General features: G+C 38.3%; 1 protein-coding gene across 1 annotated transcript; it reads left to right on the forward strand.

Moving 5' to 3' along the window:
- The first annotated feature begins 227 nt into the window (after positions 1–227).
- On the forward strand, positions 228–104,321 carry GDPD4 (glycerophosphodiester phosphodiesterase domain containing 4). Its single transcript, XM_067039522.1, has 15 exons — positions 228–325; positions 6,592–6,685; positions 9,503–9,562; positions 16,284–16,382; positions 16,457–16,550; positions 17,389–17,466; positions 18,269–18,414; positions 18,813–18,895; positions 28,800–28,956; positions 62,870–63,091; positions 64,166–64,320; positions 76,262–76,409; positions 86,396–86,478; positions 87,254–87,306; positions 103,813–104,321. The coding sequence occupies exons 1-15, from the start codon at positions 228–230 to the stop codon at positions 104,313–104,315; spliced, it is 2,073 nt and encodes a 690-aa protein (XP_066895623.1). The 3' UTR covers positions 104,316–104,321.
- The last annotated feature ends 38,919 nt before the right edge of the window (positions 104,322–143,240 follow it).

The following is a 143,240-nucleotide window of genomic DNA, read 5'->3' on the forward strand; positions in this document are numbered from 1 at the left end:
AAACTCTCAGTTTGGTTAATTTTTCCTGTTGTTTTCCTATTCTCTGTTTTACTTATTTACCAAACAAATTAGCTCTTGAATGAAGAGAAATCCTTGAGGAAGGACCTTGCTATACAAAAGACCTGCCTGTACAAAACTGTATATTGTCAATCTTCCTCCTCTTTTCCCCCCAAAGAACATCTGGCTATTTACCAGGGTGGTTGTGCCCTTGGGCAGAAAAAATACTTATGGGACAATTACTGGACACTGACTCTGAACTGATACAAATTCCTGGAGATATAAAGCAGCACTATGATTCACCAGTCAGAGTAATCAATGGAGATAGGTAATCAATGGAGTTTTGGTTCAGACCTATCTCTACAGTGGGTCTAGTGGGTCCCCAAACCCACCCTGCAGTTATTTCTCTAGTTTTGGAATGCATAGTTGGAATAAATATACTCAGAAGCAGGCAGAATCCTCACAGCAATACTCCATCATCAAATAAAAGTTGCAAACATAAGAGTGAGTTCCCATTGGTCCTAAAGCCACAAGTAAAGTTAATGGGCAGTTTTCCATTGCTCCCGTAGCAAATGATCACAAATTAAATGGCCTAAAGGAATACCCATTTTTTTCCTCAGTTCTTTAGGTCAGATATCAGACATGCTTGGCTGGGTACTCTGCTTAGGATTTCATAATGAAATCAAGGTGCCAGATGGCCTGAGCTTATACCTGGGGCTCTGAGTGAGAATTCATTTCCAGGTTCATTCAAGTTGTTGGCCGAATCCAGTTCCTTCTGGTTGTAGGAATGATGTGCTCATTCTTTAGTGGTTGTCAGAGGGGAGTTGGTCTCAGCTTCTAGCTTGTGGCCTTCTCTGTCTTCAAAGTTAGCAACGGTGTTTCAACATAATCGTTGAAATGGTTAACGTCATCACTCGTGATACCAAATGATAGAGATCATGGGAGCCAGAATTCTGTGTGTGTGTGTCTATATGTTTTTCTCTTCTCCCATTCTTCTACCATTGAAAATAAGGTGTGTTAATAGTAGTTGGCCATATATATCAGTACTTAAATTAGAGGTATAAACATCACATAGAGGTAATAAAGGAACTTTGTATCCTTTTTTAGGGAGAGGATTGGTGTGTTTTTGGTTGTATGAGAGATAATCACATCATGTTAGATAGAAAGTAAGGATGGTTAATAGAGGTGTGTATGAATACCAAGTTGCTCACGAGTGGATTGTGGTAGTGTACTAATTGGGTCCACTTAGTTAAACTGAAACTACATTTCTCACAATTCCATTCCCAGTATAGGATTGGGTTAGGATTAATTACAAGAAAAATTGGTATACAGTTTGGAAGTAGGAAGTGAATCGTTAGCTATTTCTTTATACTCTGAAGATCAGTGATGGACCCAGGCATTATGAAAGCCTCCATGCAATGTCAATATCTGGTAGTTCACTTAGTTGCCATGGGGAAGCACCTGGGCCCACATTCTTCTTGCTCCTGCCAGGTCTTCTTCAGCTTCCTCATGTCCTAGGCCAGATAAGTATGCAGCTAAATGATGAAAGGCATGAACTTTTCATGCAGGTCACTGTTATTATCCAAGGTTGGAGGAAGTGTGTTATGACTTTGTTGAATTAACATTTGTTATGTGGAACACAGGGTGCTGGATGGTCAGTTGAGGCAACAGCAATGGTGAGTGGTGGTTCAACAACAGACTGCAAGAGAAATTAAAATAGAGAAGTTTATTACTTCTGTAGGTACTGGGGGAAGTACACAGATGCCTTTAGGGCCCACACAGGGAGATCAAAGTGTCTACACTTTCTGTGTAGACAGAAAGTGAGGCAGGACCTGGGCACATGCCTTTATTATGGTCCATGGCTGGAGTGCTTTGGGGTTCCTGGGCTAGGGCCAGATTGATTAAGTCAAACTATAAGAGTAGAGTTTTTGTAAGCCCCATGGGAGTCTTGTCTAAGGGGCACATGAGGCATACAGGTGATGGGAAGCATGCGAGACTGTAGATCACAAGGGCTATGTGGAAGTCATATTAGGGCCTTATATTTGCTTATGACTGAGGGCTCGTAGGTCATGTGCTTCCCTGAGGGTACTAGTGTCAATTTAAGGTCACTGTGGTCCACTTGGACAAACAAAATGGGTGCCACGGTGGCAATACCATGGAGTTATAGCTTAGCTAATAGAAGTTAACTTAGCTAAATCCTTGACACAGTGATAGACACAGGTTGCATGGTTTGTGTGTGTCCTCATGCATTCCAGTCTATCCTTACGTGTTTCAGTTTGTCCTTGAGGGTTCTAGTTCCTCCTCATGGGTTTCAGTTTCCCCATATATTGTGTTCAGTTTTACTTTCCAACTTCTGGCCTGTCTGACTTCTACAACTTTAGGCCAAGTGTTGGAGCAGATCTAACAGTCTAACGTAGCCTTCTCTCACAGCTTCTGTAATAGCCCAAGATCTAATCCCTACAATAATTCCTTTTCTGAGTGGTCCCAGACCAATACAGTATTTTTAATCATTTTGGAAAAGTTCTCAGCCATTACCTTTACAAATATTGCTTTTATCCCATTTTCTATTGCCTCTACTTCAATTTTATGTTAGGTATTTTCTCTTTATCCTCTAAGTGTCCTACCCTTTCTTCTGTATTTCTCATGTATTTTTTTCATGTGTCTCTGTTTCATGCTTGATATTTTTTTCTGGTCTTTTGTTTAGCAAATTCCTTTTGGCTCTGTTTTACCTGCTATTTAATCCATTCACTGAGTTCTTAATTTTTATTGCTATATTTTCCCTTCTAGAATTCTTAATTGGTCTTCTTTTTAATAGCTATCTACTGAAATTCTTAATTTTGACCCAGTATAAACATTTTAAATATAGTTATTCAGAAGTCTGTGTCTGATACCTCTATTATCTAGATTTGCTGAAGATCTTTTTATGTTGTCCATTGTTTCTTTTGGCATTCAGTATGTGGTCTCCTAGTGTGCCTCATAGTTTTGCTTGAGTGCCAGGCTTTGTGTATAAAAAGTTGTATAGGTGATTTGAGACCTTGAATTATAGTATGTCTTCTCAGAGAGTTACTCTGACAGGTAACCAGGGGTATTAGCAAATCCTATTCACCATAATCCAATTTCACAAATTGGATTTAGATGGTTCAAAGCTAGGATTCAATCCCCACAAAGCAGTCTATTTCCAGTTTGTGCTTACTCTTAGAATATAGTCCTAGAAGGTCCCAAACCAAAGTGTACAGTGTTTACCAGATTACTCCCTTCCCCTTTTGTCTTTCTAGCCCTGCAAGATTACAGGAACCCCTTCTTCCTGTATCTCAGCCACTTCTAGACAAAAATCACCCAAATCCCAAGTTATGTCTCTGGATTTCCTCTTTTATTTGGATCTTGGTTCCATAGTTCTTCACTCTATGATGTCTTGATTTAGATTTTTAAAAATGTATTGTCCAGCTTTTCCCTTAGCTGGAGAGAGGTAGAGCAGAGTTTTTGATGGGGTAAGCATCATTTCTCTTTTTTTCCCATGTGTGTTGTGGGGTTAGACTTGTCTCCTCATTCTTTGTAATGTGAATGTACCCAGTGCCTCATCACGATGTGTCTTTTTTTTCTCAGAGTTACTGTCAGCTAACAGTTGGTTCTGCTGATAAGCACTGTGGTATGTACAGTGTGCATTGGGAGAAGATGCATCAAAGCTGCACCTTACACCTATGGGAAAGCAAGGAAGATTTCTTTAAACATTAGTGTAGAGAATGTGGATTTAGATGAGAAGGTTGACTAGGCTGCCAGAAGAAGACTGTCTCTGTTGAATGAGAAGGACTTCATCCAGGGGTGTGTGTGATTATACTGCTAGAGAGATGTAAAACAGTGGTGCAGAGTGGAGAAAACTGCTTGAAAATACTAAGTCAGAAGAACCCTAAGGTGGACAATCCATGTAGAGGGAGTAGTACTACTGCATAGTCTTGAGCAACTGTGTATTCCTAGTTTAAAGAAGTGATGGCCAAGAAAGACTTCCTTTTTCAATCCCCACTAATATATATATATAGGCAGTCACCTAAACAAACTCCTTTTCATTCTTCTCACTCCCATGTGTTACCCCACTACCACCACCTAGAGTGAGTACAGGTGAATAGGACAAGAAGTAGAAGAGGGAAAGAGAAAAAGAGAAAAAAGTCAAAATTCTTCCTGCAGTTCATGGCGGGTGGGTGGGAACTTCACCTGAATTTGGTGAGAAGGTTTTGAGCTGAACTAAACGAATAATAATATTTACGTGTGGTTGAATGTACAAAAGAAGACCTTTTAGGTTAAAAGGGAGTGAAAAAAAAATCAAATGTGGCCAGAAAATGATTAGAAAAATAAAAGCACCATTAAATGGTAAACCTTAACTTTCTCACTTGGAAAGCAAAGTCAAAATTTACTACTTGGTTAAGCTGTTTGATTAATTCTTTGACTGTATCTAGGCTACTATTAAGTCCGTCTTGCATTTTTTAAAAATTGAAGTCTAGCTAATTTACAATGCTGTGTTAGTTTCAGTTGTACAGCAAGATGATTCAGCTATACACACACACACACACACACACACATAGACACACACATATTCTTTTTCAGATTCTTTTCCATTATAGGTCATCTTACATGTTTTTTAAGATCTCTATTTCATTGTTTTGATAATTAATGTGCTTGTTTTAAAACATCTATTCTTGTTACATGGATGTGAGTCCTTTAATTTTCTGAAGACCTTGAACATATTTTGTGGTTCTTTTTTTTTTTTTTTTCGGATATGCGGGCCTCTCACTGCTGTGGCCTCTCCCGTTGCGGCGGAGCACAGGCTCCGGACGCGCAGGCCTAGCGGCCATGGCTCACGGGCTTAGTTGCTCCGCGGCATGTGGGATCTTCCCGGACCAGGGCACGAACCCGTGTCCCCTGCATCGGCAGGCGGATTCTCAACCACTGCGCCACCAGGGAAGCCCTGTGGTTCTTTTCTGATCGTTCTATTAGTTATAATTTTTTGTATGCAAGTTGTTCTATTAGTTGGTTTTATTGGGTGAATTTGTTGACATTCCTTACATGTTTTCTGATTCCTGGCTGTGAGCTCATCTTTTAGAAAGTACTCTTAGTGTCTTGATCTGGGATAGCTCTCGCTAGGATGGCTGCTTGCTTGTTTCATTCTTATTGATGTATGTTATAGCCCCTGACCAAAGAGAATTTCCTTTCTTATTTGTAATGTGGTAATATGTTCACCAATCTGTATTTTATACAGGCATACCTTGGAGATATTGGGAGTTCAGTTCCAGACCACAGAAATAAAGTGAATAATATAGCAAGTCACACAATTTTTTTGGTTTCCCAGTGCACATAAAAGTTATGCTTACACTATACTGTAGTCTGTAAGTGTATAATAGCATTGTTTATAAAAGAATGTACATGCCTTAGTTAAAAAATATTTTATTGCTAAATAGCTAACCATCATCAGAACATTCAGTGAGTAGTGGTAGTAACATCAAAGATCACTAATCACAGATCACCATAACAACTATAATAAAAATGAAAAAGCTTGAAATATTGCAAGTATTACCAAAATGTGACACAGAGACATGAAGTGAGCAAATGCTGTTGGAAAAATGGTGCCAATAGACTTGTTTAATGTAGGGTTGCCACAAACCTTCAATTTATAAAAAATGCAGTATCTTTGAACCGTATGTCTGTATTAAAATACAATTTCTTGGGCTTCCCTGGTGGCGCAGTGGTTGAAAATCCGCCTGCTGATGCAGGGGACACGGGTTCGTGCCCCGGTCTGGGAAGATCCCACATGCCGCGGAGCGGCTGGGCCCGTGAGCCATGGCCGCTGAGCCTGCGCGTCCGGAGCCTGTGCTCCGCAATGGGAGAGGCCACAACAGTGAGAGGCCCGCATATCGCAAAAAAAAAAAAAAAAAAAAAAAAATATATATATATATATATATATACAATTTCTCCAGATTTTATATGGTGAGAAGGTAATTTCTGTTATCTTTAAATGAATGGTCTAAAACAATTTTGACATACAATATGTAGACCAAGTGTAACACTGTTTCTCTTGGCTAATTATTAGCAGTTTTCCCTCATAAACTACTTTAGGAATGGAACACATCAGGACTATTTTTAAAGGGGCCAAATCTCTTACACAGAATAGAGAAATTAATATGGTGGCTTGCAGTTATGTAAGAAAACATATATTCATGTGGACCAGGAACCTGCCAAAATGGAAAGTGTTAGTTTTATTAAGGCAGTGGACTTTTTCTCTTTTGGAATTCCAGAATTTCTGCCGTATATTGTTTTTTAAAGAGAACATAATTTTTGAATATACTGATATATTCTGAGTAAGTTTAAAAAATCATACCACTCAGACAGAGCCTCATTAAAGTACCCAGTTTCCTGTAGGACAAAGTTAGAACTTCTCAACTGAATATCCCCAATGCTTTTCACACATCTGTTCCCAAATTGCCTTCTCTTCTTATCTCCCTCTGTTTATCTTTTACCTCATCTAGTCCAGTCTTATCTCCCCCCATCCTTGACACAGATGCTACTAATTTTTTACTGTATTTTAAGGACTGAAACACATTTTTGCAGGGTCATTTTTCTAGGTACAGGATTCTGGTTCTTCTGGTCCATTGTCTTGCTGAGTTTTTTTGGGATCCTGGCTGCCTACACATCATTGCTCCTGGTGAGTAATGTTTTCCATTTCTCCCACTCTTTTCCTGAGTAGGCTCATGAGGTACTCTGTCTGTGGTATGGTTCCCAATTGTGCTGGGAGCCCTCAGAACCTCAGATCACTCTTGGTAGAGTTGGGGTTTACATCAGCCAAGAATATTAGGCACGAGGGATAGATGGAGGAAAAAAGGCTTGTGCTGTTAGAGGATGTGTCTTACCACTTTGACCCTTTGAAATGGTGGCAGAACATCTTTCCCCTGTTTCATAGCCTATTTTCTGGTTCACTCAGTATTGTCATTTTAGACACCTACACCTTCACATGGCAGTACTTCTACATATTGAATTTCATAGCCCATCTCCTAAGAATCAGTCTTTCTGGGCCTTACAAATTGGCTAGTGTGTTAAACCTGTTCTAATGTGCAAATGCTAATCCTTAGTCCAGGTGTGAAGTATATTTTAGCGAAAGTCTTTACGCACTAGTGACCCTGCCTCTGTTGTCTGACATATAGTAGTGTCATGTAGTGTGAGAAATTCAGGCCAGGAAATAGAGGAGTTTGAAGAAGCGGAAAGCTTGTGAGAGACTAATTTTAAGGAACTGGAGTTTTTCAGTGCCCAATTATACATAGGGCATATATATCTTTCTCTGATTTAATGATTCCTTGTCCCCACTGATTTCCTGTCTGATATAGAAGAATGCAACCCCCAAATCAGTTGACATTTGAATTAATTTTTTTTTCAACAAAGTATACTGATCATTATATGAGTGATAAGTACTGAAGATACAGAAATCAACAAGACATGTGCAGTTTCTGTTTTCATGTAGGGCACTTCAAAGTGATAGTTATGAGATGTAAAGTTATAGTCGTCCTTAATCACTGAGAGTTTAGAACCTAGTAGAGAACTAAGTCATAGAGAAAAATAACCAACACAGAGAGAGCATTATAATTGTCATAGAGTGGCCTAAATAATGTTCTGCATGGGTTCTGAGAAGGAGGAGGCGACTTACAGCCAAGAGGATTAAGTGAGGCTTCTTGGAAGAGGTGGCACAGGAGTGGGATCTTGAAGGGATGTTGGATTTAGACATGTGTTTATGCTAATGGGGAAGAAAGCTCCAGACTGTGGGAACATCATGACAAAGTCAGGGTCATTTGTAGAGATGTGGATGGACCTAGAGTCTGTCATACATAGTGAAGTAAGCCAGAAAGAGAAAAACAAATATCGTATATTAACGCATATATGTGGAATGTAGAAAAATGGTACAGATGAATCTATTTGTAGGGCAGGAATAGAGACCTAGACGTAGAGAACGGACATGTGGACACGGGGGAAAGGGGAGGGTGGGACGAATTGGGAGATTAGGTTTGACATAAATACACTACCTACCATGTGTAAAATAGATAGCTAGTGGGAACCTGCTGTATAGCACAAGGAGCTCAGCTCGGTGCTCTGTGGTGACCTAGATGGGCAGGGGAAGGGAGGGAGGGAGGTCCAAGAGGGAGTCGATATAGGTATACATACAGCTGATTCACTTCATTGTACAGCAGAAACTAACACAACATTGTAAAGCAATTTTACTCCCATAAAAAAAAAAAAGAGAGCTATGTATGGGGTGTGACTAGGTAACAGGGAACAATCAGTACTGTTAGCATGTAGGACATATTGAAGAAAAATGGGTAACCTCTTTTTAGATAGGCTTGTGACAGACTTTGGAAGGCCTGAAAAGTAGGCTAATACATTTAGCATAAATCAGATTTCTATTTAGGAAAATCATCCTGGAAGTTGTGGTGTGGAGGGTGGCTATAGACAGAGAGACCAGTTAGAAGCTTTTCTTTTTAATGGGGGAAAAAAACAGATGAATGATGTTCTCTAGACCAGACTCTGGCCACTGAATTGTACTGCTTTCATACACAATAAACATGAAGTGGTATAGTTAGCTTCTAAGGTGTGAATGAGTTCTAGTGTCCAATAAGGCAATGTATTTTCACAAACTTTCTACCCTACCTATTTTTGGATACATATAGTGGCAACAACAGTGAACAAAGAGGGAGATCTGGGTCCTATTCCTAGCTCTATCTTGAGGTTACCTTGTAACCTTGACCAAGTCATATAATTCTTCTGAGCCTCAGTCTCTTTTTAAAATGAGAATGATAATAATATTTAATAAAATGGTATTTTATAGGGCTGGGTAAAGAACAGATGAATTATATCTATAAAATTGTTTTGACAAAAATCTAAGTGACTTACACATTCAAACTCTCATTAATATCCTAAGCATCTGAGGACTCTGGTTATCAGTTCCTATCTCCACACTGACTTGGTGACTGGCTAGATTTAGATTCAAATTCTATCTAAGATTTATTGACTAAATACCAATGTTAACAACAGTGGTTAGCAATTATAACAATGGCACTGGTTCCTCAAGAAAGAGCTTTTAAGTGACCCTTGGAAGGGCTGGCCCCCGACCTCTGTTCTCTAACAAGTGGCTCTAAGTAATACCTACCAAGAAATTGGTAGAAACTCAGGAAAGATATCAGTGTATTGACTGTTACAAAATCCCAGAGAAGATAATAATAAATTCTTCCTGGGGTTGCTGGTGAAAGGTACAAGTAGGTGACATTTGAACTGTCCTTGAAGGGACAGTGGCATGGGGAGGGAGAGCTTCTTAGGCAGAGGAACAGAATGGCAAATTCCCAGAGTATGAAAACTGCAGGTGTAGCAAGAAGTGAATGTAATGCCAGACTGTGAAAGGAATTTTGAGTTCAGAACAGTGTTTGGGGTAGCATCTTGGTGATTTCAAAATAATCTCATTTTTCTTCTTTGTTTTTTTCAGATACTTGGATCTTTGTTGCTTTGGGAGGGGATAGAATTGTACCTGCACTGGTGTCATAAGGTAGGACATCTGAATCTTCCTTCATAGGAGACCTTAGACCAGGACTGAATGTGCCTCTTTAGCATTGTGTTGAATACAGAGTTGCCCTTTCTTTCATTGTTCCCCTTATGAAAAAGATCTACTTACACTGTTTTAACTGAAATCATTAAATTTGTTAATAGATGTAACTGATTTACTGAAGGAGCTGAATCCAAACTTTATTTTTTCTTACTACTCCTTGTTAAGCTCACTCTGTGACTCTGTTGTTCCCATCCCCATAAAACCTTAGGCGGACTCCATTATTTTCCCAGTCCTTTATGGTCAAAAGGACATTCTCATTCAATCATTAAAAATTTCGGTTCATTGTAATAAACCAAACTCCAACTTTATGAGACTTTTCCCTTCCCCTGTTTTCACATGACCCAGACCTGCAAACATGCAGCGGTGGAGCGAGCATGATTGTCCTTTTACCTTTCTTCTACCAGAGTAGGGCCCAGGAGATGGGGAGATAGGATAAAAGAACAAAGTCCCCCAAGGAGGGGCAAGAGGGCCCATCAGGACCAGGTAAATGCACAATTGTTGGCTCTTTACCACACGGGTTTTTCAATGCGTATTTTCAGAGACCTTTCTGCTGAGAACCTTGACTGCAGTTCTCTTGGTGGTGTCAATGCCTGTCTTCCTATATACCCCATGAAATTTCTGTGTTGAGGTCCTTTTGACTCTCCCTTAGTTTGGAGCCCTTTAAAGTTATACTGGCAATTACAAAGGATCCGTATCTGGTCCAAGGAAGCAGGCACCACTAACCCAACATCTGAAGACATACAGCTCATTTCCAAGATAGCCTTCCTTGTTTTGTTCTGCCATGGGCTTGAGCATCTCCAGCCATAGCCTCTTGCTATTTATAGCAAGCATGGTTTTGTTACTATTTCCTTGTATTTCCTCAAATACAGGAACATGTCAAACTCTCTGAATGGTCCCCTTAAATTTCCTCTTACTCAAAAGGGAAGTATGAACTGAAAATATAAATTTAAAAGTTAGAATAGATGAAAATTGAAGTAAGATCTTATAGAGAAAGAATGTAGATTGAGAAGTGAACAAATGGGCCTTATTGAGATCACCCTCTGTTTTGGAACTGGGGCACCATGATCAGTTAGTTACTACCAAGTTATAACTCTATGGATTATACCATTCTGATTATCATTTCAGGCTTGTGCCTTTTATAGAAACCATGCTTACCTTGCCTCTGGCAGTGAGTGCTGCTACTTCGCCTCTGCCACAGCAGAATCTCATCATTGCCTTTGAAATCAGGAAGCCAGTTTCAGTGGCAGCACCTCTCACCTTTATCCAGGCGTAAAGGATAGCCACTACAGTGCTTTTCAAGGATGCTGACACCTTCCTCAGCAACGTATTTTTCAGTGTCCTCTGATTCATCCCATAGAACGTGATCTGGAGTGGGTTAGCTCATCATAGGTGATAGCATTCCAGCAACCTTTCCCAGTAAATCATTGGATTCTTTCTTCCATATTACACCAAGAAATTGCTGGCATCCAAATTTTATAAAGCATAGGCCACTGTTTTTTTTAATTGAAGTATAGTTGGTTTACAGTATTATATTAGTTTTAGGTATATAGCATAGTGATTCAATATATTTATAGATTATATTTCATTTAAAGTTATTATAAAATATTGGCTGTATTCTGTGTTCTATACATTCCATCCTTGTGTCTTATTTATTTTATACCTAGTAGTTAGTGCCTAATCCCCTTTCACCTAGTCCCTCCCCCACTCCTTTTGCCATTAGTAACCACTAGTTTGTTTTCTGTGTCTGTGAGTCTGTTTCTGTTCTGTTATATTCATTAATTTGTTTTATTTTTAAAATTCTACATATAAATGAAAACATACAGTATTTGTCATTCTCAGTCTGACTTACTAAGCGGAGTATCTTCCAGGTCCTCCATGTTGTTGCAAACAAAGTTTCGTTCTTTTTTATGGCTAACTAATATTCCATTGTGTGTATGTATGTACAAACACACATGCCCCACATCTTCTTATCCATTCATCTGTTGATGACCACTTAGGTTGTTTCCATATCTTGGCTATTGTAAATAAAACTGCTATGAACATTGGAGTGCATATATCTTTTTCAATTAATGTTTTTATTTTCTTCAGCATATCCCCAGGAATGGAATTGCTGGATCATATGGTAGTTCTATTTTTAATTTTTTGAGGAACCTCCATACTGTTTTCCATAGTGGTTGTACTAATTTACATTCCCACCAACGTGTTCTAGGGTTCCCTTTTCTCCACATCCTTGCCAACATTTATTATTTGTTGTGTTTTTGACAATAGCCATTCTGACAGCTGTGAGGTGATATCTCATTGTGGTTTTGATTTGTATTTTTTAATGATTAGTGATGCTGCCATCTGTATGTCTTCTTTGGAAAAATGTCTATTTAGGTCTTCTGCCTGTTTTTAAATTGGGTTGCACTATATGAACTCTTTATATATTTTGGATATTAACAACTTATCAGGCATATGATTTCCAAATATCTTCTCTTATTCAACAGGTTGTCTTTTCATTTTGTTGATGGCTTCCTTTGCTGGACACAAACTTTTAAGTTTGATTAGGTCTCATTAGTTTTGCTTTTGTTTTCCTTGCCTGAGGAAACATATCCAAACAATATTGCTAAGACATGTCAAAGAAAGTTATTGCCTATGTTTTCTTCTAGGAGTTTTATGATTTCTGGTCTTACATTTAAGTCTTTAATCCATTTTGAGTTTATTTTTATATATGGTGTGAGAAAATGTTCTAATTTCATTCTTTTACATGTACCTCTCCAGTTTTTCCAGCACCATGTATTTTTTTTAATTGACAGAAGGCAAGATGGTATTTTATTTAGCAATATTCTCAGACACTTAAGTAAAGAACATTTTCAAGGTATCTTAATTTTTTTTAACATCTTTATTGGAGTATAATTGCTTTACATTGTTATGTTAGTTTCTGCTGTATAACAAAGTGAATCAGCTATATGTATACTTATATCCCCATATCCCCTCCCTCTTGTGTCTCCCTTGCACCCTCCCTACCTCACCCTTCTAGGTGGTCACAAAGCACCGAACTGATCTCCCTGTGCTATGCTACTGCTTCCCACTAGCTATCTGTTTTACATTTGGTAGTGTATATATGTCCATGCCACTCTCTCACTTCATCCCATCTTACCCTTCCCACTTCCTGTGTCCTTAAGTCCATTCTCTACATCTGCGTCTTTATTCCTGTCCTGACCCTAGGTTCTTCAGAACCACTTTTTTTTAGATTCCATATATTTGTGTTAGCATGTGGTATTTGTTTTTCTCTTTCTGACTTACTTCACTCTGTATGACAGACTCTAGGTCCATCCACCTCGCTACAAATAACTCAATTTCATTTCTTTTTAGGGCTGAGTAATATTCCATTGTATATATGTGCCACATCTTCTTTATCCATTCATCTGTTGATGGACACTTAGGTTGCTTCCATGTCCTGGCTATTGTGTATAGTGCCTAGCACCACTTATTGAAGAGACTGTCTTTTCCCCAGTGTATATTTTTGCAAGCATAGGCCACTATTGAAACACAGTTTCAGAAAATGAAACAAGCAATTAGAATCACTCTAAGTTGTGTAATACCTGGATTCTGGTATATTGAATTCATAATCTCTGGTAAGTGCACACATATCAATAAATGTAGTCCAATCTAAAATTCTTTTCTCCTTGTCTGACAACCTTAGGATTCATCCCACACATATATTCTACAGAGTTTGGTCAGTAAATTTAACAAAACCATCTCTAGAGGCACTCTAGGATCTAATTCTGGTTATGAGTCTGTGGGCAAGGGGAAGTAATGCAGATGAGGTATGAGAAGAGTGGGCATCCACTTGGAAGGTGACCACCTTAGTTGGGGCTTCAAACCATGAAGGATTAGGCTTATTGGACTTGGGAGGAGAGACTGCTTCAATTGACAACAGAGATTCTGTAGGGCTTCAAGTTTCAGTTTTAGTGTACAAAGAATAAACCCAGAAGGAAAGGGTTAGCACCAGGCCTATAACCTATTTTCCTTTTACTTAGGGATATTCCGAGAGGAATGAATGACCTCAGTTGAAACTCTTTATAAACATACTAAAGGTATTTATTAGGCAAAAGATAATGGAAAATCCTTATACGCTTGGAATTTATAGATTTGTAGGGTGGGAGACATGGCTGGCTCTAGTTGTATAATTAATGGGATATAAGATAAGGATGCTCCATAACCCAAAAGGCTCCTTCTGTGATGCAAAGTTTCCACACACTTCGCTCAAAACACACCTCACATTAAAAAAAGTTTTTTAATCGAAGTGTTGTTGATTTCCAATGTTGTGTCAGTTTCAGGGGTACAGCCAAGTGATTCACATACATATATATATATGACTGAATATATATATTTTATTTTTCAGATTCTTTACCATTATAGGTTATAAGATATTAAGTATAGTTCCTTGTGCTATATAGTAGATCCTTGTTGTTTAGTTTATATATAGTAGTGTGTATCTGTTCATCCCAACCTCCTAGTTTATCCTTCCCCATCCCCGTTTCCCCTTTGGTAACCATAATCTTGTTTTCTATGTCTGTGAGTCTATTTCTGTTTTGTAAATGAGTTCATTCATGCCATTTTTTTAAGATTCCACCTATAAGTGATATCATATGATATTTTTCTCTGACTTACTTTACGTAGTATGACAATCTCTAGGTCCATCCATGTTGTTACGAATGGCATTGTTTCATTATTTTTTTATGGCTGAGTAATATTCTATTGTGTATATGTACCACATCTTCTTTATCCATTCATCTGTCAATGGACATTTAGGTTGCTTCCCTGTCCTGGCTATTGTAAATAGTGCTGCAGTGAACATTGTGGTACATGTATCTTTTCGAATTATGGTTTTCTCCAGGTATATGCCCAGGAGTGGGATTGCTGGATCATATGGTAGCTGTATTTTTTAGTTTTTTAAGGAACCTCCATCCATACTGGCTGCACCAATTTACATTCCCACCAACAGTGTAGAAGTGTTCCCCTTTCTCCATACCTCTCCAGCATTTATTATTTGTAGGCTTTTTGATGATGGCCATTCTAACTGGTGTGAGGTGATACCTCATTGTAGTTTTAATTTGCATTTCTTTAATAATTGGTGATGTTGAGCATCTTTTCATGTACCTGTTGGCCAATCTGTATGTCTTCTTTGGAGAAAGGTCTGTTTCGGTCTTCTGCTCATTTTTGATTGTGTTGTTTGTTTTTTTGATATTGAGCTGTATGAGCCATTTGTATATTTTAGAAATTAAGCCCTGTCTGTAACATCATTTGCTAATATTTTGTCCCCTCCTGTAGGTTGTCTTTTCATTTAGTTTATGGTTTCCTTTGTTGTGCAGAAGCTTTTAAATTCAATTAGGTCCTGTTTGTTTATTTTTGCTTTTATTTCCATTACTCGAGGAGACAGATCCAAAAAATTGCTGCAAAAAACACACCTCACATTTTAAGTCCAAGATCTGCATGTATCCTAAAACAGGAGAGGAAAGACCTTTTTATGAGTAGCTGCATTTGACAGAATCAGATTTATTCATGAGAATAATATTTTATTTGTACTTTATAATTGACTATATCCTTTAAATTGTTAGTGAAGTTTGGTATTGGGTAAGATCACCGAATCACATAAGATTCATGTGAATCTAATTTGACAATTAAACCTTGTGTTGTAATGCATTTGGTTTGCTAATAGGTTATTTAAGATTTTTGCATCTATATAAAATCTATGTATAAGAGAAATTGGCCTATACTTTTGCTTTCTTGTAATGTACTTGTTGAGTTTGGGTATCGATGTTTTGTTGGCTTCATAAGACAAGTTAGAGAGCATTCCCTCTTTTTTTATTCTCTAGAAGAGTTTGTTAAAGTGGAAATATTACTTCCTTAAATATTTGGAAAATTAACTATTGGAGGCAGTAAGGCCTGGAATTATTTCATGAGAAGGTTTAATTATGGATTCAGTTGCTTTCATAGATACAGAGATTATGAAAGGGCGGGAACCAAGAACTCTCTAGAGGGCAACAAATGTAGAAAAACTACACTTGAAGGGGAAGAAGTGAAAATTGTGTCTTCTTGGTCTCAATGTTCTTTCTCTATAAAGTAAATAGTGTTCTGGCTAGCAGATTTTTTCATCAGTTCAACAAATATTTATTGGATGTTTACTATGTATCAGACATATTCTGCAAGGCAGTGAAGATATAATTATAAACAAATATTGTCCTTGACCTCATGAAGCTTACAGTCTGTTGGGGAAAACATGCACTGGAAGGGCAATTACAAAATATTATTTACTTGTGACTGTACTGAGTCACATAAAAAAAGTAGTAAATATTTATGAAGGCCATTGTTGAAACTGAGTAAGACATGCCAAGCAATATTGAGGGCCCAGCTGAGGTGGAGATGATAAATTAGTAAAGCCATCAGACTGCACAGCTGTGTAATTTTTTTTCCAGCCATGATACACAACAAAGACTTGGGAACAAAGAGGGTAAATTATCAGATCCATCTAATATTGGGCATTTGCAGGATGGTTAAATTAAAAGGATGAGGAAACAAGGACCCTGACACTATAGGGACACACACATGTTTCCTAAGGATGGTTCTCATCCAAGTTTAGTGCTTGGAAGTTAGGAGATTCTTTTTGTTTCCCCAGATCCTGATTCTGCTGGTGATTCTGACATGTTCGTTCTTTTTCTGGATTTTATTCACTTATTGGAAAGACAGTTGGCTCACCGTTGGGCTGTCACTGCAGGTAAGCACCGTCCATCCTTAGTTGTAGCCCTGTCTGTTCAGATGTGTTCAGCTTGACTTTTGGCTTTCCCCCAGGTCTTTGCTCCCTACATACACCTGAGCAGCATATCTGTGATGGTTATGCTTTCCTGGCCTGTGGCCTTCTACCTGATCCATTTGGAAGGAGAAGGTATGTCCTGTGGGTGAAACCCTGCCTAATTCTTTCAGCTCTGGCTTTAACTTCCATACTTAGTAAAACAAGCTTAGTAGATAGCCAGCACTATACCTCTTTGAAATTCATTTAGCTCGTTACTCAAGCCAAGATCCTTGTGGTCAGACTCACAACCCAACATGGCCTGTCATAGCATTTCTCTGGCCAAATAGTCCTTTTTCTAAAGATGGATTCTCCTTCTAGAAAAACAAGAATTTTCTCTCTGTTGTTACACATTGACTGGGAATGGATTGGAGTAGCTGGTGGGAGGGTAGAGGCAATTTTAATTTTATTTGACCAGTGATGGTACAAGTCACAGTTCTTTTAGTTTGTATTCAAATATTGCTATTTTAAACTGAAGAACCAGGTGCAGATATCCCTGGATACATCTTAGTACTTCATAGCAGGCCCTGGTTAGTCCCTGTCACGCCGGGGAACTTCCATCAGCAGCAGAAATGTCTACCTCTGCCACTGTTTTCCTCTTCAATGTTTGCCCTAATATCATGGAAACAAACAAGAATCAGAGCTGTACATGAAACAGTTTTCAGAGTGGAGTTATCTCTCAGCACCTTATTGAGAAACCAGTAGGACATTTTTCTGTGTCTCTTTTTTACTACTGGTTAAACAAGGAGTGCTTGCTTCCTGACTTGTGCGAGGATGCAGGCAAGAGAAAGACTTGGTTGGCAGTATTGCCATTGTGTGTTTGTACACATGTGTGTGTATAGGTGGAGGGTGAATTTTAGGAAATGTACCTGGGGGCAGGATCTTCAAGCGGACAATAATGCACTGTTTTCTTTTGCATTTCCTAAATTTTTAGGTAGAATCAGAAGATACCAGATGGCGTGTTATAAGAGAAAAAGAAACAAGAGGTGTAATGTGCTTATAAAGTTGAGAGGTTAGAGCTGGAGATCTAGATTTGAAAGTGATATAGGTAGTAATTTAAAATGTACAAATGGGTAACATCTTCAGAGGTCTAAAATAGTAAGTGTTGGGCAGTGGCAAGTGATAACAGGTTTTGTGGTCAGGCTGTGTGTGTGTGTGTGTGTGTGTGTGTGTGTGTGTGTGTGTGAGAGAGAGAGAGAGAGAGAGAGAGAGAGAGAGAAATACTCAATATTTATTGAGTACCTGTGATGTCAACTATCATATCAACTCTATGAGATAGATGTTAGTAGCAGGATAGCTCCATTTTTCAGAATGGAGGTTAAGCAACATGTCTGATTCACACAATTAGAAGTGGTAGAGTCTGGCTTTGAAGTCAGATTTCTGTCAACTAGTATCCCTTCTGCTATGCCTCACTGCCTTCAATATAGTGGCATTTTAGGCTGATCTTTAAAGGGCTTCAGGGCTTTCTCAGAGGCAACTGAACTATTCCTTCTGAGAAGATATTCCTTAACATTTCCTCTCTTTTGCTTCCCACTTCTTGTACAATTCACTCCCTTGTAAATTTGCATTTGTAATAATATTTACTTAATTATAATGCATATATTTGGATATTCTTTTGCTTTCAAATCATTGAGAGAACATAAGGATGTGACAGAAATATAGAGTAAATCAGTGAGTCCACAGAGTCAGTGAACCCATGGACTGGGTATTTATTGACTGTTGCTTTGGGATAGTTAGTTGCTTGGGATGGTTCTCCATTCCTGTTTGCCTTTTTTTTTTTTTTTCTTACTTCCCCTTCTCTCCAACTTTTTCAGCTCTACAAGTGGCTATTGGAGTGCCCTTTTTTCTCATCCTTTTGTGTCTCTATTTGCTTCCATTGGGGATTTATTCTCCCTGTATTCAAGAGAAGGATAAATTGGGACCCAAGCCGAACTTCTTTGGACATAGAGGTGCACCCATGGTAGGTCTGAGCCTGATGGATGTGGGTGAGTACAGGTATGCATGGATTTGTGGATGAGACAAGGGAACATCAGATCTTAGGAACTCCTGGAGAAGTAAAGGGTTTGGCTTGAGATGACAAGAATAAGGAATTAATTGTAGAGGTTGGACTCGAACCCAGGTCACCTAATTCTCAGTCCATTTCTCTTTATTGTGCCCAGTGACATTGCATCAGATGAGCAGAGTCCCCGAATCAGATTGGGTAGAGCAAAATGTAGGCAGGTTCTTTGAAAAAAGAGCCAGGGGAGCCAAACTCTGTTTCCTAAAGTCCTTTTGTTACTGGGCCCCTTCCCTACCCTAAAAGAGATGTTGGCAGAAAAGACTCTGAGATTAAGGGCCTGGTGTCCTTTTCTTCCACAGCTGGGGCCTGAGAATACCATGATGGCCTTTGAGAAAGCTGTTGAACATGGGGCCTTTGGGCTGGAGAGTGATGTACAAATGAGGTAGGAAAGAAGGGGGTGGGAGGAGAAAAGACCAGTACCATGGAAGACTCCAGCCTGGCTCAAGTTGTACAGAGGGCAAGCCCTGGGGAGTTTCTCCTGTGTTCACATGGCACATCTGCACATAACATACATACACGAACCACTTCTTTACAAACCATATATCTGCACCCCTACATTCTCAATCACAGGTTCATAAATTATACACACGCTATGTAGTCTCTACTCTTAATTCAAATTTGTCCCCCCTGCCAACATGCTTACAACTTATCCCCACACCCTACGTTAGCAATCTATTTAACTAACATTCCCTGGGAACTTACTATATTCCTACTATATCCTTCTTCTGAGTGCTGGGTAGAGGCAGATGAGTCAGAGTCCTGCCTAAGAGCTGTTCCCAGACAGTGAAGGAGGCATAGCATGTTTACAAATAACCTTACTCCATTTATAAGTTTAACATTTTAAATAGCATTTTTCAGGGCCTTTGAATAATATTTAATGCATTTTAGTTGAATACTTTAGAAACTGAAATTATGCATTTAATGTGTTTTCTTTTTAAGGTACTGCAGTTGTTTAAATCTTTTCAGAATACTTGGGTAATTCTTATAAATCTAACACATTAAATGTATAACAGTATAAACCTTAAATGTTTCAATATATTTCAAGTCCTTTTATAAATGAGATTTGAACTTATAATTACAAATCTAGATCACTCAATTTCATATTTTAAATTGGATTTACAAAGGTAACCTTGCCAAATTATCTTTATTATTTTATTTATTTATTTTAAATTTTAAGAGTTTTTTTGAACAAAAATCGATTCAAATCAGGCAGAACCAAATCAGAAGTCATTAGGAACACTCCTCAGCTAAGAACCAGGGGAGAGACTTACAGAGAGAGGGTACAGAAACCAAGAAAGGACATTATTTGATTGACTTTAGCATAAAGCCTAGGTAACTGTGTTTGGATGCCCTTAGGTTTCGGTTTTTTGTAACCTTGAGGCTCAGATTTTGGTTTGCTTATGTAGGCTGCCCGGCATTCAAGTCCCCTCAGTCCAATGGCCTCCTTGTCTAATTAATTTAACAAGAGTTATCTATAATAAGGTGATGGAGAGAAACCAGATTCTGCAAATTTGTGGGCCAAAACATGCTTAATTCGGAAGGAATTTCCCCAGGATGATTGGTCTATACTTTGAGAGGTAATATCAGATCACCTCATTTTTATTTAAAAAAATTTTTTTAATTTAAAAAAATTTTTTAAACTTAAAAAAATTTATTTATTTTATTCATTTACTTTTGGCTGCGTTGGATCTTCGTTGCCACATGAGGGCTTTCTCCAGTTGCAACAAGCGGGGGCCACTCCTTGTTGCGGTGCAAGGGCCTCTCATTGCGTTGGCTTCTCTCATTGCAGAGCATGGGCTCTAGGCGTGCGGGCCTCAGCATTTGTGGCACACAGACTCACACGGACTCAGTAGCTGTGTCACGCAGGCTCAGTAGTTGTGGTGCACAGGCTTAGATCAGTCTCTAGATCCATCCACATCTCAACAAATGACCCAATATCGTTCCTTTTTATGGCTGAGTAGTATTCCATTGTATATATGTACCACATCTTCTTTATCCATTCGTCTGTTGATGGGCATTTAGGTTGCTTCTGTGACCTGGCTATTGTAAACAGTGCTGCAATGAACATTGGGGTGCATGTGTCTTTTTGAATTATGGTTTTCTCAGGGTATATGCCCAGTAGTGGGATTGCTGGGCCATATGGTAATTCTATTTGTAGTTTTTTAAGGAACCTCCATACTGTTCTCCATAGTGGCTGTATCAATTTACATTCCCACCAACAGTGCAAGAGAGTTCCCTTTTCTCCACACCCTCTCCAGCATTTATTGTTTGTAGATTTTCTGATGATGCCCATTCTAACTGGTGTGAGGTGATACCTCATTGTAGTTTTGATTTGCATTTCTCTAATAATTAGTGATGTTGAACAGCTTTTCATGTGCTTCTTGGCCATCTGTATGTCTTCTTTGGAGAAATGTCTATTTAGTTCTTCTGACCATTTTTGGATTGGGTTGTTTGTTTTTTTTAATATTGAGCTGAATGAGCTGTTTATATATTTTGGAGATTAATCCTTTGTCTGTTGATTCATTTGCAAATATTTTCTCCCATTCTGACGGTTGTTTTTTTGTCTTCTTTGTAGTTTCCTTTGCTTTGCAAAAGCTTTTAAGTTTCATTAGGTTCCATTTGTTTATGTTTCTTTTTATTTCCATTACTCTAGGAGGTGGATCAAAAAAGGTCTTGCTGTGATTTCTGTCAAAAAGTGTTCTTCCTGTGTTTTCCTCTAAGAGTTTTATAGTGTCCAGTCTTACATTTAGGTCTCTAATCCATTTTGAGATTATTTTTGTAAATGGTGTTAGGGAGTATTCTAATTTCATTCTTTTACATGTAGCTGTCCAGTTTTCCCAGCACCACTTATTGAAGAGACTGTCTTTTCTCCATTGTGTATCCTTGCCTCCTTTGTCATAGATTAGTTGACCGTAGGTGCATGGGTTTATCTCTGGGCTTTCTATCTTGTTCCATTGATCTATATTTCTGTTTTTGTGCCAGTACCATATTGTCTTGATTACTGTAGCTTTGCAGTATAGTCTGAAGTCAGGGAGTTTGATTCCTCCAGCTCCGTCTTTTCCCCTCAAGACTGCTTTGGCTATTCGGGATCTTTTGTGTCTCTATACAAATTTTAAGATTTTTTGTTCTAGTTCTGTAAAAAGTGCCATTGGTAATTTGATAGGGATTACATTAAATCTGTAGATTGCTTTGGGTAGTATAGTCATTTTTACAATATTGATTCTTCCAATCCAAGAACATGGTATATCTCTCCATCTGTTGGTATCATCTTTCATTAGTGTCTTATAATTTTCTGCATACAGGTCTTTTGTCTCCTTAGGTAGGGTTTATTCCTAAGTATTTTATTCTTTTTGTTGCAGTGGTAAATAGGAGTGTTTCCTTAATTTCTCTTTCAGATTTTTCATCATTAGTGTATAGGAATGCAAGAGATTTCTGTGCATTAATTTTGTATCCTGCCACTTTACCAAATTCATTGATTAGCTCTAGTAGTTTTCTGGTGGCATCTTCAGGATTCTGTATGTAGAGTATCATGTCATCTGCAAACAGTGACAGTTTTACTACTTCTTTTCCAATTTGTATTCCTTTTATTACTTTTTCTTCTCTGATTGCCGTGGCTAGGACTTCCAATACTATGTTCAATAATAGTGATGAGAGCGGACATCCTTGTCTTGTTCCTGATCTTAGAGGAAATCCTTTCAGGTTTTCACTATTGAGAATGATGTTTGCTGTGGGTTTGTTGTATACGGCCTGTATTATGTTGAGGTACGTTCCCTCTGTGACCACTTTCTGGAGAGTTTTTATCATAAATGGGTATTGAATTTTGTCAAAAGCTTTTTCTGCATCTATTGAGATGATCATATGGTTTTTTTTCTTCCGTTTGTTAATATGGTGTATCACATTGATTGATTTGCATATATTCAAGAATCCTTGCATCCCTGGAATAAATCCCACTTGATCATGGTGTATGAACCTTTTATGTTGTTATATTCTGTTTGCTAGTATTTTGTTGAGGATTTTTGCATCTATATTCATCAGTGCTATTGGTCTGTAATTTTCTTTTCTTGTAGTATCTTTGTCTGGTTTTGGTATCAGGGTGATACCTCATAGAATGAGTTTGGGAGTGTTCCTTGCTCTGCAATTTTTTGGAAGAGTTTGAGAAGGATGGGTGTTAGCTCTTCTCTAAATGTTTGATAGAATTCACCTATGAAGCCGTCTGGTCCTGGAATTTTGTTTGTTGGAAGATTTTTAATCACAGTTTCAACTTCATTACTTGTGATTGGTCTGTTCATATTTTCTATTTCTTCTTGGTTCAGTGTTGGAAAGTTGTACCTTTCTAAGAATTTGTCCATTTCTTCCAGGTCGTCCATTTTATTGGCATAGAGTTGCTTGTAGTAGTCTCTTAGGATACTTTGTATTTCTGCGGTGTCTGTTGTAACTTCTCCTTTTTCATTTCTAATTTTATTGATTTGAGTCCTCTCCCTCTTTTTCTTGATGAGTCTGGCTAATGGTTTATCCATTTTGTTTATCTTCTCAAAAAACAACCTTTTAGTTTTATTGATCTTTGCTATTGTTTTCTTTGTTTCTATTTCATTTATTTCTGCTCTGATCTTTATGATTTCTTTCCTTCTGCTAACTCTGGGATTTGTTTGTTCTTCTTTCTCTAGTTCCTTTAGGTGTAAGGTTAGATTATTTATTTGAGATTTTTCTTGTTTCTTGAGGTAGGCTTGTATAGCTATAAACTTCCCTCTTAGAACTGCTTTTTCTGCATCCCATAGGTTTTGGATTGTCGTGTTTTCTTTGGCATTTGTCTCTAGGTATTTTTTGATTTTCTCTTTGATTTCTTCAGTGATCTCTTGGTTATTTAGTAATGTATTGTTTAGCCTCCATGTGTTTGTGTTTTTTACGATTTTTTCCCTGTAATTCATTTCTAATCTCGTAACGTTGCAGTCAGAAAAGATGCTTGATATGATTTCAATTTTCTTAAATTTACTGAGCCTTGATTTGTGACCCATGATGTGATCTATCCTGGAGAATGTTCCATGCGCACTTGAGAAGAAAGTGTAATCTGCTGTTTTGGGATGGAATGTCCTATAAATATCAATTAAATCTATCTGGTCTGTTGTGTCATTTAAAGCTTCTGTTTCCTTATTTATTTTTCTTTTGGATGATCTGTCCATTGGTGTAAGTGAGGTTTTAAAAAGTCCTCCACTGTTATTGTGTTACTGTCGATTTCCTCTTTTATAGCTATTAGCAATTGCCTCATGTATTGAGGTGCTTCTATGTTGGGTGCATATATATTTATAATTGTTATATCTTCTTCTTGGATTGATCCCTTGATCATTATGTAGTGTCCTTCCTTATTTCTTGTAACATTCTTTATTTTAATGTATTTTATCTGATACGAGTATTGCTACTCTAGCTTTTTTTTGATTTCCATTTGCATGGAATATCTTTTTCTATCCCCTCACTTTCAGTCTGAATGTGTCCCTAGGTCTGAAGTGGGTCTCTTGTTGACAGCATATATATGGGTCTTGTTTTTGTATCCATTCAGCAAGCCAGTGTCTTTTGGTTGGAGCATTTAATTCATTCACGTTTAAGGTAATTATCGATATGTATGTTTCTATGACCATTTTCTTAATTGTTTTGGGTTTGTTTTTGTAGGTCCTTTGATTCTCTTGTGTTTCCCACTTTGAGAAGTTCCTTTAGCATTTGTTGTAGAGCTGGTTTGGTGGTGCTGAATTCTCTTAGCTTTTGCTTGTCTGTAAAGCTTTTGATTTCTCCATAGAATCTGAATGAGATCCTTGCCGGGTAGAGTAATCCTGGTTGTAGGTTCCTCCCTTTAATCACTTTAAGTATATCTTGCCACTCTCTTCTGGCTTGTAGAGTTTCTGCCGAGATATCAGCTGTTATCCTTATGGGAGTTCCCTTGTATGTTATTTGTCATTTTTCCCTTGCTTCTTTCAATAATTTTTCTTTGCTTTAATTTTTGCTAGTTTGATTACTGTGTGTCTTGGCATGTTTCTCCTTGGGTTTATCCTGTATGGGACTCTCTGTGCTTCCCGGACTTGATTAACTATTTCCTTTCCCATATTAGGGAAGTTTTCAACTATAATCTCTTCAAATATTTTCTCAGTCCCTTTCTTTTTCTCTTCTTCTTCTGGGACCCCTATAATTCGAATGTTGGTGCGTTTAATGTTGTCCCAGAGGTCTCTGAGACTGTCCTCAGTTCTTTTCATTGTTTTTTCTTTATTCTGCTCTGCAGTAGTTATTTCCACTATTTTATCTTCCAGGTCACTTATCCGTTCTTCTGCCTCAGTTATTCTGCTACTGATCCCATCTTGAGTATTTTTAATTTCATTTATTGTGTTGCTCATCATTGCTTGCTTCCTCTTTATTTCTTCTAGGTCCTTTTTAAATGTTTCTTGCTTTTTGTCTATTCTATTTCCATGATTTTGGATCATCTTTATCATTATTCTGAATTCTTTTTCAGGTAGACTGCCTATTTCCTCTTCATTTGTTAGGTCTGGTGGTTTTTTACCTTCTTCATCTGCTCTGTGTTTTTTGGTCTTTTCATTTTGCTTACTGTGTTTGGGGTCTCCTTTTTGCAGGCTTCAGGTTTGTAGTTCCCGTTGTTTTTGGTGGCTGTCCCCAGTGGCTAAGGTTGGTTTAGTGGGTTGAGTAGGTTTCCTGGTTGGGGCGGCTAGTGCCTGTGTTCTGGTGAATGAGGCTGTATCTTGTCTTTCTGCTGGGCAGGTCCACGTCTGGTGGTGTGTTTTGGGGTGTCTGTAGCCTTATTATGATTTTAGGTGGCCTCTCTGCTAATGGATGGGGCTTTAGTCCTGTCTTTCTAGTTGTTGGGCATAGGGTGTCCAACACTGTAGCTTGCTGGTTGTTGAGTGAAGCTGGGTCTTGGTGTTGAGATGGAGATCTCTGGGAGATTTTCACCGTTTGATATTACACGGAGCTGGGAGGTGTCTTGTGGACCAGTGTCCTGAAGTTGGTTCTCCCACCTCAGAGACACAGCCCTGATGCCTGGCTGGAGCACCAAGAGCCTTTAATCCACACACCTCAGAATAAAAGGGAGAAAAAATAGAAAGCAAAGAAAAAAGGAAGGGAGGAAGGAAGAAAGGAACAAAGAAAGGAAGAAAGAAGATAAAGTAGGATAAAGTAAAGTTATTAAAATAAATAATTATTAAGAAGAAAAATTTTAAAAAGTAAAACAAAAAATGGGTTGGTCAGAACCCTAGGACAAATGGTGAAAGCAAAGCTATACAGACAAAATCTCACACAGCATCACACAAGTACACACTCACAAAAAGAGAAAAGGGGGAAAATAATAATATATCTTGCTCCCGAAGTCCACCTCCTCAATTTGGGATGATTTGCTGTCTATTCAGGTATTCCACAGATGCAGGGCACTTCAAGTTGATTGTGGAGATTTAATCCGCTGCTTCTGAGGCTGCTGGGAGAGACCTCCCCCTCTCCTCTTTGTTTGCACGGCTTCCGGGGTTCAGCTTTGGACTTGGCCCCGCCTCTGCGCATAGGTCGCCCGAGGGCATCTGCTCCTCACTCAGACAGGACAGGGTTAAAGGAGCAGCTGATTTGGGGGCTCTGGCTCAGGCCAGGGGTGGGAGGGGTACGGGTGTGGTTCGAGTGCAGCAGCAGAGGCCAGTGTGACGTTGCACCAGCCTGAGGTGCTCCGTGTGTTCTCCCGGGGAAGTTGTCCCTGGATCCTGGGACCCTGGCAGTGGTGGGCTGCACAGGCTCCCGGGAGGGGAGGTGTGGAGAGTGACCTGTGGTCGCACACAGGCTTCTTCGTGGCGGCAGCAGCAGCCTTAGCGTCTCATGCCTGTCTCTGGTGTCCGCACTGATAGCTGCGGCTCGCTGCCTTCTCTGGAGCTCCTTTACGCGGCGCGCTTAATCCCCGCTCCTCGTGCCCCAGGAAGCAAAGAGGGAAGAAAAGGTCTCTTGCCTCTTAGGCAGCTCCAGACTTCTCCCAGACTCCCTTCCGGCTAGCTGTGGTGCACTAACCCCTTCAGGCTGTGTTCACGCTGCCAGCCCCAGTCCTCTCCCGGCTTCCGACCAAACCCGAGCTTCAGCTCCCAGCCCCCACCTGTCCCGGCGGTGAGCAGACAAGCCTCTCGGGCTGGTGAGTGCTAGTCGGCATGGATCCTCTGCGGGAATCTCTCCGCTTTGCCCTCCGCGCCCTGTTACTAAGCTCTCCTCCGTGGCTCTGAAGCTTCCCGTCTCCGTCCGCGAAGGGGCTTCTAGTGTGTGGGAAATTTTCCTCCTTCACAGCTCCCTCCCACTGGTGCAGGTCCCGTCCCTATTCTTTTGTCTCTGTTTATTCTTTTGCCCTACCCAGGTATGTGGGGAGTTTCTTGCCTTTTGGAAGGTCTGAGGTCTTCTGCCAGCGTTCAGTGGGTGTTCTATAGGAGCAGTTCCACGTGTAGATGTATTTCTGATGTATCTGTGGGGAGGAAGGTGATCTCTGCATCTTACTCTAACGTCAGACAAAATCTCCATTCCTTTTTTTTAGTACTCCAACCACACATATATAATACTGCTTGATATTGTCTCACAGATCATTTGGATAGATTCTGTTGCTACATCTTCAAATTCACTGTTCTTTACATGATCTGTAATATCAAATATGCTGTTAAATTCATCTAGTGAAGTTTTCATTTCAGTTATTATATTTTTTCATCACTAGAATTTCCATTTATTTCTTTTTCATACCTCAGAGTTATGTCTTCATTATGTTCATGTGTTCCTTTGCATCTATTTTATGCATCATCTATATTTTTGTTTTACATGATTTAATACCCTTGTTTACTAATTGTCACCTCTGTCATTTCCAAGTTTGTCTTTATTGAGTAATTTCTCCTGGTTGTGGTTACATTTTCATACTTTTTTACGTGTCTGGTAAATTTTGGTTACATGCCAGACATTGTGATTTTGTCATTCTGGATGGTATATTTCTTGTATTCCTTTAAAGAATTTTGATCTTTTTCTAGCAGGCAGTTAAGTTACTTGCAGACTAGTTTGATCCTTTGGAGGCTTGTTTTTAAGTTCTTTTATGGAGGCTCTAAAGTAATTCTAGTTCTAAATTATTCCCATTTCAAAGGTGTGCCCATGTAATTATTGAGGTTGTTCCACTGATAGAACTTGAATGAATTACACCCCTGTGTGAGCTCTGCAAATTGTCTTACAACTTTCTGGTGATTTTCCTTTTCTTGGAAGTTGTTCTTGGCAAACTTCTTAGAGTTTTACTCTGCACATGTACAAATTGATATTTTTTGTTTTGTTTTTTTTTTTACAAATTGATATTAACCATACTTCAAGGGACCTCTGTACCTATTTCCCTGGAATGCTTTCTTTTTGCGTAGCTCCCATTGTCTCTGGGACTGTAGCCAACAAATTCTAGCTATCTTGACCTTTCCTTAATCTTTTCTCCTTCTCCTAATTTCAGTACAATAGCTGGGTACTTTTTAGATGCCCCCCTCCTTGCCCTATGCCACATTCCAGTATTTACCTGCAAGAATGAGGCCAGGGTAATGGTAGAGCCTATTTCATTTGTTTGCCTTTTCTCAGATAATTATACTGTGCTCCCCATTGTCCATTTCCTAAAAAAGTTAATTCTCTTATTTTATCCAATTAGATTTATTTATGGACAGGAGGCTAAGTCTCAATCCTGTTACTCCTTCATGGTCATTACAGAGTTCTCTTCATATATATTTTAATGATAAAGGAAGAGAGATTTTCATAAAAGCAGAGACTCTTCAAGGCAAATAGCTGATAACAGAAGTTTTCAGATAATAAACTTTTCTAATGATACCATCTGATGTGAAGGATCTAGGACTAGAAATACTCAGGGCAGTTGCCAGCTGGGAAATGAGTCAGAAGAACACAGGGAAATTGTGTAGGTACCTGCTTAGTATGGTTCTGGGGACCTCAGGGCCTTGCCCCATCCACTTCTCACTCACCTTACTCTCAGATCACTACTCTACCTATTGTTTTCTTGATCCATAAATTCCCTGGATAGGAAAGCTACTCTTTCACCATAGCTAACATGGTTATTATACACCACAAAATATTGCTTCCTTGGGCAGAAAAATATTGACATCAAAGTATAAATTACTGTTACTTATTCCTTTGCTAAGATTTGGGAGGGAGTAAGAAGCCCTAGTAAGACTTGTGACCTTGATGGACTGAGAACCCTATTTGCCAGGGAGGCTGAATTCAGCCTATCCACCTCTTCCCCTCTTTTCCCTCTCTGCCTGCAGTTATGATCATGTGCCTTTTCTCATGCATGACTCTGACCTGAGAAGAACAACCAATATCAATGAGGTCCTGCCAAATGCCTCTTTGACCCACCCTTCCTTATTTGATTGGGATTTCCTGTCGACTCTGAATGCAGGCAAATGGTTTTCACATCCACAGGTAAGACACATTCCCCAGCTCAAGAAACCTGCATTGACCCTCTTCTGTATGAGGTTATGTGCTGCTCCTGGAGATAAAGACTTTAGATGAAGATAAGCAAGTATACACACAATTTCATCACAGTTTGGTAGCAGGACTGTTGATAGTATTTGCAGGAGCACTGTTCCAGTAATGCAGTCAGTCTAATTGCTGCTTTTTACATTCACTGGAAATTCTGAAGACAAACTTGTAAATTTACTCTTGTCATTTATTTCTTTTTATCTAAGAATTTCATAAACTTTTAAGTGTACCTACCATGTAAATAGCATTTTCCTCAGTGTTTTGAGTAGCTCAGTCATCAGTGAGGCAGACTAGGAAACATCTATTCTTGATTCTTTCTTACCATTCAACAAATATTTATTGAGTACCTACTGGGCACGAGGCATATGGAATGGAATGGTGAATATACACCATCCAGTCCTACTGGAGTTCACAGTATAAGAAAGGCAATTGTAATACTTTGCAATAAATGCTAAACTAAAGTTAACTTCACATTGATCAGGAACACACAAGAACAATTTCTAACTCAGTTTGAGGGATAGCTATGGGGGATTCTGGGAGAAGGAGATGTATAGGCGAGTAGAGTTATGGTAAAAATAGAAAGCTGTGTACAGTGTAATTTTGAGACAAGAGTGAATGATTCTACTTGAGAAAGTTGGAGATTACTTCATGAAAAGGTATCATTTGAGCTGAGTGAAGATCATTACTTGGGAACCATGGGCAGTGATAATCACTTGTTTCAGAGATTACAGTATACTGGAGCAAGAGGGGATGTGGTGTGTGTGTGTGTGTGTGTGTGTGTGTGTGTGTGTGTGTAAGAAAGAAAGAGAGAATGAAGGATGAAGGGAAGGAGAGAGAGAAAAAAGGAGGGGTAGGGAGGAGATGGGAGATAGATTGGGAGAAGAATCTGGGAAAACATGTTATGAGAAGATTATAGCAGTGCGTAAATAACAAGTTAGAGAGTTTGGAATTATCCTGAATATTTTAAAGTGGGTAAAACAAAAGGTTAGATTTACATTTGCTAAAAGTCAAGCCTGTCTTCTCAAGATAGATTAAAGAAAACAAAACAACTTACATTTTCCAGGTTATCATATATCTAGAGGGAATCATGTAACCTAGGTTTTACCAATCAGATATACTCATTCTGAGTCTTTGATTTTGACAATAAACATCTGAGCAGGACAGACAGCAGGCATTCATATTGCCAGCACCTATGGCAGCAGAGCTAGCATGGTTGGGGGGCATTTGTGGTAATAGCTCTCTAATCAGGTAATTGTGGAATTAGGGAAATAAATCATCAGTTATTTTGATTATGTATTGAGATGGAATGGGATTTTATTTATATTTGATGTTAATCCTGAAGACTGATTTGATACTTTTTCATGTTAAAAAAGTAAAAAAAAAACTGTGTACGGATAGACTTATCCACTTCTAATTCATTCTATTAACTAGTGTTAATATAAGGGATAGCTGAAATTTGATTTGTAATGACTGTATCACCTCAGAATACTTATTCTCCTATGAGTATATAGCCTATAAATGCTGTTTCCGTATGTGAAAATAATGGGATCAATCTGATATTCCAGGTTTCTGTGTGTATTTAGGCTCTGTATATAAGTCTCACTATACATGAATAAATAGACACGTACAAACTAGAGATGCTTCGTTAGTATATATATACATCAGATTAGTTAGCCATAGGTAATGTTCTGGCAAATGTGTATTCCAAATGAAAAGGCTGTTATTGTATCTGATGTGTAATGTATGGTTTGTAAAAGTCTTACTTATTGTAAGTGGTAGGGTTGGATATGTTATTTTAATAATTTTTGTGTATTTTTTAGGATTAATAGTTTTATTTTAGCATATTTAGGTGGTATGTTTGCAGTGTTTAGTTATACTATTACTCTGGTTACTGAAGGGTATCCTGAAACCTCAACTTCAAATATGGTTATCTAGGGGGCTTTATTTTAGGTTTGATTGTAGAGCTTTCTTTGCTTGCATGCTGCACAGTCAGAAGTGGTTGAAGTGGTGGCACATGATTTAAGATTTGGATGTTTGGATAATTTTTCATTGCAAAGAAGTTGGTTTTGTTTGTGAAGGTTATTCTGGGTTGCTCTTTATTGGTTGGTTGTAGTTATGGATTGATGGTGGTGGTGAATTGATTATTATTTGTCAGTATAGTTATTACTCTTTAGATTACTTGTGAAAATTAAGTACTTAATCTGATCAATAATGAAATAAAAATAGATATATAAGTTCTGGGAATTGCCTGTAGAAGATCAGCTGAGTTCCTGTTTTGCCAGTAAAAGCAACATTTCTCTGGAGCATTTTTATATCCTTTTGTGAAAGTATAAATCTCAAAAAATATAATTCTCATGCATATAGATAGTGAGCAGGGTATAAGTTTTATTTAGCACATTAATGTGGGAACAAGCAAGATGGCAAAACCCACTCAAAAGAGAAGTGAGAAACCAACATGCGGATAGTCAGAGCAACAAAGAAATGCTGAAACTACATTGCTAAATTGGATACAAACCTATCATGTTAACTTGGTTAATATACTCTATGATAATAAAAACATACCTTTGGAGTTATCTTCTCTATCAAAAATCATCTGCATCTCTACTGGACAAAAATCATTTCCATTTTTATTAGTTTTCTACAAGTCAACATCTAACTTTACATAGTCTGGCCCTAATCAATAGTAAATAATATTGATAGTTCAAGGAAAGTTACATTCCCATAAGAGTCAGATGACCCTTAGGTCAACCCTTAAACAGTGTGCTACCATGATATTACAGGGCCCAGCAATCACCTTTTGCCTTATTGCTAAGTTTTGAATAATTTAACTCTCCTCTTGTGATCATAAATAACTTCTGTGGATTATTTAGAGACTGCTCTCATTGTGATTTGTATTATTTGGCTTTATTAATTTACATCAGTACAATAAAAATGGTCAATTAACACACATTAGGTTCCTTTTTTATAATCAGCAAATCTAGAATCCGACCACGTTAGACAACTGCTAAGACCATTAAATTAGGTTTTGTCCCGAGAGTATGTATGGAGTCTAGAATTTCATTTTTAATAAAATCTTTCCAGAACTCTTTTTATCACTATTATTTACAAAATAAATTCATTTGCGCCAGGTTTCACCTGTATACTTCCAGATGTGGGCAAATTCCTCTCTCCTTTTCCTGCAAGTCTGTGGCCATTCTTACTACTTGTAATGCTGGGACAATGTACAACAACAGACACCAGACAGTTTGCCTAGGAAGGCTTGTAGACATTGGTTCCAAATACCAATTAGATCTGTGTCCTTAGTGGGGACTGGAGGCTTGTCATATCAGGTTGAATGAAATGTATCCTCAAATATGATCCTTTAGGAATGGCCTTGATTACACAATCAATTTGTCCAATAATATCCCAGTGAAAGGAGGACAGATTTTTATTCAACACATGCAAATGACTGTATTGCCATGAAACATAGAGACTCAGTAAAAAGTATTTGTACCTGAATTCTGAGGGGTGGTGAGAACAAGATACTAAATAGAAAGTATGTTTTTCATAAGCATAAGAGTTAGAGAATAGTCAAAAGAGAATGGGTTTTCTCATATGCCCATCAGAAAATAGAATGTTAAAAATAATACCAACAAAATTCCAAACTGAATAAGCATGATTATACTGCTCTCATCAGTTCATTCAATCTGGCATAGGTAATGTCCTGCTATGTCTAGGGTTATCAGTGTGCTTCCACAAAGTTATCTGCTCCTGCGCTAAAATTTAATCTTGGAAATTCTGACTCAGTCCCCTGATACAGATGGATTGATGTCTAATTGACATGATGGTGTCAGCTTACATTGGGAAGCCTGTTTCCATGAGTTTATTCTTTGCATATCAATAGATAAGAAAGAATCCATACGGTCCTTTCAAACAAGATTTTGAGTCTAGCCTTTCCAATTTCTGATCTATATCTTTCAGAAAAAAACCTTCAGACAAACATGGGAATAAAGCAGAAACCACATGATAATTAAACTGAATTTGTTTGATTAATTTATTATCGTAAACAACAGTGTCAGAAAGGAGAATAAAAATACTTTTAATATGGTATAATACATAACTGTTTTCAAAAGATTTGGTTTATTTCCCTTAAGATAAGACATATTATGGGCATTGAGAATATTAACTGCTCTCCTTGTTCTTCCAATCCATTCTTTAAAACTTAAAAAATTGTCAAACTCTGAAACATATTTATATTATTATTTTACCTGCGAAATATTGACTGGGAAAGTAAAGGTTCCCTTTTTATATTTTACAGCTCCTACCATATTGTAGGCTTAATACACGAGCAGTTTTTATAACAGTGTTGAACTGTATATGAAACATTGATGTTTCTACTTCTGGCCATGAAAATTTATAGGTGCTACATGTGCCCTCCTGACATAAATAACTAGAAAATCAGAAAAAATATATGAAATATCCATTCTCAGATGCTGGACAGCAGTCAGTGCAGAACTGTGATCTGTGAAAGAAGGGAATAATAGGAGAGTGTTATGATTGCCCTCATGTTCTGCCTGGAGGCATGTTCTAGCTATCACACAGCAGAAAGAACCTAAGCAAAGCATGGCAATCTTGTGAAACTGAGGAGAGAGAGATTGGATTTTTGGGAGATCAAGGCGGCAGTAATTTTGAGGGAAGAATACCAAAAGGGAGAGAGAACTCTACAGAGAAGGACCTCTAGAAATCTTCATGGCGTCTGCTTGAGCATGTTGTTGCTATCTAAGAGGTACACAAATAGAGGGAAGCGCCACAAGCCTGGGCAAAATACTACTAGGGAGCTTTTAGCTGAACCATTCTAAGAGCTCACATGGGTCTGGAAGATATTCAAGTTCTAACTAGCCATATTGGAAGCTAGACTTTGTTGGGCATATGGGGCCTTCAGTAAAAACCCCAGAAAGGTCACACCTCAGTAATAGGGCTAAATAAGCCCTAGATTAAAGGGTATTTTACACCTGCTTTAAAAAATATCCAGTTGATTTGCTAGTAATGTAAATGCCTGCCAAAATTTTTTTTACTGCACTTTAAAGGAGACAACAATGTCAAGCTTCTAACAGTGCAGCAGTCACAGTGTCCAACAGCCAATAATAAAATTACTAGGTATTCAAAGAAGCAGGAACATGTGGCTTAAAACCAGGAGCAAATCTACTCATTAAAAAAAAAGATCCAGAAAAGACAGACTGATAGAAATGGTGTTTTAAACAGAAAGGGACTTTTAAAAAGCTATTACAATCTCTAGGTCCATCCACGTTGCTGCAAATGGCATTATATCTTTCTTTTTTTATGGCTGAGTAATATTCCATTGTATATATGTACCACATCTCCTTTATCCATTCCTCTGGTGATGGACATTTAGGGACCTAGAGATTGTCATACTGAGTGAAGTAAGTCAGACAGAGAAAGACAAATACCATATGATAGTACTTATATGTGGAATCTAAAAAAAAAAGGGTACAAATGAACTTGTCTACAAAATAGAAATAGAGTTACAGATGTAGAAAACAAACATGCTTACCAGGCGGTAAGTGGGGGAGGGATAAATTGGGAGATTGGGATTGACATATACACACCACTATATATAAATATATTATATTATATTTATATAAATATATAAATATAATTTACATATATAAATATATATATAAACTAAATAACTACTAAGGACCTACTGTATAGCACAGGGAACTCTACTCAATACTCTGTAATGGCCTATATGGGAAAAGATCTAAAAAGGAGTGGATATATGTATATGGATAACTGATTCACTTTACTGTACACTGGAAACTAACACATTAGAAATCATCTGTACTCCAATAGAAAATTTTAAAAAGAGCTTGTGTAAAATTTTTTTTAAAGCTATTACAACTGTATCAAGGATTTAAAGGAAAACAAGAACATAATGAGATACATAAGATATAAAAAGAACCAAATAGAGTTTCTATAACTAAGAAACTATAATGTTTGAAATTTAAAGTTCTGAGTATTTTCACAAGGGATATTAGTCTACATTTTTCTTTTCTGGTAATGTCATTATCTGGTTTTGGTGTTAAGATAATGCTGACCACATAAAATGAGTTGAAAGCATTCTGTCCTCTTTTATTTCCTGGAAGAAGCTGTGTAGAATTTGTATTATTTCTTCCTGTGTATTTGGTAGAATTCAACCGTAAACACACCTGAGCCTAAGTTTTCTTTGTTGGAAGGTGGTTATTTATAAGGTCAATTTCATTAATAGATACATGGCGTTCAGGTTATCTTTCTTCTTCAACTGTTGTTGATAGTTTGTGTTTTTTGAGGAATTGGTCTGTATCATTAAGTTGTTGAATTTATGGACAGAGTTGTTCATAATATTTCAAAATATTATCCTTTTAATGACTGTAGGATCAGTCATTGTATTTCCTCTATTATCCCTGCTTTTCATAATTTGTAGTTCTTTCCCCTTTTTGTTCAGCTAGCTAGAGATATATCAATTGCATTGATCTTGGCAAAGGAACAGTAAGGTTTCATTGATTTCTCTATTGTTTTTTGTTATTAATTTCATAGATTTTTGTTCAGATCTTTATATTGTATTTCTTTTGTTTGCCTTCAGTTTGATTTTTATCTTTTGTTTCTAGTGTGGTAAAGTAGAAACTTAGGTTACTGGTTTTAAGTCTTTTTTCTTTCTATCATAAGCATTTAATACTGTATGTTTACCTATAAGCACTGCTTCAGCTGCATTGTACAATTTTGATGTTTTGCATTTTAATTTTTATTTAGTTCTAAATATAGAAAAATTTCCCCCTGAGCCTTCTCCCTTGACCATGTGTTTTTTAGAAATATTTTTCAAATTTCTAAATATTTGCAGATGTCCCAGTTATTTTCTTATTATTGATTTCTAGTTTAATTCTGTTCTCATCTGAGTGCATACTTTGTGTGATTCCTGTTCTTTCATATTTACTAAGATTCATCTTATTGTCCAGAATATGGTCTGTCTTAATATTCCAAGAGCATGTGAGAGGAATGTTTACTCTACATTTGTTTAGGAGATTGTTTTGTAAATGTTGTTAGGTCAAGTTGGCTAATAATGTTCAGACTGCCTCTGTTCTTAAGGATTTTCTGCCTATTCTATCCATTACTGAGAGAGGAGTAATGACGTCTTCAACCATAATGATTGATTTCTATTTTTCTTTTGGATCTATCAGTTCTGCTTCATATATTTTGAAGCTCCATTGGTAAGAGCATACATATTTAGGATTAGTATGTGTCCTTGGAGAATTTGCCTTTTTCATGACAGAATAATGGCCTCCCCAAAATGGCCATGCCCTAATTCCTGGAACCAGTAAATATATTACTACATGGTAAAAAGGTCTTTGCAGATTTAATTGAGGTTATGGATCCTCAGATGATGAGATTATCCTGGATTATCTGGGTGGGCTCAGTCTAATCACATGAGTCCTTAAAAGCAGAGAACCTTTCCTAGTTGCAGTCAGAGAACTGCAACAATGGAGAAAAGGCAGGAAATATTCAAAGCATGAGAAAGACTCAACCCACCATTGCTCCTTTTGAAGATGAAGAAACCAGGCTGTGAACCAAGGAATATTGGTGGCATCTTGAAGATGAGGATGGCCCTTAGCTGATAGACAACAAGGAAATGGGGAACCTGAGTCCTACAACCACAGGGAACTAAATTCTGCCAACAACCTGAATGAACAGCAAATGGATTTTCCTTCCCTAAGGAACTCTAGAGAGAAGCACAGACCTGCTGGCACCTCGATTTTAGCCAAGTGAGACCCAGACAAGTCTTCCATCCTACAGAACTGTAAAATATATATTTGTGTTGTTTCAAGCCACTGAATTTGTGTTGTTACAGTAACAATAGAAAATTAATCATAATATAATGTCCCTCTGTATCAATGATAATTGTAACTTATGAACATAGACAGAAAACACTTTGACAAACCATTAGCATCTCAAATCCATGAGTACATAAAAAAGAGAATATATCATGACCAAGTGGGGGTCCATCTTGGGAGTGTAAGACTGGTTCAACATTTAAAAATTCAGTCAATGTAATTTACTGTATCAACAGTCTAAAGAAAACTACACGATCACTTAAATTGATGCAGCAAAAGCATTTGACAACATTCAACAAAAATTCCATTTGTGACTAAAAGTTCTCAGCAAAGTAGGAATAGAAGAGAGCTTCCTTAAACTAACAAAGGAGAACTTTTAAAAGCCTGTAGCTAACATTATTCTTAATGGTGAAAAAAATGAATGTTTTTCTCCTGAGATTGGGAACAAGGCAAGAATGCCCTCCCTAATGTAAATTGGTACAGCCACTTTGGAAAACATCATGGAGATTCCTTAAAAAACTAAAAATACAGTTGCCATATGATCCAGCAATCCGACTCCTGGACATATATTCAGACAAAACTATAATTCAGAACAACACATGCACCTGTATGTTCAGAGCAGCAGCCAAGACATGGAAACAACGTAAATGTTTACCTTCAGATGAATGGATAAAGAAGTTGTGGTATATACATACAATGGAATACTACTCAGCCATAAAAAATAATGAAATAATGCTATTTGGAGCAACATGAATGGACCTAGAGATGATCATACTAAGTGAAGTAAGTCAGAAAGAGAATGATGAATACCATATTATATCACTTATATGTGGAATCTAAAGTATGACACAAATGAACTTAACTACCAAACAGAAACAGACTCACAGACATAGAGAACAGACTTGTGGTTGCCAAGAGGGAAGAGGGGTGGTGGAGAGATGGATTAGGAGTTTTGGATTCGTAGATGCAAACTATTATATACAGAATGGATAAACAACAAGGTCCTACTGTAAAACACAGGGACCTGTGCTATATCAATATCCTGTGATAAACCATAATGAAAAAGAATATAAAAAAGAATGTATATATATAACTTAAACTTTGCTGTATAGCAGAAATTAATACATTGTAAATCAACTATACTTCAGTAAAATAAAATTTTTTTAAAAAGAATGACCTCCCTTACCACTCCTACTGAACATCATACTGGAAGTCCTAGGCAATGTACTGTGGAAAGAAAGATAAATAAAGGGCATGCAGACAAATAGACTTGAAAGGAAGAAGGCAAACTTTCTATTCACATACAACTTGGTGGTCTATGTAGAAGTTATAAAATAATCTATGAAAAAGCTCCTAGAACTAATCTCAGTTTCACAAGGTCACAGGATACAAGGTCTATATACAAAATCAGTTGTATTCCTATATTCCAGTAATCCTATATTTCAGTAATGAAGAATTGGAATTTGAAATTAAAATAGCACCATTATAATAGCATCCAAAAATAAATCAGGTACTTGAGCATCAATCTAAAAGAAAATATGTGTGCCTGATCTGTATGCTGAAAACTACAGAACACAGATGAAAGAAACCTAGCAAGCTATTTTATTAAGGTATTAATGAGGGGTGTAAAAATTTTATGAAATGGCAAAGGAACTAGAAGAGCCAAAATAGTTTTGAAAAAGAACAAGGTTGTAGAACTCACACTACCTGAGTTTAAGAATTATTATAAAGGTAGAGTAATCAAAAATTTATGATATTGATGAAAGAATAGATGAAGATCAATGGAACAGAATTGAGATAGCAGAAGTAGACCTACACCAAGGTAAATAGTTGAATCATACCAATTAAAAACAGATGATCAGGTTGGCTTATAAAAAACTCAACTTCATGCTCTCTATAAGAACCCCATTTCAACTATAACCACAATGTTATTTTAATATGTTTTAGTGGTTAAAGGTAAAATAATGCAGAAATATATACTATACAAACACTAATCAAGTTAAATCTGGAGTGGCTATATTGATACTGTTGCTGCACACAAGTTCATGTGCCCAGTGCACAGTGAGGCCAAACAAACCAAAATGTCAGAGTTTGGAGCAGAGAAAGGTTTATTGAAGGGCTGAGCAAGGAGAAAGGGCAGCTTGTGCTCCAAAAGTCTGAACTCCCTGATGGTTTTCAGGGAAGACTTTTTATAGGCAAAATTTGGAGGGAGGGCTGCAGGGTGTATAACCTTCCTCTGATTGGTTGGTAGTGAGGTAACAGGGTGGTGTTCCAGGAATCTCAATCATCAGCTTTCTGGTTCTAAACAGTCTGGGTCCATGTGCTTGTGCTCAGCCTGAAGTTACCATCCTCCACCTGGGTGGGGGCCCTAGTTCCTGTAGAAGAACTCAGAGATATATATCAAATTGTTATGCACATCCCCCCATCCCACCCCAGGAGGAACCAGGGCTCTGCCCCACGCTGCACTATTTTTTCTTTTTGCATTCTCTCACCCTGCTAGTTAGTAACTGAATCTGACACTTGGAACTCAGGGAAGGTCTAGGAGGCTGAAACGTTTTTCCTACAAACAAGAAATGGGGGACATGGAAAGGCTTTTGTACCCAGGAGGGCCTGAGAGGATCCTGCTTGGTTTCAGTATCAGGCAAAATAATCTTCAAAAACAAGGAAAATTATTAGCGATAAAGAGGAACATTATATAATAATAAATGAGTCAATTCATCAAAAGCACATAGTAGCCTAATTATGTATGCACTGAATAATAAAACTTCAAATTACATGAAGCAACTCTGATGAACTTAAAAGAGAAATAGAAAAATCCACAATTATACGTAGACATTTTAACACTTTTTTTTTCAGTAGTTGACAGAACAAATAGGAAAACAAATATATAGAATATAGACTATGTTCTGGGCCATGAAACAAATCTTGACAAATTTAAAAGAATATAAATTTTACCAAGGGTGTCCTCTGACAAAAATGGAATTAAACTAGAAATCATTAGTAGAAAGATATCTGAAAACTTCCCAAACATTTAATTAATTAATTTATTTTAGTTGGCTTAGTTTGATATATAACATTGTGTGAATTTAAGGTGTACAGTGTCACTTTGATACATTTGTATATTGAATATGGTTGCCATTGTAACAATGTTTATCATATTACATGCATATAGTAAAATATTACCTATATTCAGTATACTATACATTAGATCTCTATGGCTTATTTAATGCTCAGTATAAGTTTGTACCCTTCAACACCACCAATCTTATCCCCAAATCCCCATCCCCTGGTAACCACTGATTTACTCTTTGTGTTTTTTTCTTTTTGCAGGTTTGATAGTTTTAGATTCTACATATAAGTGATATCATACAGTACTTGTCATTCTCTGTCTGACATATCTTGCTTAGCCTGTGTGCTCAAGGTCCATCCATATTGTCAAAAATGGCATGATATCCTTCTTTCTCATGGCTGAGTAATATTCTATTGTGTATATATACCACATAATTTTTATCCATTCATCCATTGATGGGCATTTGAGTTGTTTCCATATCTTGGCTATTGTGAATAATGCTGCAGTAAACATGGGGAGTGCATATATCTCATTGAACTCCTGTTTTCATTTCCTTTGGATATATACCCAGAAGTGGATTGCTGGATCGTTTGATAGATCTTTTTCTAATTTTTTTGAGGAAACTCCATATTGTTTTCTGTAGTGGTTAGACTAATTTACCAATGAGTGTAAAAGTGTTCCCTTTTCACTGCATCCTTGATGGCATCTGTTGTCTCTTGTCTTCTTGATGATAGCAATTCTAGCAGGTGTGAGGTAATATCTCATTGTAGTTTTTATTTGCATGTCCCTGATGATTAGTGATGTTGAGCATCTTCTCATGTGCCTATTGGCCATTTTTATATCCTCTTTGGAAAATGTCTATTTAGTTCTTCTGCCCATTTTTCTAATCACATTCATTATTATGTTGTTGTTGTTGTTCTATACTTCCTTTATATATTTTAGGTATTACCCCCTTATCCAATATAAGGTTTGCAAAAGTTTTCTCCCATTCTCTAGGCTGTCTTTTCATTGTGTTGTTTCCTTTCTGTAAAAGAGCTTTTGAGTTTGATGTAGTCCCATTTGTTGATTTTTGCTTTTGATGTTTATGCTTTTGGCATCATGTCCAAAAAGTCATTGCCAAAACCAATATTGGTGAGCTTCTTCTCTGCATTTTCCTCTGAGAGTTTTATGGTATCAGTCTTATGTTTAAGTCTTGATCCATTTTGAGTAAATTTTGGTGAGTGCTGTGAGATAGGGGTTCAATATCATTGTTCTTCATGTGTTTCTCCAGTTTTCCCAGTACCATTTGTTGAAGAGACTGTCTTTTTCCCATTGAATGTTCTTTGAATATTGGTTGACCATATATTTCAGAATTTAGTACTGGACATTTTATTCTGTTCCATTGGTCTATTTATCTATTTTTGTGCTGGTGCCATATTATTTGTATTACTGTGGCCTTGAGGTATAGTTTGAAATCAGGAAGTGTGATATCTCCAGCTTTGTTCTTTTTTTCTCAAGATTGTTTTGGCTATTCAAGGTCTTTTGTGGTTACATGCACATTTCAGGATTGTTTCTTCTGTCTCTGTGAAGGATGCCTTTAGTATTTTGAAGAGGATTCCATTGAATCTCATTGGGTAATAAGGCCTTTTTAACAGTATTAATTCTTCTGATCTGTGAACATGGGGTGTCTTTCCATTTGTTTGTGTCTTCTTCAGTTTCTTTCAGCAAAGCCTCATAGTTTTCACTGTACATATCTTTCACTTCTTTGGTTAAGTTTTGTTCCTATGTATTCTGTTATTTTTAATAATACTATTGTGAATGGGATAGTTTTCTTTATTTCTTTTTCTGATGCTTCATCAGTAGTGTAAAGGAATGCTATCAAATTCTGTATATTGATTTTGCATCCTGCCACTCTATTGAACCATTGATTAATTCTAACAATTTTTTGATTGGCTCTTTGGGATTTTCTTTATATAAGATCATATGATCAGCAAATAGCAACAATTTTACTTCTCCATTTTTGATTTGGATGCCTTTTATTTCTTTGTCTTGCCTAATTCTCTAGGTAGGACCTCCACTACTATATTGAATAGGAGTGGTCAGAGTGAACATTCTTGTCTTATTCCTGCTCTTAGAGGAACACTGTCAATTTTTCTCCATTGAGTATAATGTTAGCTGTGGGTTTGTCAGATATGGCCTTTGTTATGTTGATATATGTTCCTTTTATACCTAATCTGTTAAGGGCTTTTTTAATCATGAAAGGCTGTTGTATTTTATTAAATGCTTTTTCTTTGTCTTTTGAGATGATCATGTGATTTTTATCTTTCATTTTGTTGATGTGATGAATTACATTTATTGGTTTGCATATTTTGAGTCATCCTTGCATGCCAGGGATAAATCCCTCTTGGTCATGGTGTAGAATCCTTTTAATGTATCCTTGAATTTGGCTTGCTATTATTTTGTTGAGAATTTTTATACCTATACTTATCAGGGCTATTGGTCAATAGTTTTCTTTTCTTGTGGTTTCGGTATAGGCTGCCTTCATAGAATGAGTTTGGAAGTGTTCCCTCTTCCTCGATATTCCGGAAGAGTTTGAAGAGGATTGGTCTTAATTCTTCTTTAAATAATTGATAGAATTCACCTTTAAAGTCATCTGGTATTGGAGTTTTCTGCATTGGGAGATTTTTGATGAGCGGCTCAATCTCTTAACTCATTATTGGTCTGTTCAGATTTTCTATTTCTTCTTGATTTACTCTTGACAGATTGTATGTTTCTAGATATGTATTTATTTCTTTTAGGTTATATAATTTGTTGGCATATAATTTTTCACAGTAGTTTCTTATAATTCTATGTATTTCTGTAGTATCAGTTGTAATGTCTTCTCTTTCATTTCTAATTTTATTTATTTGAGTCATCTCTCTTTTTTTCTTAGTCTAGCAAAAGGTTTGTTAATTTTGTTTATCTTTTCAAAGACCAGCATTTAGTTTCATCAGTTTTCTTCCCATTGTTTTCCTGGTCTCTATTGCATTTATTTCTGCTCTGATTTTTTATTATTTCCTTCCTTTCGCTAACTTTGGGCTTAATTTGTTTCTCTTTTCCTAGTTACTTGAGATGTAAACTTGTGTTGTTTATTTGACTCTTTCTAATTTAATATATGCATTTATTGATATAAACTTTCCTCCTGAAGCTGCTTTTGCTTCATCTTACAAAATATGATATGTTGTATTTTTACTTTCATTTGTTTTGAGATAATTGTTTATTAACTTTTTGATTTCTTTGATTAAGTGATTGTTTAGAAGTGTGTTGTTTAGTTTCCACATATTTGTAGCTCTACTCACTTTCCTCTTTTTGATTATTACTAATATCATACCACTGTGGTCAGAGAAGAGTGTTGGTATTATTTCAGTATTCTTAAATTTGCTAAGATTTTTTTTTTGTGGCCCATGATATGACCTGTCCTGGAGAATGTTCTATGTATACTTGAGAATAATACGTATTCTACTGATGTTGAATGAAATGTTCTGTATGTTTGTTAAGTTCATTTTGTTCTCAAGTGTGGTTGAGTTCCAACATTTTCTAGATTTTCTATGGGGATGATGTATCTATTGCTCTTAGCAGGGTACTGAAGTCCCCTACTCTTATTGTATTATTCTTTATTTCTCCTCTGAGTCCTTGGGTATTGGGAACATACATATTTATGATTGTTATATCTTCTTGAGGTATTGACACCTTTATCATTATATAAATATATCATTATATATATTTATTTTTATCTCTTGTTATCATTTTTGGTTTGAAGTCTATCTATCTGTCATAAGTATGGCTACACCCATTTTGTTTTGGTTATCATTTGCTTAGAGTATCATCTTGTACCCCTTCACTTGGAGCCTATTTATGAATTTATAGCTAAAATGAGTGTCCTAAAGGCAGCATATTGTTGGGTCTTATTTTTTAATCTATCCAGCCACTCAGTGCCTTTTGATTGGTGAGTTCAGTTCATTTGCATTTAGGGTGAGAATGTTTCTGTTATGTTCATTTGTTTGTTTCACTTTTTAGATTCCACATATAAGTGAAAATATACACTAGTTGTCTTTCTCTGTATGACTTACTTCACTTAGCATAATAACCCTCCAAGTCCATTCTTGTTGTTGCACATGGCAAGATATAATTCTTTTTATATGGCTGAGGAGCATACCATTGTATATATCAATATACCACATTGAAGAATATACCATTGTGTGTGTGTGTGTGTGTATGTATATATATATATATATATATATACACCAAATCTTCTTTATCCATTCATCCGTTGATGGACATTTAGGTTGCTTCCATATCTTGGATATTATAAATAATGCTGCTGTGAACATTGGGGTGCATGTATCTTTTCAAAACAGTGTTTTCCTTTTCTTTCGATATATATGCTTGGGTTTATTTCTGGGCTCTCTATTTTGATCCATTGATCTATATATTTTATTTTGTCCCGGTACCATACTGTTTGTTTTTTTTAATATTTCTATTGGAGTATAATTGCTTTACAATGTTGCATTAGTTTCTGCTGTACAACAAAGTGAATCAGCTATATGTATACATATATCCCCATATCCCCTCCCTCTTGAGGCTCCCTCCCTCCCTCCCTATCCCACCCATCTAGGTTGTCACAAAGCATCAAGCTGATCTCCCCATGCTATACAGCAGCTTGCTGCTCTGCCATCCATTTTACATTTGGTAGTGTATATATGTCAATGCTACTCTCTTACTCCATCCCACCTTCCCCTTCCCCCTTTGTGTCCTCAAGTCTGTCCTCTACTTCTGCGTCTTTATTCCTGCCCTGACACTAGGTTCATCAGTACCATTTTTTTAGATTCCATATATGTGCATTAGCGTATGGTATTTGGTTTTCTCTTTCCAACTTACTTCACTCTGTATGACAGACTTTAGGTCCATCCACCTCACTACAGATAACTCAGTTTTGTTACTTTTTATGGCTGAGTAATATTCCATTGTATATATGTGCCATTTCTTCTTTATCCATTCATCTATCTATGGACATTTAGGTTGCTTCCATTTCCTGAATATTGTAAATAGTGCTTCAATGAAAATTGTGGTACATGACTCTTTTTGAATTATGGTTTTCTCAGGGTATATGTTCAGTAGTGGGATTGCTGGGTCGTATGGTAGTTCTATTTTTAGTTTTTTAAGGAACCTCTGTACTGTTCTCCAAGTGGCTGTATCAATTTACATTCCCACCAACAGGGCAAGAGGGTTCCCTTTCTTGACACCCTCTCCAGCATTTATTGTTTGTAGACTTTTGATGATGGCCATTCTGACTGGTGTGAGGTAATACTCATTGTAGTTTTGATTTGCATTTCTCTAATGGTTAGTGATGTTGAGCATACTTTCATGTGTTTGTTGGCAATCTGTATATCTTCTTTGAAGAAATGTCTATTTAGGTCTTCCACCCATTTTTGGATTAGGTTGTTTGTGTTTTTGATATTGAGGTACATGTGCTGCTTGTATATTTTGGAGATTAATCCTTTGTCAGTTGCTTCATTTGCAAATACTTTCTACCATTCTGAGGGTTGTCTTTTCATCTTGTTTATGGTTTCCTTTGCTGTGCAAAAGCTTTTAAGTTTCATTAGGTCCCATTTGTTTATTTTTGTTTTTATTTCCATTTCTCTAGGAGGTGGGTCAAAAAAGATCTTTCTGTGATTTATGTCGAAGAGTGTTCTTCCTATGTTTTCCTCTAAGAGTTTTATAGTGTCTGGGCTTACAGTTAGCTTTTTAATCCATTTTTAGTTTATTTTTGTAAATGGTGTTAGGGAGTGTTCTAATTTCATTCTTTTACATATAGCTGTTCAGTTTTCCCAGTACCACTTATTGAAGGGGCTGTCTTTTCTCCATTCTATATTCTTGCCTCCTTTGTCAAAGATAAGGTGACCATATGTGCATGGGTTTATCTCTGGACTTTCTATCCTGTTGCATATTTTTGTGTTTGTGCCAGTACCATATGGTCTTGATTACTGTAGCTTTGTAGTATAGTTGGAAGTCTGGGAACCTGATTCCTCCAACTCCGTTTTTCTTTCTCAAGATTGCTTTGGCTATTCGGGGTGTTTTCTGTTTCCATACAAATTGTGAAATTTTTTGTTCTAGTTCTGTGAAAAATGCCATTGGTAGTTTGATAGGGATTGCATTGAATCTGTAGATTGCTTTTGGTAGTATAGTCATTTTCAAAATGTTGATTTTTCCAATCGAAGAACATGGTATATCTCTCCATCTGTTTGTATCGTCTTCAATTTCTTTCATCAGTGTCTTATAGTTTTCTGCATACAATTCTTTTGTCTCCTTAGGTATGTTTATTCCTAGGTGTTTTATTCTTTTTGTTGCAGTGGTAAATGGGGGTGTTTCCTTAATTTCTCCTTCTGATTTCTCATTGTTAGTATATAGGAATGCCAGAGATTTCTGTGCATTAATTTTGTATCCTGCTACATTATCAATCATTGATTAGCTCTAGTAGTTTTTGGTGGCATCTTTAGGATTTTCTATGTATAATATCATGTTGTCTGCAAATAGTTACAGTTTTACTTGATCTTTTCTGATTTGGATTCCTTTTATTTCTTTTTCTTCTCTGATTGCCATCACTAAAACTTCCAAAATTATCTTGAATAACAGTGGTGAGAGTGGGCACCCTATCTTGTTCCTGCTCTAGAGGAAATGCTTTCAGTGTTTCACCATTGAGAATGATGTTGGCTGTGGGTTTGTCATATATGGCTTATATGACGTTGAGGTAGGTTCCCTCTATGTCCACTTTCTGGAGGTTTTTTAGTTTTATCATAAATGGGTGGGTGTTGAATTTTTTCAAAAACTTTTTCTGCATCTATTGAGATGATCATATGGTTTTTCTCCTTCAACTTGTTAATATAGTGTGTCACATTGATTGATTTGCGTATATTGAAGAATCCTTGCATTCTTGAGATAAACCCTACTTGATATTGGTGTATGATCTTTTTAATATGCTGTTGGATTCTGTTTGCTAGTATTTTGTTGAGGATTTTTCCATCTCTGTTCATCAGTAATATTGACCTGTAGTTTTCTTTTTTTTCTGACATCTTTGGTTTTGGTATCAGGATGATGGGGGTCTCGTAGAATGAGTTTAGGAGTGTTCCTTTCTCTGGTATATTTTGGAAAAGATTGAGAAGGATAGGTGTTAGCTCTTCTCTAAATGTTTGATAGAATTTGCCTGTGAAGCCATCTGGTCCTGGGCTTTGACTTGTTGGAAGATTTTAAATCACAGTTTCAATTTCAATGCTTGTGATTTGTCTGTTTATATTTTCTGTTCCTTCCTGCTTCAGTCGGAAGGTTGTGCTTTTCTAAGAATTTGTCCATTTCTTCCAGCTTGTCCATTTTATTGGCATATAGTTGCTTGTAGTAATCTCTCATGATCCTTTGTCTTCCTGCAGTGTTCAGTTGTTACTTCTCCTTTTTCATTTCTAATTCTATTGATTTAAGTCTTCTCCCTTTTTTTCTTGATGAGTCTGGCTAATGGTTTATGAATTTTGTTTATCTTCTCAAAGAACCAGCTTTTAGTTTTATTGATCTTTGCTATTGTTTCCTTCTTTCTTTTTCATTTATTTCTGATCTGATCTTTACGATTTCTTTCCTTCTGCTAAGTTTGGGGTTTTTTTGTTCTTCTTTCTCTAATGGCTTTAGGTGTAAGTTTAGGTTGTTTACTTGAGATGCTTCTTGTTTCCTTAATTAGGATTGTATTGCTATAAAGTTCCTTCTTAGAACTGCTTTTGCTGCATCCCCTAGGTTTTGGGTCATCGTATTTTGATTGTCATTTGTTTTAGGTATTTTTTTGATTTCCTCTTTGATTTCTTCAGCGATCTCTTGGTTATTTAGTAGTGTAGTGTTTAGCCTCCATGTGTTTGTATTTTTTACAGATTTTTTCCTGTAACTGATATCTAGTCTCATAGCATGTGGTTGGAAAAGATACTTGATATGACTTCAATTTTCTTCAATTTACCAAGGCTTGATTTGTGACCCAAGTTATGATCTATCCTGGAGAATGTTCCATCAGCACTTGTGAAGAAAGTGTATTCTGTTGTTTTTGGATGGAATCCGCATAAATATCAGTTAAGTACATCTTGTTTAATGTGTCATTTAAATCTTGCGTTTCCTCATTTATTTTCATTTTGGATGATCTGTCCATTGGTGAAAGTGGGGTGTTAAAGTCCCCTAATATTATTGTGTTACTGTCAATTTCCTCTTTATGGCTGTTAGCTTTTGCCTTATATGTTGAGGTGCTCCTGTGTTGGTTACATAAATATTTTCGATTGTTACATCTTCTTCTTGGATTGATCCCTTCATCATTATGTAGTGTCCTTCCTTGTCTTTTGTAATAGTCTTTATTTTAAAGTCTATTTTGTGTGATATGAGAATTGCTACTGCAGCTTTCTTTTGATTTTCATTTACATGGAATTTCTTTTTCCATCCCTTCACTTTGTATGTGTCCCTAGGTCAGAAGTGGCTCTCTTGTAGACAGCATATATACAGGTCTTCTTTTTGTATCCATTCAGCCAGCCTATGTCTTTTGGTCAGAGCGTTTAATCTTTTTACATTTAAGGTAATTATTGATATGTATGTTGCTATTACCATTTTCTTCATTGTTTTGGGGTGGGTTTTTTTTGTAGGTCTTTTCCTTCTTTTGTGTTTCCTGACTAGAGAAGTTCCTTTAGCACTTGTTATAAATGGTTTGGTGGTGCTGAATTCTCTTAGCTTTTGCTTGTCTGTAAACTTTTTAATTTCTCTGTCGAATCTGAATGAGATCCTTGCCGGGTAGAGTAATCTTGGTTGTAGGGGTTTCCCTTTCTTTACTTTAAATATGTCCTGCCACTCCCTTCTGGCTTGCAGAGTTTCTGCTTAAAGATCAGCTGTTAACCTTATGGGAATTCCCTTGTATGTTATTTGTTGTTTTTCCCTTGCTACTTTTAGTAGTTTTTCTTTGTATTTAATTTTTGATAGTTTGATTAATATATGTCTTGGCATGTTTCTCCTTGGATTTATCCTGTATGGGACTCTCTGTGCTTTCTGGACTTGACTGACTATTGCCTTTCCCATATTAGGGAAGTTTTCAACTATAATCTCTTAACATATTTTCTCAGACCCTTTCTTTTTTTCTTTTTTATCTGGGACCTCTATAATTTGAATGTTGGTACATTTAATGTTGTCCCAGAGGTCTCTGAGACTGTCTTCAATTCTTTTCATTCTTTTTTCTGTATTCTGCTCTGTGGTCATTATTTCCACTATTTTATCTTGCAGGTCACTTATCTGTTCTTCTGCCTCAGTTATGCTATTGATTCCTTCTAGAAAATTTTAAATTTCATTTATTGTTCATCATTGTTTGTTTGCTCTTTAGTTCTTCTAGTCCTTGTTAAACGTTTCTTATATTTTCTCCATTCTAGTTCCAAGATTTTGGATCATCTTTACTATCATTACTCTGAATATTTTTTCAGGTAGACTGCCTATTTTCTCTTCATTTGTTTGTTCTGGTGGGTTCTTACCTTGCTCCTTCATCTGCTGTGTGTTTCTCTGTCTTCTCATTTTGCTTAACTTACTGTGTTTGGGGTCTCCTTTTCGCAGGCTGCAGGTTCGTAGTTCCCGTTGTTTTTGTTGTCTACCCCTAGTGGGTAAGGTTGGTTCAGTGGGTTGTGTAGGCTTCCTGGTGGAGCGGACTGGTGCCTGTGTTCTGGTGGATGCGGCTGGATCTTGTTATTCTGGTGGGTAGGATTGCGTCCGGTCGTGTGTTTTGGGGTGTCTTTGACCTTATTATGATTTTAGGCAGCCTCTCTGCTAATGCATATGGTTGTGTCCCTGTCTTGCTAGTTGTTTGGCATGAGGCATCCAGCAGTGGAGCTTGCTGGCTATGCTGGAGCTGGGTCTTAGCGTTGAGACTTAGATCTCTGGTAGAGCTCTCACTGATTGATATTACATGTGGCCAGGAGGTCTCTGGTGTTCCAATGTTCTAAACTTGGCTCTCCCATCTCAGATGCTCAGGCCTGACAGCAAGCTGGAGCATCAAGACTCTGTCAGCCACATGGCTCAGAAGAAAAGAGGGAGAAAAAAAGGGGAAAAAATACAATAAAATTATTAAAATAAAAACATAATTAAAATACAAAAATAAAAAAGTAATTTAAAAAAAGAAGAGAGCAACCAAACCAATAAACAAATCCACCAATGATAACAAGTGCTAAAAACTATACTAAGATAAACATAAAAATCAGAAACTAGTCAGTTGCAGACAGCAAACCCCAAGTCTACAGTTGCTCCCAAAGTCCACTGCCTCAATTTTGGGTTGATTCATTGTCTATTCAAGTATTCCACAGATGCAGGGTACCTCAAATTGATTTTGGGGATTTAATTTGCTGCTTCTGAGGGTGCATGAATAAATTTCTCTTTCTCTTCTTTGTTCGCACATTTCCTGGGGTTCATCTTTGGTTTAGGTCCCACCTCTGCGTGTAGGTTGCCCTCAGCCTTCTGTTTCTGCCCAGACAGGATGGGGTTAAAGCAGCAGCTGATTAGGGGCTCTGGCTCACTCATGCCGGGGAGAGGGAGGTGTACAGTAGTTATAATTGGAATGCGGGGCAAGCCTGCGGTGGCAGGGGCCAGTATGACATTGCAATAGCCTGCAGTGTGCCTTGTGCTCTCCCAGGGAAGTTGTCCTTGGATCACGGAACCCTGGGATTGGTGGGCTGCACAGGCTCCTGGGGCGGGAGGGGGGGGCTGTGTATAGTGACCTGTGCTTGCACACAGGATTCTTAGTGGCTGTAGCAGCAGTGTTAGCGTTTCATTCCTGTCTCTGGTGTCCAAGCTGATAGCCGCGGCTCATGCCCATCTCTGGAGCTCGTTTAGGTGGTGCTCTGCCTTCTGTTGGCACACTGGAAAGGAATACCCTCCCCTCGTGCACCCTGAAACAATGGTCTCTTGCCTCTCAGGGAGGTCCAGAGTTTTTCATTGACTCCCTCCCAGCGATCTGTTGCACACTAGCCCCCTTCAGGCTGTGTTCACGCAGCCAATCCCAGTCCTCTCCCTGGGATCTGACCTCTGAAGCCGAAGCCTCATCTCCTACCCCCCACCCACCTGGGTGGGTGAGCAGACAAGTCTCTCAGGCTGTTGAGTGCTGGTTGGCACCGATCCTCTGTGTGGGAATCTCTCTGCTTTGCTCTCTGCATCCCTATTGCTGCGCTCTCCTCCGTGGCTCCGAAGCTTCCTCGCCTCCCCACGTCTCTGCCAGTGAAGCTTCCTAGGGTGTGGAAAGTTTTCCTCTTCCCAGAGGTGCAGGTCCCATCCCTAATCTTTTGTCCCTGTTTTTTCTTTTTTCTTTTTCCCTACCCAGGTACATGGGGAGTTTCTTGCCTTTTGGGAAGTCTGAGGTCTTCTGCTAGCATCCAGTACGTGTTCTGTAGGAGTTGTTCCACATGTAGATGTATTTCTGATGTATTTGTGGGGAGGAGGGTGATCTCCACGTCTTACTCCTCCACCATCGTGAAGGTCCCTCCCCTGGGCTTTTTTTTTTTTTTTTTTTTGCCCTGCAGCCAGAGCATGAGGGCCAGCTCTGAGGGGGCCTTTTTAATTGCTCAGCAGCAGGCACTGGCATTTGGGGAGAGAGAGGTTACAATAGCAGCGTCTTCCCCTGTGTGTGACTCAGCAGTAATGCCCTGCTTCCAAGGCAGTCCAGTCTTCCTCTGTAGGCATTACCTGATGCGGGTTTCCTCCCTCCTGTCCCCTTAGTCTGTCTACCTACAGCCAACAGCAGTTCTCGCTCCAGGCCTCTTCTCAAATCCCCACACCCCAGCTCCCAGCTCCCTTGCACACCTGTGAACACACCTCCCAGTCTGGGGCATGTTGGGCCGTGGTACAGACCATCTGTCTATTTCTCACTGTGTCCCATCTGTCACAGATTGACCACTTGACCCTCTTCCGACAGCCTCAGAATCTTCCCTTCTGTCCCAGTTGATTTCCTTGTTGGAGAGATGGTTTCCCTGAATTCGGGAATCTTTCCTCTGCTTCAACTCCCCTGCCTCGGTGTGTAGGTCCTGTCCTGCTTCCTCTCCTCCTCCTCTCCCTTCTTTTCTCCATCCTACCCAGTTATGTAGGGATTTTTATAATTCTTTCTGGGGTCCAAGGTCTTCTGCTAGTTTTCAGCTGGTGTTCTGTGAGAATTGTTATATCTATAGATGTATTCCTGATGCTTCCATAGAGAGAGATGAACTCCACGTCCTTCTACTCCTCTGCCATCTTGAATCTCCTCTCTCAAGTAACTTTAATTCAAAATAAGATGCCATTATGGCATATCTTGGGCAGGCTACTCTGAGACCCAGACTGTTCTTGTGTTTGGGAAGTCCTCTACTTTAAGAGACAGGACCACCTCCTGCTATAAAAACTGGAAAGGCCCATACTGTTTTGATTACTGTAGCTTTGTAGTATAGCCTGAAGTCCAAGAACCTGATTCCTACATCTCTGTTCTTCTTTGTCAAGATTGTTGTGACAAGTTTTCAGTGTCTTTTGAGTTTCCATACAAATTTTAAAATTATTTGTTCTCGATATATGAAAAATGCCATTGGTATTTTGACAGGGATTACACTGAATCTGTAGATGCCTTGGGTAATATTGTCATTTTAATAATATTAATTTTCTAATCCATGAACACAGTATATCTTTCCATATGTTTGTGTTGTCTTCAGTTATTTCATCAACATCTTGTAGTTTTCTGAGTTCAATTCTTTTACTTCCTTAGTTAGATTTATTCCTAGGTATTTTATTCTTTTTGATGCAGTGATAAATGGAATTATTTTCTTAATTCTCTTTCTGATAGTTCATTGTTAGTATATAGAAAATGTGGTCAGAGAGGGCATCCTTGTTTTGATCCTGATCTTAGAAGAAATGCTTTCACCTTTTCACCTTTGACAATAATGTTAGCTGTGGGCTTATCATACGTGGTCTTTCTTATGTTGGCATATGTTCCCTCAATACCCACTTTGTTGGGAGTTTTTATCATAGATGGATGTTGAACTGTGTCAAAAGCTTTTCTGCATCTATTGAAGTGATCATATGATTTTTATTCTTCAATTTGTTAATGTGGTGTATCACATTGGTTTGTGGATATTGAACCATTCTTGTATCCCTGGGATGAATCCCACTTGATCGTGGTGTATGGACTTTCTTTTTTTTTTTTTTTTTTTTCAGTACGCGGGCCTCTCACTATTGTGGCCTCTCCCGTTGCGGAGCACAGGCTCCGGACGCTCAGGCTCAGCGGCCATGGCTCACGGGCCCAGCCGCTCCGCGGCATGTGGGATCTTCCCGGACCGGGGCACGAACCCGTGTCCCCTGCATCGGCAGGTGGATTCTCAACCACTGCGCCACCAGGGAAGCCCTGTATGGACCTTTTAATGTGTTGTTGAATTCAGTTTCTAATAGTTTGTTTAGAATTTTTGCACCTATGTTATTCAGTGATATTGGCCTGTAATTTTTTCTGTGTGTTGTATCTTTGGGTTTTTTTTTGTGTGTGTGTGGTATGCGGGCCTCTCACTGCTGTGGCCTCTCCCATTGCGGAGCGCAGGCTCCGGACGCACAGGCCCAGCGGCCATGGCTCACGGGCCCAGCCGCTCCGCAGCATGTGGGATCTTCCCGGACCGGGGCACGAACCCATGCCCCCCGCATCGGCAGGCGGACTCTCAACAACTGCGCCACCAGGGAAGCCCTGTATCTTTGGTTTTGATATTAGGGTGATGCTGGCCTCATAGAATGAGTTTGTTTTTGTTTGTTTGTTTGTTTGTTTTTTTGCAGTACGTGGGCCTCTCACTGTTGTGGCCTCTCCCTTTGCAGAGCACAGGCTCCGGACGTGCAGGCTCAGTGGCCATGGCTCACGGGCCCAGCCGCTTTGCGGCATGTGAGATCTTCCCAGACCGGCGCACGAACCCATGTCCCCTGCATCGGCAGGTGGATTCTCAAACACTGCGCCACCAGGGAAGCCCATAAAATGAGTTTGGAAGCATTCCTTCCTCTGCAATTTTTGGGAATATTTTGAGGAAGATAGGTGTTAACTCTTCTCTAAACATTGGTATAATTCACCTTTGAAGCCCTCTGGTCCTGGACTTTGTTTATTGGGAATTGGGTTTTTGTTGTTGTTTTTGTTTGTTTGTTTGTTTTTATACTACTGATTCAGTTTCACTACTGGTAATTGGTCTGTTCATATTTTCTATTTCTTCCTGGTTCAATCTTAGGAGATTTTACATTTCTAGAAGTTTTTCCATCTCTTCTAGATTGTCAATTTATTGTCATACAGTTGTTTGTAGTAAACTCTTGTGATACTTTATATTCTTGTGGTGTCAGTTGTAACTTTTTTCATTTCTGATTTGTTGATTTGGGCCCTCTCTTTTTCTTTTTTTGAAATTTATTTTTTATTGAAATATAGTTGATTTATAATGTCTTAGTTTCTGGTGTACAGCAAAGTGATTCAGACACACACACACATATATATATGTATATATATATAATGTATATATAAATATTCTCTTTCATATTCTTTTCCATTACGATTTATTGCAGAATATTGAATATAGTTCTCTGGGCCATACAATAGAACCTTGTTGTTTATCCATTCTATGTGTAATAGTTTGCACCTGCTAAGGAAGCTCTCTTTTTCTTGATGACCTATGGCTAAAGGTTTATCAATTTTATTTATCTTTTAAAAGAGCCAGATCTTAGTTTCATTGATCTTTTCTATTGTTTATTTTTTTAGTCTCTATTTCATTGATTTTTGTTCTGATCTTTGTATTTCTTTCATTCTAAACTTTGGGTTTTGTGTGTTCTTCTTTTCCTAGTTCCTTTAGGTGTAAGGGTAGGTTGTTCATTTCAGATTTTTCTTGTTTCCTGAGGTAGTCTTGTGTCACTATAAACTTCCCTCTTAAAACTGCTTTTGCTGTGTTCCATAGATGTTGGCTTGTTTTCATTTGTCTCCAGGTATTTTAAAATTTCTTCTTTGATTTCTTCAGTGATCCATTGGTTGTTTAGTAAGCTTATTGTTTAGTCTCTACGTGTTTGTGTATTTGCAGTTTTTTTCCTTCTAGTCTCATAACATTTTGGTCAGGACAGTTGTTTGATATCATTTCAATCTTCTTAAATTTATTTAGACTTGTTTTGTGGCCTTTCCTGCAGAATGTTCCATGTGCACTCAAAAAGAATGTGTCTGTCTCCTGCTGCTTTTGGATGGAATATTCTATTAAGTCTAATAGATTCACATTTTGTCTAATGTGTCATTTAAGCCCAGTGTTTTCTTATTGATTTTCTTTTTTTTTCATGTTTTACACTTATCTTTTAATTTTTATTTATTTATTTATTTAACATCTTTATTGGAGTATAATTGCTTTACAATGATGTGTTAGTTTCTGCTCTATCACAAAGTGAATCAGCTATATGTATACATATATCCCCATATCCCCTCCCTGTTGTGTCTCCCTCCCTCCCTCCCTATCCCACCCCTCTAGGTGGTCACAAAGCACTGAGCTGATCTCCCTTATTGATTTTCTATGGATGATCTGTCCATTGAGGCAAGTGAGGTGTTAAATTCTCATAGTATTATTATGTTTTTCTACCTGTTTTTCTGTTAATATTTGCTTTATGTATTTAGGTGCTCCTATGTTGGGTAAATACATATTTCAATTTTTTTTTTTTTTTTTTTTTTTTTTTTTGTGGTATGCGGGCCTCACTGTTGTGGCCTCTCCCGTTGCGGAGCACAGGCTCCGGACGCACAGGCTCAGTGGCCATGGCTCACGGGCCCAGCCGCTCCGCGGCATGTGGGATCTTCCCGGACCGGGGCACGAACCCGTGTCCCCTGCATCGGCAGGCGGATTCTCAACCACTGCGCCACCAGGGAAGCCCCATATTTCAATTTTTATATCTTCTTTGGTTGATCCCTTGATCATTATGTAATATCCTTCTTTGTCTCTTGTTACAATCTTTGCTTTAACGTCTATTTTGTCTGATATAAGTATTGCTACCCTGGCTTTTTCTTTGTTTCAATTTGCATGCAATATCTTTTTCCATCTCCTCTTTTCTCTGTGTCTGTGTCATTAGATCTGAAGTAAGTCTCTTGTAGGTACCATACATATGGGTCTTGTTTTTGTATTCATTCAGCTACTGCAGGTCTTTTGACTGGAACATTTAGACCATTTATATTTAAAGTAATCACAGATTGTTATATACTTATTGCCATTTTGTTAATTGTTTTTATAGTTCTTTTTTGTTTCTTTTGTCTTCTTTTTTCCTCTTTCCTTGTGATTTGATGACTACCTTAGTGTTCTGTTTGGATTCCTTTTTCTCTTTTGTGTGTGTATCTGTTATAGATTTGTGGTTTCTGGTTACCTTGAGGTGTATAATAGCAATGTGTGTTTATGTGTGTGTGTGTGTGTGTGTGTGTGTGTGTGTGTGTGTATCTATTTACATATATCTATTTATATATATACTTATATATATGTAAATATTTTAAGTTGTTAATCTTTTAATTTCTAACTCATTTTAATAATTCTGCATTTTCAGTCTTCTTTCCCCATGGTTTTTGACATCATATCTTACTGCTTTTTGTTTTGTATCCTTTAATGCTAATTGCAGATGTATTTGGTTTTACTGCTTTTGTTGGTCTGCTGGTGGGGGGGGCTGGTTCCTTACATGGTTGGCTGTGGCTTCCGAGGTATCTCAAAACTGGTATTGGCCTGCTGGTGAGTGGCACTGGATTCTAGAATGGCTGGCTGAGGAGTCCAAGGTATCTTGGTGCTGGTGTGGGGCCAGGACCTGGGGCATCATGGGTTAGTGCCAGTTCACTGGTGGATAGAGGTGGGTGTCAGAATCTCTTGCTGCAGGGTCCTGGGGGTCCTGGAGCTGGTGTGGCCTGCTGTTGGGTGGAGCCAGTTCCTTACACAGCTGGCTGTGGAGTCCAGGGTGTCCAAAAGCTTATGTCAGCCCACTGGTGGGTGGGGCTTTATCCTGGGACAGCTGGGTGAAGGGCCCAATGTGTCTCAGAGCTGGTGTTGGCCTTCTGGTAGGTAGGGCTATGACCCAGGGGGTCCTGGGTTGATACCAGCCTGCTGGTAGGTGGTTTGGGTCCTGCTATGTCAGGCTCTGGGGCTGCATTGGTCCTGGGGCTGGTATCCACCTGCTGGTTGGTGGGGTCAGGGCCCAAGGGATCCTGTTGCTGGTTCCCACCCACCAGTGGATGAAGCTGAGTCCTGGGGCTAGTGCCGGTCCACTCACTGGCAGAGGTGTGTCCTAGGGTCTCTGGCTGCAGAGCCCTGGGGTCCTGGGTCTAGTGCCTGTGTACTGGTGTGTGGGCTGTGTCTCAGGTCACCTGTGGGCTCAGGGGGTCTTAAGGTAGCCTGCCTGCTGGAGAGTGAAGCTGTGTCCCCACCTAGGTAGCTGCTTGGCCTGAGGTGTCTCAGTACTGGTGCTGACTGGCTGTTGGGTTGGGCTGGGTCCCAGTGTTAATAAGCTAGAGGGAGGATTGCAAAATTGTGCTTGCCAGCACCAGTGTCCATGTGGTAGAATGAGCTGCCGAAAATGGCTGCTACCAGTGTTTTTGTCCCCAGGATGAGCTCCAGTTGCCTCCTGCCTCTCTGGGAGACTCTTTGAGATCAGCAGATATGTCTAAACCAGGCTTCTTTTAAATTTCTGCTTCTGCCCTGGGTCCTGGATCATGTGAGATTTTCTGTTCGCCCTTTAAGAATGGAGTCTCTGGGCTTCCCTGGTGGCGCAGTGGTTGAGGGTCCGCCTGCCGATTCAGGGGACACGGGTTTGTGCCCTGGTCTGGGAAGATCCCATATGCCGCGGAGCAGCTAGGCCCATGAGCCATGGCCACTGAGCCTGCGCGTCCGGAGCCTGTGCTCCGCAACGGGAGAGGCCACAACAGTGAGAGGCCCACGTACCGCAAAAAAAAAAAAAAAAAAAAAAAAAAAAAAAAAAAAAAAAAAAATTGGTGTAGTAGGTTGATTGGTGACCCCAGAAAAGATATAGCCACATGCTAATCCCTAGAACCTGTGACCATTATCATAAAGGCAAAAGATGTGATTAAGTTAAGGATCTGGAAAGAAGGAGCTTATCCTGGATTATCTGGGTGGGCCTTAAATGTAATCATGTATTGTTGTAATGGAGAGACAAGGGGAGAACAGACATACATATAGAGGAGACCACACAGAGAAGGGAAGCGATGTGATCATGGAAGTAGGAACTGGAGTGATGTGGCTATTAGCCAAAGAAGGCCAAGGCATGTCAGCGGTCACCTGAAGCTAGTACAGACAGATTCTCCTCCAGAGCCGCCAGAGTGAGCATGGGCCTGCTAACACCTTGGTTTTAGACTTTTGGCCTCCAAACTGTGAGAGAATAAATTTCCCTTCAATTACCAAGTTTGCATTAATGATGGAATTCTTGAATTCCATAGGTTGGTCTTTCTTTTCTATAAGAGGCCCTTGTCTAAGGACATTAATCAGAGCATTCTGTTTAGATCATCTGTTGATGATCTGCCAAAGCATTTCCTCTAATGTCTGTTTTACTCTGGAGCTCTACCTTTAGGACAGCAATTTGTTTGGGGAGTTCCAAAACATCTAGTAATACATGTATTTATTATTCATTTTTAATACAGATAACTGAAGAGGTTAAAAATCTCTATTTTTTCCTCCATAACATTCCAAAGTTGTGAACCACTTGAAAAGCAAACAAGCAATGCATATATTTACCCTTTTATTTTTAGTAATCCCACATGCCATAGAGAGAGCCATAATTTTGGCCAGTTGAGCCAATTTGATATCTGGTAATGGATCTGAGATTCTATAAGGGAATCTAGAAAAATTATTGCATAATCAGCCTTTTATTACCCTTTTTCATTTTTAAGTTTAACCTATCAATAAGTAACATTAAATCAAGATTTGATATAGGAACATCCAAAAGATCTGTTCCAGGTATGGACAGTTCTCAAATTATAGAAATGATGAGATTCTCCTTTGTTGATAAGGATAATATAGTTGCTATTAAGCATGTTACATTAGTGACTGGTAATATGAGAAAGAGAAAGTAGGTATTTTTTAATTAATCAACTAACATAAAAATACGGATATTTTAAGTTAACAAGAGGCATTATATTGAATATGGTACCATAAAATAGAAAGGTGAACCTAGTATGAGATCTGAAGATTATTAGACTAATTTAGCTAAGACTGCATGTTTTTCTGAGGCAAAGATAAAAAGCCGTGGATCAAGGAATAGGCAGAGTCTTTGATGTTTGTCATGTCGTTAAATTAATACCCATAGACTATGGCCTTCCCTTTTACTTTCAAGAAGAAAGGTTTATGATGATCTGGAAGATCAGCAAAGATGACAGTTGAAGAAATATTTTGAGATCACGGAAGGTCTTTCTGTTTTCTGTGTTTTGTGAGAATGGTTCCAAGATGTAAGTCAAATCATACAGAGAGCTATTTCAAATAAGCTTGCTACCTATACTCTACAACATCCAGTTAATCCCAGAAATCATCTTAATTTTCTTTAGTGTTTGGCCTTCGATAATTCTGGATAATTTGTAATCTCTCACTAGATTATGTCTCTCCTTAGCCAATAGGTCATGGCCTAGGTCAGGGGTTTGCAAACTATGGCCTGCTGTTCACATCCAGCCCACTGACTATTTTTATATAGCTTGTGAGCTCAGAATGGTTTTTGCATTTTTAAATGGTTGAAGAAAAATCAAAAGAATAATGTTTCATGACACATAAAAATTATATAAAAGTCAAATTTCAGTATCCATAAGTAAAGTTTTATTGGAACATAGACATACTTATTCACTTATGAATTGTCTGTGGCTGTTTTTGCAACATAATAGCAGAGTTGAATAATTGTGACATAGACTATATGTCTAACAAAGTCAAAAATGTTTAGTGCATGGCCCTTCACAGAGTAAGTTTGCTGATTCCTGGATAATGAAATGTTATTTTGTAGAGTTAGAAGTTCTCCTTAGAGTCTATGTGAATAGAATTATAGAGTCAGTCTTAGAATTTCAAGATGGGTATGGGTTACTGCATATCCTTAAGATCTTGGTTTAAGACTTGAGAAAAGTAGGATGGGACTTCCATAAATGCCTGAAACATAACTTTCCAGGTGAAGTGTTGATTTTGCTCTGGTGAAAGCAATAAATATTGGCTATCTTTGTAAGCTAGGAAATGAAAGAAAGTAAAGATAGGACCAAAGAGAGTACATTCAGGTTAGGCAGTGCTAGAAAATGAGGTATAACTCTTTGGTTAATAGCTCACAAATATTGGTGGCAGACCACCATCTCAGTTTTGGGGTTTTAAAAACACATGTAAAATAGACATATTGCTTGGACTAATGCAAGGGATAATTAAGCCTTGTTATATTGCCTGTTATAGTTGGCTTAGATCTTTTCTAACTTCAGCATCAATAGGATCGTAGGCAACAGTGTCAACAGAGTCAATCTGAACTCTTGTGGGTTTAACTCCAATTATTCTACCTCTTTTCCCCTTGGGTTCTGGTACCGTGGACAATTATTTGGTTATTTTTTTGAATCAACATACTAATGTCCATAGTTACAATTTGATAATGTGCAGTAGAATTTTCTGTGACTTCTGATAGTAATTTCTCTGTGGTACATTTTTTCTGGTGGTTCTTCCAAAGTAGGTTCCTAACAAAGCTTATAAGAATGTGCCATAGAGAAGAAAGCAGTGTTCTTCTGACAGTTATAGATAAAGACATGGAAAAGAACTTAGGATTGTTAAAAATTCCCCCTTCTTGGTTTTAGTACTCTGAGAAATGTGATTTTCTATGGTAATGACATTACTAGTAAAGGTAGTTGTACCTGTATCAACAAGAAAACTGTATTGTTGTTCATTGATATTTACAGATAGTTCTCATAATTGTCTGTTGAGTGGTATTGTTTCCCTCAAAGTGGCATCATTGGGCAGATTTTGGATAATTTTCCTACTTCTAAACCAATATGATACATTGGATCACCCACTGGCTCATCTACTTGCAATTTTTCTGAGCATAGGCCTAGAGAACCAAGGACTTTTTAGTACTGTTTTGAAAATGTTCAACCTTATGTTAGAGATAGTCTAAACTGGCATTGTCCCTTTCCAATTTATTTTTCTGAATAAGTCCTCCCATTTTATATATAAAAAAGAGGCTCAACTTACTTCAGATATTAGATCTACCCTGTAATGCTATTTAGAGATAACTGGCATCTAGTTTTAAACTCTCCTATTGATTAATCTTTATAGTTTTACTATTATGATTTTTTTATCCACTTTATCATTAAAGTAAAGGTTTCATAAATAAATGTCCTTGTATAGTGCATTTCTTATTCCTTTTGCCCATTCAGGGACATTTAAAAAATTATGCACAGCTGAGTTATTTAAATCCTTTCTTGGTCTTTCCCATTCTGTTCTTTCAACAATTTTCCCCTCACTAAGGTCTAATGATTAAGTGAATCAGTTGGTCTAGATCTGGTAGAATCTAACAAAAGCTTGTATTCCAAAGCAAATTTCTATTTTCCTGAGGACTAAGAAAACCTTTACTTATAAACCTCTACTCAGATGTAGACCATGGTTTAATTCCAGACTTACCATCTGCCTTCAGGTATAGCATGGGAATATTGTGCAATGTGATTTATTCTTTCTTGAGAAAAAGGTGAGAAAGGGCAGGTTGCTTAGGAAGTCAAAGGATGGAGAAGAAATAGAGAGGGTGAGAAGGAGAATGAAGATACAGTTATATAGAGAAAAAGAGAGATTATTTGAGTCTTGGTAAAATGTGAGGTAGCTGCTGCTTCCTTCTCCTGAGAGATAGCCTGTTATCACTGACTTTACCTACAAATGATCTAAAATTGGCAAATGACAATAAAAGTAGCCATCCATTAAAGTTAATATAGCTAATATATGTATGGACTGAGGTATAAGTTGAAATGCTGTGTACTGCAAAGAAATTATAACAGTTCCTGGCATTAGGGAACTGCACTCCAGTAGAAGCAGTAGAGAGTGAGGGAGCTATTGTGAATTGTGCACTTCTCTGTGTACCAGACATGCTCCTAGACCTGGTAAATAGTTTATCATACTTCATCTTCAAAATAATCCTGTGAATACATAGATTACTTCTCCCCTTCCCCATTTTATATTAGGGTAATGAAGACTTTGAAATTTTAAATGGTTTTACCAGTGTTACACAGCAAGAAGTATATGAAGCTAGGATTTGAATCTGGTCTAGGATATGTACAAATGACTGAAGAAGGCAGAATGAGACATACAATTACAAAGGCCTAAAAATGGGTCATTGGGGTTTAGCACCATTGAAGTCTCTTTAGTTTAGGAATATTTAAGGAAGGGTTCATTAAGGAGGTAGCATTTGAACTGGGCTTTGCTGTTTGAGGATAGGATTTTAACAGGTGGATATGGTAACAAAGGCAAATGAGTGATAGAGCTGGGATTGAATTCAATTCAGTCTGAAGTCAAAGACTATTTTCTTTACATTACGCAAAACTAGAACAGTGAGAGAAAATGTGGAAGCCAGTGCAACTGAAAGGGGATTGTAATACTTTGATTTATAGAAAAAAAAGGTTGAAAAGGAAGTTCAAGACAAGAACATGAAGGACCTTCAGTACAAATACAACAGGTTCTACAATATAGAATAAATCATTCCAAATACCATGATTACCTATGGAGATTACATTTAATTTCTCTTCTTGGCAAATCTTCTCTCAGGACCAGTATTTTGAAGGGCCTGGTGGGTTGAATGGTAATGGACCAACATGAAGGTAGGGCTGGGTGTGGGGCTAAAAGCAGGAGAATTGGAAAATGCTTTTGATAGGAGCCAGTGTTTTCTCTGATATATTTATTTTTAGTTCAAACCATTTTACAATATGAAGCCCCTATCAGAAGCTGATAGAGAAAAAGCAGGAAATCAGAAGATTCCAAAACTAACTGAATTATTGGAACTTGCACAGAAGGAAAAAAAATCTGTGATATTTGATCTTAATGCCCCTGCACCAAGACATTTTCACAGAAGCTCATATGTCCGCCATGTAGTAAGCGTGATCCTTGACTCTAAGATTGAGCAACATCTGGTATGTCTATCTTAGTATTTATGGTAGAGGTTGGGAGGTGGGTAGCAAGTCCCAGGAGCATAGCAGCTGCATCTGACCTACCTTGTAGATCTTCCCTGGGATCCTAAAATAATTTTGCTCCCTGTAAAAATGGAGATGACTACTTTATACAGCTATATGTGGCAATCTAAGAATGACCCAATGAAATTTACATCAGTGGGAAAAAACATTGAGGCTATTTGCTATTACAAACCAAATGAAATGTCACCACTCTGTTAAAAGGGAATGTGTGTAATGGCTATATGATGTGACCTGCACCATCACCAGCATACAGCTATTAGAAAGAGCCTTGAGGTAACGGGGAGAAAGAATTTACCCCATCTTTCTTCTCTTAGTTGCTGCTCCCCACTGGGGGAAATAATTTATTTAATTGGCCAAGCCACTCAAGTTCTATAGCCATTGGTCCTTATAAAAAAAGAAAGAAAGAAAGAAAGAGCTTCGGTATGGAACTCTAAGGCTTTGAGGACTTGGCTTTCATTAATGACATATAAAGAGACTTTTTGAGCAGAGACTTTTTCTTCATGTTTTACAGAAGCAACTCTGCATTTGGGCTGTCAGTCATTCCAAATGTCTTAAATCCTCAGAATATGGAAGAATGCTATGAGTGAAACAAATATTTGTCTTTGCAGATAGATTTCCACAGACGAATCATAATAGCATTCCCTGTTGGCAGGAAATGACTCCTCTCAAAGATGATTGTTAGCATCATCAGCCAGAGATGTTTATGATTCTGACCTTTCATCCACACCTACCAGCTCCTCATTTACTTTGGCTAGTGTGATGACACAGTGGACCCTTGGTCCCATGATGTTAACTGGGAAAACTCAGCTCCAGAACAACCTGGGTGAAAGCCCCATTATAAGAGTTCATTAGACAATATTAGGCCAGGTTGACTCTATCACCAAGGGCTAGAATCTCTCTGCTCCCTATGGACTGTTACCCATGCTGGAATGGGCCTCCACCTATTCTACTTGGGGCTGTTTGTACCTAAACAGCTGGATTATCCACTGAAAGACTTCCTGTTTTTCCTTACAGATTTTTTGGTTGCCTGGTTTTGATAGGGAGTATGTCAGGAAAAGAGCTCCTGGTTTTCAGCAAGTGGGCCAGTTATTCTCCATTGAACGCCTCACAAAAGAAAATATCAGTAGAATAAGTGTTGACTACAAGAGGTTGTTCTACAGTGGATTGAGGTAAGTGTTTGACCACATCTCTTTTGGCATATATTGCCTTACTTGCACGAAATCTTCATCCCAACCAAGCTACTTAGGTTCCCCCTCCCACCTCAGGATTTCTGTGTGTGGCTATCTTTTTGGAATCTCCTGTTTTCATCTTCTTACCCTTCCCTCCATCTCTGCCAACAAACATTTATCAAGGGTAGACTCTTCCTGGAACATACTCTTCAGCTCCTCCTTCATGCTTCAATCTCTCATCATTCAACACACCTTTTTGTATGCTTGGTGTTTTTGTTTTTATATAAATTGATCATTGAAAAGTCAGAACTCAGAAAGTTGTTGATTTCCTTCTGCCATTACTAGATGGATTGCAGTACCTTGTAAATAACTTTGTAATCCATATAGCCAGATTTCTTACAGATATAATTCAGAACATAATTAAATCATTATTAGAAAAAACCTTAAAACAGCCAAGTGTGAAAAGAAACTGAAATTCTTAACCACCACATTTATAAATATATAATCAGAGACAGATTTTTAGAATTAAAAGCACCTGGGAATAAAATGGTAACTTTTTCAAACTTAACTATTATTAATCACTGTTTAATTTAATCCATATTCCCTTTCTCTTAGATTAAAAATAATTTTTTTCAGATAATTGTAAAGGTTTCAGAGACAGTCTGAACATATATATATGTTTTGTTGAGATATACATATATATCTCCAAAATCTCCTTGAGCTAGTAACAATTCCCCTAGATATCTTTCTGTATCTCAAGCCATGAGCTAGGCTGTTGGATACACTTCTGTTCATGTTCCGACTTTTCCGGCCTCTCTGGCCATGGAGGGAGATGATCATAACATGTCTTTTTTCTCTTAGAATTAGATAATTATACATGTTTTACCTCTTTTTCCCATTCAGAAGATTTCTCTTTGCCCAACTACTCCTCTGTTTTGAGGGTATTTCTATTTCCTTTTACTTTTTTATCAAAGAGAAAATGGCTCCAAGATGATTTCCTTCTCTCCTAATCATAATTTAGATTAATCTAGTAGTTGGAAATAATTATAATAGCTTCCACTATTGAGCCTTTATTATGTGTCAAGTTCTGTTGGTAGACCACAGGCTCTTTTTGAAATTCTGGCTTACCCATCAGCTACACGTGTGATTTTGGACAAGTTTCTAATAATCAGTTTTCTCATTTGAAAATTAAGGATAACAGTAACTTGATAGAATGGTTAAAAGATTAAGTGACATAATTCATATATGCACAGAGCACAATGCTGGGCAAATGTATGAACATAATGTTGTTCATATGTTGTATGAATGTTGCTCTTATTATCACCATCCTTACATGCTGTACCCTGGAAATGATCATCACCACCATTCTGTGAATGAGGAATCTTGCCTCTAAAGAGGAAAAGTTCAGGGAGGTTAGGTATTTCACCAAAGTCAATACAGTTGGTCAGTAAGGGACCACACTGAGATTTAAATATAAGCCTGACAGACTCCAGAGTCCAAATTCTTTCACTAATAAGCCTTTAGTTATTCCTTGGCCGTAGTTATATGGGCATAGTTTCAGCTGGCATCAGACTTAAGAGAGATCATATCCTGAGTCCTATTAGAAAATCAAGCAGTTTAATTTAGCTCAGCAAATATTCACTGAGTAGTAAAATGTACAGTGCGCCATGCTAGTTTTATGTGAAAAGTCAACATAAGTGAGGCATCATCCTTTTTCTTAAGGAAAAATAAGGGTTTTTTCCATATGCCTATAATACAAGGTTGATTGTGACAGTTCATGAGCAGACTTTATTCCAAGTCATTCCCCTCAAGAAACACTAAATTTTAAGAAGTTAAGCGGTTGTAACTTGTTATTTGTATACTGTTCATGACCAGAATACTTATTATGATCACATTTCCAATACATTCTCTGTGATCAGTGCTTACTTCCATCAGACCACACTCACAAGACATTGTGACCTTGCCATTTTGACTGAGAATGCTTTAAATACATTACTTTGATCAAACTTATATGAATATAGAGATGCCCTCTGTTTTATTTCTGATGTGGGAATTTTTAAGTGTTTAAAAAATTTTAATTTATTAAAAATTTAGTGAGGTGAAATTCACATAAAGTTAACCATTTTAAAGTAAACAATTCAGTGGCACTTAGTACATTCACAATGTTGTGCAACTGTCACCTGTAGTTCCAATACATTTTGGTACTGAAAACTTTTATTTTCCCTCTGATTCTTGGTCAGTCTTGCCAGGGGTTTATGAATTTTATTAACCATTTCAAAACACCAAATTTTGGCTTTGTTAGCTTTATTCTATTGCACATTTTCTTTCCTATTTCGTTGACTGCTGTTATCTTTGTAATTTTCTTTCTTCTATTTCCTTTAGGTTTAATTTGCTCTTCTTTTAGAAGCTGAAAATTAGGTGATTGATTCTAGATCTTCTTTTCTAATGTAAATATTTAAAGCTATAAATTTCCCTACAAGCATTGCTTTAATTGCATTACACAAATAATTTTGATATATTCGTATTATACAATTTAAAATATTAAAAAAATTTATTTCCCACTTGACTCTGGATTATTTAGAAATGTGTTGCTAACTTTTTTTAAATTGGAGGATTTTCTGTCTACTCTAGTGTTATTGACTTCTGATTTAAGGTCACTGTGACCAGAGAACAGCTCTATATGATTTCAATACTTTTATTTTTTTTCTTTTTAAATTTTTAATTTTATTGACACGCCTTTGAAAGGTTTGTTTTGGTATAAGGCAAAGCTGCCAATTTGAAATACAGACAGATGGACACAATGTGTATATCAGATGTTGGGAATAAAAATGGTTTATTGATTGAAATAATAGAGGCATTATTTTGATTTGTCTTGACATGAATGCTGATTTATAAATCTCCTCCCCATTGATTCCTTCTTGTAGTCCAGACACATAGAAATGATAAAAAATCTCACCAAAGCTCACCTTGGTGCTAATCAAGAGTGCTCGATGAACATTATAAAACACTTGATTTCAATACTTTAAATGTATTTAAACTTGTCTTATAGACCACTATGTTGTATATCTTGGTGAACTTCCCATGTCCACCTGAAAAAGGTGAGCTCTCTTCATTTGTTGGGTGTGATATTCAATAAATATCAATTAGTTTAAATTGGCTGATAGTCTTTTAAAGCATTTTATACTGCATTTCCTCCCTGCTTTTTCTATTCAGTTTACACAAAACATTAGTTTGCAGATCAGACTCACACACATCAGAGAACTTACCTACTATTAAGTTTTATTATTAATTTCAAAGATACAGCAGTCTATCAAAAGGCTCAGACAAAGCAAGGAGAGGTCAGAGACATTGATTTCAACTTTGCAGATTTCTTCCTTTATTGGACACGTACTCTGTGGCCCACAGTAATAGATACGGCCTCCAAGTGAGTGTTTGCAGGGTTATTTCACTTAAAAGGAGAGCATTTGAGTTACAGAACATCTGCATTTAATACTCCCAGGGAGTTGTATAGCTTATGTGACTTTCTCCAGGGACGTATGCCTCATAAATCCACATTCTGTATTTATTTGCAAAATATATAATAAAGAAATACTCAACCAGAAACATCCTTTAAAAAAATGTTCTGTACATAAGGCCTCTCTTCCTGGTAAATATTATTATTCTATTTAGAAAAGATGTAAGTATCATGTTGACAAGGAGATTAGACCATGTCTTCTTCCTTCTTCTGGGAGCAACCTCTTCAGACAGAGAGAAATTAAGGCCTCCTTGTGCATCATCTGTCAGTTATGGAGAAGGGGGTGTAGTATCTCCAACTATGATTGTTAATTTGTATATTTCTCCCTTTAGCTCTGTTTGTTGCTGTTATTGTGATTGTTATGGTTGTTTGGCTTCTCATATTTTAAACTCTTCTATTAGGTGTATTTGCATTTTAGAATTATTAGATCTTTTTGGTGAATCCACCCTTTATTATGAAATGTCCATTTTCTCTGGTTATAATTCTTATCTAAAGATTACTTTTATTAATATTGCCACACTTGCTTTCTTATAATTAGTATTTGTGTGATATTTCTTTTTGTGTCCTTTGTCTTTCAACTGCTTTGTGTCTTTATATTTAAAGTACATCTCTTATAAACATCTCATAAAATATTATTGGTTCTTGCTTTTATATTTAGTAGGACAGTCTGCTTTTTCAATGGGAATGTTTGGCCCATTAATATTTAGTTTAATAATTAATATACTTGGGTTTATATTACATCATACTATTTTTTTCTATTTGTCCTTTTTATTCTAGGTTGGTTATTTTGGTCATTCTTTTCCTGCCTTTTAATTATTTTAAGTTAATCAATTATTTTTTAGTATTCTATTCTATCTCCTCTACTGGCTTCTTACATTTTAAAATTATTTTTTACTGGTTGCTCTAGGAATTATAAAAAGTATCCTTATCTTATTACAATCCACCTTGAGTTAAATTATTCCATAATATAGAGTATAGAATATTAAAATATTAATTCCATTGACTATCTGCTGCCCTTTGTGCTGTTGTTGTTATAAATAATATTTTTGTTATAAACCCCAGAGTACATTTTTATTATATTTTTTTAAATTGTGTTTTTTAAATTAAACTTTTTCTTTTGAGATAATTGCATATTAACCTGTAAGAAATAACACAAAATGATCCTGTATACCTTTTACCGAGTTTACTCCAATGGTAAAACTTGCAAAACTTTAGTACAATATCAAAACCAAGGTATTGACATTGATGCAATCCACCAATCTTATTAAAATTTCCCCAGTTTTACTTATATTCATCTTGTGTGTGTTTGTATATATAGCTCTGTGCAGTTTTATCACACATGTAGGGTTGTATATCCAATGCCACAAACAAGACATAGACTAGTTTCATCACTGGAAGTATTCTTTTTGTTTCCCTTTGATAACCACACTCCCCTTACTTCCATCCACTTCCCCTCACCTCAGACCCTAGCTCTTCACAATCACTAATCTGTTCTCTACTTTTATTATTTTGTCATTTTGAGAATGTAATATAAATAGTATCATAGAGTATATAACCTGTTGTGATTGGCTTTTTTTCATTCAATATAATTCCCTTTGAGAGTTATCCAGGTTATTATGTATATAATAGTTTATCCTTTTTCATTGCTGAGTAATATTCCATTGTGTAGAGGTACTGAAGTTTGTTTAATCATTCACCAACTTAAGGCTATCTGGCTGTTTCTGTTTATGAGCTATTATAAATAAATCTGTTATGAACATTTGTTACAGGTTTTCATGTGAACATAAGGTTTTTAAACTAAAACTCTATAGTTTATTGAGATTTTAGTCATTTTTAAAAAATGTTTTAACTGTGGTAAAAATACATATAATATAAAATGTAGTTTTAATCATTTGTAAACATACAGTTCAGTCATTCTAATATACATTCATTACATTGTGCAGCCATCTCTGCCATCAAGCTACCTAATTCTTTTTGTCTTGTAAGATCAAATTCTATACTCATCAAACAATAACATCCCTACCAACTCCCCCACCCCCAGACCCTGACAACCACCATTCTGTGTTCTTTCTCTGATTTTGACCTATAAAAGTGGAATCATGTAGTATTTGTCTTTTTGCAACTGGTTTATTTCACTTAGCATAAAATCCTCTAGGTTCATCCATATTAAATCTATCCATTGCAGAATTTCTTTCTTTTTTAAGGCTGAATAATATTCCATCACATGTATACACCACAGTTTGCTTATTCATTCATCAGTTGATGAACACTTGAGTTGCTTCCACATTCTAGCTATAATGAATAATGCTGCTATGAACATGGGTGTACAAATATCTCTTCAAGACCCTTCTTTCAATTGTTTTGGCAATATATCCATTAAATGGACTTTCTGGATCATATGGTAATTCTATTTTTAATATTTTGAGGAACTGTCATACTGCTTTCCCTAACAGCTGTACCAACAGTACACAGGGTTTCCAATTTCTCTATATCCTCTGCACCCTTGTTGATTTCTGGGGTTTTTTTTTCTTGATGTAGCTATCCTAATGGGTTAGTATTAGTTCTTGAAACGTTTGGTGGAATTCAACAGTGAAGGCAATGGGTCTAGGACTTTTCTTTGTTGGAAGGTTTTTGGTTAATGATTCAATCTCCTTATTCATTGTATGTCTATTTGCATTTTCTAACTCTTTATGATTAAAAGATAGGTTTTGTGTTTCTAGGAATTTGTTTCATCTAGGTTATCCAATTTGTTGGGATACAACTGTTCATAGTACTCTCTTGTAATCCTTTGTATTTCTGTAAAATTGGTAGTAATGTCCCCACTTTTATTTCTGCTTTCAGTAATTTGAGTTTCTCTTTTTATTAATAGTACATCTAGATAAAGGTTTATCAATTTTGTTGATCTTTTTGAAGAACTAACCTTTGGGTTCATTGATTTTCTCTATTGGTTTTCTGTTTTCTATTTCATTTATATCTGCTCTAATCTTTATTATTTTCTTTCTTTTGCTATGTTGGATCAATTTGTTCTTCTTTTTCTAGTTCCTTAAGTTACAAAGTTAGGATGCTGATTTGAGATCTTTCTTGTTTTTTATAAATGTAAGCATGTATAACTATGAATTTACCCCCAGCACCACTTTTGCTGCATGCCATAAGTTTTGGTATGTTGTGTTTTTATTCTCATTTGTCTCCAAGTATTTTGTAATTTCCCTTGTGATTTCTTTTTCGATCCATTGGTAGTTTAAAAGTGTGTTAAGTTCCATGAATATGTGAATTTTCCAGTTTTCCTTATGTTATTGACTTCTAATTTCATCTTGTTGTGGTTGGAGGAGATACTTGTATGGTATCAATCTGTTTGAATCTATCGAGACTTAATTTGTTGCCTAACATGTGGTTTATATTGCAAAGTGTGCACTTGAGAAGAATGTGTATGTTGTTAGTCTTGGGCTGAGTGTTATGTCTGTTAGATATAGTTAGTCCTTGTGTTGATTAAGTACTCTATTTCCTTACCTTTGGTGTGGTTGTTCTATCCATTGTTGAGAGTGGGATATTGAAATCTCTAATGATTATTGTACAGCTGTCTATTTCTCCCTTCAATTCTGTCAATTTTTGCTCTGTAAATTTTGCTGGTCTGTCATTAGGTGTGTAAATGTTTATAATTGTTGTATCTTCTTGCTGTATTGAACCTCTTATTAATATATAATATCCTTCTTTGTCTCTTATAACCTTGATATAAAGCCTATTTTGTCTAATATCAGCATAGCCACCCCTGCTCTTGTTGGTTACTATCTGCATGGGCTGTCTTTCCATCCTTTCCCTTGTAATCTATCTGTGTCTTTGAATATAAAATGAGTCTCTTGTAGACATCATGAATTGAAACATATGTTTTATCTGTTCTGCCAGTCTCTGTCTTTTACTTAGAGAGTTTGACCCATTTACATTTAAAATAATTACTGACAAGGAGGGATTTTGTCACACTGTTACTTCTGTCATTTCTGTAAATATTTGTTATTTTGTTTCTGTCATCTGTTTTTTTTTCTTTACTTTCTATATGCATTATAACTTTTTTGTCCCTTTGGTTTCTGCATTACAATTTTCTTTGTTGTTTTGTTGACCTTTTATAGTGAAATGTTTAAATCCTTTTCTCATTTTTTGGGGGTGTATATTCTATACCTATTTTATTTGTGGTTACCATGGGAATTACATTTACTATACTAAAACTTTAACACTCTTATTTGAATTTATATCAGCTTAACTTCAATAATATAGAAAAACTCTGTTCCTTTACAGATCTATTCCTACCTTTCTGGGTTGTTAGCATCAGAAAATTAAATCTTTATACATTGTGTGCCCCAAAACATAAACTAGTAATTTTAAGAAATGCATTAGTCTCAAATTACATAGAATACAACTTCTGGAGCTACAAACCAAATTTACAATAATACTAACTTTTAGACTAATAATTTTTTTTCTTTAGATATATTAGTCTCTTAAATCATGTAGAAAATAAAAAGAACAGTTACAAACCAGTGTTACAATAATACTAGCTTTTATAATTGCCCATATATTTGCTTTTATTGAGATCTTTATTTCTTCATTCAGTTTCGAGTAACTGTCTAGTGTCCATTCATTTCACCTTGCAGGACTCCATTTAGTTTTTCTTGCAAGGTGAGTCTAGTGGCCATGAACTCCTTCAGCTTTAGTTCTTCTGGGAATATCTTAATTTGTTTCTCACTTCTGAATGACAGTTTTTCTGATATAGGATCCTTCATTGACAGTATTTTAACACTTTGAATAGGTTGGTCCACTGCCTTCTGGCCTCTAAAGTTCTGATGAGAAATCTGCTGGTGATGTTGAGGATCCCTTGTATGAGACAAGTCGCTTCTCTCTTGGTGCTTTCAGTATTCTCTCTATGGCTTTTGAAAGTCTGATTATAATGCATCTCAGTGTGAGTCCCTTTGAATTCATCTTACTTGGAGTTTGTTGATCTTCTTGGATGTTTTCCTTCATGTCTTTGATCAAATTTGAGAAGTTTTTTTTTTTTTAATTTTTTTTACGGTATGCGGGCCTCTCACTGTTGTGGCCTCTCCCATTGCAGAGCACAGGCTCCGGACACGCAGGCTCAGTGGCCACGGCTCACGGGCCCAGCTGCTCCGCGGCATGTGGGATCTTCCCGGACCAGGGCACGAACCCGTGTCCCCTGCATCGGCAGGCGGACTCTCAACCACTGCGCCACCAGGGAAGCCCCAAATTTGAGACGTTTTAAGCCATTATTTCTTCAGATATTCTTTCTGTCCTGGTCTCTTTCTCTTTTCCTTTTGGGAATCCAAGAATGCATATATTGATCTGTTTGATGGTGTCCCATAGATATCTTAGGCTGTTCACTTTTCTTCAATTTTTTCTTTCTGTTCTTCAGAATGGTTAACGTCTATTGGCCTATCTTCAACTTCACCAATTCTTTCTTCTGCCTTCTCAAATCTGCCTTTGGATCCTAATAATAAAATTTTCATTTCAGTTACTATACTGTTCAGTTCTAGAATTCTTTTTTTGGTTTCTTTTTTAGGATGTATGTTCTTTATTAATATTTAAATTTTGTTTATACATTTTTAAACTTTATCTACATCTTCCTTTAGTTCTTTGAGTATCTTTAAGATATTTGTTTCCAAGTCTTTGTCTAGCATATCTGCCAGCAGCTCTTTTCTGGGAACAGTTTTTATTAATTTATTTTATTTCCTTAGAATGGACCCTATTTTCTTGTTTCTTAGTATGCCTTGTGATTTTTTTTGTTGAAAAATGTATATTTCAATTTAATAATCTGGTAACTCTGGAAATCAGATTCTTCCCTTCCTCAAGGTATGCTGTATTTTTGTTATTTATTTGTTGTTGTTGGCTGTCTCTGTGCCAAGGATCAACCTGAGTTCTTCTCAAACCTCTTCTGTTCCTTTCCCTGCTCATACATGGTCACTTTCTAATTTTCCCCATATATAAAGTTGCTTTTGCATGTCCTAGTCTTTAATGTATGACTCCCAAAAAGGGAAAAAAAGAAAAATAAAAGGTGGGGAGGAAAGAGTGCTGGCCCTTTTAACCCCTGGTAGTCACTTCAGTGGGAGTGGGAGGGGTTTGCAACAATGGGGGGAGGTACAAAAATCATGGCTTCCCTACTCTGTCTACAGCTCTGTGAATGGAAGCATCAATCAGTGATCAGAGCACAGATCCCTAATATATGAAGAATAGCATCCTTTTGGCTTACCTTGGCTCCTGCAAGGTGTGTGCAAGCTGCTTCAGGAACATGGACACAGCTGCTTGCCATGGGGCTAGGGGCTGGTGTACTGTAACTGCTACTGTGCCAAGTGATGAAATCAACCAAAGTTAACTATAACTTACCATCCAGAACTCCCCTGGAAGTTGAAAGCCTTCAATAGATTCCATAGTTACAAAATAGTTTTATTAGGCAGATTCTTTTAGTGCAGTTGTTTTCTAGGTGGAGAGAGAGATTCCTGGTGTTTCCTTCTCTGCCATCTTCCAAGAATCCTCTCCTGTGAAATAAGTGTTTTTATGAGATAAATACCTAAGAATGCAGTTGCTGGGTTATGGTAATTACTTGTCTAGTTTTATGAGAAATTGCCAAACTTTTTTGGAGAAACTTTTATGTTCCTGCTAGCAATGTATAATGACCTAGAGCTTCTACATCCTTACCAGTTTTTGGCATTGTCACTATTTATTATTGTAGCCATTCTGATAGGTGTGTAGTGACATCTCATTGTGGTTTTAATTTTCATTCTCTGATGGCTAATGATGTTGCCCATATTATCATGTGTTTATTTCCCAATGGTATACCCTCTTCAGTGAAATGTCTCTTCATATCCTTTCTAACTGAATTGCTTGAATTATTTTTATTATTGAATTTTGAGGGTTCTCTCTATATTAAGGATACTAGTCCTCTGTTGTGTATGTTGTTTGTAAATATTTTGTCCCACTATGGCTGGTCTGTAGCATCCTCTTAACAGAGTCTCCCACAGAGCAGAATTTTAAAATTTTGATGAGGTCTAACTTGTCAATTTTACCTTTTATGGATCATGCTTTTAGTGTCAAGTCTAAGAGTTTTTGTCTAGCTCTTAGATCTCAAAGATTTCTCCTATGTTTTAAACATATTCTTTCATCACTATTATGCAGTTTACAACTTTCAGATCCTTCCTTGTTTTGTTAAGTTTATACCTAATTGTTTAATTTTCTTTGGAGTGATTGCTAATAGTATTGTTTTAAATTTAAATTTCTATATGTTTATTAATATATAGAAATGTGTTTGGTTTTTGTGTGTTGGTTTCAAAAAGTATAAAAAGTAGTTTTTTAAAAACCATTTCCTTATTTCTATTTTTTAAATTTATCTTTAGGTGATCTGTAGAATTGGCTTAAAGACAATCTAAAATATTGGGTAACTAATGGCAAGGACTCCTGTAAAGGTGGTATGGTTATTTTTATTTTACACTTTATACACTGAGCATAAGAAATTGCCAAGTTAGTATGTGACAGAGCTGGAATTCAAACCCAGGCTTGTACAGAGCTTTTTTCAATATGCTATACCACCTCAGGGTTTAAAAAGTCTTTTGAAGGCACTTATATGGTGTATTTTCTGAGAAATTTAATCTCTGAAAATGACAACTTGACTAGGTGTTCTTCTACTGTTTCTATAGATAGTGCACAAATATTAACTGACATTTGAAGTTCTGACATTGGGAAGTGTTGTGTTCCATTCCCCCTATTCAATGCTTATAAAAATTCTTTATATTTGAAATTTAAATATTCACCAAATTGGTATTCATTTCTTCATTCCTTCCTTTAACTATTTCTGAAGGCAGGTGTGCTAGGTACTGGATATACAGCGATGAGTAAGACACAGTCTCTGCTCTTAATTTGCTTACAGTCAAGTAAAGAAGACTGATAGGAAAGCAGATAAATAGAGTAGGGTGTGGTAAGTACTCTGATGGAAGTAAGTACATTTGCTACACAACAGTGTACTGGAGCTGGTGCATTTCAGCTTATGGGAGCAAATTGTGGGAGTATTTACACCATGGAAATTGGCAAATTCTACAGTTAGGGCTTTTCCTTTTTTTTTTTTCTTTCCCTCCGTCTCCCTTTCCTTCCTCCCTCCCTCTCTCCGTCTCCTCCTTCCTTCCTTCCTTCCCTTCTCTTTCCCTTAGGAAGCCAGTTTACTAAAATACTACTGTTGGTACAGGAGCAAAGGTATTAAATCCAGTTCTTTATCTCACTGTAACATGAGCTCATTCTGCATGTCATATCGTAAGTTGTCCTACTACCAACTACTTCTGGTGATTTAAGCAACAGCCTTTCACAAACACGATGGCTGTTTCCCTTTTACATGATGAGAGTGAGATTAAGTCTAAATCTCCTGTGGGTTCTTTTTCTTCCCAGAGAATATAAAGCAGTTAACATCAACATCAACTTATACATCGTCAATGAACCTTGGCTTTTCTCACTGGCCTGGTGCTCCAGCATTCACTCAGTGACCACAGACAACATTCAGGTCCTAAATGAGATAAATCACCCTTACTTCTTCATGGTGAGCTGATGGTCCAGATTGTTCTTCCAACTCTGGTATAATAGGGGTCTCTGTCCCCCACCCCACCCCTACATTGCCCACTGTGCAGTCCCCAGGGAAGCTGCTTAAGAGCAGAGATATATGTGACATTGGAAATGGCATTCCCCTTTCTCTCACCCAGATCCTTCTGTGATTTTCAGGGAAAAATTAATTTTGTTTTAATAATTGCTATTTATTGAATCCTCACACTGTGCCTTTCATGCATTACATAATTTAACCCTCTGAGTTAACCACTAGGAGTATCCCCATGGGGGATCTGAAGTTTGTAACTTCACATGATACAAGATTCAAAATGAGGTCTGACTCCAGAGTTTTGTTACTGCAGCCACACCTTCCTGTAGGCACAGCAACAATGACAGTGGCATGGGGTGTGGGGAGAAAATCAAGTGTACTTGATTCCAAAGCGAAAACTGTGTGTCCTGAGCAAAATGCTTTTGAAAAGGAGAGTGAGTGTCCAGCCACCGAGCTTGATTTCACCTTCTGTCCTGCTACTGCTTATGGCCAGAAGTGTGGGAACCTGAAGACCTGTGTTTTAATCCCAGCTAAATCCCACCACTTACTGTCTGTAGAGGGAACCCCAGCTAACCAGTTAACTGCTACAGAAGCTGTTTTTCAAATCAATGTAGAGTATGTTGACTGAGTCGGACATCTATAACAGAAAACAGCTTAATTTCTCTCCACTGCCTCTTTAAACTGCTCTGTGAACTAGATCTTTCCTTGCCCTTGAATGAGGTCTCACTCAGATCCCATAGCTTTTCTAGTCACTCTTAGATAATTTCTTAAAGTACAGTTTAGTCACGAAAAAGCCTCAGTTCAGCATCAACAGTCTAGTCCAGAGAATAACCCAGACTCTAAACTGCCTTGAAAATTAAAGCTTTTTAAATGAGAGGCCTAAATATTTCTTGTTGCTTTCTCCACAACTCCAGATTCACTGGCCCTTGTTTCTGTCTTGATCAGGGTCAGGAGCAGGAGAAAGGGGATCAAGGCCAAGGGCACAATCTCATAGGGCCAGTACTGCACTGAGGCCCTCTGGTGGCAGTGTAAAATTGCTTACCCTTTCTTTCTTGGTAGCTCGGGCAGTTTTCTGTAGATGACCCTCAAGGAAACCTTGGATAGCAGGTCCCTTGGCATAGGTAAAGCCTCTCCACTTGTCTGTCCCCATAGTATCCCGCTTCATGTATGTACTATATACTTTTCTAACATTTTTGTTTTTTAAAATTGATTGCAGAGTAACCTTGTTCATTATATAAAATTCAAGCATTATAAAAATCTATAAATTAGAAAGCAATACACTCCTCCATAATCCTATCCCCCCTAAATCAGTAATGTCTTAAAGTTGTCCCTTTATATCAAATAAATAAATATCAAATAAAACTTTATTAAGTAAAACTTTTCATTTTAATATTTTAATTCATAATATTTGAATTGATAATAAATTCATGTGATTCAAAATTCAAAGAATATAAAAGAATGTAAGTAAAAAACTTCCTTCTATACCTGGCTTGGGCTTTTTTAAAGGACCCAAAGTCACTTTGTTCAGGGAGGTGGGGCCAGTATCCCAAGGGCTTTCCTAAGCAGCCCACACTCTGGGTTAGAATATGCAAATTCAAATCTTAGCTCTACCACTTACTGTGTGAACTTGGAAATGTTATTTAACCTGTCTGGGCCTCAGACAGGTTATTTGTTTATTTGTAAATTGGGGATTAAAATACTACAATAGGGAAACCTTCAAGATGGTGGAGGAGTAAGACGTGGAGATTGCCTTCCTCCCCGCAAATACATCAGAAATCCATCTACATGTGGAACAACTCCTACAGGACACTTACTGAAGGCTGGCAGAAGACCTCAGACTTCCCAAAAGGCAAGAAACTCCCCATGTACCTGGGTAGGGCAAAAGAAAAAACAGAGACAAAAGAATAGGTACGGGACCTGCACGTCTGGGAGGGAGCTGTGAAGGAGGAAAAGCTTCCACACACTAGGAAGGCCCTTCACTGGTGGAGGCTGCACGTGGTGGAGGGGGGAAGCTTTGGAGCCACGGAGGAGAGCGCAGCAACGGGTTCGAACAGCAAAGCGGAGAGATTCCTGCACAGAGGATCGGTGCTGCCCAGCACTCACCAGCCTGAAAGTCTTGTCTATTCACCCGCTGGGGTGGGTGAGGGCTGGGAGCTGAGGCTCGGACTTCGGAGGTCAGATCCCAGGGAGAGGACTGAGGTTGGCTGTGTGAACACAGCCTGAAAAGGGCTAGTGCACCACAGCTAGCTGGGAGGGAGTCTGGGGGAAAGTCTGGAACTGCCTAAGAGGCAAGAGACCATTGTTTCGGGGTGCGTGAAGAGAGGGTATTCACAGCACTGCCTAAATGAGCTCCAGAGAAGGGTGTGAGCCGCTGCTATCAGTGCAGATACCAGAGACAGGCATGAAACACAAAGGCTGCTGCTACTGGAGCCACCAAGAAGCCTGTGTGCAAGCACAGGTCACTGTGCACACCTCCCCTCTCGGGAGCCTGTGCAGCCCACCATTGCCAGGGTCCCGTGATCCAGGGACAACTTCCCCTGGGGAACACACGGCATGCCTCAGGCTGTTGCAACGTCATGCTGGCCTCTGCCACCGCAGGCTCACCCCGCATTCTGTAACCCTCCCTCCCCAAGGCCTGAGTGACCCAGAGCCCCCTAATCAGCTGCTACTTTAATCCTGTCCTGTCTGAGCGAAGAACAGATGCCCTCAGGTGACCTACATGTAGAGGCGGGGCCAAATTCAAAGCTGAACCCCAGGAGCTGCGTGGACAAAGTAGAGAAAGGGAAATTACTCCCAGCAGCCTCAGGAGCAGCTAATTAAATCCACAATCAACTTGATGTACTCTGCATCTCTGGAATACCTGAATAGACAATGAATCATCCCAAAATTGAGGCAGTGGACTTTGGGAGCAACTGTAGTCTTGGGGTGTGCTTTCTGCATCTAATTTGTTTCTGGTTTTATGTTTATCTTAGTTTAATATTTAGAATTTATTATCATTGGTAGATTTGTTTATTGATTTCGTGCTCTCCATATATATATATATATATATATATATACACACACAGATATATTATTTTCCTTTTTCTCATTTTGTGTGTATGTGTATGCTTCTTTGTGTGATTTTGTCTGTATAGCTTTGGTTTTACCATTTGTCCTAGGGTTCTGTCTGTCCATTTGTGTGTGTGTGTGTGTGTGTAGTTTTTAGTGCATGTTATCATTGGTGGATTTGTTTTTTGGTTTGGTTGCTCTCTTCTTTCTTTCTTTCCTTTTGTTACTTTTATTTTTTTATTTTTAATAATTTTTAAATTTTTTATTTTAACAACTTAATTTTATTCTTTCCTTCCCTCCTTCCTTCCCTCCCTCCTTTCCTCCTTCCTTCTTTCCTTTCCTGCCTCCCTTTTCATCTGAGCCATGTGGCTGACAGGGTCTTGGTGCTCTGGCTGGGTGTCAGGCCTATGCGTCTGAGGTGGGAGAGCTGAGTTGAGGACACTGATCCACCAGAGACCTCCTGGCTCCACATAATATCAAATGGCAAAAGCTCTCCCAGAGATCTCCATCTCAACGCTAAGACCCAGCTCCACTCAACGACCAGCAAGCTACAGTGCTAGACACCCTATACCAAACAACTAGCAAGAGAGGAACACAACTCCACCCATTAGCACAGAGGCTGCCTAAAATCATAAGGTCATAAACACCCCAAAACACACCACCAGACATGCTCCTACCCACCAGAAAAACAAGATCCAGCCTGACCCATGAGAACACAGGCACCAGTCCCCTCCACCAGGAAGCCTACACAACCGACTGAACCAACCTTACCCACTGGGGGCAGACACCAAAAACAACGGGAACTACGAACCTGAAGCCTGCAAAATGGAGACCCCAAACACAGTAAGTTAAGCAAAATGAGAAGACAGAGAAACACAGAGCAGATGAAAGAGCAAGGTAAAAACCCACTGGAACAAACAAATGGAGATGAAATAGGCAGTCTACCTAAAAATATATTCAGAGTAATGAAAGTAAAGATCCCAAATCTTGGAAATACAATGGAGAAAATGCAAGAAACGTTTAACAAGGACCTAGAAGAGCTAGAGAGCAAACAAAAAATGATGCACAACACAATAAATGAAATTTAAAATTATCTAGAAGGAATCAGTAGCAGAATAACTGAGGCAAAAAACGGATAAATGACCTGGAAGATAAAATAGTGGAAATAGCTACCGCAGAGCAGAATAAAGAAAAAGAATGAAAAGAATTGAGGAGAGTCTCAGAGACCTCTGGGACAACATTAAATGCACCAACCTTCAAATTATAGGGGTCCCAGAAGAAGAAGAGAAAAAGAAAGGGACTGAGAAAATATTTGAAGAGATTATAGTTGAAAACTTCCTTAATATGGAAAAGGAAATAGTCAAGTCCAGGAAGTGCAGAGTCCCATAAAGGAGAAACACACCAAGACACATATTAATCAAACTATCAAAAATTAAATGCAAAGAAAAAATAGTAAAAGCAGCAAGGGAAAAATAACATACAAGGGAATCCCCATAAGGTTAACAGATGATCTTTCAGCAGAAACTTTGCAAGCCAGAAGGGAGTGGAAGGACACATTTAAAGTGATGAAAGGGAAAAAACCTACAATCAAGATTACTCTACCCAGCAAGGACCTCATTCATATTAAGCACAGAAATTAAAACCTTTACAGACAAGCAAAAGCTAAGAGAATCCAGCCACACCAAACCAGCTTTACAACAAATGCTAAAGGAACCTCTCTAGGCAGAAAACACAACAGAAGGAAGAGACTTTCAGTAACAAACCCAAAACAATTAAGAAAATGGTAATAGGAACATACATATCGATAATTACCTTAAGTGTAAATGCATTAAATACTCCAACCAAAACACGTAGACTGGCTGAATGGATACAAAAACAAGACCCATATATATGCTCTCTACAAGAGACCCACTTCAGACCTAGGAACACATACAGAATGAAAGTGAGTGGATGGAAAAAGATATTCCATGCAAATGGAAATCAAAAAAAAAGCTGAAGTAGCAGTTCTCATATCAGCCAAAGTAGACTTTAAAATAAAGAGTGTTACAAGAGACAAAGAAGGACACTACATAATGCTCAAGGACTCAATCCAAGAAGGCAATGTAACAATTGTAAATATTTATGCACCCAACATAGGAGCACTTCAATATATAAGGCAAATGCTAACAGCCATAAAAGGGGAAATCGACAGTAACACCATCATAGTAGGGGACTTTAACACCCCACTTTTGCCAATGGACAGATCATCTAAAATGAAAATAAATAAGGAAACACAAGCTTTAAATGATACATTAAACAAGATATACTTAATTGATACTTTTTGGACATTCCATCCAAAAAGAGCAGATTACACTTTCTTCTCAAGTGCTCATGGAACATTCTCCAGGATAGATCATATCATGGGTAACAAATCAAGCCTTGGTAAATTTAAGAAAATTGAAATCATATCAAGTATCTTTTCAAATCACAATGCTATGAGACTAGATATCAATTACAGGAAAAAATCTGTAAAAAATACAGACACATGGAGGCTAAACAATACACTACACATAACAAAGAAATCACTGAAGAAATCAAAGAGGAAATCCAAAAATACCTGGAAACAAATGACAATGAAAACACAATGACCCAAAATCTATGGGATGCAGCAAAAGCAGTTCTAAGAGGGAAGTTTATAGCAATACAATCCTATCTCAAGAAACAAGAAACATCTCAAATAAACAACCTAACCTTACACGTAAAGCAATTAGAGAAAGAAGAACAAAAGACCCCCAACGTTAGCAGAAGGAAAGAAATCATAAAGATCAGATCAGAAATAAATGAAACAGGAATGAAGGAAACAATAGCAAAGATCAATAAAACTAAAAGCTGGTTCTTTGAGAAGATAAACAAAATTGATAAACCATTAGCCAGACTCATCAAGAAAAAAAGGGAGAAGACTCAAATCAATAGAATTAGAAATGAAAAGGAAAAGTAACAACTGACACTGCAGAAATACAAAGAATCATGAGAGATGACTACAAGCAACTCTATGCCAATAAAATGGGCAACCTGGAAGAAATAGCCAAATTCTTAGAAAAGCACAACCTTCTGAGACTGAACCAGGAAGAAATAGAAAATATAAACAGACCAATCGCAAGCACTAAAATTGAAACTGTGATTAAGAATCTTCCAGCCAGCAAAAGCCCAGGACCAGATGGCTTCACAGACGTATTCTATCAAACATTTAGAGAAGAGCTACAACCTATCATTCTCTAAGTCTTCCAAAATATAGCAGAGGTAGTAACACTCCCAAACTCATTCTGCGAGGCCACCATCATCCTGATAGCAAAACCAGACAAAGATGTGACACAAAAAAGAAAACTACAGGCCAATATCACTGATTAACATAGGTGAAGAAATCCTCAACAAAATACTAACAAACAGAATCTAACAACACATTGAAAGGATCATACACCATGATCAAGTGGGGTTTATCTCAGGAATGCAAGGATTCTTCAATATTCGCAAATTAATGTGATAAACCATATTAACAAATTGAAGGAGAAAAACCATATGATCATCTCAATAGCTGCAGAAAAAGCTTTTGACAAAATTCAACACCCAAAAACCCTACAGAAAATAGGCATAGAGGGAACTTACCTCAACATAACAAAGGCCATATATGACAAACCCACAGCCAATATCGTTCTCAGTCGTGAAAAACTGAAAACATTTCCTTTAAGATCGGGAACAAGACAAGTTTTTCCACTCTCACCACTATTATTCAACATTGTTTTGGAACTTTTAGCCACAGCAATCAGAGAAGAAAAAGAAATGAATCCAAATCAGAAAAGAAGAAGTAAAGCCGTCACTGTTTTAGATGACATACTATACATAGAGAATTCTAAAGATGCTACCAGAAAACTACTAGAGCTAAGCAATGATTTTGGTAAAGTAGCAGGATACAAAATTAATGCACAGATATCTCTTGCATTCCTATACACTGATGAAAAATCTGACAGGGAAATTAAAGAAACACTCCCATTTATCATTGCAACAAAAAGAATAAAATACAGCCAGGAATAAACCTACATAAGGAGACAAAAGACCTTTATGCAGAAAACTATAAGACACTGATGAAAGAAATTAAAGATGCTACAAACAGGAGAGATACACCATGTTCTTGGATTGGAAGAATCAACATTGTGAAAATGACTATACTACCAAAAGCAAACTACAGATTCATTGCAATCCCTATCAAACTACCAATGGCATTTTTCACAGAAGTAGAAAAAAAAATCTTAAAATTTGTTATGGAGACACAAAAGACCCTGAATAGCCAAAGCAATCTTGAGAAAGAAAAATGGAACTGGAGGAATCAGACACCCTGACTTCAGAGTATACTACAAAGCTACAGTAATCAAGACAGTATGGTACTGGCACAAAAACAGAAATATAGATACATGGAACAGTATAGAAAGCCCAGAGATTAACCCACACATATATGGTCACCTTATCTTTGACAAAGGAGGCAAGAATATCCAATGGAGAAGAGGCAGCCTCTTCAATAAGCGGAGCTGGGAAAGCTAGACAGCTACATGTAAAAGAATGAAATTAGAGCTCTTCCTACCACCATACACAAAAATAAACTCAAAATGGATTAAAGACCTAAATAAGGCCAGATAGTATAAAACTCTTAGATGAAAACATAGGCAGACCACTCTATGACTTAAATCACAGCAAGATCCTTTTTGACCCACCTCCTAGAGAAATGGAAATAAAAACAAAAATCAAAAAGAGGACCTAATGAAACTTAAAAGCTTTTGCACAGCAAAGGAAACCATAAACAAGATGAAACAACAACCTTCAGAATGGGAGAAAATATTTGCAAATGAAGCAACTGACAGAGGATTAATCTCCAAAATTTATAAGTAACTGATGCAGCTCAATATTAAAACAACAAACAACCCAATCCAAAAATGGACAGAAAACCTAAATAGACATTTCTCCAAAGAAGATATACAGATTGCCAAGAAACACAAGAAAGGATGCTCAACATCACTAATCATTAGAGAAATGCTAATCAAAACTACAATGAGGTATCACCTCACACCAGTCAGAATGGCCATCACCAGAAAATCTACAAATAATAAATGCTAGAGAGGGTGTGGATAAAAGGGAACACTCTTGCACTGTTGGTGGGAATGTAAATTGATACAGCCACTATGGAGAACAGTATGGATGTTCCTTCAAAAACTAAAAATAGAACTACTGTATGACCCAGCAATTCCACTACTGGGCATATACCCTGAGAAAACTATAATTCAAAAAGAGTCATGTACCAGAATGTTCATTGCAGCTCTATTTACAATAGCCAGGATAAGGAAGCAACCTAAGTGTCCATCGACAGATGAATGCATAAAGAAGATGTAGTACATATATACAATGGAATATTACTCGACCATAAAAAGAGACGAAATTGAGTTATTTGTAGTGAGGTGGATGGACCTAGAGTCTGTCATACTGAGTGAAGTAAGTCAGAAAGAGAAAAACAAATACTGTATGCTAACACATATATATGGAATGTTAAAAAAAAAAAAAAGGTTCTGAAGAACCTAGGGGCAGGACAGGAATAAAAATGTAGACATAGAGAATGGACTTGAGGACACGGGGAGTGGGAAGGGTAAGCTGGGATGAAGTGAGAGAGTGGCATGGACATATACACACTTCCAAATCTAAAATAGATGGCTAGTAGGAAGCAGCCACACAGCACAGAGGGATCAGCTTGGAATTTTGTGACCACCTGGAGGAGTGGGATAGGGAGGGTGGGAGGGATCTGCAAGAGGGAGGAGATATGGGGATATATGTATTTGTCTAGCTGATTCACTTTGTTATACAGCAGAAACTAACCCACCCTTGTAAAGCAATTATACTCCAATAAAAAAGGTTTTTAAAAAATACTACAATGGAAGCAATTTTATTCAAAATAATCCCGTCTGCTTAGCGGTCTGTTAATTTTAAAAATTTAAATGGGCAATCATGAAATAAATGATATACAGTATATTAGCTTTTTACTACATTAAAAAAAAGTACCTAATACTTAGTGGCTTAAAATGAACAAATGTTTGTCACATTCTTTATGATGGCTGAGTGGTTTCTCTGTGCTCAGCCAGTTTGGCTGGACTAAGTGGTAGGATGGCCTCATTCATATGTCTGTGGTCTTACCTGAGATGACTGTGGTCTCTCTTCGTTTGGTCGGTCATCCTTAAGGAACCCAGCTTGTGTATGTTCACCTGGTGGCATTGGGTTCTCAGCAGCAAGAGAGGTCAAGTCCCAATGCACATACCTTTTCAAGGATATAATTTCAATATGTTTATCTGAAGCATGATGATTTAGGAGAGGGATTCCTAAATGCTGGTTCACAGACTTGTTGCTTGTTCCTGGGAAGCTTGTTAAAAATACAGAAATTCTAATTCCTGAGTCTGTAGTGAGGCCCAGGAACCTGTATTACTAAAGGCTGCTCTGGTAGATTTGGATGCACAGCCAGGTTTGGGAAGCCATGTCATGAAAACATAGAACACTGGAAGTCAAGAAACTTGGGCTGTAGTCCTGGGTCCAGAATAGACTTGCTCTGTGACATCTCTGGGACTCCCTCAAACACCTATCTTGAGGGTCCAGGGAGAAGTGTGTGAAGTATTTTATCCTTTGTCGGGCCTTTGGTACATATAAGGGGGGATTGTTAGGATAGCAGCAGGTACTCTCTGTGTTTGAGACCAACCCCATCATCAAGGTTCCTCTGCCCGGTCTGCCCCCTCTCCATCCCTGGCAGCCAAGCAAGGGACCTGGCCTACATGATCTAAAATCCCTTCTAGCTGTAAATCCTTTAACTGTTTTCTGTTTTGCAGACACCAAGTTACTATAAGTTCATGTGGATTCTCATGGATTGTGTTTCTGCAGTTTTCATTGTTGCCATATTTTATTTTCTTTGGTAAGCATATATTTGTAATTTTAAATGATTTTTTCCCCAAATAAAAATATAAATGGTCCTTATGGAAACTTGAGAAAAAACAGTTACATTTTCCCTATAATTCTATATGGCGAATTTTCAGGGAGACAGGGTTTTATCATCTGAACCTCCCATTTCTTCTCATGCTGCTTGCAGCTCCTCACATCCCTTCTACCTCCTCAAAATGAGACCATATTCTAAGAATAAGGACTCTCAGTAAAGCTTAATCAAAGTGTGTTACTACTGTTTTGGTGTGGATCAGTTGGGAGAGGACAGGGGTTAAAGGTTGTTCAGAACAAGTGTCTCCACCTTCCCACCTTCCACAAAATTGGACATGCAGTGTGCTGTGTAAAAAGCAAGTTCACAAACTGGGAAGCCTGGATTTTAGTCGTGGCTTTGCCCTTAGTTTCTGGGTGACCCTGGGAAAATCACTGCCCCTTTCCAGACTGTAGTCTTTTTATCTGTCCAAGAAAATAACATTTGAGAATTCTTGAGGGAAAATGCTTCAAGATTGCAAGGTTCAGGGTGGGAGAGTGGACATCCGGTAGAAGAATTTTAGCTAGAAGAGACCATGGTTGTTTAGACCTCATCATGCCCATCATTTCCTCATTTGAGTTCTCCTTTAAAGGGGGAAACTACAAACCCTCTGCTTAAGGTAGAATTTGACTGGATAATGTTCTTTTCTGGCCACTGCCTTGAAGTATGGCCTATTTTGGAAGAGGTCTGTGAGGCTCATGGATAGTCTGCTTCCTTCCAGGTGGAGAGAGAGCCAAAAAGAAAAATTCCTCAAGAGCACTGGCATTCACACAGGTAAATCAGAGTCCTAGCCCACTCTCTTAATTCCTACCCATTGCCTCCAGGATACATGGCCTGCCTTTAATGTTTTCGATAAGAGTTGAAAGAGTGGGGACCAGTGAGAAGTTGGGACAAAGAGGCTGGGCACAGATTCTGGAGGGCCCTTGGCATCAGGATTCATTGTGGACTTTATCCTCTAAACAATGAGACTCCTTGGAAGATTTTGAACACGGGTATTTTTTGTTCACTTGTTGATATATTCATTCATCACGTAGTTATTGAATACCTACTTTGTGCCAGGCACTGTGAGAGAGACTGAAGTAACTGAAAGCCATCTATGTAGGGTGACACAAGAGAACAGGGGTTCTGGCCCACAGAGAACAGTGACGAAGCAGGCAAAGGCATAGCAATTTATACCATTAGGCTAGGCACCTAGGTCCAGGACAGAGAAGGTGCCATGCTTAGCAGGGCTGAGTGTGCTTTATGTGGCTTCAGCTGTGGGTGATGTATATTGGAAGGTGGAGGGAGAAAACTGTGGAGGGGGAATGCTGGAATAGAGTCTAGGCTCTGCATATAAGCAATCAGGAGATGGCAAATGAATTTCAAACAAGGGAGCTTGTGTAGACTTCTGAGTAAAGGGATGGAATAGCAGAATAACTTATTATTCAGCAGAATAACTCAGAGGCTAAGTGAGATAGGTCCAGTAAGGGAATGGAAGCTAGAGTTTATTATTCAGGTGGTTGTGGGTATAATCACACAGTGAGTTACTGGTTTGGGAAGCCAGTGCAATGTCAAAGGGAAAACCAGTTAGGAAGCAGGGGACTGTGCAGTACCAGATACAGTTTCCTCCCATAGCTCTTGGAGCCTTAAGTAAAGTTGTTACAGTCACAAAATCATGAATTAATTTAATTTCTTGTGGACAATGGTGAAGATCATGAGATGCCAGGTACCAGCTGGCAGAGGGTTAAACTCATACATTACTTAGAGTTGCAGCAATGGATCCAAAGGGACCATGAAAAAATAAGTTCAGAAATTTGAATAAATTAAATGAATGAAAATGGACTTTAATTCTGTGAAACTGAAGGTTTAAACCAAACTCACTCAAATCTCTTAAGGGACAGAGAGATCTCAACGCTGAGTTACATGGATTTTTAGATCACTCTGCTGGCTGTTAAGAAGTGTGAAGGCTATGTTCCAGCTCTCTTATGATTTTTAGTAGCTTTATTAGTAAACTAGGGCTGCCATAACAAAATACCATTGACTGGGTAGCTAAAACACAGAAATTGATTTTTGCACAGTTCTGGATGCTAGAGGTGCAAGATCAATGTGTCAGCAGGTTTGGTTTCTACTGAGGCCTCTCTCCTTGGCTTTCAGATAGCCACTTTCTTCTGTGTCCTAACACAGCCTTTCTTCTGTGCACACACCTCTACCCACCCCTGCCCCGTGTCTCTCTGTGTGTCCAAATTTCCTCTACTCTAGTCAGGCTGGATCAGGGCCAACCCAATAGCCTCGTTCTAATCACATCTTTAAAGGCCCAGTTTCCATATACAGTCAGATTTTGAGTTACTGGAGGTTATGGCTTCAACATATGAATGTGTGACACACAATTTAGCCCATAACAGTAATCCAGTGAAGAAATGAAAAGAATATGGGAATGTTGAGGAAAGCATGAACGGAGAGAAGTTTTAAAGGAAAGCTCAAAGAGCTGTTTAAATTGGGATAAAAGATATGGCTATAACGCCTTAGAAAAGTACTCAGTTAACTTGACCCCAACTTCCAACTGTGTTGAATGATGATAAGAAAGTAAGGTAAGTAGGAAATAAATTAAGAATTTTTCCTGTTTTTAAGATTTTTTAGTTGCCCAATTAGGGAAACCAATTTTACCTGAACTAAGTAAATGCATGAGAAGGCTGTTTGAGTACCTCCAAGAGATACCTAGAAGGGGTGGGCCAAGTTTGGAATCAGGCAAGGAACAAGGAAGACTGGAAAGAAGCCGAAACTACAGTCCAGATCAATTCAGTTTGGGGAGAATAGAGCCTTGAACACTAAGCATAGTGTCACATCTAGCACCATGACCATCTCCAAGATGGGCATGTACTGTTGCACCTACTGCTGCTACTGGAATGCTTTATCACCTCTCTAGCTTTAGGATATATTTTTCAGACCTTTAAAAAAGTTGATCCTTTGTCTTCTGTCTCATATAGTTTCTTATGAAAAGTCTTCCAAAAAGATCTTCCATTTTAAAAAAAATCATTGTTCCTTTACTTGTATATGTCCTTTTTCTCTGGCTACTTTTTAAGATTGTTTCTCTTATTACTGGTTTTCAGTAATTTGATTATAGTTTATCTTGTTGTATATGAGTGTGTATATAAGTGAGTGAGTGAGTGAGTGTGTTCGTGTGTGTGTTCGTCCATCCTGCTTGGAGTTTTTTGAGCTCCTTAGATCAGTCAGAGTATAATTTTTATCAAACTGGATAAATTTTCAGTCTTTATTTTTCAAATTTTTTTTGCCTCTACCTTCTTTCTGGGATTCCAGTTACATAGATGTTAGACAGTTTCATTTTATCCTATAAGTGACTGAAACTCTTTTCATGTTTATTTTTAGACTATTTAATTTCTTTGTTTCATTTTGGATAGATTCTATTACCATATGTATTAGTTTTTTATTGCTATAGAAAAAATTACCACAAATTTAGCAGCTCAATACAACACAAATTTATCATCTCACAGTTTGTGTGGGTCAGGGGTGGAGGCATGGGTTTGTTGGGTCCTCTGCATAGAGTCTCTCCAGACTAACATTGAGGTGTTGGCCTGGGCAGCAATCTCTTCTGAGACTTAGAGTCTCCATGATCACTGGTTGTTGGCAGAATTTAGTTCCTTACAGGAACTGAAATGTCCCTTTTTTTGTGATCACTGTTGACTGGGTTATGATTTGAGTTTAGAAACCATATCCAGTCCTAGCCATTTGGCCCACTCACAATGTGGCAGGTTTTTCTTCAATGCCAGCAAGAGAATCTCTCTTTATAGTAGATGGATTCAGAGAGAAAAGGACAAAGGAGGCAAAATAACAGACAAAACAAATAGAAGACAAGTTGAAACATGGTCATCATTAATTCAACCATTTAATTAATTACATTAATATAAGTGGATCAAATACTCAAATCAAGAGTAGAGATGGTCAGACTAGATAGAAAAAAGCAGGACCCAACCATATGCTGTCTACAAAAGAAATACTTCAAATACAAAGGTACAAATAGATTACAAAGTGAAAGGATGGGACAATGATATGCCATGCAAACAATAAACAAAAATATTTTCTGAAAAAAAATAAACTTCAAAACATGGAACATTACTGGAAACAGAGATAGATTTCATAATGATGAAAAGGTCAGTATATCAGGAAGGCATTATAATTATAACTCTGTTTTCAGTTAATAACAGAGTTTCAAAACATGTTAGACAACAACTGAAAGAGATATCATAGTTGGAGATTTTAACATTCTTTACTCAGTACTTGAAAGAACAACTAAACACAAAAAATAAAACAAGAAAGAATATAGAAGTCTGAACAACACTTTCAGCCACCTTGACCTAATTGACATACAACATTTTACCCAACAACTGCAGAATATACAATATTTTCAAGTGTACATGGCATATTTCCCCAAATAGACTACATGACAATCTGTACAACAGCCTGGGAGAGACAGCTGATTTACCTAATACATAGAAAGAAACAGAGAATTAGGCAAAATGAGGAGAGAGAGGAATATGGTTTAATCAAATGAACAAGACAAAAACCTCAGAAAAACAACTAAATGAAACTGAGATAAGCAATCTATCTGATAGACTTTAATGTAATGGTCATAAATATGCTCATTAAACTCAGGAGAGGAAAGGATGAACATACTGAGAACTTTCACAATGAGATAAAAAATATAAGATAGTACCAAACAGAAGTTATGACTGAATTGAAAAAATACACTAGCAGCTTCTACAGCAGAGTAGATGAGGTAGAAAAACTAATGAGCAAGCTAAAAGATAGAATGGTGGAACTCCCCCAGACAGAGCAGCAAAATGAAGAAAGAATTTTAAAAAGTGAAGATATCATATGGAACCTTTGGAAAAACGTCATGTGGAATAACATTTGCATTATATGGGTCTCAGAAGGAGAAGAGAGAGAGAAAGGGCCAGAAAAATTATTTGAAGAAATAGTGACTAAAAAATTTCCTAATCTGGGGAAGGAAACAGATATCTGGGTCCAGGAAGCCCAGAGAGCTCCAAATAAGATGAACCCAAAGAGACACACATAAGACGCATTACAATTAAAATGGTAAAAGTTAAGGATAAAGAGGGAATCCTTAAAGCAGCAAGAGAATAATAACTTGAGGCAATAAAGGAGTGGTGGGACATATTCAAAGTGCTGAAAGGAAAAAAATCATCCCACCAAGAACTCTCTACCCAGCAAGTTTATCATTCAGAAATGAAGGAGAGATTAAGAATTTCCAAGATAAGCAAAAGCTAAATGAGTTTACCACCACTACACTGATTCTACATGAAATATTAAAGGGACTTCCTTAAACTGAAAAGAAATGGCACTAACTGATAATAAGAAAACATACAAAAATTAAAATTTCACTGGAAATTGTAAATATATAATAAAGGTAGGGGATCAATCACTTATAAAGCAAGCATGAAGGTTAAAAGAAAAAAGTAGTAAAACTAACTAAAATTGCAATCGTTAAGGAATGCATAAAATTTAAAAGTGTGAAAAGTGTCATCAATAGATGAATTTCAGAAGACTGAAATCTTACAGAGTATGTTCTGTGACCACAGCAAAATTAAATTAGAAACAAACATGAATAAGATATCTAGATAAGCCTCTAGATGCTGGAAATTAATGTATTTCTTAACACCCCATTGATCAAGGAATAAATCACAAGGGAAGTTGGAAAATATTTCAAACTAAAGAATAACGCATATACGACAACAGAATTTGTGGGGTACAGCTAAAGCAGGACTTAGAGGGAAATTTCTAACTTTAAATGTTAGAGGGAAGATTGTTTTAATATTGATTAATTTTCTACCTTAAGAATCTAGAAAAAGAAAAGTAAATTTTTCTCTAAGTAAAAGGAAGGAAACACTAAAGACAGCAGGAATAAACGAAATAGAAAAGATACAAACATAGAGAAAATGAAAAGTTGGTTCTTGAAAAGATAAAATTGATAAACTTTTAGCGAGAGAGAGTTTGATTGCCAATATGATAAGTGATGAATGAAAGAGGAAATATCACTCCAGATCCTAGACATAAAAAGGAATATTATGAACATTTTTATGCCATTATATTTGACAACTTGAAGTAGAGAAATTCTTTGAAATACAAAAATTACTAGAATTGAGAGAAGATACATAAATTTGTAATAGCCTACTATCTGTTGGAGTCAAATTTGTATATCAAAAACTTCACCATAAAGAAAAGTCCAGGGCCAAAGAGTTTCACTGGTTGATCAAATATTTAAGAAATAGGAAGGAAGGAAGGAAGGAAATCCCATACCAACTCAGAAAAAAGAAGAGGAAGGAACACTTCCCAGCTGATTCTTTGAGCAATAAACTCCCAGCAATAAACTCATATAAAACCTGACAAAGATGTTACAAGTACTAAATATACAGATCAATATCATTCATGAACTTAGACAAAAATCCTGAACAAAATATTAGCAAATTGAATCTATCTGTATATAAAAAGGATAATGCATCATGAGTAAGTGGGGTTTATCCCAACAGTGCAAGATAAATATGTCATTTGAAAATTAATCATTATAATCCACCATATTAACAAAATAAAGTAGAAAAAGCATATTTGACAAAAATCAACACCCATTTATGATCAAAACTCTGGGCAAACTAGGAATACAATGAGACTTCCTCAATCTGATGGAAAATATTTACAGAAAACCTACAGCCAGTATCATTTTAATGGTGAAACAATGAATATTTTTCCCTCTAAGATCAGAAATAAAACAAGGGGAGCCTGATCAAGATGGTGGAATAGAAAGATGGGGAGCTCACCTCCTTCCACAAATACATCAAAAATACATTTACATGTGGAGCAGTTCTCACAGAATACTTGCTGAATGCTGGCAGAAGATCTCATAAAACCAAAATTGCAAAAAAAGATCACCACATAACTGGGTAGGAGGAAAGAAAAAAATGGAATTGGGATGGGACCTGTGCCCTGGGAGGGAGCTGTGAAAGAGGAAAGGTTCCTTCACACTGGGAAGCGCCTTCACTGGTGGGGATATCAGGTAGAACAGAAAGAGCTCCAGAGGCTTGGAGGAGAGTGCAGCAGCCAGTTTGCAGCAGGCAGAACAGAGAAAGACCAGCACAGAGGGTCTGGCCACCTCCCTGCACTCCCTAGCCTGAGACACATGTTTGCTGGTGTGTGTGAGGTGCTGGGTGCTGAAGCTTGGGATTCAGAGGACAGACCCAGAGAGAAGATGGATTGGCTGCATGGAGATAGCCTGAAGGGGCTGGAGTGTGGTCCAAGCTGCAACTGGGGGTGTGTGCAGGAAGGAGCCCAGGCTCGCCATTGAAGCCCCATTGTTAACATGCATGCTCAAAGGGAGGGGTGAGGCTCACCATAGCAGCCTCATTCTCAGAGTGCTCACAGCAGACAGGGCTCTGCCACTGAAGCCCCACTGTTAATGTGCACGAAGGGAGGGATGGGCCCCGCCATAGCAGCTTTACTCAACATGCTCACAGCAGGAGTGGCTCCATCTCTATGAGCTCTGGGAGCACGCAAGCGCTGGCAGGTTGCCCATAAGTGGAGGTAGCGTTGAAATTCTAGCTGATCCCCAGAGGCTGAGCGACTTCAGAAGCAGGACTGAAATCTGAGTGTGCAATGGTTGTGCAACCCAGGGACTTATGCGACACATGTAGCTATGTAAACTCAGTTTGTCTGGGATATTCAAGCAGATTACTGGTGTTCCTGTGGCTGGGGCGGGTCCGGCGATAGTGGCTGCAGGCTTTGCCGTGCAAGCACACTGAGGCGGGGCCAAGGTTTGGACTGACTCAGTAGCTCCCATGGTGGGTCCAGGTGCGTGACTGTGGCAGTCTCGGTGCCTGACTTCAGTGGTTCTGTGCCAACAGATCTGCGCCAGAGGTTTTGTGAGTACAGTGCCTGAGGGATACCTGGGCTGATTGCCTGAATTCCCATGGTTGAGTCCGGGCTGAGGGCAGTGCCAAAAATAGTGTATGGGTGACAGGTGACACCACAGAGTGCACTTCCCAGTACAGTAAGTCCCCTACATACGAACGAGTTCCGTTCCGAGAGTGCGTTCGTTAAGTCCAATTTGTTCATAAGTCCAACAAAGTTAGCCTAGGAAACCAACTAACACAGTCGGCTATATAGCACTGTACTGTAATAGGTTTATAATAACTTTTCACACAAATAATACATAAAAAACAAACAAGGGCTTCTCTGGTGGTGCAGTGGTTAAGAATCCGCCTGCCAATGCAGGGGACACAGGTTCGAGCCCTGGTCCAGGAAGATCCCACATGCCGCGGAGCAATTAAGCCCGTGCACCACAACTACTGAGCCTGCACTCTAGAGCCTATGAGCCACAACTACTGAAGCCCGCGTGCCTAGAGCCTGTGCTCTGAAAAAAAGAGAAGCCACCACAATGAGAAGCCCGTGCACCGCAATGAAGGGTAGCCCCCACTTGCTGCAACTAGAGAAAGCCCATACACAGCAACGAAGACCCAACACAGCCAAAAATAAATAAATTTATCCAAAAAAAGGACTTTCTAACCTTTACAAAAAAACAAAAATAAACATTTTAAATCTTACAGTGCAGTACCTTGAAAAGTACAGTAGTACAGCACAACAGCTGGCATACAGGGACTGGCGTCACATGAACAGGCAAGAAGAGTTACTGACTGCAGGAGGGAGAGGAGGTGGGAGATGGTAGAGCTGAAGGATCCTCAGCAATAGGAGATGGAGGGCAAGCTGCAATTTCACTGATGCCTGACATTGATGGCACAGGTTCTAGTTCATTGCTGGATTCAATTCTGTCTACCCTCTTGAAAAACGACCCAGTGATGTCTGGGTAATAGCTGTTTTTTTCTTGTCATAGATGACACGGTAGCACTGGGTTGCATTCTGAACGGCTGCTGCAACCTTTGAGTACTGTTATACATTTTGGTCCTGTACCTCAAAAACTAACAGTGCCTCCTCAAATAAAAAAAATCCCTTTGCATTTCCTGCGTCATGAATCTCTTGTTCTTCAGTTACTTCTTCCTCTTGTCTGCCTTCGTCCTTTCTCTGGGCCTCCAATTCCATCAGGTCATCATTAGTAAGCTCCTCGTGTTACACAGCAAGGAGTTCAGTGAAGTCGTCCTCTTGCAGATCTAGTGCCAGCTTCTTGCTGAGGGTCACTAAGTTGCTGAAGACTTCTTTGAACTCCTCATCCACCTTCTCAAATCCATGAAAGTTGTGAACAAACTGTGGGCAAAGGTTCTTCCATACCCCATTCATGGTGATGGCCATAACCTCACGCCCAGCAAAGTCAGTGTTTTTTGTGAGCTTGTAGATGTTATAGTCCTTTCAAAATTGTCACAAGTTTGTTCCTGATTTGTCACTCACTTTTACTGCCTGACGAAAAGTGACATAAATAATATTTCTTGAAAGTCTCTGTAACTCCCTGGTCCATAGGTTGGATGAGCAATGTAGTATTTGGTGGCAGAGGCACTACTTTGGGATGAAAGTTGTCCGTGAATGGGGGGTGGCCTGGAGCATTGTCCAGCAGCAAAATAATGTTGACATCCTTCTCCAAGCAATATTTCTCTATCTCTGGGATAAAGTGGTGGAAAAACCAGTCCTGGAAAATGGTCTGTGTAACCCAGGCTTTGGGGTTACTCTTCCACACAACAGGAGGAGAGCCCTTGGCTATGTTGTAAGGGCTCCTGAGTTCGCTGAATGATAAACTAAGAGGGGCTTCAGCTTCAGACTTCCAGAAGTATTGCTACCCAACAACAGAGTTAGCCTATCCTTTGCTGCTTTATAGCCTGGCATCAACTTTTCCTCCTTACTGATGTAGCTTCGGCCTGGCATCCTCTTCCAGTCCAGTCCTGTCTCATCTACATTAAAAACCTGCTCAGGGGGCTTCCCTGGTGGTGCAATGGTTAAGAATCCACCTGCCAATGCAGGAGACATGGGTTTGAGCCCTGATCTGGGAAGATCCCACATGCCGCAGAGCAATGAAGCCCGTGCACCACAACTACTGAGCCTGCACTCTAGAGCCTATGAGCCACAGCTACTGAGCCTGCATGCCTAGAGCCCATGCTCCACAACAAGAGAAGCCACTGCAATGAGAAGCCCATGCGCTACAATGAAGAGTAGCCCCCACTTGCCGCAACTAAAGAAAGCCCGAGCACAGCAACGAAGACCAAACACAGCCAAAAATAGAAAAACAAATACCGTATGCAGCCAAAAATAAAATAAATTAATAAAAAAAATTGCTCGGGTATATACATGCCTTCATCAATAATTTCTCAAAGCATTTCAGGAAATTCCCGGGCAGCTACTGTATCTGCATTCACTGCCTTGCCACTTACTTTTACACTGTAAAGTTTGGCTCTAGCCTTGAACCAATGAAACCAGCCATGGCTGGCACCCTCTGATTCTTCACCATGTTTCTTCTTCAAGTCTTCATAAAAGGCTTTTAGCTTTCTCTTGAATCAGCATTAAGCTGAGGGGGACTCGATGCTAATGCTGATCCTGCATCCACAGACTGAGAAGTTTCTCCATCTCCTCCATCTTTCCCATGCTTCTTTGATATTATTGTTGACATCATCAGCACAGTAGACTTCACATGTTCCGTGATCTTGTCCTTGTTCTTTAGAATCATGCTGATGGTTGAATGACTCATGTTATAAGAACAAGGACGTCTACCATCTTTTCGCCTCACTCCACTCTCTCAATTATTTTCACTTTTGTTTCCATCTTTATCACTTGATACTTCTTAGCAGTATGAACTACATCACTGCTGCATTTATGCTTGCTTCCGGACATCCTGGGCTTGAAATAAAGATACTGTACTACTATACTCTTTACAGTACTGTATAGTAAAGTACACAAAACCACAACCACTTGTAGAGGATGCACGAACATGACAATATACACCAGACGCATGAGCTAACTTATGTGATTGGACATGAAAATGCATGTTTGCATCTTTGAAAGTTTACAACTTGAAGGTTTGTGTGAAGGGGACTTAATGTACACAGCTCCTGTGGAGGAATACTCAGTGGATCCTCTCCCAGAAGGAGCACTCCAGCCCCACCTACCTCACGCTGCAGTTCAGAAACGGATATGAGGGTGTCTTCTACAACAACTGGGGAGCAGACCCTGTGCCCAACAGGGCTGTGACAACTAAAGAGCAAAGAGGAGGCCCTGCTCAACATCCGTTGCAGGCTCTGGTCACCACAACGATAATCACACTCTCTATTAAGGGGATAACATCCAGCAAACACTGAGGAAAGATGAGGCAGGCATCCATACTGAAAACATCCCTCACACCAAAAATATTAGACTCATGGAGGCGACAAAGGGACACTCCCACATAAAAACAGCCATTTAAAACCACAGTAGATAACTGTTTCTCTGAAACTCATAGGGTCAGAAGAATATGAGTAAAATGAAGAAGGAGAGGAACCACTCACAATTAAACAATCAAGAAAATTCACCTGAAAGAAAAAACAATGAAATAGATGTCTCTAGTTTACCAGATCCCAAGTTCAAAAAGGAGGTAATAAAAATACTGAAGGAATTAAGAAGGCCTATGGATAGAAATGCAGATTACTGTAAAAAGAAACTATAAAGAGGAGCCAGTTAAAATTAGAAAACTCATTTACCAAGACAGAAGCTGAGCAAAAGGCAATAAATAGCAAACTAAATAATGCAGAAGCATGAATAAATGATCTGGAAGATAGAACAATGGAAATTACCCAATCAGAACAGCAGACAAAAGAGACACATTTTTTTTAAAAAGAAAGCAATATGTGAGATCTATGGGATAATGTAAAAGGTGCCAATCTACATGTAATAGGAATCCCAAAAGGAGAAGAAAGAGAAAGGGGAATCAAAAATGTATTTGAAGACATTATGGCTGAAAATGTCCCAAACCTAAAGAAAGAAACACATATCCAGGTACAGGAAGCACAGAACATCCCCAAAAAGATGAACTCAAACAGACCTACACCAAGACATATTATAATTAAAATTGCAAAAGTTAAAGAGAAGATTCTAAAGGTAGCAAGAGAAAAACAAAGAGTTAATTACAAGGGAACTCCCCACAAGGCTATCAGCTGATTTCTCTATAGAAACATTGCAGACCAAGAAGAGAGTGGCAAGATATATTCAAAGTCCTGAAAGGGAAAAACCTGCAACCTAGGATACTCTACCCAGATTATCATTTAGAATAGAAAGAGAGAAAGAATTTCTCAGAGGAGGAAAAACTAAAAGAATACAGCAATACTAAACTTATTCTAAAAGAAATATTGAAAGGTTTTCTCTAAATAGAAAAGAAGCAAGAATCTACCTGAAAGAGACAATCACATTTGGAAAGCAAATCACTTAAGCCAGTACACAGGTTAAAAAAAAGGGGGGGGGGGGAAGTGCTGATAACTACAATGAACAGCAAAAGGATAAAATGAAGATGTAAAAGAGGACATCAAAATCATTAAAAGTGGGGGAGGAGAGTACAAAAATGTAGATTTTTAAAAACTATGTTTCAGCCTATGTGGACTACCAGTCTAAAGCAAGTAGATATACTAATGGGTTAACATACTTGAAAAACAGTGTAACTACCAATAAAAAGTATACAATAGATTCATAAAAGCCAAAAAGAAGAGAACATAGCATAGTACAAAAGAAAACCACCAAACTGCAAGAGGAAAAACAAAAGAAGAAATGAACAAAGAAGAAATACAAAATCAACTGGAAAACAAGATTTTAAATGGAAATAAATACATATCTATCAATAATTAGCTTAAATGTCAATGGACTAAATGCTCCAATCAACAGACAGAGAGTGGCAGATTGGATAGAAAACCAGAGCATGTAATATTCTGCCTACAAGAGACCTACTTTAGGGTGAAGGAGACATATGGATTGAAAGTGAGGGGATGGAAAAAGATATTTCATGCAAACAGAAGTGATAAGAAAGTGGACGTAGCAATACTCATATCAGACAAAATAGACTTTAAAACAAAGACCATAAAGAAAGATAATGAAGGACACTATAATAATAAAAGGATCAATACACTAAGAGGATATTAAACGCGTTAGTATATATACACCTAATATAGGAGCACCAAAATACATAAGACAAATACTAACAGACATAAAGGGAGAAGATGATGAGAATAAAATAACAGTAGAAGACTTTAACACCCCACTCACATCAATGGACAGATCTTCCAAACAGAAAATCAGTAAGCAACAGAGATCTTAAATGATAAAATAGGAAAGTTAAACAATTGATATTTTCAGGACATTACATCCAAAAAAAAAAAATACACATTCTTTTCAAATGCACATGGAACATTCTCTACGATTTACAACATACTAGGGCAAAAAACAAGCCTCAACGAATTTAAGAGGATAAAAATTATTTCAAGCATCTTTTGTGACCACAATGGCATGAAAATAGAGAACAACCACAGAAAAAGAAATGAGAAAAAACAATTACATGGAGACTAAACATGCTACTGAAAAACCAATGGGTCAACAATGAAATCAAAAAAGAATTTTTAAAATACCTTGAGGCAAATGACAATGAAAACACAACTATTCAAAATCTGTGGGATGCAGCAAAAGCAGTTCTTAGAGGTAAATTCATAGCAATACAGGCCTTCTTCAAAAAACAAGAAAAAATCTCAAATAAACAATCTTATCTACCACCTAAAAGAATTAGAAAAAGAGAAAATAAAACCTAAAGTCAGCATAAGGAAGGAAATAATAAAGGTCAGAGAGGAAATGAATAGAACAGAGATTTTAAAATAATAGAAAAAATCAATAAAACCAACAACTGGTTTTTTTTGAAAGGGTAAACAAAATCGACAGACCTCTAGCCAGACTCACCAAGAAGAAAAGAGAGAGGCCCCAAAACAAACAAAATAAAAAATGAAAGGAGCAATAATAACCAATACAGCAGAAATACAAAAAATAAAATAAGAGAATACTATGAAAAATTACATGCCAAAAAATTGGACAACCTACAAGAAATGGACAAGTTTCTAGAAACAGACAACCCACCAAAACTGTATCAACATGACATACACAGTTTGAACAGACTGATCGCTAGAAGTGAAATAGAATCTGTAATTTTAAAAACTACCTGCAAACAAAAGCCCAGGACTTGATGGCTTCACTGGGGAATTCTAGCAAACATACAACGAAAAACTTATATCAATCCTTCTCAAACTCTTCCAAAAGGGAACACTCCCCAAGTCATTCTATTAAGCCACTATCACCCTGACACCAAAACTGGACAAAGACACTACCAAAAAAGAACATTACAGGCCAATATCTTTGATGGATATAGATGCAAAAATTCTCAAGAAAATATTAGCAAACCAAATCCAACAGCACATAGAAAATCATACACAATGACCAAGTTGCATTCATCCCACAGGCACAAGGATGGTTCAACCTATGCAAATCAATTAATGTGATACAGCACATCAACAAAAGAAAAGTAAAAAAAAACATGATCATCTCAGTAGATGCAGAAAAAGCATTTGACAAAATTCAACATCCATTCATGATAAAAAAAACTCTTACCAAAGTGAGTATAGAAGAAATATATCTCAACATAATAAAAACCATTTATGACAAATCCACAGCCAACACAATACTCAATGGTGAAAAGCTGAAAGCTTTCCCACTAAAATCTAGAACAAGACAAGGATGCCCTCTCTCACCACTTCCATTCAATGTAGTATTGCAAATCTTAGCCACAGCAATCAGGTAAGAAAAAGAAAAATAGGTTTCCAAATTGGAAGAGAACAGGTAAAATGGTCACTATATGCAGATGACATGATACTATATATAGAAAACCCTAAAGACCACACAAAAACTACTAGAATTGATAAACGAATTCAGCAAGGTAGGAAGACACAGAATTTACATACAGTAATCTGTTGAATTTCTTTATACTAACAATGAAATATGAGAAAGGGAAAGTAAAAAAACAATTTCTTTTAAAATTGCATTAAAAAAAACAAAAACATCTTAGAAATAAACCTGACCAAGGAGGCAGAAGGCTTATATGCTGACAACTGTAAAATATTAATAAAAGAAATTAAAGAGGATTCAAAGAAATGGAAAGATTTTCCCATGATCTTGGATTGGAAGAATTAATAGTGTTAAAATGGCCATACTACCCAAAGCAGTCTACAGATTTAATGTGATCTCTGTCAAATTACCCATGACATTTTTTATAGAACTAGAACAAATAATCCTAAAATTTATATGGAACTATAAAAGACCCAGAATCATCAAAGCAATCCTGAGGAAAAAGAACAAAGTCAGAGGCATAACCCTCCCAGACTTCAGACAATACTACAAAGCTACAGTAATCGAAACAGCATGGTATTGGCATAAAAACAGACATATGGATCAATGGAACAGAATAGAGAGCCCAGAAATAAACCCCCACACCTGTGATAAATTACTCTTTGACAAAGGAAGCAACAGTATACAATGGAGAAAAGATAGTCTCTTTAGCAAGTGGTGTTGGGAAAGCTGGACAGCCACATGTAAATCAATGAAGTTAGAACACATCCTCTCACCATTTGCAAAAATAAACTCAAAATGGCTTAAAGACTTAAATGTAAGACATGACACAATAAAAATTCTAGAAGAGAATGTAGGCAAAACATTATCTGACATAAATCATACCAATATTTTGTTAGATTAGTCTCCCAAGGCAAAGAAGTAAAAGCAAAACTAAACAAATGAGACCTAATCACACTTATAAGCTTTTGCATAGCAAAGGAAACCATAAACAAAATGAAAAGTGCCCTACAGGCAGGCTGGGAGAAAATATTTGCAAAATATGCAACCAACAAGGGCGTAATTTTCAAAATATACAAACAGTGCATACAACTCAATAACAAAAAAAGAACAACCCAATGCAAAAATGGGCAGAACACCTAAATAGACATTTCTCCAAAGAAGACATGCAGATGGCCAATAGACATATGAAAAGATGCTCAACATCACTTATTATTAGAGAAATGCAAATCAAAACTACAACAGGGTACCACCTCACACTGGTCAGAATGGCCGTCTTTAAAAAGTCTGCAAATAACAAATGCTAGAGAGGTTGTTGAGAGAAGGGAACCCTCTTGTTCTGCTGGTGGGAATGTAAATTGATACAGCCACTATGGAGAATAATATGGAGTTTCCTTAAAAAACTAAAGGTAGAATTACCATGTGACCCAGCAATCCCACTACTGGGCATATATCTGGACAAAACTCTAAATTGAAAAGACACATGCACCACAGTGTTTATAGCAGCACAATTTACAATAGCCAAGACATGGGAGCAATTTAAATGTTCACTAAGATGAATGGATAAACATATGATATATAAATATATATATGATGTGATATACAATGGAATACTACCCAACCATTAAAAAGAATGAAATAATGCCATTTGCAGCAACATGGTTGGACCTAGAGATTATCATATGAAGTAAGAAATGATATCATTTATATGTGGAATCTAAAATATGAAACAAATGAACGTATTTATGAAACAGAAACAGACTCACAGACATAGAAAACAAAATTATGGTTACCAAAGGGGAAAGGGAGGGGGTGGGGGAAGGATACATTAGTAGTTTGGGATTAGCAGATACAAACTACTATATATAAAATAGGTAAACAACAAGGTCCTACTGTATAGCACAGGGAAATATATTCAATATCCTTTAACAAAACCATCATGGAAAAGAATACGAAAAGAATATATATAACTGAATCTCTTTGCTATACAGCAGAAACTAACATAACATTGTAAGTCAACTATATTTCAATTTTAAAAGTAATAAAACAAGGATATCTGCTCTCACCACTTCTTTTTGGCCTTGTGTTGGAGATCCTAGCCAGTTCAGTAAGATAAGTAATAGTCATAAAGGAAGAAATAAAACTCCTGATTTGAGTTTATGATTATTTACATTAAAAATTCTAAAGAGTCAAACAAAAAACCTACTAGAACTAAAAAATGAGTTGAGAAGTGTCTCTCTTAAACTCCAGCACCTTGATGAATTGAGGACCATAGGAAAGTCTGCCCAAAGCCTGGGTAGGGATAGAACTAGGGGAAATGAACCTGAGATGGTAAGTGAGAGGCTGACATTTTAAAGATGACTACAGTTTTACCACGTGACCGGCAAAGATTGGAGAAGTGACATCTGAAGAATCTGTGTTTTTGTCTTTTCTATCCCACAGAATCTCAGAGTATAAGCCTCCGAACTGGAAAAAGTGAGAATCAAGTACCTTCACATATATCCATAGATCCTCCCACCCGAGTTACGGAAATCCCTTGGATTCAAGCAGCCCTCTACCCAACTTTAACCAAGAATGTAAGGAAACACCCAAACTCTAGCTGTTTTTCAGTAGTCCCCATGAAGAAAGCCAGCAAACCAGAGCAAGTCAGCAAAACCATCAAGACACCAATGCCTGGCAAGGATGACGTTAGACAACCAGTGCCCACCATGAAGGCCTTTGAACCCACCCAAGCACCCATTTGGGAGTCAACCAGAGAGACCCCCTTGCAAACTTCATTGTCTACCATAGAGACAAATGAAACAATTTCCTCCGTAGACATCCCTCATCCTGAAAAACAAATTGAAAACACCCCCAGTATTGAATCTTCAGAAGAATCCTCTTTTATGTTTTCCACCACATCCAGCCTGTCCTTCTTCTTAGGGCTGTCTTCAAAGAAGGATTAGCCACGACTTGCCCACTTCTTCCTCTTTCTCTCTGTGCCTGAAGGTAGTGATGGTGTGGAGGGTCAAGAAAGGAGTGCAGAAGAGCCACTAAGGCTCTCAGGAAAACCATTCTGGTCTAGTCTTTCTATAAAGAGTGCATTTCAAGGGGAGAGGCAAGGGAAAAATAGTTGTTGTAGTCTTGGAGTTGGAGCTGGTTGTTCTCTGGGTGTTAACAGGTTTTATCTCATCTGTGGTGAACATCAGCATGTAAATAAAGGCAACCTCTCAGGAACTCAGAAGGTAAATGGTGTATTCTTTGGACCCCTCTGTGGTCATTCAGGGTGACAAAGACTAGGGGATGAGTGCCAAAGTGATGCCATCATGAGTCAGAGAATGAGAGGTGGCATGGGCTTGAGTTGGCAGCAAAGATCTCATCCCACACACAAATTGTTATCCAGCATGAAGTGGGGATAACATTTGTTGTTGGCTGATTCCCCAGTGTGGTGATGGGCATAATCCCATGCCCACTCAATGATTCTAGCCTTGAGTAAAAATCAGAGCCACAGGTGTCTAGAGCTTTATCAACCTGGAGCATCTGAAAGAAGAAATGCCTGGGATATACCAAGTGCAAGAAATGGTGCAATGGGATAAAAATGGACTATTTTAAAATATGTTATTAGTCAAACCCAGGCATAAGCTCTAGAACCTTGTCTTCTTGACTGACACTAAGAATAGGATTTTGCCACTCCCTCAGATAAGATTTAATCTAGTATGCATAATCTAGTCAGGATTATCACATCAAGATTATCAATTTATTATCAAGTCAAGTTAAATCTAATCATTTATACATATAAATAACTAAATAATTATTTAAGTTAAGAAAGTTTGACCTATTACCAGGCAGAAAATCATTAATTGCCAAATGAACTCATTCAGACAGTGATATTTCTTGGAATCCAGAAAAAAAATGACATGTTTTGGGATTGGAAGAAGCCTGGGAAGAATTAGAACTGGAATTTGAAGATTGGGTAGGATTTGGAAAAGGAGAGGAACAGAGAGTTCATGTTAAGTAGGATAGACAATATTAGTCAAACAAAACTTTAATAGCAATCTTTTTTTGTTTGTTTTTTTAAAACTTGTGATAAAATATACATAACAAAATTTATCTTTATTAATACTTTTAAGTATACGGTTCAGTGGCATTAAGTATATTCACATTGTTGTGCTGTGCAACCACCAGTGGAATTTTTTTCTTTCATCTTTCTTTTGCTTTCCATTTGCATGGGATATCTTTTTCCATTCCTTCACTTTCAGTCTGTGTATGTCCTTAAAGTTGAAGTGAGTCTCTTGCAGGCAGCATATAGTTGGGTCTTGTTTTTTATTCATTCAGTCACTGTATGTCTTTAGCTTAGAAAATTTAGTCCAGTTACATTTAAAGCAATTATTGATAGGTATGGGCTTTTATCATTTTGTTGTTTTCTGGGTGTTTTTTAATTCTTTTGTCCTTTCTTCTTCTGTCTTTGTCTTTGTAATTTGATGATTTTCTGTAGTGGCATGCTTAGATTACTATCTCTTTATCTTTTGTGTACCTAGTATAGGTTTTTGCTTTGTGGTTACCGTGAGGTTTATGTAAAACATATTTATAACAGTGTATTTTAAGTTGATAATAACAAATTTGAACACATGCTAAAGCTTTGCATTTTTACTCTCCCACCAATGATCTATGTTTTTGATGTCACAGTTTAACTTCTTGTGTGTATCTGAAACTGTGCACCTCAGATTGGAACTTGAATTCATGTGGCCGGGACTCACACCTGGCCAAAACCCATAGTCTTTTAACTGAGATCACACACCTGGTTTCAGGACTTGATGAAGCTCAGGTTCTTGAGGTCTCATTGCAGAAGAATTCAGTGAGAGACAAAGTGATAGGTAAGAAGTGGATTTATTTAGAGAGAAATGCACTCCACAGACAGAGTGTGGGCCATCTCAAAAGGCGAGAGCGTCCCCAAAATATGGTTAGTTTTTATGGGCTGGGTAAGATCATAGGATTATTCCAACTATTTTGGGGGAAGGGGTGGGGATTTCCAGGAACTGGGACACTGCCCACTTTTTGGTCTTTGATGGTTGGCCTCAGAACTGTCATGGTGCTGGTGGGTGTGTCATTTAGCTTGCTGATGTGTTATGATGAGGCTAAAGGTTTAGTGGAAGTCAATGTGTTGACTAGTGGAAGCCATTTTGGGCCTATTTGGTTCTAATCAGTTTATGTCATGTCCTCAGGCTATGCCATTCTTTTAAATTTTGTGCCCTGCCCCTTTCCCTCCTGTTTCATATCCATTAACAAAATATTGTAGGTAATTTTTTTACTACTTTTGCCTTTTATCCTTCACACTAGATATATAACTGATTAACACGTCACCATTACAACATTAAATTATTTCCAGATTTAACTGTATATTTACCTTTACTAGTGAGATTTACACTTTTATATATTTTCCTGTTATTGATTAGTGCCCCTTTGCTTCAGCCTAAAGAAATCCCTTTAACATCTCTTGTAAGACCAGTCTAATGGTGCTGAACTCTTTCATCTTTCACCTTTTGCTTGTCTGGAAAACTCTTTAGCTTTCCTTTGATAATGAAGGATTGATTACTCAAGTGGGTATAGTATTCTTTGTCAGCAGTTTCTTTTCCCCCAGCACTTTGAATATATTGTGGTACTCCCTTTTGGCCTGCAAGGTTTCTGGTGAAAAATCTGCTGATTGCCTTATGGGGGTTCCCTTTTACATAACAAGTTGTTTTCTCTTGCTGTCTTTAAGATTCTCTCCTTGTCTTTAACTTTTGACAATTAATTATAATGTGTCTTGTCCAGTGTCTCCATTCATCTTAATTGGACCTCTCTGAACTTTCCAGATCTAAATGTCTGTTTTCTTCTCCAGGTTAGGGACGTTTTCAGCTATTATTTTTTTCAAAGAAGTTTTCTGCTTCTTTCACTGTCTCTTTTACTTCTGGAACCTCTATACTGTGCATATTGTTCCTCTTGATATGGCCCAATAAGTCCATTAAGCTATCTTCACTATTTTTCATTCTTTTTGTTCCTCTGATGGGATGAATTCTACTGTCCTGTCTTCAAGTTCATTGATCCTTTCTTCTGTTTATCTAGTCTGCTGTTGAATCTTTCAGTTTAGTTATTATATTTTTCCACTCTGTGGTTTCTAATTGGTACTTTCTTATATTTTCTATTCCTTTGTTGAAATTCTCTTTGTTCATGCCTTGTTCTCCTGATCTGGTGATCATCTTTATGATCATTATTTTGAACTCTTTATCACATAAACCACTTATCTCCTTTTCACTAAGGTCTTGTTCTTTCATTTGGAAGATATTCCTCTATTTCTTCTTTTTCCTTGACTCTTTGTTGGTTTCTATGCATTAAATAAAAGAGTTACCTCTCCCAGTCTTGAAGGAGTGGTGTGGTGTAGGAACTGAACTTTATCTATCAACCCTGCCCTAGTTCTTGCTTGTCTCTTATACATTTGTGGTTGTCTAAACAGACTTCTTTGTTCTTAGTGGCCCCAGAAGTTGAAGGAATTCCAGGATCTATCAATATCCCAAAGAGGAGGACCTTAGCACCTAGACAGAGGCTGATTAGAAGCAGACCCTCAGGCAAAAACTTTTAAAGTATGCAAATATACTACTTTCAGGGAAAGACTGGGAATTGCGGGTTTCTGTCTGTTCCCTTTGCAGTGAGTCCTGGGGGGATTGGCAGTTGTGAACTCTTTCTTTCTTTGCTACCATCCCATTGAACCTGTGAATACAAGCTCTACTGGCCACCAGAATCAGGCTGTTGTGGGATATGTCCTGTGGGTGGCAGCCACAAAAGGCTGGTCACCAGATGTGTGCACAAGCTCTTCTTAGAGAAACGAGTGATGTTGGGCACGGCAGAGGGAAAGAGTAAAGATGGCAATCACTGGTCTACCTGTCATCTGGAGAGGATTGCAGGCCTCTAGATGTGTGTTAAATCAGAAGCTTTCCCCTCTGGCTGCAACTTTTAAGATAAGCAAATAGGCCTGAGAGTTTCGGTCTGCTGCCTCTGCCTTGTGATCTTGGGGGATAGCCAGTTAAGAACTGTTCCTCTGTTATAGTTCTGTGGGACCTGTGAACATAAGCACCACTGGCCACCAGAGACAGGTGATCAATGGGCATGCACTGGGCAGCAGCTGCAAAAACCGAGGTGCCAGACATATACACAAACTCCTTTCTGGGAGATACTCATGACCTGGAGAGAGACAGAGGGAGAGCATGAAGATGGTGCCCATTGGCCTCTATGGACTCTGGAGAGTGTTACAGGTGGTCCCTAGATATGTGTTAAATTTGAAGTCTGCCCTTCTGGCCACATCTATTAAGATAAGCAAGTAGATTTTCTTCATGGAAAGACTGGTTGTGTTTTAGTTGCTGCCTCTTCACTGGGCTCTGGGCGTTAGCTATGGTGAGTATGTATGAGCCCTTTAAGAACTGGACCTGAGGATATGGGGAGGGAGAAGGGTAAGCTGTGATGAAGTGAGAGAGTGGCATGGACATATATACACTACCAAATGTGAAATAGATAGCTAGAGGGAAGCAGCCACATAGCACAGGGAGATCAGCTCTGTGCTTTGTGGCCACCTAGAGGGGTGGGGTAGAGAGGGTGGGAGGGAGGGAGATGCAAGAGGGAAGAGATATGGGAACATATCTATATGTATAACTGATTCACTTTGTTGTAAAGCAGAAACTAACACACCATTGTAAAAGTTATACTCCAATAAAGATGTTTAAAAAATTGAATTAAAGGGGCTTCCCTGGTGGCGCAGTGGTTGAGAATCCGCCTGCCGATGCAGGAGACACGGGTTTGTGCCCTGGTCTGGGAAGATCCCACATGCCGCGGAGCAACTAAGCCCGTGAGCCATGGCCGCTAGGCCTGCGCGTCCGGAGCTTGTGCTCCGCAACGGGAAAGGCCACAACAGTGAGAGTCCCGCATACCGCAAAAAAAAAAAAAAAAATTAAATTAAATTAAATTAAAAAAAAAAAAGAACTGTCTCTTAGTTCACTAGAGCATTTGGGGTTTGGTAGGCACAGACCCCTTGGCTTTCAAAACTAGATATTTTAGGGACCTATATCTCAGGTAGAAGTCTTAAAAGTTGGGGCATCAGACATGGGATCCAAATCCTTTGCTCCTCATGGAAAAGCTGAGAATTGTGAGTTCTTTCCTGGTTGTGTGTTGCTGTGCTAGGGGTGATGTTTATGACGCAATTGTGTCTCAACCTCTCCCCCCCAATTTGATGTGTTTTTTTTTTCTTATTTGCTCCATATGTATGAGTATCTCAGCTACTTTCCCATGTGTAATATTATTCAACCTTAAAAAGAAGGAAATCTTGACATTTGTAACACCATAAATGAACCTGGAGCACATTATGCTAAGTGAAGTAATCCAGATACAGAAAGACAAATACTCCATGATCTCATTTATACGTGGAATTTAAAATAGTCAAACTCATAGAAGCAGAGAGTCAAACGGTGATTGCTAAGAGGAGGGAGAAATGGAGGTATATTGGTCAAATGGTTCAAAGTTTCAATTTTATAAGATGCATAATTTCTGGAGATCTAACATACAGCAATGTGACTGTAGTTAACTATACTGAATCTATACTGGAAATTTACTAAGAGGGTAAATCTCAAGTGTTTTCACAACAAAAAAAGAAGTAAAGAAAAGGGTAACTATTTGAGGTGATTTTATATGAGATTAATTAGCTTGACTGTGGTGATTATTTCACAATATATAAGTATAAAAATCAAGTTGTATACCTTAAATATATAAATTTTTCTTTGTCAACTATACCTCAATAAAACTGGAAAAATCCCTAGACACTCTTTACCCATTAAACAATAACTCTCATTTCTCCCCTCCTCACACTCTCTGGCAACCACTATTCTATTACATTTCATTTCTATGATTTTGATTACTCTAAGTACTTCATATGAGTGGAATCATACAGTATTTGTCCTATTGTGACTGGCTTACTTTGCTTAGCATGATGTCTTTAAGGTTCATCCCTGTCGTAACGTGTTAGAATTTTCTTCCTTTTTAAGACTGAATAGTACTCCATTGTATGTGTATACCATGTTTTGTTTATTTATGCATCAATTGATAGACATCTGGGTTGTTTCCATCTTTTAGTTATTGCGAATAATGCTGCTATAAACATGGGTACACAAATACCTATCCATATCTTTGCTTTTAATTCTTTTGAGTATATTCTTTTGAGTGTTTTGTCGTGAAGATTTCCCCCTATGTTTTCTTCTAAGAGTTTTATAGTTTTAGCACATACCTTTAGGTCTTTGATCCATTTTGAGTTCATTTTCATATATGGTATAAAGTAAGGGTACAACTTCATTCTTTTGCGTGAGGATATCCAGTTTTTCCAGTATCACTTGTTGAAATGATTGCCCTTTTCCCATTGAATGGTCTTGTTACCCTTGCCTAAAATAAATTGACCATATTTCTGGGCTCTCTGTCCTATTCCATTGGTCTATATGTCTGTACTTATGACAGTATCACACTGTTTTAATTACTGTAGCTTTGTGGTAAGATTTAAAATCAGGAGAAATGTATTTCCTCCAATTTTTTTCTTCTTTTTCAATATTGTTTGGCTTTCCAGTTTCCCTTGCAATTCATCTGAATTTTAATATTAAAAAATGCCATTGGGGGGCTTCCCTGGTGGTGCAGTGGTTGAGAATCCGCCTGCCGATGCAGGGGACACGGGTTCGTGCCCTGGTCTGGGAAGATCCCACATGCCGCGGAGCGGCTGGGCCCGTGAGCCATGGCCACTGAGCCTGTGCGCCCAGAGCCTGCGCTCTGCAATGGGAGAGGCCACAGCAGTGAGAGGCCCGCGTACCGCAAAAAAAAAAAAAAAAAAAATGCCATTGGGAACTTGATGGAGATTGCATTGAATCTGTATTGTAGTCTGGGTAGTATTGTCATTTCAATAATATTAAGTCTTCCAATCCATGAACATGATGTATATTTCCATTTATTTATATTTTCTTTAATTTCTTTCAGCAGGGTTTTTTTGTAGTTTTCAGTGTTCAAGACTTTCATTTCTTTTTGGTTCTATTGTAAGTGGATTTTTAAAAAATTTCCTTTTTGGATTGCTCATTACAAGTTTTCTCTAATCCGTTTTTATTATTTTCTTCATTTGTTTTATTTTCTTGAATTTGGACATTGCTATTCTCTATGCCACTTACTCAACTTATATTCTTTATATTCCTTGCAAGTAGTCTTTGTCTTTTTCTTCATTTTCATTCAGTCCTGTCAGTTTCTGTTTCACATCTTTCTATGGCTTTACCATATCCTCTCTGAGTTTTTTCATTTTTGCTTCATGGTACTCTTTCAGATATGTAGTTGCTTTTTAAAAAATTTTATTTACTTCATGTTGGAGTTTTACTTTGCTTCATGGCATAATTTTTTTGTATGCATTTTCTTGCCTAGAAGTTATGATTATTATTTTCTGTTAATTCTCACAATGTCCCTGTAAAAATACATCAGTGTAATTTTTCTTGTTCATAATAGAATATATTGAACTTCATGGACCAGTTAATAGGGTAATTCTATAATGTGATAGAAGAGAATCTTGAATACTGTCCACTTTTCTTAGTTCTAGAGCTCCTTCTCTTGTTGCTCAAATTATAAACAGTTTCTTTAATTTATAGTGACCTTTTGGGAAACAGTTTTCCCATGATCTTTCTATTCTAGCTTTTTGCAATAGCATCCCTAATGTCAGGTTCCTCATTACTTTTCTTTAAAAACTGACTGCTGCCTCCATAGGATGCCACCACCTTCCAATATGCCTCCCTCCCTTTCCATTAGAAGCAGTCTTCTAAGACTTCCTTCCAGTACCTTCAACTTTGAAACTCCTTTCTTTTTTTAAAAAAAAAGTAATATATTCTTTTTTTTTTTTTGGCTGTGCCACACAGCTTGTGGGATCTTAGTTATCCAACCAGGGATCAAACCCACATCCCCTGTATTGGAAGCATGGAGTCTTAGCCACCGGACTACCAGGGAATTCTTGAAACTCCTTTTCTTTCAATGCCAGTGCTCTCACTGCCAGAATTCAGACCTGCTCTCAGTAGTTCCTGTTCAACATGAGATCTCTCCTTCTTAGGCTAAAATTTTATTGAAATTTTACAAATGCCACCCCCACAAAAGACTCTCTTCATTTTTCACTTTTCTTCACAGCTCTCTCTGGTCTTTCTTCACCACTAGCAGATCCAGCACCAACTCTGCTGCTTTCTGGGCTTTATTTACACACCTTTGCTTAACTTGAGGTTTGTACTCTTCCCTATTCCTTTGTTTCAAGGGGTGTTTCTGGGTGTTTTTTCTCTCCTTGTTGCTTTCTACGATCATTAAGAAAATGTGTGGGAAGATGCAAAACTAGCCAGCACTATTCTATAGAAATCCTTACTTGGATAATATACCTCTTTCACTTGATTTATTAGCACTAGTTGATGTCTTCTGAATCACCACCACTACCACCCCAGAAAATAAACTGAGTGATAAATAATCAGCCAACTTAAATCTGCTATTCCTCTTCCCCTCCTATCATCTCTATATTGACAAGATTTATAATATTTACATTATACCTGTTTGTTTTAGTCTTAGTCTTTCAGTTAAATAAATTCACTGCTCAAGGCAATCCTTTTGCTGTAGTTTTTCCATTTATCTCTTCTTGGCTGAAGTTCATCCTTTAATAGTCTCTTCAAGAAGGGCTCACACATTTATGGTCAATTAATCTACAACAAAGAAGGCAAGAATATACAATGGAGAAAAGACAGTCTATTCAATAAGTGGTGCTGGGAACACTGGACAGCCACATGTAAAATCATGAAAATAAAACATTCCCTTACAGCATACAGAAAAATAAACTCAACGTGGTTTAAAGACCTAAATGTAAGACATGATACCATAAAGTTCCTAGAAGAGAACATAGGCAAAACATTCTCTGACATAAATCGTAGCAATATTTTCTTTGGTCAGTCTCCCAAGGCCAAAGAATAAAAGCAAAATAAACAAATGGGAATTAATCAAACTTAAAAGCTCTTCACAGCAAAGGAAAATATCAACAAAACAAAAAGACAACCTATGGAATGGGAGAAAATATGTGCAAATGATGCAACTGACAAGGGGTTAATATCCAAAGTATACAAACAGCTCATACAACTCAATATAAAAAAAAAAATCCAATCAAAAACTGGGCAGGAGACCTAAGTAGACATTTTTCCAAAGAGGACATACAGATGGCCAACAGGCACATAAAAAGATGCTTGACGGGCTTCCCTGGTGGCGCAGTGGTTGAGAATCCGCCTGCCGATGCAGGGGACACGGGTTCGTGCCCCGGTCCGGGAAGATCCCACATGCCGCTGAGCGGCTGGGCCCGTGAGCCATGGCCGCTGAGCCTGCGCATCCGGAGGCTGTGCTCCGCAATGGGAGAGGCCACAACAGTGAGAGGCCCGCAAAAAAAAAAAAAAAAAAAAAAAAAAAGATGCTTGACATTGCTAATTATTAGATAAATGCAAATTAAAAACACAATGAGATATCACCTTACACTGGTCAGAGTGGCTGATATCAAAAAGTCTACAAATAACAAATGTTAGAGAGGATATGGAGAAAAGGGAACCCAGGTACACTGTTAGTAGGAAAGTAAATTGGTGCAGCCACTGTGGAAAACAGTCTGGACATTCCTTAAAAAACTAAAAATAGAGCTACCATATGATCAGCAAGTCCATTCCTCAATATATATCTGGAAAAAATGAAAACACTAATTCAAAAAGATACGGGCAACCCAATGTTCATAGCAGCACTATTTATAATAGACAAGACATGGAAGCAACCCAAGTGCCCATCAATGGAAGATTGGCTTAAGAAGATGTGGTATATATATTTATATATACAATGAATATTACTCAGCTATAAACAGGAATGAAATATTGTCATTTGTAGCATTGTGTATAGAATATTATGCTTAGTGAAATAAGTATATGTGGAATCTAAAAACTAATACAAATGAAGGAGACCTTCAAGATGGTGGAGGAGTAAGAGTTGGAGATCACCTTCCTCCCCACAAATACATCAGAAATACATCTACTTGTGGAATAGCTCCTATAGAACACCTACTGAATGTGGGCAGAAGACTTCAGACTTCCCAAAAGGCAAGAAACTCCCCATGTACCTGGGTAGGGCAAAAGAAAAAAGAAAAAACAGAGACAAAAGAATATGGACAGGACCTACACCTGTGGGAGGGAGCTGTGAAAGAGGAAAAACTTCCACACAATAGGAAGCCCCTTCAATGGCAGAGACGGGGGGTGGCAGGGGGGAAGCTTTGGAGCCATGGAGGAGAGTGCAGCAACAAGGGTACAGAAGGCAAAGCAGAGCTATTCCCGCACAGAGGATCCATGCCGACCACCACTCACTAGCCCTAGAGGCTTGTCTACTCACCCGCCGGGATGGGTGGGGGCTGGGAGCTGAGGCTCCACTTCGGAGGTCAGATCCCAGGGAGAAGACTGGGGTTGGCTGCGTGAACACAGCCTGAAAGGGGCTAGTGCACCACAGCTAGCCAGGAAGGAGTCTGGGGAAAAGTCTGGAACTGCCTAAGAGGCAAGAGAATATTGCTCTAGGGTGTATGAAGAGAGGGGATTCAGAGCACTGCCTAAATGAGTTCCAGAGACAGGCGTGAGCCATGGCTATCAGCACGGACACCAGAGACAGGCATGAAACGCTAAGGCTGCTGCTGCAGCGACCAAGAAGCTGGTGTGCAAGCACAGGTCACTATCCACACCTCCCCCCCTGAGAGCCTGTGCAGCCCACCACTGCCAGGGTCCCGTGATCCAGGGACAACCTCCCTGGGAGAACACACAGTGCACCTCAGGCTGTTGCAACATCATGCTGGCCTCTGCCACCATAGGCTCACCCCACATTCTGTAACCCTCCTTGCCCCCGGTCTCAGTGACCCAGAGCCCCCTAACTAGCTGCTACTTTAACCCTGTCCTGTCCGAGTGAAGAAGAGATGCCCTCAGACAACCTACATGCACAAGTGGGGCCAAATCCAAAGCTGAGCCCCAGGAACTGTGTGAACAAAGAAGAGAAAGGGAAATTTCTCCCAGCAGCCTCAGGAACAGCAGGTTAAATCTCCACAATCACCTTGATGTACCCTGCACCTCTGGAATACTTGAATAGACAATGAATCATCCCAAAATTGAGGCAGTGGACTTTGGGAGCAACTGTAGACTTGGGGTGTGCTTTCTGCATCTAATTTGTTTCTGGTTTTAAGTTTATTTACTTTAGTATTTAGAGTTTATTATCATTGGTAGATTTGTTTATTGATTTGGTTGCTCTCCTTTTAAATTTATATATATATATATATATATTTCCTTTTTCTATCTTTGTGAATGTGTATGTATATGCTTCTTTGTGTGATTTTATCTGTATAGCTTTTCTTTTACCATTTGTCCTAGTGTTCTTTCATTTTTTTTCTTTTGTTTTTTATAGTTTTAGCACTTCATTGCTGGATATGTTTTTTGGTTTGGTTGCACTCTTCTTTCTTTCTTTTATTACTTAAAATTTTTTTTTATTTTTAATAATTAAAAAAATTTTTTATTTCAATAAATTTAAAATTAAAAAAAATAAAAAAAAATAAAAAGAATTTAATAAATAAATTCTTTCTTTCCTCCTCTCTTTCTTCCTTCTTTCCTTCCTTCTTTCCTCCCTTCCTTCCTTCCTTCCTTCCTTCCTTCCTTCCTTCCTTTCTTTCTTTCTTTTTTCTTTTTTCCTCCGTTTCTTCTGAACCATGTGGCTGACAGGGTCTTGGTGCTCCGGCCAGGTGTAAGGCCTGTGCCTCTGAGGTGGGAGAGCTGAGTTCAGGACATTGGTCCACCAGAGACATCCTGGCTCCATGTAATATCAAATGGCAAAAGCTCTCCCAGAGATCACTATCTCAATGCTAACACCCAGCTCCCCTCAATGACCAGCAAGCTACCATGCTGGACACTCTGTGCCAAACAACTATCAAGAGAGGAACACAACCACACCCATTAGCAGAGAGACTGCCTGAAATCATAACAAGGTCACAGACACCCCAAAACACACCACCAGACATGGTCCTACCCACCAGAAAAACAAGATCCAGCCTGATCCATGAGAACACAGGCACCAGTCCCCTCCACCAGGAAGCCTACACAATCGACTGAACCAACCTTACCCACTGGGGGCAGACACCAAAAACAACAGGAACTACGAACCTGAAGCCTGCAAAATGGAGACCCCAAACACAGTAAGTTAAGCAAAATGAGAAGATGGAAAAACACACAGCAGATGAAGGAGCAAGGTAAAACCCCACAAGACCAAACAAATAAAGAGGAAATAGGCAGCCTACCTGAAAAACAATTCAGAGTAATGATAGTAAAGATGAACCAAAATCTTGGAAATAGAATGGAGAAAATACAAGAAACGTTTAACAAGGACCTAGAAGTGCTAAAGAGCAAACAAACAATGATGACCAACACACTAAATGAAATTTAAAATTCTCTAGAAGGAATCAATAGCAGAATAATTGAGGCAGTAGAAAAGATAAGTGACCTGGATGATAATATAGTAGAAATAACTACTGCAGAGCAGAATAAAGGATAAAGAATGAAAAGAATTGAGGACAGTTGCAGAGACCTCTGGGACAGGATTAAACGCACCAACATTTGAATTATAGGGGTCTCGGAAGAAGAAGGGTAAAAGAAAGGGACTGAGAAAATATTTGAAGAGATTATAGTTGAAAACTTCCCTAATGTGGGAAAGGAAATAGTTAATCAAGTCCAGGAAGCACAGAGAGTCCCATACAGGATAAATCCAAGGATAAACATGCCAAGACACATGTTAATCAAACTATCAAAAATTAAATACAAAGAAAACATATTAAAAGCAGCAAGGAAAAAACAATGAATAACATACAAGGGAATCCCCATAAGGTTAACAGCTGATCTTTCAGCAGAAACTGCAAGCCAGAAGGGAGTGGCAGGACATATTTAAAGTGATGAAAGGGAAGAACCTACAACCAAGATTACTCTACCCAGCAAGGATCTCATTCAGATTCAACAGAGAAATTAAAACCTTTACAGACAAGCAAAAGCTAAGAGAATTAGCTGGTACTGGGCTTTTGTTTGTTGGAAGATTTTTAATCAGAATTAGCACCACCAAACCAGTTTTACAACAAATGCTAAAGGAACTTCTCTAGGCAGGAAATACAAGAGAAGGAAAAAACCTACAAGAACAAACCCAAAACAATTAAGTAAATGGTAATAGGAACATACATATTGATAACTACCTTAAATGTAAATGGATTAAATGCTCCAACTAAAAGACACAGACTGGTTGAATAGATAAAAAAGAAGACCCATATATATGCTGTCTACAAGAGACCTACTTCAGACCTAGGGACACATACAGACTGAAAGTGAGGGGATGGAAAAAGACATATCATGCAAATGGAAATGAAAAGAAAGCTGGAGTAGCAATTCTCATATCAGCCAAAATAGACATTAAAATAAAGACTATTACAAGAGAAAAAGAAGGACACTACATAATGATCAAGGAATCAATCCAAGAAGAAGACACATTTGTAAATATTTATGCACCCAACATAGGGGCACCATAATATATAAGGCAAATGCTAACAGCCATAAAAGGGGAAATTGACAGTAACACAATCATAGCAGGGAACTTTAACACCCCACTTTCACCAATGGACAGATCATCCAAAATGAAAATAAATAAGGAAACACAAGCTTTAAATGATACATTAAACAAGATGGACTTAATTGATATTTTTAGGACATTCCATCCAAAAAGAACAGAATACACTTTCTTCTCAAGTGCTCATGGAACATTCTCCAGGATAGATCATATCTTGGGTCACAAATCAAGCCTTGGTAAATTTAAGAAAATTGAAGTAGTATCAAGTATCTTTTCTGACCACAACACTATGAGACTAGATATCAATTACAGAAAAAAATCTTTAAGAAATATAAACACATGGAGGCTAAACAACACACTACTTAAAAACCAAGAGATCACTGAAGAAATTTTAAAATACCTGTAAACAAATGACAATGAAAACATGATGACCCAAAACCTATGGGATGCAGCAAAAGCAGTTCTAAGAGGGAAGTTTATAGCAATACAATCCTACCTCAAGAAACAAGGAACATCTCAAATAAACAACTTAACCTTACACCTAAAGCAATTAGAGATAGAAGAACAAGAAAACCCCGAAGTTAGCAGAAGGAAAGAAATCATAAATATCAGATCAGAAATAAATGAAAAAGAAATGAAGGAAAAAATAACAAAGATCAATAAAACTAAAAGCTTGTTCTTTGAGAACATAAACAAAATTGTTAAACCATTAGCCAGACTTATCAAGAAAAAAAGGGAGAAGACTCAAATCAATAGAATTAGAAATGAGAAAGAAGTAACAACTGACACTGCAGAAATACAAAGGATCATGAGAGAATACTACAAGCAACTATATGCCAATAAAATGGATGACCTGGAAGAAATGGACAAATTCTTAGAAAATCACAACCTTCCAAGACTGAACTAAGAAGAAGGAGAAAATATAAACTGACCAATCATAAGCACTGAAAGTGAGACTCTGATTAAAAATCTTCCAACAAACAAAAGCCCGGTACCAGATGGCTTCACCAGAGAATTCCAACAACATTTAGAGAAGAGTTAAAACCTATACTTCTCAAACTCTTCCAAAATATAGCAGATGGAGGAACACTCCCAAACACATTCTACGAGACCACCATCACCCTGATACCAAAACCAGAGAAAGATGTGACAAAAAAAGAAAACTACATCCAAATCACTGATGAACATAGATGCAAAAATCCTCAACAAAATACTAGCAAACAGAATCCAACAGCACATTAAAAGGATCATACACCATGGTCAAGTGGGATTTATCCAAGGAATGCAAGGATTCTTCAATATATGCAAATCAATCAATGTCATACACCATATTAACAAGTTGAAGGAGAAAAACCATATGATCATCTCAATAGCTGCAGAAAAAGCTTTCAACAAAATTCAACACCCATTTATGGTAAAAACCCTCCAGAAAGTAGGCAGAGAGGGAACTTAGCTCAACATAATAAAGCCATATATGACACAGCCACAGCCAATATCATTCTCAATGGTGAAAAAGTGAAACCATTTCCTCTAAGATCAGGAACAAGAGAAGGTTGTCCACTCTCACCACTCTTATTCAACATAGTTTTGGAAGTCCTAGCCACAGCAATCAGAGAAGAAAAAGAAATAAATGGAATCCAAATTGGAAAAAAAGAAGTAAAGCCTTCACTCTTTGCAGATGACATGATACTATACATAGAGAATCCTAAAGATGCTACGTAAAACTACTAGAGCTAATCAATAAATTTGGTAAAGTAGCAGGATACAAAATTAATGCACAGATATCTCTTGCATTCCTATACACTAATGATGAAAAACCTGAAGGAGAAATTAAGGAAACACTCCCGTTTACCATTGCAACAAAAAGAATAAAATACCTAGGAATAAACCTACCTAAGGAGACAAAAGACCTGTATGCAGAAAACTATAAGACACTGATGAAAGAAATTAAAGATGATAAAAACAGATGGAGAGATATACCATGTTCTTGGATTGGAAGAATCAACATTGTGAAAATGACTGTACTACCCAAACAATCTACAGATTCAATGCAGTCCTTATGGAACGACCAAGGGCATTTTTCACAGAACTAGAACAAAAAATTTCATAATTAGTATGGAAACACAAAAGACACCAAATAGCCAAAGCGATATTGAGAAAGAAAAACTGAGCTGGAGGAATCAGGCTCCCGGACTTCCAACTATACTACAACAGTACGGTAATCAAGACAGTATGGTACTGGCACAAACACAGAAATATAGATCAATGGAACAGGGTAGAAAGCCCAGAGATAAACCCACACACATATGGTCACCTTATCTTTGATAAAGGAGGGAAGGATATACAGTGGAGAAAAGACAGCCTCTTCAATAAGTGGTGCTGGGAAAACTGGACAGGTACATGTAAAAGTATCAAATTAGAACACTCCCTAACACCATACACAAAAATAAACTCAAAATAGGTTAAAGACCTAAATTTAAGGCCAGATGCTGTAAAACTCTTAGAGGAAAACATAGGTAGAATACTCTATGAAATAAATCACAACAAGATACTTTTTGACCCACCTCATGGAGAAATGGAAATAAAAACAAAACAAAACCAAATGGGACCTAATGGAACTTAAAAGCTTTTGCACAGCAAAGGAAACCATAAACAAGATGAAACAATAACTCTCCAAATGGGAGAAAATATTTGCAAATGACACAACTGACAAAGGATTAATCTCCAAAATTCACAAGCAGCTCATGCAGCTCAATATTAAAAAAACAAGAACCCAATCCAAAAATGGGCAGAAAACCTACATAGACATTTCTCCAAAGAAGATATACAGTTTGCCAACAACACATGAAAGAATGCTCAACATCATTAATCATTAGAGAAATGCAAATCAAAACTACAATGAAATGTCATCTCACACCATTCAGAACGGCCATCATCAAAAAATCTAAAAACAATAAATGCTGGAGAGGGTGTGGAGAAAAGGGAACACTCTTGCACTGTTGGTGGAAATGTAAATTGATACAGCCACTATGGAGAACAGTATGGAGGCTCCTTAAAAAACTACAAATAGAGCTACCATATGACCCAGCAATCCCACTACTGGACATATACCCTGAGACAACCATAATTCAAAAAGAGTCATGTACCACAATGTTCATTGCAGCTGTATTTACAATAGCCAGGACATGGAAGCAACCTAAGTGTCCATCGACAGATGAATGGACAAAGAACATGTAGCACATATATACAATGGAATTACTCAGCCATAAAAAGAAACGAAATCGAGTTATTTGTAGTGAGGTGGATGGACCTAGAGTCTGTCATAGAGAGTGAAGTAAGTCAGAAAGAGAAAAACAAATACTGTATGCTAACACATGTATATGGAATCTTAAAAAAAAAAAAGTGGTTCTGAAGGACCTAAGTGCAGGACAGGAATAAAGATGCAAATGTAGAGAATGGACTTGAGGACACGAGGAGGGCGAAGGGTAAACTGGGATGAAGTGAGAGTGGCTTGGACATATACACACTACCAAATGTAAAATCGATTTTTACATTTTTACAGTGGCAAGCAGCCGCATAGCACAGGGAGATAAGCTCTGTGCTTTGTGACCACCTAGAGGGGTGGGATAGGAAGGGTGTGAGGGAGACGCAAGAGGGAGGAGATATGGGGATATATGTATATGTATAGCTGATTCACTTTGTTATAAAGCAGAAACTAACAAAGCATTGTTAAGCAATTATACTCCAATAAGGATGTTAAAAAAAAGTAGAAAGAAAAAAATTTAGTATGAATTTAAAAAATAATAATACAAATGAATCTGTATATAAAACAGAAAGAGACTCACAGACATAGAAGACAAATTTATGGTTACCAAAGGGGAGTGGGAAAGAGGAAGGGACATATTAGGGGTATGGGATTAACAGATACAAACTAGATATAAACTACTGTATATAAAATAGATAAGTAGCAAGGATTTACTGTATAGCACAGGGGAATTATACCCAATATCTTGTAATAACCTATAATAGAATATAATTTGCAAAAATACCGAATCACTATGCTGTACACTTGAAACTAACACAACATCGTAAATCAACTATGCTTCAATAAAAAGATATCATTTCTCCTCTGAATTATCAGAGAAGCAACGCGTTTCCCCAGGAGAGTCCCAGTTGCCTTCTGACTCTCTGTGAGGCTCTCCAACATTAGCAAATGTGTCTAACTCAGGGTCTTTTCAAACTACTGCCTCTACACTGGAACTCAGAGTGTGTGAGCTTTTGAGTATGCCCCTTTAATAAAAGTGTAGTCTCTTTCCTCCAGCTGTCCTGAACAGAAGACCCACTGGTTTTCAAAGCCATACTTTCTGGGGGCTCATCTTCCTGGTTCAGGACCCTCCGGATGGGGAACCCAATGTGAGGCTTCAACCCCTCGCCTTGCAGAGAAACTCTGCAATTGTGATATTCCTCCTGTTTGGGGGTTACTGGCCCAGGGGAGTGGGTCCTGACTATACTGCTTCTCTGCTCTTCCTACCCATCCTGCTGTGGTTCCTTCTCTACATGTTTAGGTGTGCTAAATCTTTTCTGCTAGTCTTCGGGTCATTCTCATAGGTAGTTGCTCTGTAAATTGTTGTAATTTTGGTGTGTCTGTGGGAAGAAGTGAGTTCAGGGTCTTCCTACTCCACTGTCTTGGCCATCTCCAGCCCTGAACTATTTTATTTTTAAAGGAAACCTCATTTCTTGTTTTATCTGATACACACAACAATTGATTTTCATCTAGGGAGGCTGAGGCTTAGAGAAGAGTAAATTGATCAAGGTCTCACACCTGGAAAGTGGCAGGGATGAGTGTGGAACTAAGTCTTCCTAAAGTATTATGTCACAGCATTCTATCTCTGTTAGTTGTTCCCAACCCAGCTTACACAACTGACTCACTCATGGTGCTCTGGGTCCCACCCAGACTTTCAGCATCAGAATTTCCAGAGTTGTAGTTTTGCGGTCTAAGGGGATTTGGAAGATGAGAAAGAAGAGTTCTTTGTGGGCTGCATTGGTGGTTGAGATTTGAGTTGGCAATGGGTAGAATGTCTGTGGGCATTACCTAATTAATGCTGACCTCCAGCCGTGGCTTCAGTGTGTGCCTGGGGGGATGCGTAAATGATTGCAAGAAGCTGTAATTGAGGGCCTGTGATAGGCGGCGCTGAGTTGCAGAATTCCATGTGGGAAAGTCTGGTTCATGTGGCTAGGATCTGGAGCCTTTGGTTTATTCTAAGAAGTCCTACAGCATGTAGTTTAGAATTCTTTTCTGGCTGCATTTTCATAACCAAGGTGGGATTCTCCAAGCTTGGAAAGATTTTAACAAAGTTGATTTAAAAACTGGACTATGGGGCTTCCCTGGTGGCACAGTGGTTGAGAGTCCGCCTGCCGATGCAGGGGACACGGGTTTGTGCCCTGGTCCGGGAAGATCCCACATGCTGCGGAGGAGCTGGGACCGTGAGCCATGGCCGCTGAGCCTGCGTGTCCGGAGCCTGTGCTCCGCAACGGGAGAGGCCACAACAGTGAGAGGCCCGCGTACCGCAAAAAAAACAAAAACCAACCAACCAACAAACAAACAAAAACCTGGACTATGTCAGTGTTTCTCTCTCCAGTTTGGAGTTTTTTACGGCCTTGAGCTTAGATTAGCTCAGCTGAACTAATGAGAGGGGCTTCTTAAAAATAAATCTTGAAAAAATAAGGTCAGTGATCCGTGATGAGACTTGGATGACTGTACTGCAACCTGGGATTTTGCAATGTCAGCCTCATTTCCCATGCTACCAGGAAGCTTAATAGATTTGGCCAAATATAGGATGGATAGGGTTGCAGGCTTCTTTTTCCACTTTATTTCCTCAAGCCTTTAATCTCTAGTTTCATGAAATTAGGTGATTCATTCTTCTTTTTCCTCAGCCACAGTTTCTCTGTCTTAATGAGTGGGTTGGGAAATCCTACTCTGACCCTTTCCTTCATTTAATGATAACTCATGTTTGTAAATCTCTTTAGCTTCTACAAAGTAAATACATTTTCTTTACCTTAGTTGATCCTCAAAATAATAAGAACAATAATAATAAAAATATTAATAACACAATAGTAATAACCATAAAATAGTAACAGCAATAACCAAGCTACTATTTATTGAATGCCTATTAGTTACCACATATTATACTAGGAACTTTCATGTTTGTGAAATGTACTGATCCTTTCAGGGAGATAAATATTTCACTCTGTAGACAGCAAACTGAGGTTCATAGTTTTTGGGTTTTTTTTTTTAAGAAGATGTTGAGGGTAGGAGTTTATTAATTAATTTTTTTTTTTTTTGCTGTGTTGCGTCTTCGTTTCTGTGCGAGGGCTTTCTCTTGTTGTGGCAAGCGGGGGCCACTCTTCATCGCAGTGCGCGGGCCTCTCACTATCGCAGCCTCTCTTGTTGCAGAGCACGGGCTCCAGACGCGCAGGCTCAGTAGTTGTGCCTCACGGGCCTAGTTGCTCCATGGCATGTGGGATCCTCCCAGACCAGGGCTCGAACCCGTGTCCCCTGCATTAGCAGGCAGATTCTCAACCACTGCGCCACCAGGGAATCCCAGGTTCATAGTTTTAAAGTAACTTGCCCAAGGTCTTCTAGTTAGGATGGATGAACTGGGATTTTAGCTCTTCTCTATGATTCCAAGCACCTTTCCACTGTACAACAGTGATACTCTTGAGCTCAGAGAGTCAAGGACCCGCCCAGGGTCACATGCCGCATGGTTGCAGTGCATGGAGTCTGCATTTCAACCATGTCTCTTGACTTCTGTACTGTGTTCTTTAATTCTTCTACGTCCTCAGACACCATAGTATTTGAAGTTTCCCCATTCTAGAGATGTTCAGACTAATGCCTTTAGTAGAAATGAGTTAGTTAGTTCTTTTAACTTTAAAACAAATTTCATTTAATGACATCCATTCACATTCACCCAGTCTGCAATATGGGGAAGGCACAGTGCATGTAGAAGCAGCTATGTTGGAGTTCAAGCACTTGAGGTTATCACCATTGACCATCCCTGACTCTGTGACCTTTGGTAAGTTGCTCTACCTTTCTTCACCTCAGTTGTCTTACCTGTAATATAGTTACATAATAATATTTACCTCATAGAGCTGCTGAATGGATTATAAGGCTAAAGGTGTGAAAAAGGTTATACAAACTGTGGCCTTATTAAGAGTTGGTAGTAATTTTGTGGCTATTATTGCTTGCAGTCATGGCTTTCTTTTGGAATCTGTTATTAACACTTGAGTTGTTATGAGATTTAAGAAATAACAACTCTTAATGGAGTTCCTCCAATATAGAATTAAAGAATTGTCCTGGGGTAAAAAGCCTTTCTCTTCCTACATATAAGCTGTATTTCCTGTTGGTTTAGATAGGGCTATTGGAAAGGCCAGATTCTTTAATCTGTGCACTGAGACAAAGAAGACCCAAGGAGAGGCTTCCCAAGAAGTTCTCAAGAGTTCTCTGTAATGTCAGAAGCAGGATTCTAAGCTCTGGACATGGGCCGGGCCTCTGGAACAAATACTGTATTTGAAACTGAGGCCAAAAAGGTAAGCCTCTTAAAACTACAAATCTCAGATACTCTTTTTTCTTTCTTACTCTAACCATCTCCCTTTTCCCTTTCTTTCTTTCTCTTCCTCTGTGTTTCTCCTAATTCACTTACATAGTTGTTGTCAACAGGGTTGGAAACATTGCTGTACATACGATAAACCAGGAGTTAGGCTTATCAACCAACTATGTGTTCACGATTCTCTAAGTAATAACATTTAAAAATATTCTGGGGCTTCCCTCATGGTGCAGTGGTTAGGAATCTGCCTGCCAATTCAGGAGACACAGGTTTGAGCCCTGGCCTGGGAAGATCCCACATGCCGCGGAGCAACTAAGCCCATGTGCCACAACTACTGAGCCTCCACTGTAGAGCCTGTGAGCCACAACTACTGAGCCCGTGTGCCACACCTGCTGAGGCCTGTGTGCCTAGAGCCCATGCTCCACAACAAGAGAAGCCACCACAATGAGAAACCCGCACACCGCAACGAAGAGTAACCCCCACTCACCGCAACTAGAGAAAGCCCGCGCACAGCAACGAAGACCCAACGCAGCCAAAGATAAATAAATAAACAAATAAATTTATTTTAAAAATAATAAGTGCATCTGTTAAAAAAATAAAATATCCTGTTTGGGGTTTTGTCCCTATTGCAATGTTTCCACTTGTGTGACAACTCCATGACCTTCTCTGGGCTTCAGTTTCTTTCTCATCTGTAAAATGAATAAATTCAACTGAATGCTCTGTAAGGTCATATGTAGCTCATGAACCATGATTCTTGTATGTTCCTCCACTGCATTTGTTAAATCTTTATATAGAAAAACGCACAGTTCAGCAGTGTACAGCTCAATGAATTATCACATTGACCACCTGTGTGTCCACTATCTTGACCAACAAATAGGGTATAACCAGCCTCCTGTAAACTCCCTATGTTTTCCCTTTCAGGCACTAACATCTGTCTCCTTCAGAGGATAAACATCATAAATGAGTCTGCCTGTTTTTCAACTTGCTATACATAGAATCATACAGTGTATATTATTTTCTTTGCCTTCATTAGATTAACATTGATTATAAGATATTTCTATTTTTTTACATACATGTTCAGTTTATTTTCATTGCTATATAATATTCTCTTATAAGAATATCTTCCATTGTAGTATTGATGAATATAGGGTTGATTTCAGTAATAGACTCTTTTAAAAATAAAAATTAAATTTTATTGAAGTATAGTTGATTTACAGTGTTTTATATTAGTTTCAGGTATACTTTTTCACATACATATTCTTTTTCACATTCTTTTCAATTATAGGTTATTACAAGATATTGAATATAGTTCCCTGTACTATACAGTAGGTCCTTGTTGTTTATCTGTTTTGTATATAGTAGTGTGTATCTGTTAATCCCAAACTCCTAATTTATCCCTCCCCCGGCCCTTTCCCCACTGATAACCATAAATTTGTTTTCTATGTTTGTGAGTCTATTTCTGTTTTCTAAATAAGTTCATTTGTGTCATTTAAAAAATATTCCACATATAAGTGACATCATATGATATTTATCTTTCTCTGTCCCACTTACTTCACTTAGTATGATAGTATGTTGCTGCAAATAGTTTTACAGTTAAGTCCCCTACATAAGAACGTTCTGTTACAAGAACGCATTCCTAAGTCCAACGAAGTTAGCCTAGGTAGCCAACTAACACGATCGGCTATATAGTACTGTACTGTAATAGGTTTATAATACTTTTCACACAAATTATACATAAAAAACAAACAAACACAAAAATAAAGAAAATATTTTTAATCTTACAGTACAGTACCTTGAAAAGTACAGTAGTACAGCACAATGGCTGGCATATAGGGGCTGGCATCGAGTGAACAGGCAAGAAGAATTACCAACTGGAGGAGAGAGAGGAGGGGGGAGATGGTAGAGCTGAAGGATCATCAACAATAGGAGATGGAGGGCCAGCTGCAATTTCACTCATGCCTGACATTGATGGCACAGGTTCTGGTTCCTTGCTGGATTCAATTCTATCTTCCCTCTTGAAAAAATGATCCAGTGAGGTCTGGGTAGTAGCTCTTTTTTTCCTCATCATAAATGACATGGTAGCACTGGATTGCATTCTGAACAGCTACTGCAACCTTCATGTACCGTTCTATGTTTGGGTCCTATGCCTCAAAAACTAACAGTGCCTCTTCAGATAAAGAAAATCCCCTTGCCATTTCCTGCGTCGTGACTCTCTTCAGTTCTTCAGTTACTTCTTCTTCCTCTTGTCTGTCTTCGTCCTTTCTCTGGGCCTCCAATTCTGTCAGTTCTTCATGAGTAAGCTCCGTGTTTGCATCTTTGAAAGTTCACAACTTGAAGGTTCATATGTAGGGGACTTACTGTATTTCATTCTCTTTTACAGCTGAAAATATTCCATTGTATATATGTCCATCTTCTTTATCCATTCATCTGTTGATGGACATTCAGTTTGCTTCCATGTCCTGGCTATTGTAAATAGTGCTGCTATGAACATTGGGGTACATGTATCTTTTTAAATTAGAGCTTTTGTCTTTTCTGAATATATGCTCAGGAGTACTCTTTATGCTCTTAATGGTGTCTTTGATAGATACATGACATGGTGTCTTTGATAGAATTTTAATATAATCAAATTTATTAATTATTTCCTTTCTAATGCTTTCTGTTCTGTATCTGAAATCTTTACCTACTCTAAGATATGAAGTTTTTTTCTATTAGAATTTTCTATGTTTGTATATTACATATACATATATGTATATGTAATATATGATCATATTATCCATAAATTGTGATAGTTTTGTTTTTTCCTTTCTAATCCTTCTTTTTCTTCTTTTACTTTCCTAATTGTACTGCTAATATCTTCAGTATCATGATGAATAGAAGTGGTGGTAGCACATCCTTATCTTATTTCTAATCTAAGAGGGAAAACTGTCAACATTTCACCATTTAGTATGGTTTTTGCTCTAGGGTTTTTGGTAATTAGCTTTTTTTACTAGATGAAGTAAATTCCCTTGTAATCCTAGTTTACCAAAAGGTTTTAATCACAGTTGGATGTCGAATTTTAGCAAATCCATTTTTGCATTAATTGATTCCATACGTTGTCTTCTTTATTTTGTTAATATGTGTGTTTTTAAAAACATTGGGATGTAATTCATGTACCACATAGTTCACCATCTCAAAGTGTACAATTAAGTGATTTTTAGTGTATTACAAGATTGTACAACCATCACAACTATCTAATTACAGTATATTTTCATCACCCTAAAAAGAAACCCCGTAACTGTTAATATCCATACCCCATTTCTCCCTTCCTTCGGCCCTTGCCAATCACTGATCTACTTTCTGTTTATGGATTTGCCTTTCCTGGACATTTTATATAAATGAAATCATATAATATATGGCCTTTTGTGACTGGCTTCTTTCACTTAGCATAATGTGTTAAAGGTTCATTCATGATGTAGCAAGGATCTGGATTTCTTTTTTTTTAAGGACCAAATAACATTCCATTGTATGGTTATACCACGTTTGATTTATCCATTCATCAGCTGAGGTACATTAGAGTTTCTACTTTTTGACTCTTTTGAATAATGCTGCTGTGAATATTCACTTCCATGTTTTTGTGTAGACACAAGTTTTCATCAGATGCCTCTAGACTCATACTTCTGTCACCGTAAAACAAACCAAAACAAATCATTTGCTTGCAGCAGCAATAGTCCCAGGGATCCTGATATTTGTGGCCTGGGGATATGGGACTAACAGGATCCTGAGTTTGCTTCATTTTCTTTATTTTATCTTCCCTCAGCCTCAAGCCCAGAGTTTGCCCTTAGTAAGAGTTTATAAAATTTGGTTGGCTTGCTGGACAGGCAGAAAGCTGGGACAAAGATCACTGTCACTACTCCTCTGGGTTTTTGTTTATTCTGTTTCTTTCTGGAATGGCCTTCCCCGTCTCTGCCTGACCAACTCCTGTTTATCCTTCGTGAGTTCTTTGAGGTAGTATCTTCTCCAGAAAGGTGATTTATTACTTACCTTTATCTCTAGCCTGAGCATGGATCATTGACCTGTTTTACACATTGAGGATTTGAACTCAGAGAAAGAAAGGGACGTTCCCAGGTTCGTAAAGTGAGTTAACGGCAAGGATATACTGGATCCATCTTCCTCTGACTCCTAGTCCAGGATATATTTCTTTCCTTCTTTTTTATGGACAAGAATCATTGGTATTACCATCAGTTTGCTACAATTTTCGGGGTTGTAAACTTAAACAATGAAAGACAGCAATATTACAGATGGATGAACTAGGCAAGATATATTTCTTTTAATTGCCTGACCTCAGTATTCTTAGCTGTAAAATGGAGATAACTCATGCTGTTCAGTTCCTGGAGTATTTGTGAGGAGCCAGTTAGACAGTGACTGTGAATGTGGTTTGTGAAGGGCTATACACATGTGAGGGAAGTGATTGTTACTTCCAGGAAGATATTTACCGAGTGCCAGATGCTTCTGTGATTGCATGGCTTCTCCAGTTCTCTCCTGCTTTCCTGCCTCAGGTAACCAGTTTTCTGCTGTGGCCCCCAGCCAGTAAGTACTCAGCCTAAATTGCACAGCACTCATAATCAGTCCTGGCAGCTAAGTTTCATTTCTCCCCACACTTCCCTCCTCTCCCACTTCAGCCAAGCTCTTCCTCTTATTATTCCTCAGGTCTGGTCTGTATTAAACTGTTATTTCAGTCAGTAGTTGCTTCCAGTCAAATCAGTCAGTAAGGGTCAGGGGATATCACAAAGGGTAAAAGACTTGATCAGGTAAACTGAGTATTACCGCTATGCGCTCTATGACACAAGCCTCTTTCCTCAGGGAGTAGAGTAACCTAGTCTCTGAGGTCACTTCCTAATATTTTCTGAGGTGTTCCTGAACTAAGTAAGCTTGGTGTTGGGTCCTACTTGAGACTCAGAAGTATAATGATCATAATAAGAAGCCATGATTGTAGGCCATGATTTTGGTCCTCAAGAAGATTACATTTTAGGTAAGGAGGTAAGTCTTAAAAACGTCAAAGGGCTTCCCTGGTGGCGCAGTGGTTGAGAATCCGCCTGCCGATGCAGGAGACACGGGTTCGTGCCCTGGTCCGGGAAGATCCCACATGCCGCGGAGCAACTAAGCCCGTGAGCCATGGCCGCTAGGCCTGTGCGTCCGGAGCCTCTGCTCCGCAACGGGAGAGGCCACAACAGTGAGAGGCCCGCATACCGCAAAAAAAAAAACCACCACCACCACCAACAAAAAAAGTCAAAGAATCATACAAATCAGGAAATGACTAAATGCATGGTGGTTTGGCAGACTCCATGTCTTGGGAATTCACAGAGAGAGGAGAGGTCAGGAAATCCTTCCAGGGAGAAGTGGCACTTGAACCAGTCTTTAAATGGTGGTTGAGAGTTTGACAGGGAGAATGAAAGGAACAACGTTCTAAGCAAGGAGAAGGAAAAGTAAGCAAAAACTTGGAGGTGGGGATCTGGGAGGTATATGCAAATGTTGTGGGGTGAAAAGTGACCTGTGGAAGCAAAGCTAACTTCAGCATTTCCCTATATGTTTGTTCATGCATTAAATGATTTCATTTCCCTGGGGCTATTTTCTATACACTTACTTCATCCTCTGAGCCACTCTCTTTCACGTCATTATTACCAAAGTTCCTTGTGCATTTTTTGTATTTGACATTTCATGCCTATGATTGTATATTACATAGTATATTAATAGCATATAATGGAAATAAAATATGAAAATATAAAGCATATAAATATAAAACAAAATCTAAATAGAACATAAACATAATTTTTTTTCCCTAAAATCTTTTAAGTGACTAGATGAGAGGAAATTTAGGAACAGACAGCAATTCCAAAGCCCTGCATCATGTCCCATGTATTCTAGCTATGAGTAAGACAGATGTGCTTATGTCATAAATGACAGTTTAATTTGGGTCCTGATACACCCTTAGCTTTCCCTTTCTCAAAGCAGCTGTTTCTGGAGTGGAAATGAGCACTTATATAAATAACTTAAACACTAGCAACTGGCACGTAGACAAATAGTTCTCATTAACATATTGAGGAAGGGACCTTAGGAATGAGACCTGGGTTCAAATCCCAGCTCTTACTAGCTGTATGAGCTTGGGCAAATTATTTAACTGCTTTTTAGTTTCTTTATCTGTAAAATGACAGTAGTAATAATGCATCCCATAGGATTGGAAAATAGTTGTGAATGGTATCTTATACATGGTAAGTTCTTATTTAATGTTATTTCTTCTTCTCATCATACCAAAGTATGTTTTCTTGACTCCACTTGAAAATTTTTTAAGGGAGCTAAAGTAGTAGAATGTAAAGGGCCTTGGCTGTGATGCCAGACATTTTGAATTTCAATTACTTAAATAATTGTAGGTAAGCCCATACTTCAATTTCCTAATCTCCAAGTAAAAATTGACCCTCAGGATTGTGTTGATTATATGAAATGATGTGTGTGAAGTACCTGTTAAAGACTGTGGGATGCTGTGTCAGGAAGAAATATAGCTACAGAGCTTTGAGTGTACTGATCTTTCTGTTTTCACAGACATTTAGAAAGTAGGAGCTGGAAGGGCACTTAACATCATCTAGTCCAGGTAGGCCAAGAAGGTGGAGAAAGACCCTGAGCTCACCTTCTTTCATGGGCACACCAAAATTACAACAATTTACAGAGCAACCATTGATGAGAACAATCTGAAGACTCGCAGGAAAGATTTTCCACAACTGAAAAGATAAAGAAGGAAACACAATGAGACAGGTAGGAGGGGCAGAGATGAGTGTAGTGAAGACACACACCCCTGGGTAGGCTACCCACAAACAGGAGAATAATCACAATTGCAGAGGTGTTCCCCAAGGAGCAAGGGGTCTGATTCCCACATCAGGCTCCCCAGTCCAGGAGTCTTGCACTAGGTAGATGAGCCCCCAAAATATCTGGATTTGAAAGCCAATGGAGCTTTTGTATGGGAGGGGTGGAGGGCTGTAGGCAACAGACTCTGCTCTTAAAGGGCATGCACAAAATCTCATAAGCTCCAAGTCTAGTGCAGAGGCAGTAATTTTAAAGGAGCCTAGGTCAGACCCACTTGCTGATCTTGGAGAGCCTCCCAGAGAGGCAGAAGGCAACAGAGATACCCCCTGGGAATACAGACTCTGGTGGCAGCCATATGGGGAGCTCATCATACCACAAGGACACTGGTGCTGGCAAACACCATTTTGGAGTCCTCCCCCTAGCCTATTAGTGCCAGGAATTTGCCCACAGTCAGTGTACCAGCACCAGGCCCATGACCCCCAAGGCCAAACAGAAAGCCAAATAGTAACCTGACCTCATCCATTTGTGTGCTGGCACCAGCCCTGGAGCCCTCCTGGGTCTTGCAGCCAGCTGTGCCAAAACCCAGTCTGGCCCACCACTGAGCTGACACCAGCTACAAGACCTCCAGAGCCCCAAAGCCAGCCACCCCAGGACCCAGCTCCACCCACTAGCAGGCAGACATGGTCTCTGGGACCACATGGCCATGAAGCCAGCGACAGTCAGACCTGGCCTTGCCCAGCAGCAGGTCGGAACAAGACCCAGAATCCCCTGGTCTGTAAGCCAGCCAGGCTAGGACAAGGCCCTGCCTCCTGTGACTGACAGCCACTGAAGGAAGCAGGTCCTCACAGCCGGCTGGGCCAGAGTCCAGCCCCACACACCAGTGCATGCACAATAGTCAGCCTTGTCATGAAAGTAGAACCCACAAAACCAACAATAGGGCACCCCTATAGCATTTAGCTCTGGTGACCAGAGGGGAACTGCAGAGGACATCTCCTCCATAAGGTCAGTTCTCCAAAACTGGGAAGTGTAACAGACCTGTGTAATACATTGAAAAGAACACAGAGAATTAGGCAAAATGAGTAGACAGAGGAATACATTCCAAATGAAGAAACAAGATAAACCCCAGAAGAAAAACTAAGTGAAGTGGAGATAAGCAATCAATCCAATAAAGGGTTCAAGTTAAAGATCATAAAGATGCACAAAAAACTTGGGAAAAGAATGGATGAACACAGTGAGAGTTTAACAAAGGCTTAGAAAATATGAAGAAGAACCAAAAGAGATGAAGAACATAGTAACTGAAATAAAAAATACACAAGAAGGAAGCAACAGTAGAATAGATGATACAGAGGAATGGATCAGTGAACTGGAAGACAGAAGAGTGGAAATCACTCAAGCTGAACAGAAAGAATAAAAAGAGTTTTAAAAAATACAAATAGTTTAAGAGACCTCTGGGAAAACATCAAGCATACTAACAGTCACATTATAGGGGTCTCAGGAAAAGAAAAGAGAGAAAAGGGGGCAGAGAACTTACATGAAGAAATAATAGCTGAAAACTTCCCTAACTTGGGGAAAGGAACAGACATCCAGGTCCAGGAAGCATACAGAGTCCCAGACAAGATGAACCCAAAGAGGTTCACACCAAGACATATTGTAATTAAAATGGCCAAAATATTTAAATATAGAGATTCTTAAAAACAGCAAGAGAAAAGCAACTAGCTATGTACAAGGGAACTCCCAAAGACTACCAGCTGAATTTCAGTAGAAACTTTGCAGGCTAGAAGGGAGTAGCACTATGTATGCAAAATGATGAAATGAAAAATACTACAACCAAGAATACTCTGCCTGGTAAGGCTTTCACTCCAATTTGAAGGAGAAATAAAGAGTTTTACAGACGAGAAAAGCTAAAAGAGTTTAGCACCACTAAACCAGCTTTACAAGAAATGTTAAAGGGACTTATCTAAGTGGAAAATAAGACTACAAGTAGAAACATGAAAATTAAACAAGAAAAAAAATCTCATTTGCAAAGGCAAACATACAGTAAAAGTAATAGATCAACCCCTTATAGCTAGTAGAAAGATTAAAAGACAAAAGTATCAATAGTAAAATCAACTATATCCACAGTCAGTAAGAGGTTAAGGGACACATAAAACCAAAGGAGTAAAATATTATGTAAAACAATAAAAAGTAAAGTGGGCAGGGTAAAAATGCAGGCTTGTTGGAATGCATTTGAACTTAAGAGATCATCACCTTAAGATCATCACTATATATACATATATGTTGTTATATAAGAACCTCAATGTAACCACAATCCAAAATTGATAATAGATACACAGAAAAACGAGAAAGGAATCCACACATAACACTAAACCACAGGGAAAGTGAGCAAAAGAAGAAGAGAGGAATAAAAAGTACTAAAAAAATCCCAGAAAACAATGAATAAAATGTCAATAAGTACATACTTATCAATTTAAATGTAAATAGACTAAATGCTCCAGTGAAAAGACAGAGTGGCTGAATGGATTAAAAAAACAAGACTAATGGAGAAAAGGGAACACTCTTGCACTGCTGGTGGGAATGTAAGTTGATACAGCCACTATGGAGAACAGTATGGAGGTTCCTTAAAAAACTACAAATAGAACTACCATACGACCCAGCAATCCCACTACTGGGCATATACCCTGAGAAAACCATAATTCAAAAAGAGTCATGTACCAAAATGTTTATTGCAGCTCTATTTACGATAGCCAGGACATGGAAGCAACCTAAGTGTCCATCAACAGATGAATGGATAAAGAAGATGTGGCACATATATACAATGGAATATTACTCAGCCATAAAAAGAGATGAAACTGAGTTATTTGTAATGAGGTGGATAGACCTGGAGTCTGTCATACAGAGTGAAGTAAGTCAGAAGGAGAAAAACAAATACCGTATGCTAACACATATATATGAAATCTAAGAAAAAAAATGTCATGAAGAGATTAGTGGTAGGACGGGAATAAAACACAGACCTACTAGAGCATGGACTTGAGGATATGGGGAGGGGGAAGGGTATGGGGTGATGATGTGAGAGAGTGGCAGGGACATATACACACTACCAAATGTAAATTAGATAGCTAGTGGGAAGCTGCCTCATAGCACAGGGAGTTCACCTCTGTGCTTTGTGACCACCTAGAGGGGTGGGATAGGGAGGGTGGGAGGGAGGGTGATGCAAAAGGGAAGATATATGGGAACATATGTATATGTATAACTGATTCACTTTGTTGTAAAGGAGAAACTAACACACTATTGTAAAACAGTTATACTCAAATAAAGATGTTAAAAAAAATGAATATAACAACAACAAAAAAAAGTTTTAAAAAAAACCAAACAAGTCTCATATATATGCTGCCTATAAGAGGCTGACTTCAGATCTAAAGACACAGCCTAAAGTGAGGTAATGGAAAAAAGTTATTGCATGCAAATGGAAACAAAAAACGCAAGGGTAGCGACTCGTATAACGCCAAATTGTAACAAGAGACAAAGATGGACATTATATAATGATAAAAGAATCAATCTACACTACCAAATGTAAAATAGGTAGCTAGTGGGAAGCAGCCACACAGCACAGGGAGATCAGCTCGGTGCTTTGTGACCACCTAGAGAGGTGAGATAGTGAGGGTGGGAGGGAGACACAGGAGGGAGGAGATATGGGGATATATGTATACATATAGCTGATTCACTTTGTTATAAAACAGAAACTAACACACCATTGTAAAGCAATTATATCCAATGAAGATGTTAAAAAATATATATCAAAGGGTTACATTTCAGGCGACAAAGCTTGAGCTAGAATAAAGGAATGAGATTCAAAAAGAAATAATGAGCATAAAGCTTCATAAATACATCAATAAATTTAAACTATTATTGACACATTAAATAAAAATAGGTAATTTGAGAAGAATAAAAATTAAGTGAAATATAAAAAAAGAATCAATCTAACAAGAAGATATAACAATTCTAAATATATATTCACCTGACATAGGAGCATCTAAATACATAGAGCAAATATTAACAAACATAAAGGGTGAAATTGACAGTAACACAGTAATAGTAAGGGACTTTAACACCCCACTTATGTCAATGGACAGATCATCTAGACAGAAAAATCAATAAAGAAACACTGGCCTTAAATGACACATTAGACCAGATAGATTTCCAGATATACAATACTTAAGTCCTGGGGATGTAATGTACAGCCTAGAGGATATAGTCAATAATATTGTAGTAACTTTGTATGGTGACAGATGGCAACCAGACTCATTGTTGTGATCATTTTGTAAGGTGTAAAAATATGGAATCACTTTGTTGTAGGCCTGCAACTAATATTGTAAGTCAATTTACTTCAATAATAAAAAAATCATCTAGTCCATTCTTTCCATGGTTCAGATAAGAGAGCTGAGCACCTGGACTGTATGGTATGGTAAAGGCAAAACTGGCCTGGACTCTAGACCTTCTTGTGTGTCCCCCCATTTTGCTGCCTTTCATCAGGGTTGTGCTGGGTCCCTGGAGGCACAAGGACTTCAGAATATCTTTTGGCCTGTGTGCAAAGCTCCCATAGAGCAGGTTTTAAAACAGGATTGTGTAGGTCAGGTCAGAGCTGGTAAAAATGAAACCTTTATTCCTGCTCTGGAGAGAATTTGCATGTCTTAGGCTGATTCCTTAGACTCCTTGCCAGGTTGAGTTTGGGGCCTGGTCATTTATTCCTTTCTTCATTCATTGTTTGAGAACCTGGTTTATGCCAGACCCTTGCTAGCCGCTGGGGATTCATGGTAAATTGTATGTTACCCCTGCACTTTGAACTCAGTTTGGCTGAGAAGATAAACCCCTAAAACAGACAATGACTAGTATGGTGCTGTGGAAACAGAGGAGACGGTGAAGAATGGCCCAACCTAGAGATCAGGGAGGACCTCACAGAAGGGATGACCTTTACGCTGAGACCTGACAAGGATAAATAAAAGGGCTTGTGTGTTGAGGTAGCAAGGGAAGGGAAAGGGAAAGACAGGATTCACAGGCAAAGGGAGTAACTTGAGACAAAGTGAAGGGATGTGAAAGAGCCCATTGTGTATGAAGCATAAGTAGTGGGAGATGAAGGAGAGGATGCAAGTCTGCAGAGCAGAGCTTACCAATTTATTTGTTAAATAGCTTATTTTTTAGAGCAGTTTTAGGTTCACAGTAAAATTAAGTGGAAGGCACACAGATTTCCTATAAACCTCCTGCCCACACATATGCACAACCTTCCCCACAACCAACATCCTGTACTTGAGTGGCACATCTGTTATAATTGATGAACCTACATCAATACATCGTATTCAATTTACGACCATATTTTACATTAGCGTTACAACATTTTACACAGGTTGTACATTCTGTGGGTTTGGAGAAATGTATAATGACAGGTATCTACCATTATAGTATCATACAGGATAGGTTTTACTGCCCTACAGTTCCTCCGTACTCCACCAATTCATCCCTCCTTCCCCCCTAACCCATGGAAACCACTGATCTTAATATGTATTTTAGGTTTCTCATTGTCTTTTTATAGCTTGATAGCTCCTTTTTTTTTAGTGCTGAATAATGTTTCATTTTCTGGAAGTACCACAGTTTATTTATTCATTCACCTACTGAAGGACATCTTGGTTGATTCCAAGCTTTGACAATTATTAATAAAGTTGCTCTAAACATCCGTGTGCAAGTTTTTGTTTGTGAACATAGTTTTCAGCTCATTTGAGTAAATAACAAGGAGTGTGATTGCTGGATTGTATTGTAAAAGTATATTTAATTTTGTAAGAAACTGCCAACTTGTCTTCCAAAGGGACTGAACCATTTTGCATTCCCATCAGCAATGAATGGAAGTTCTTATTGCTCCACATCCTTATCAGCATATGGTGTTGTCAGTTTTGGATGCTGACCATTCTAACAGGTGTGAAGTGGTATTTCACTGTTGTTATAATTTGCAGTTCCTTAATGACATAGGATGTTAAGCATTTTTTCCAACTGTATATCTTCTTGGTAAGGTGTCTGTTCAGATCTTTTGCCCATTTTATTAATCAAGTTGTTTGTTTTCTTCTTGCTGGGTTTTAAGAGTTCTTTGTACATTTTGGATAATAGTCCTTTATAAGATAGAGTCTTCCCTTAGTATCCATGGGGGATTGGTTCCAGGACCCCGCAGGTACCAAAATCCATGGACGTTCAAGTCCCTTATATAAAATGGCATAGCGTTTGCATATAACCTATACATATACTTTAAATCATCTCTAGATTACTTATAATAACGAATACAGTGTAAATACTATGTAAATAGTTGTAACTACAATGTAAATGCTATGTAAATAGTTTCCAGTGCAGCATTTCAAGTTTTGATTTTTGGAACTTTCTGGATATTTTTCCAAATATATTTGATCCACAGTTCGTTGAATCCATGGATAAAGAACCCATGGATATGGAGGGCCAACTGTGTATCTTTTGCAAATATTTTCTTCCTGTCTCTGGTTTTTCTTCACATTCTCTTGATTCTCAAACTTTTACATTAGGTCTGGGGTGGAGCTTGGAATCCCACATTTCCAGCAGTCTCCCAAGTGATGCTGTTGCTGCTTTGATAGCAAGGCTATAGATCACCCTGGCAGCTGTTTACATTGGAGGGGACCAGAATGCAGGTGACAGGTTATTATTAGAATGATTCAGGCCACAGATAACAATGGCTGAAATAGGGTGGTGGCCATGGTGATGGAGAAAAGTGGGTAAATTTGATCACTGTATAGAAGATAAAATCATTAATAACTTGGTGAGTGGAATGCATTGGGAGAAAGAGAAGAAATAACATCATCATGAGCAGCAGCTGTCCAGAGGAGGCAGAATGACAGAATACAAAGGCCTTGGGGCTGGGAGTCTGAAGACCTCAGTCCTGGCCCCAGATCTGCTGCTAACTTGCTATGTAAACTGGGGCAGGCTACTTAATTTCTTGGGACCTCTGTTTCTTCTGTCAAATGGGCACCATAATCACTGCCCTCTTGTCACACAGTTGTTTTGAGGTGCTAATGAACTACGACATGTGAAAGTGCTTCGTCAAAACTAGAGCATGACACAAATGAAGGTGATTATTGTAATTATTATGAAACGTAAATCTAAAGTACTATGGGGTATACTTGTTACTGACCCTTTTGAGTCAGGCCCCAACAAAGGTCCTCCTGCCCAGTGTCATTTGAGCCAACAGAATGAGACTGAGCTTGGTTTAGAAGCCAAGGAAAGCTTTATTCTTTGATCAAAGAATGGAGAGGTGTGAGCCTGTGCTCTAGAGCCCCTGCTTCAGCTGAAAGGCGGTGGGCGGGGCTGCTTAATAGGGTTCTTCTCGGCAGGGAAGCGGGAGGAGTCCTCGTGGGCGGGCACTGCTGTGCTGCTCAGGCTCCAGATTGCAGAGCCAGGCGCAGCATCTCGGTTCGCGGATCATCGCTGCCATCTTGAATGCGGTGTCCTGCCTGAGCTTCTGCCCATGGCCCTGCGGAGCTGCGGTGTCGGGACCAGCCGTTTCCCGCTAGGAGCTCTGGTCTGAAGGGCTTGGCGCAGGGCTTCTGCACACGGTACCCAGTGAGCAAGTGAAGCTAGACTCAGCAGCACAAAGGAAAAAAAAAGGTTAGACTTTATTACCAGATTCTATGTTTATTTCCTGGGAATTGTTATGGGCTTTGCCGGTGACATACTGATAATTTCTTTGGCCTGTAGGAATATTCAGTCTGGTAGTGAGGCTCAGACATATCAACCTGGAAGGGCAATAGAACAAGTGTTACAGAATAAGTGGCTCATGTAAATGCAGTCCAGCTCTTCCTGGGCACTGGGGCCTTAACTGTGGATTTGGGAGCCTTATTTTAGCCCATGGGCTTTAGCCTATACTTTTTTTTTTTTTTTGCGGTACGCGGGCCTCTCACTGCTGTGGCCTCTCCCCTTGCGGAGCACAGGCTCCGGACGCGCAGGCTCAGCGGCCATGGCTCACGGGCCCAGCCGCTCCACGGCATGCGGGATCTTCCCGGACCGGGGCACGAACCCGCGTCCCCTGCATCGGCAGGCGGACTCTCAACCACTGCGCCACCAGGGAAGCCCCAAGCCTATACTTTTAATACAAACTCCAAGGATAGGCCCAGACAAGCCTGGCATTCAGCCCCTGTCTGACCCCAGACCAGATACTGCTCATTGAATTCTTTTAGAGGTGAATTTGGAGCTTCCATTCTTTAACGCTGAGCCTTGCCGGTGTATGGTCCTGGGCATTTCTAGGAGGGAAAATGTCTAGCTTGTCATGGAGCCAAGGATTTTGTGACATGATTGTGATAGTGTGGAGAATAACTTCTCCTACAAGGAGAAACTCTGGAGGTTTTCTTGGGAGATTGGTAGTGGGGAAGACCAGAGACTTAGGGCTCCTGGCCTTTCCTCGCTCACTTGCCTTGAAGAGGGGATATTCTGGTCTTGCCTCATAGGCCTGCAATGTGTTTCTGGTTTGAGTATATGGCAAGTTGGATACTTTCAGGTGATCCTTGTCACTGATACTCAGGAATGATCAAGCAAATTATTAAAAAGAAGTACCATAAAATGGGGATATTAATATCTGTTTTGCGGCATTTCATGAGTATTCAGTGAAATAACGCATACAAAATTCTTAGTGCATGCCCGGCACATATTAATAGCTTCATAAATGGTAGCCTTTGCAGTTACCCTCTGAAACCAGTGGCCCTAGGTGATATGTAGGGAGTTCTCTGCGAGTTTAGACCACATGGTCCTGTCCTCTACCTCTTACCTAGGACATTGAAGGAAGAAGAACCTTGGCTGAAGGAAGGGGGAGGGTTGGCTCTGTAGGTCCCCATCTGGGAAGAAAGATTAGCAGGCTGAGCCTTGGAAGGTATTTAAGCCTGTTTCAGCTGGGTTGCATTTGCAGGTGCTTGCTGAGGTCTAGCTAATAGCAAGAACCTGAAACTCTTTTTAGTTGGAAGAGGGTTATATTAGTTTGCTAGAGCTGCTGCAACATATTACCACAAACCAGGAGCTTAAACAACAGAAATTTATTGTTTCTGTTCTGGAGGCTAGAAGCCCAAGAACAGGGTGTTTGTAGGGTTGGTTCCTTCTGAGAGCTGTGAGGAAAAATCTATTCCATGCCTCTCCCCTAGCTTCTAGTGACTTTCTGGCAATCTTTGGTGTTTCTTGGCTTGAAGAAACATCGCTCTGATCTCGGCCTTTATCTTAAGATGTTCTCTTGTGTGCATCTGTCTCCAAATTTTTTTTCATTTTTTTTTAATGAGTCAGGATCAACTGACTCATTAGTGTTAGAACCAAGACTATTAACTCTGATGAAAGTTCTTTACTTTACTTTAGATCAATGAAAAGCCTTTAATCATGGCTTAATTTACTACTCTATCTACTCCAACCTAGGTCCAACACAGAGCTCTGTAAATACATATGTGAATTTTTATCACAGTCCTTGGCCTCTAAAGGAGTTAAGAGCTCAACAAACAGCTAAATAAGCCTAAAATTATAATAATGTCCTGGATTTATCTATGTTTCCCTGTTTATCTTGCAGAAAAAAAAAGGCAGGAGAAGGAATGGCCAGAGATTTCTCGTCCTTCAGATTTTGAGCACACGATTCACGTTGGTTTTGATGCTGTCACAGGCGAGTTTACAGTAAGTCCTGGGTCACAGAAAGACATTTGGTCTTTCAGAGTTCTGGCTATGCACTGTTAGATTTAATCCTTTCGAGACTTCCCGATGCCTCTATCTTTGCCCGAGACACTCATTACTATCTTCTTATAGTAATGAGAGGGACATGTTCCTCCCCTCCAGAATTGTACTAGAGAAGCCTTTGAATCTCCATCCCTTAAATAGACCTTGATTCAGTGGCCCCTTGGTGTCAGGCTCTGTGCTGGACACTAATGATCCAGAGACAAATCAGACATGATTCCTGCTCTAAAGGAGGAATAGCCTGGTGAAGGGGCAAATACTGCAAGAAATGACAGATATAGTAAGATATGTGTTATAAGAGAGACCAGTGTGGAACTCTGAGGGGAGAGAGAGAAAGGAATGACTAAACCCATCTTTAGCTGCTATCAGTTATCAGAGTTAGTTCTGAATTTCCTTCACAGTCCTGTGTGACTGTGCCTTGCTGACAGCCTTGCATGTGTCTCTTATTGGGGATGCCAGAGCAGTGGGCCCGCTTGCTTCAGACATCAAATATCACTAAGTCGGAGCAGAAGAAAAATCCGCAGGCTGTTCTGGGTGTATTGGAATTTTATAACTTGAAGAAGACCTCCAATAGCCAGAAGTACATGAGCTTTACAGGTATGGGGATTGTGTCCAGGGCAGTCTAGGAGAAAAAGAGTGTTCCTCTGGGTGGAAGAGCTCCGCATGCCTGTTGGTGTGGGGTGAAGGAAGAAAGTATTGGAAAGAGTGGAGATGGCACTTTCACTGAGATGGAATTTTGGAATTTGAGAGCCAAGATGATGGGTTTTTGCATCAAATGGAGTCTTTACTCTGAAACTGCAGGTATTTCATTTCATTTTATTTTATTATTTTTTTTGCGGGGGCGTGCTGTGCAGCTTGTGAGATCTTAGTTCCCTAACCAGGAATCGAACCTGGGCCTTTGGCAGTGAAAGCACAGAGTCCTAACCACTGGACCGCCAAGGAATCCCCTGAAACTGCAGGTTTTTAAAAAGTAATGTATTTGGGGCTTCCCTGGCG

The sequence above is a fragment of the Kogia breviceps genome, chromosome 7 (assembly GCF_026419965.1).
Source record: "Kogia breviceps isolate mKogBre1 chromosome 7, mKogBre1 haplotype 1, whole genome shotgun sequence".
Taxonomy (NCBI): domain Eukaryota; kingdom Metazoa; phylum Chordata; class Mammalia; order Artiodactyla; family Physeteridae; genus Kogia; species Kogia breviceps.

What these genes read in the sequence shown, in the direction of transcription:
- GDPD4 (XM_067039522.1), top strand. Translation starts at nt 228, where the DNA reads ATGGGACAATTACTGGACACTGACTCTGAACTGATACAAATTCCTGGA. An exon ending in TGTGCTTATAAAGTTGAGAG is followed by an intron (nt 17,467 to 18,268) that starts GTTAGAGCTGGA and finishes CAACTTTTTCAG; the next exon opens with CTCTACAAGTGGCTATTGGA. An exon ending in GACATAGAGGTGCACCCATG is followed by an intron (nt 18,415 to 18,812) that starts GTAGGTCTGAGC and finishes TTTCTTCCACAG; the next exon opens with CTGGGGCCTGAGAATACCAT.